Below are 122262 nucleotides of genomic sequence, written 5' to 3'. Positions count from 1 at the left end.
TTCAGCTTGCATGGTCCCTTTTCTGGTCTTTTTCTACCTATTGTGCCAAGCAAGGACTTCTGAGGTTGTGACAGGGACTGTATGACCTACAAAGCTTAAACTATTTTATCAGGCTCTTTACAGGAAAAGTTTGTTAAGGCTGGTCTATGGTATTAGTAGGCCCTTTATGTATTATGAAAGAGTCACATTTAGCAGGCATATCATCAGACAGAATCCTAAATGTTTTATGGAAAAACTTTCATAACTGTCGAGGAAGTCACATCTTGAATATATATAAGCATCTACTTGAAGTTAAAGGTATTTGAAGCTTATAAAACTTCTCACCTTAGAGAACATCATAGTGTTCCTTAAGATAGGGTGGATTCTATTGAGTGGTTGAATGAATTCCATCTCTCCCCACCCCATACACCCCAACTGGAATATGTCTGGAATTATTTTGGTTTTGCTCTTCCCTTCATGTCTTTACAAAAAAGAAAGAAAGTGATGAGAATTGCATGGTTCTGAGATCTCAGGACAGTTCTTTTTTTTTTTTTTTTTAACATCTTTATTGGAGTATAATTGCTTTACAATGGGGTGTTAGTTTCTGCTTTATAACAAAGTGAATCAGCTATACATATACATGTGTCCCCATATCTCTTCCCTCTTGTGTCTCCCTCCCTCCGACCCTCCTTATCCCACCGCTCTAGGTGGTCACAACACACCGAGCTGATCTCCCTGTGCTATGCAGCTGCTTCCCTCTAGCTATTTTTGTTTGATAGTGTATATATGTCCATGCCACTCTCTCACTTTATCCCAGCTTACCCTTCCCCCTCCCCATATCCTCAAGTCCATTCTCTAGTAGGTCTGTGTCTTTATTCCGTCTTGCCCCTAGTTTCTTCATGACCATTTGTTTTTTTTAGATTCCATATATATGTGTTAGCATACGGTATTTGTTTTTCTCTTTCTGACTTACTTCACTCTATATGACAGACTCTGGGTCCATCCATCTCACTACAAATAACTCAGTTTCGTTTCTTTTTACGGCTGAGTAATATTCCATTGTATATATGTGCCACATCTTCTTTATCCATTCATCTGTTGATGGACACTTAGGTTGCTTCCATGCAGGACAGTTCTTTTAAACTTGCTTTTTGGTAAATCTGTCTAGTTTAATAAAAGCAACTACATTTTACTTGTACAAATGTTCTGAGATGGAAAGATTTATGTTTTCCCTATTTTGCTTACACATCTTTAACAAAGTTCATTTTATACACATATTAAGACATTGTGAGTGATTTTTAAAGTAGAACAATATTCACTTCACAGAGCAGAATTTTTTGTTAGCTGTTGTTTTTGATTATTTTGGGATAATTAATTATGTATGGATTTGCATTATTATTTTGGAATTTTAAAGAACATCAGAAGTGATGATATTAAATAGCTTTACTAAACCTGTATAAAAATAAATAAAATAAATAAATAGCTTTACTAATTTAAAAAATGAAAATTAGAGTTGTGGAGGGAAAGGGAGGGTTGTATTCTGTCTGTGTTACCATCTGTGTGTTCCTCTCTGTCCATCATAACTTATTGTCACCAGGAGAATCTTGGTGCTGAGAAAAGCATAGGATAAAACTAATCACCATAAGAAAGTGTTTCTCAGGCAACCCGTCTTGAACAATATGAATATTGAGTTGCAAGAAAATGATGAAGACTGAAAAGGTGCTCAATATCATCATTCATCTTTTTTTTTAAATTTTAGTGTGGCTACTACAAAATTTAAAATTCCATATGTAGCTGGCATTATAGTTCTAAAAAACTATGTTTGATAAAAACATTTAATGGTATTATGGATATGTTTATTTTAGTCCACTACTGTCTTCCTTCTCCCATTATCTGCATTGATGTCTATTTTACTTCTACATATGTTATAAACACTACAATATAATAATATTGCTATTATTTTTTATAGAATTTCTACTTGTGTCTTTTTTTTTTAATTGCTCATCTCTCTTACCAGGTTTGTGTTTTCTCTTCTCTTCTTTTCCCATTATTATATAGGACACTTTTTTTTTCTGGATCTCTGTTTTAACAATAAAATTTTAATTAGAACTTACAATTTAAAAATTACTTCACCCATATAATTTTTGAGTTGGCTTGCAGTGATTGAATCTTATCCTAGTTATGGGTCATATTTTCCTATTTCATTTTTCTAGCTTGTCTGGAAATTTGTATGCTGGACAGTATCAATCTTATTTGGATTCTTGGTAATAAATTGCATTTATTTAAGTTGTGTTGAACATTTTTTGCAGTAAAGTTAAGTTACTTGCACTTTGTTTAATATTCTTGAGGTTTGCTTTTAAGCTTTGTTAGGCAGGTGCAAAGCAGTCTTTGATCTAGGCCTAACTGAGCTTTACTGCTGGGATGATATTTTCGGAGAACTCTATCAGATGCCTTATTTTTGGAGATTTTTCCATTTTCGCTAGTGGTAGTCTGAACTATTATTCCCAGCCATGTGTGAGCTTTGGAAATTTTTCAGCCTCCTCTTTTCTGGTAGGTTTTCCCCCAAGCTTGTGTGATTTCTTTTAACACATACATTGATTAGTGCTCAGCCGGAGAATTGAGGGGTTCCTGTTCAGATTTTGTCACATTTCCCTCTGTTCAACAACCTCTCTCCATTATTGTGCCACAAATTATAGCCACTGTGACCTCCGTAAACTTTGAACTGTCTTCTCATGTTAGTGACCACCATGTTCTTTGTAGGTTTTCTCTCCTTGCACTACAGCCCTGAAACTGCCTCTAGGCAGGAAGCTGAGGCAATCACAGGGTTCACTTCATCTGTTTCTCTTCACTCAGGTGAAGAGACCATCCTGTGCTATCTGTTGCCTGATATCTGAACAATGTTGTTTCTAATATTTTATCTGGTTTATCTGTTGTTTGAGGCATGGACATAAATCCTTTTATTTCATTCAGACCTTAAATGAAAATTAATAATTATCATTTGATTTTTCTCTGTATTCAGCAGACTAATAGTATAGTGATACAAGTAGTATTCAGATACTATTTTGAAGAGGTTCAGAAATTCTTATTGATACAGAGAATGCAGGAAAAAAATGTGCCCCAGAAAACTTTGTACACATTGAGTAGAGAACCATGAAATAAATAAAAAGTTGAAAAATAAGTTAGTAAATATTTAAATATTTGCACGGATAATTTATCAGCTTGTCACTTGGCAAAATTTTGGATTCGATATTAAGAAGTGCTTTTTGAGAGTAGAGATTATTAAGAAAGAATTTAAGTTACTAAGGTAAGTTATTCTAATGTTATTTTTACCCTAGAAATCATTAACTAAGGAAGAAACTTTCTTCCATAAATGCTTTGAATAAAGTTTTCTGGAATAACAGGGCTGAAACAGGATAGCTGAATTTTTCGAAGTTCTGTTTTTTTTTTTTTTTTGCGGTACACGGGCCTCTCACTGTTGTGGCCTCTCCCGTTGCGGAGCACAGGCTCCGGATGCGCAGGCTCAGTGGCCATGGCTCATGGGCCCAGCTGCTCCGCAGCATGTGGGATCCTCCCAGACCGGGGCACGAACCCGTGTCCCCTGCATCGGCAGGCGGACTCTCAACCACTGCGCCACCAGAGAAGCCCCGAAGTTCTGTATTTTTGTTATGTGCTTCTCTCTCACTCATCAAAGAATGTTTAATCAGCTAATTTCTGTTTTCACTGATGAGCCCTCACTGTGCCTGGCTCACTAAATAATCCAGTCACCATCTACACTTTAAGAATGACAAATAATGACACATTCTTCTTCTTCTCCAGGATTCCCTGTTCATCATGGTCTTTTGAATGAAAAAGATAACTTAGATATCTAGGTTTAACATGATATAAAATTTCAGTGAAAATGAATATTTTACATTATTGAAACTTGCTTCTCTGTTTACCCACACTCAATAACGTTAAGAAGTTCTGTTTTGCATCTTTTTCATCTTAAACACTTTCTTCTTAAACAGGTTAATATTTGAAATTTGTGATATCAGAGTTACCCATTTTTGAATACCAAAAATCGTATAATAGTCTCACAAGCAGTATTTGGGGTTCTTGATTCCATTCCACGTGGCTAAGATTGCAGAAATTTGGTTTCTGGATGAATGTCAAGTTACTGTCTAGGTGAATGCCTGTGAAACTATCAGGGGAACTAAAGATGATATTAAAAGTCATATTCATTAATTCATGTGTTAAATATTTATTGAGTTCTTACTACTGTGTTTCAGAGACTGTACATCTGAGTACATAATGATAAATGTAAATGTTAATTACAAATATTTAGGCTTAGTTAACATTAACACCCTTTTTCCTTGCATTTAATTTTCTATAATGGGTCAGCTACATTTTATAATATTTAATAGGTAGTAGTCAAATTGAATATTTAGTCAGGAACTCTTTATCACTCTGATTTAACCCTATTTACTCCCCTAATTCCATGTATAAATCATCAAAGCGCTTGTAGTGTGGTCTTGGACAGTTTTGAAAAGTAAGTTTAAATAGTGTTAGATTGTAGTTTTCTCAGTATGGTTTAAAAAAAAATTAGCACAGTTGATCTGACTGCAGCAGAAATGAAGCCCCACTTTCATTTTCATAAAGTCCTAACTTTACATTGGCTCTTTGGATAGTGTTTGAATCCTCACATCACTACAAGAGTAATATTAATAAATGAAGGTGATTTTTACACCCAGAGTAAAAGGGTAGACTCGGGAGAAGGTTCCTTCAGCAAACCCCCTTCTACAGATGTGATCTGGTTTATGGTGGCAACTTGGCACTGAACACTTTTTATCATCAAGTCCCAAAAAAAAATCTTGATAGAGCATTTCTGCAAGTAGTTTCAGAGGATTATTTATGGCTCTGCAAGGATGCCAGATTGCCTCATTTTGAGGCAATTAAGACAGGAATTCAGGCAGCCGTTATTTGCATCTTTAGGAGAAAATCCATTAGCACAAGGCCAGGGGATCACTGGGGCCCAGAGACGCTACCTTGAATAATAATCTTGGACCCCAGTAAACTCTAGCTAGCAGAGCCAGTGACGCCTTTTAGAGCAGTCTGCATGTAGATGGGCACAGAAACAGAAGCTGAGAGTCTTTTAGGTTGATAACTAATATATTTTTTATGAGGCAGACTGAAATGAGACTCCAGAGAGAACGACAGAAAAGACTGATCAGAGAATAAAATTGGTGACAAGAAGATTGGAAAGTAGGATTCATTGCAGAACATATAAATCATGGGGAAGCTTGTGCATGGAGAGGCAGATAAACTCCAGAAATCCACATTTTGCTAAAGGTCAGGTTAACGAATTATCAGTGTGAATACTTAAATTCTTTAGTATTTTACCATATGTAGGAGAAGGCTAGCTGTTGACTAGAAAGAAAATGCCATCTCTGTCAGGAGGTTCAGCATCACAGTAAGAAATATCTGCACACAGATTTGGAATAAAACAGGAAGAAATTTTTTCAAAAATGCATTTTTTAAAAATTAGCAGTCCTCGGCCTCTGCGTTGGCAATTAACATACATAGTGACTCACTTTCACAGTTGATATTGACACCGATATTCCTGCTTGTTGAAATAAAGATTTAGCTAATGTTAGATGAAATAGGACCAATGTATTTAAAGAGCCAAGGGCTAGGAGTTCTAGTAGGGATAAATGTGGTAAGGAGGAAAGGTGAAGTCAAGAGACCATTTTTCTTCTTTTTAAAAAATGTCCCCTGTTCTTGGTCTAATCTTCTTATATGAAGTTCCCCAAATAAACAATTCCAAAATCCATTATGTTCAGGTACTGTGCTAGGCACCTGAAGTACGAAGATATTAAAAAGTTGGTCTTTTCCTCAAAAAGCTCATAAATGAGGAAACAGAAAAACAAACAGTGCGGGTTGTGTTTGATAAGCTCAGTGCATGTCTTAGGTTTTTCTGCCAGCAATGAAAAGGTGAAATATGAGGTAATAACATCTCATTTCCTTCTCCGTGAGCTAGAATACTTGTCTGACTAATCAGAATGCTAGAGAATTTCATCCATTCAAGCCCTCTAACCTGAATACAAATGCAGTAAAATGAAGCCTAAAATACTAGTGTTGTTTATTTCTAAGAATATTGGGGGAAAATGTGACAACTTACTAAGCTATTTATTTTAAAGACTATAAATACTTTTAATTAGAAATACTTACCTAAATCTCACCTACTGTAACAGGTTCTTTTCATGCTGTTCAAACTTCTTTTTTTTTTTTTTCTAAGGCAAAACCATCCACCCAACAGCAACAAAACACTTGACTGGAGTTGTAACTTTGACTCGAATAGGATTCTATAAACAGTTTTTATGGTGCTTTCACTGCCCTTTAAGATTGTAATAACAATTATATCAGTAGTGACAGAACATAGATGATAGTGGTTTTTGCATTTTGAGACAATGTAATATAAGCTATGTTTGTATATGCACATATGTGTTTATGTGTGTATGCACAATATATACTCATACTTAACTATGTGTATATAGGTATGCTTTTATTTTTGCTCTTTCTCTTCATTCATCAAAATGTAGAGGAGGAAGAGGGCTCTTCAGGGAAATGGTGAAGATGGAAGGAGCAAAAATGGAAAGATCAGGGATAACTGAATTACAGTCAGAAAACCTACCATTAAATATCAGATTGTGACTTGAGTGAAAAATAAACATTTGTTGCATAATACCTAGTCTAACAAATACAATCTTTTCGTATCTTAATCAATATAAATGCTTTCCCCTTCTAATGTTTTGCATCAGTAATTACATTAAGGCTCATTAAGATTTCCATATTTAATATCCCTTTAAGTTTTTTCTAATATTTATATGTCTTTATTGATAGTAGTTCTGTAACTTTTAGTTATTCTTATAAACAGATTTTTGTTTTTTATGAATCTGTGAGGCTCTATCTTTTCTTTTTTTTTAACATCTTTATTGGAGTATAATTGCTTTACAAAGGTGTGTTACTTTCTGCTTTATAACAACGTGAATCAGTCATACACACACACATGCTCCCACAACTCTTCCCTCCTGCGTCTCCCTCCCTCCCACCCTCCCCATCCAACCCCTCTAGGTGGTCACAAAGCACCAAGCTGATCTCCCCGTGCCATGCGGCTGCTTCCCACCAGCTATCCATTCCATGCCTGATAGTGTACATATATCCATGCCACTCCCTCACCCCGTCACAGCCCACCCTTCCCCCTCCCCACATCCCCAAGTCCATTCTCTAGTAGGTCTGCGCCTTTATTCCCATCTTGCCCCTAGGTTCTTCATGACCTTTTTTTTTTTTCTTAGATTCCATATATATGTGTTAGCATACGGTATTTGTTTTTCTTTTCTGACTTATTTCACTCTGTATGACAGACTCTAGGTCCATCCACCTCACTACAAATAACTCAATTTCGTTTCTTTGTATGGCTGAGTAATATTCCAATGTATATATGTGCCACATCTTCTTTATTCATTCGTCTGTTGTTGGACACTTAGGTTGCTTCCATGTCCTGGCTATTGTAAATAGAGCTGCAATGAACATTTTGGTACATGACTCTTTTTGAATTCTAGTTTTCTCAGGGTATATGCCCAGGAGTGGGATTGCTGGGTCATATGGTAGTTCTATTTGTAGTTTTTTAAGGAACTTCCATACTGTTCTCCATAGTGGCTGTATCAATTTACATTCCCACCAACAGTGCAAGAGTGTTCCATTTTCTCCACACCCTCTCCAGCATTTATTGTTTCTAGATTTTTTGATGATGGCCATTCTGACCGGTATAAGATGATATCTCGTAGTTTTGATTTGCATTTCTCTAATGATTAATGATGTTGAGCATTCTTTCATGTGTTTGTTGGCAATCTGTATATCTTCTTTGGAGAAATGTCTATTTAGGCGTTCTGCCCATTTTTGGATTGGGTTGTTTGTTTTTTGATATTGAGCTGCATGAGCTGCTTGTACATTTTGGAGATTAATCCTTTGTCAGTTGCTTCATTTGCAAATATTTTTTCCCATTCTGAGGGTTGTCTTTTGGTCTTGTTTATGGTTTCCTTTGCTGTGCAAAAGCTTTGAAGTTTCATTAGGTCCCATTTGTTTATTTTTGTTTTTATTTCCATTCCTCTAGGAGATGGGTCAAAAAGGATCTTGCTGTGATTTATGTCATAGAGTGTTCTGCCTATGTTTTCCTCTAAGAGTTTGATAGTGTCTGGCCTTACATTTAGGTATTTAATCCATTTTGAGTTTACTTTTGTGCATGGTGTTAGGGAGTGTTCTAATTTTGTACTTTTACATCTACCTGTCCAGTTTTCCCAGCACCACTTATTGAAGAGGCTGTCTCTGTCTTTTCAATATGACTTTAGACATATTTTCATTAATAAAATATTTGCAATTACTTCTACTATATATATTGTTTTTCAGTTTTCCATGTTTTCTCATTATTCTCTCCTTTTCTGCCTTTGTTCAAATTTTTCAATTCTCTTTGTTTCATTCTTGGTATTATAATGGTTTGTAAGATAGATATAGATATATAGATATATATCTTTTAATTATTAGCTTTAGATATTTTAATCTACGTAATAAAGCTAAAATAAGCAAAATGAAAAAAAAATCAATCTCCTTTTTCCACTCTCCCTTTCCATCCCCCAAACCATCATCTTCTATTTAATAAATTCCTCTGGGATTTGAGTTATAGGATTGTATATATTTTTAAGCAGATCAAACTTACTCATATTTAATGTGCTTTATTTATTCCTTTGGGTTGAATTTTTTTTTTTGCATTGTTTCTTTTGAGCATGTTCTCTTATAATTCTTACAATTTGGGTACTTTTTAAAAAATAAAATATGAGTTCTTGCATGTTCTCTCCCTTAAATGATAAATTAAGGTTTTATGGTCAAGATCAGTTCTTCAAAATTCCGAAGAAATATGTTTACAGTCTTGCAAGAAATACTGCCCAAAACAAGTCTGTTTTCAGTGTCATTTAATTCTTGTAGTGTGTCTACATCTTAAAGTGATTTCTTTTTTTAATTTTGGGAGTTCAGAAGTTTTACCACAATGATGTGTCTAGTGATATATAATTGTGTATCTGTGTGTTTAAAATTCCTGCCACTCAATACATGGCAAGCCTTTTCAATTTAGTAATCTCATTATTCTTCAGTCCTACTTAAATTTTTTTCCCCATTTTTAAAGAACATTTAGCCCCTCCTTTTATCTCCTCAGATCTTCTGTAACATTTTTAAAAAACAAATCTTAGGACTGCTGAGTCTCTCTTTGGTATTTTCTTTCTTTTTTTTTTTTGTTTGTTTTTTTTGTTTGTTTGTTTGTTTTAATGCATGGGCATCTTTCCCTATTCAAAAATTTAGCTCACTACCATAGTCAATTATGATGTTAAGCATAGATTTTCAGAGTTTTGTTTGTTGATAGCAGTTTAAATTTGTACAATCACTGCTGCTGACAGAGCTTTGGCAATAATCATGATTTAAAGTATTACTCTGTTTGTCCTGTTAGGTCTGTTTCCTCAGATGTTAGTTTTTCTATTCTTTTGTGTCTCTTTTATATTGTTGGTTTTCCTCAAAGGGTTCAGAATTCTTGGTCGTGTGATTAGGTTGTATTTGTGATGTCTGTTTATATCACCTTGAAACGCTTGCTTTGGGCTTCCATAAAGTGGTGGTAGCAATATGAAACTTCTCTATCTCACAGAGTTATTATATGAAAGAAAAGAGAGTACACTTTTTGTTTGTTTTTTTGCGGTACGCGGGCCTCTCACTGTTGTGGCCTCTCCCGTTGCGGAGCACAGGCTCCGGACGCGCAGGCTCAGCGGCCATGGCTCACGGGCGCAGCCGCTCCGCGGCATGTGGGATCTTCCCGGACCGGGGCACGAACCTGTGTCCCCTGCATCGGCAGGCGGACTCTCAACCACTGCGCTACCAGGGAAGCCCAAGAGGGTACACATTTTTAAATGCTTGGTACAATTAAAATAAACATGAGGCTTAATGGTAAGGAAAAAAATACTATTATCTTTAGGTTTTGTGTTATTTTATGCTAACAACTGCAGATTAAATTACCTTCCTATGTTGTTTTGAGTTCCATTTCTATGTCAGATAATTCCTTGAATACTTCATTTTTAAAAATATCTATAATGCTTAAGTTGTGACTTAAAACTCAGTAATATTAAAAAAAAAACTATTCCTGAAAATGAGCTTGACCTACCCTCATATAGAATCCATGCAGTTTAAAACAAGAAATTCAGCTATTTTGCTCCCTTATTTCTGCTTATGTTTTTATCATTAAGTCTATTTCCTTTAGAAATGGATTTTCATCTTTCGTCTATGCTCAGAAAAATATCACATATTTCTTATATTTTTATAGAGGTCAATATAAAGCTTCAAATATGAGAAGAAAACCACCATTGTGATCTTACAGTCACTGTTCAATAACCATTGTAAACAAAGAACAGACATACCTTTATGCAAAAAGCTATATTTAGCATTGCCTTGACTGATAGCTGCAAGAATGCCACACTTCACTAAGTCTCGATTTGCATACAGGTAGCACAGTAACACCCATGCATACCATATATCTTCACAAGTGAAAAGTTACAAACCAAAGTTTAAAATACATTATACCACTTAAAATGGGAACTATATGCAACCAGATTGACTGTTAACATACTAAGTGTATTCTTGTTCCAGGAACATTTTTACTAAGCAAACAAACAAAATACGCCTTTTGTGATGGGGATACAAAATTTAAAAGGAAGAGTTCTTAATATGTTAACTGTATAACTCCTGTGATTTATGATGTAAAGATACCATGGAAACATTTGGGAGGAATAGCAGTAAAAAGTGGGAAAGTCACAAAAAGCTTTGGAGGGAAAGAAAACTTGAATTGATTCTTAAAATATGTGTATGGGATCTATATAAAATGAAATTTTATAGGAGAACCTGATTTTTTCAAAATTCCTCATGGGTCACTTAACCCATATTCCACAATTATCCATGTCTTCCTATTCACTCTTCAATTTCTAACTCAATTCTTTTAAAAACACTCTTCTGTCTTCTTGACATCAACCACCAAACCAAACAACCTGTTGAATTCTGCTTGGCTTCTAGATAAAGTCCATTTTAATATTTGGGAGTTTGTTTTAAATTTAAATGTTTTGCCTCCAACTCAAGGGTGAGGTTTTATCAAGAGGACTAATGAAGTACTGATCTCTGTCCAGTGCTAACCAGGATATGGGAATATCAATAGCAATGGGGAAGTGAACAGCAGAGCACTAAGAGCCAGGGACCCACAGCCCTAGGGGAATTACAGGCTCAGGCAAACATGATCCAGAACAAAGGGGAAAAAAAAGAAAAAAACAATGGAGCAAACAATCAATTAAGCAGCTGTCATCATGGAAAAAAGGAACTTTTCTTTTATACTTGTTTGTGAATCAGGCTGTGTCTGAGTGCGAGGCCTGTGTGTCTATGGTTCAAGAGAATTCTAACGGGTTCTATAGTTGCCATTGATATAACATAAAATAGAACAGATTAGAGTCAGGGTTCTAATAGCGATTTTACCACTGATTAACTGTGTAGATTTAGAAAACTATTCATTGAATCGGCTTACTTTTTCTAACTAACTATAATCTCATCAGATTGTTACAACGATCAGGTGGAATATTGAAAGTAAAGTATGTAATCTTTCCCTTCTCTTCTGACATATAACATATAGAACGAGGACTAGGTTTTTCAGGCGTCTCCTTCTACAGCCAGTAGCTGCTGATTTATAGATGTGCTGAGCAAAATGCAAAACCTTATGTTAGAGAAGCAAGGATCTAATAGGTACATAGAGTCTGGTTACAAAGAAATAGTATCTGGGCGGGATTGCTACATCATCCATTAAGGTACTGATAATTCCTTCTTAACTGATCCCAGGCTTTTGTGGGATTGAGGGATAAGAAAGTGCTTTAGAGACAAGGAGAGCCACTCAGCACAAATAAAGAATACCTGCCTCACTCCCCCCACCTCTGCCCCAACTTGCTTGTACGGCTGATGATGCCTCTGTGGTTTTTGATCCTCTTTATTTAAAAAAAATCTCAGCACCTCATCTTCCCCTGTTGCAGGCAGGAAAAAGATAAATTTTTGTTTACATATCATCTTAAGTAAATTAGGGTGTATAGGCATGATTTGTATAATTACAAGCAGTTAGTAATTAGTGTAAACAGAGATCATGTCATAACTAGCAAACATAATTAAAGCACATAACAAGTCTAGAAAAACGTATATTTTTTGCAAGAAAAAAAGTTCATTAGATGAATTCCAAAATCATATCTTGGAACAAACTTGACATCAAGCATATTGTACTTCATATTTAGGTAAAAATTGTTACAGCACAAGAATGTTTCTTAGGAACTTTTTTTGTATGTATTTTAAATAATTTTATTTAAATCAAGGAAAATAAAATGCCAATAACATAAACTTTTTCACTTCTTTTCCTCCTATTCCCACATGAGGGAACTGTGATTCACTTACATTGTCTCTTTGAGGGAAGTTTTATTTTCGGTTTCACCCTTTTTAGTGTCCTAATAGAAACTGATTTTTTATATGTTTATTCTACACTGCTTATGTTGCTATTAAAAATACGAATGCCAAATTTTTACATCTACAACAAGCTCTTTTGAGTATAGGAGACTTGTACTTTTTACATTCCTCAGTCTCACAGCCCCAAATATGATGACTTCAAATATCTAGTAGTTGTGTTACCCAGCACAGTTCCGTGTGCCTGATGCACAGTAAGGCCAAACAATGTCGGAACGTTGGAGTCTGGAGCAGAGAAAGGTTTATGGCAGGGCCACGCAGGAGAGGGTTTACTCATGCCTTAAAAACCCTGAACTCCTGGAAGGCTTTCAGCAAAGCCTGTTTATAGAAAAGGTGAGAGAGGGGCGTGGTTAGTTGTTGCAAAGCTCTTGGTGAGGGACCCTTTGTTCTTGCAGCTGTCCATGTAGGTCAGGTCACAGGCCACGATATTCCTGTAAACCTTCAAAACAAAGGCAATTTTTTATCTAAAGGTGTAGTAATACTCTTTTTTTAATAAATTAATTAATCTATTTATTTATTTTTGGCTGTGTTGGGTCTTCGTTTCTGTGCGAGGGCTTTTCTCCAGTTGCCGGGAGCGGGAGCTACTCTTCAGCGCGGTGCACGGGCCTCTCACTGTCGCGGCCTCTCCCGCTGCGGAGCACAGGCTCCAGACGCGCAGGCTCCAGACGCGCAGGCTCAGTAGTTGTGGCTCACGGGCCTAGCCGCTCCGAGGCATGTGAGATCCTTCCAGACCAGGGCTCAAACCCGTATCCCCTGCATTGGCAAGCAGATTCCCAACCACTGCGCCACCAGGGAAGCCCTAAAGGTGTCATACTCTTAAAGGTAATAGCCTTGAGAATTATACAATTCGGCTTGTATTATACAATACAATTATACGACTTCTAACACTTAACAAATCCTGTGAGCAAAGTGACATCATTACCCCTCATTTTACTTGTCCCGGGTCCCAAGGATCGACTTTCCCCCTCCGAGGTTTAGGCCCCGGCTGAGAGGGGGTCCTTGCGCAGGCCGGTCACCCTTGCCCAGGAGCACTCATCCAGCACCCAGTCTGGGTGCTCCCACCAGTGCCCAGGTGCAACTGAAGAGGCAAATCTCAGCTGGCAGTGTCCTCTGGGTCAAATTGCGGCCAGCCATCATCACTGAGGGAGCAGGACGTCCAGGATCCAGCCGGCCCTCAGGCTGCTCCGCACCCCCCAACAGGCGACAGGTCACAGCACAGCGACCCAGGGTGACCGCCGCCTGGCGCACTGCGATGCTGACCGCTAGTGGAGGCGGACCATTAAGGACCGCGCACTAACAGCTGTGCACTAACGGCCGCGGGCTGAGAACCAACGGGCTAACGCTGCGCTCGCCGCGCCGCCATTACAGTTGCGGAGTCAGTTTTTTAAAGGTGAGTAAAATGTGTAAACTAGTAATAATTATTTAAGTAAGTTTAATTTGTTTCAATAGATACAACTGATATAATCAAAGGATAATAATGTTCAGCATTTTAGAGTTTAGAAAAATATTTTCTTTCACATTACTTCTTTGGGTCTCATATCAGGCTCCCGAGGCAATTATTTTTAGTTGAGGGCAGAGACTCCAAGAAGTTAGCGACAACGTAAAGTTACAGCCTGTCACTTGGAATGCGACTGGTAGATGTATAAATTAAATCCGGGAATTTTAGCTGTTAAATATCTAAAAACCTGAATCCATTTAATTTGCAGATTAGCTGTATTTTTTGAAAATATATAAAATTGCATTTATAAAAAAGCTAGTCTAGTGTTATGAATCATAGATGCATCTTTTAAATAACTCATTCAAAACAAACATACAAATTTGATTCTCATTATTCACTATAGTTATGTTCTACAAAGTTGCTGCAAACACTGAATTAACAAATACTGAATCATTGTTCCTAGAAGAAATATAGGGTTAGATTCCTGCAAGCCTTGGCCACAGCATTTTTGCACACATAACCTTATTTTATGTGTGTTTTGTTTGACACCTTATTTAATACATACTGTTGATTCATTAACATTGAACTCACTATCAACAGCACTATAACACATGCCTCAACAAAGTTTATGTAAAACATGTGCTCTCAGTAAAGCACATCACAGCCTTTTTTAATTCAGAACACAGGCAGTACTTCAACATTGCTTGGGGGCCATTTTAAACAGAGACGTCAGCAACAAAAAGCCAAAAAAAATGGCATTAAATAGCCCACAAAACATATACTTGTTTATGGTACAATAGCCAAAACAACCTTCTCCTTGATCCACCTAAGCTGGGAAAGTGTGTGTTGAGGAACTCCTATTTCTTACCTCTCTGTACATATTCATGCCTTTAAACTATTGTGAAAGTAGCATGAGTATTGATTTTGGAGTTATAAATGCATTTTAGTCAGTAGGCAAATTTGCAAATACAGAATCCATGAATAATGAGGATTAAATGTATTAAATTCCCAAACAAAAACACTGTGTTATGCATTAAAGATATGGAGATGAGTAACAATTACTGCTGATTTTGAAAGTTTTGAAGTCTACCTGGGAAGATGGGATATCAACAGATAATGACAGCTCAGTGTAATTGTGCTCTTATAACTAGACAGTCAGGAAGGAGGAAACAACTCAGTCTTTAGTTTGCATGTGACTATGTCTTTTATTTCTGTCTTTCAGTATTATAACTTGGAGCAGTATGATCGTTTCCTACCACAATTTTTACTACTTTAGATTTATGAACCTCTTCCCCCTTGTTGATATGGAAGAAGTCTCAAAAAGCATTGCCTCAGCATTCCTCTATTGTTTTAGGGATCAGCAAGGCAAATTAAGGCTTCATAGAGATTTGAACTTAGAAAAGTGAAACATTCCTTACATCTCTGTATTACCACCACTATTACATTTTCCCACTGAATTATGTCTATAAATTCTACTAGAAAAAAATTCACCAATACCTTCTTTCTCCATGGAAGGCACCAATACCTTCCTTCTCCAACACCTTCTTTCTCTACACTACCACAATATTATTATTTCTCTTTTCTTCCTGTTCTCATCCAAATATGGCCTATCCATTTCCTAAAATTCCTCATTTAACTCAACTTCGAACTCAATTATATTTCTTTGGGTAACATAGTGCTTTTTAAAAAAAAAAAAAAAACATTTTTATGTTTTAGATCTGAGCTCTAGTCCCTTAGGTATCAATACATTTCATACTTGTATACATGGAAATCTATAATCTTAATTTTGTTTTCCAATTCTCTGGCCTGGGGCTGCACCCTGAAGAATAAAGTGCAATTATTTTGCAATGCTCCTTTTTTTTTTCTTCATATGGCACACCTCTTTTCCTCCACGATCTTTTTGTTTGTTTCTTTCTCTGAGAATTGTTTTTCCCTCCAACTCATCCTTTATATTCTCTACCTCATGTACAACAAAATAACACCAACAGCCCTCATAACAAGACTCTGTTGTTTATGTAAATAAGACTCCTCCCTGATTGTCTTCAGCAGAGCTCAGTCTTTTGCTGGGAACCTCTCATTAATTGAACCTTGCTCTTAACACCAGTGCTTTTGATGGCAAAACATCCTTTAAACCCATTTGAGTGTGATGGAGAGTTAACTTTTATTCCTACATATTGGTTTGTTGTTTTAAAGTGCCAGTGCTTCCTATTAATCCAGTTAAAATTTCACAGTGAACCATGACTTCTTTTTGTCTGTCCCAGTTTTAAATTGCCTCACATATTATTACTGTGTATATTCTTTTTCTTACAAAAATATACACATTTGTTTATATCAGCATGGAAATTAGCTGTTTCCACTGCTCTAACATAAATCCTCTCTGAGTTTGCATTCTCTGAATTTAAAATTGACCTTCAGCAATTATTCAAAAAACTATTTATTTAGATGAACTTAAATATATACTTTCCATTCTCAAATGGTGAATCTTCAAAAGAACCTGCTATGTTACCTTTCAAGACTATATGTATCTAAAGAACTTTTAATGTTACCCTCCTCAGCTACCTAACAGCACTGTCATTGATTTGATTGCTTTGATTACTTGTTAAAATGGGATTCATTCTGGTCTTTTAATTGATATTTACATAAATTTTTAATTCAGTTTGATCTCCTGTGATCACCTCTGTGGCAAAGAAAGAGATGATGCACTTTGTTGAAGTCTGTTCTGTAAAACCTCACAGGTTATTTACCAGTCCTAGCTCATTTAGAAAATTGCAAATTGTTCTAGGATGTTTAGGCAGCAAAAATATATGAACATTTTATAGTTTTGTGTCATTAGAGGAAATAGAGCCTTTTGAAATATTATTTTGTTAATCAGTTGATCTTTCCTCTCAATAATTAGATCTTTCAATTTACTTCTAAAATTACTGGAAGTGGTATTTTCAAGGTACTATAAAGTAAAAAATGACATTTAAAAATAATAGATTTTTTCTTATACTGAATTCAGTTCTCTCACTACTCTTGTTGACTGATTCATTGCTGCTATCATTTAAAACTTTGATCTTGTAATTTTTAATCATTTAGAATTGAGATAATTAGAAAGTACATGATAATGACTAATTAGAATACGAACAGCACTATGCCTGAAGCACACATAATGAGTGAGAAATGTGTTGAATTTTTTTAATGTTTGGAATTATATTTCTCTTTGAGAAATGCAATTATTTTCAATAGCAATTTTGTTCATACTAAGAAGTTTTAAAACAGGATTACAGCTTGAGACCTCCAAATTTGTTCAGATATGTTAAAATCTCACTTATGTCCTTTTAATTTTGATATATACAAACTGTGAATTTGAAACTGAGATTTTTGCCTATTTATAAAAAAGAACATGTGGGGTTACATTAAAATATGTATCTCATTTTTGAAATGTATTAGACAGCAAGCTACATTATTATGGGCCAGTTGGTTGGCATTGGTAGGGCTACTCAGTGAGTATTCTGAAAGATATTTCACTAAATTAAAGTTCTGACTCTTTACTTACCTTCTCACCAAATGACTTTGGGCTAAGGTATTTAAGCAGTCTTAATACATATTTATATATAGAGATATTTTGGTAAAATTTTAATACTAAGGAATTTGGAAAGATTTTTGGATGAATTGTTGAGTGTTAATGAGTATGTTTTGGGTGTTGCAGGTTTGTTGTGATCATTGTTTTGCCACTAATTCCAACTTAAAGTTTTTTAATTAGGCAGATTTCTACTAGATCTTGTGGGCAAGAGCAAACTCATTGGAAGAGCTAACTCTATAAATTGTTCAATACCTCAGTTATTTCTAATTTAGGATTGCTCAACCTTCTCACTTTCTCATATAATATCTTTAGCTTTCTAACTCCGGTCAAGGTCATAAAATAAAACTCAAATTATCTGTTCTAGAAAAAAGAAAGTGACACTCCAAGCTCCAGATAATATGATATAAATAGAATAAAATAGACCATTTATAAAATCTCTATAGCACATTTCAATAATCCATGAGAACATTTAGTAAAACCTATGTTAAAAAAAAGTGTATGTAAAGACAATTTTCAAATAAGCTTTAGTTATACAAAATGTGGTAGCTTTAGTTTGTCCAAATAGGAATCTCAAAATTAAGAGTATTTTCTGAATTGACCAGGTAACATTGGATTTTTATATCCCATTTCACTTGGAAAAGTGACCACATTCCCTGAGTTGTGTGAACATAAAGAATTTTCATTAAACTAAAAACAATGAAACACAGAATATATACTATAGAGAAAACTGAGTAAGAAATGATGGCATCATCACCTTCTTCAATTTCTTGCCAAATACTAACTGAAAGAATATTTTTAAAAAGATGCCAAATCAAAGAGGTTTTCTGTGCTAAGATGCTAGATCAAAAAGATTGTCTATGATATAACCATGGTCAAGAGTTATAACAAGGCTTATTGGAGGTTACTACATTTTCTTGGAAACAATTTTCTTGTATTTGCCCTCTGAGTTATCAGAAATTTAATGTATGCATACTTAATGTGAAATTTTGAAGGTATGGCATGTCAGAGAGAGCCTATATTTAATATGCTGTCTAACCAGGCTCATTGTTGTAATGTACACAGGAAATCAGGTTGATAACTTGGCAGACAGGTTATCTCACATCCCAACACCAAGCTTTGAAATTAAGAGATCTAGAAAAGTAGCAATACATCATAGCAGTGCTGGAAAACAAGGAGGGATCCACAGAGGAACTATAAATATCAACAGAGTCCCTAAATAAAATTAATGCTATTTACTGGAAAAATAAAAACTATCTAAATTGATAAGAATCAATTTAAAATATCTGGATAGCATAATAACTATAGAAAGAAAATTGAAAATGTGATTCAAATTTTGTACCAAAACATACATTAGTCCCCAAAGGTTATGTGGCTGAGTTTTCCAAAACTTTAAAGGAATAGAAAATTCCCCTCTTATATAGTCTCTTCCAAAAAAATAAGGGAAGATGCTTTATTGTAGGACATGTGCAGCTTCAGCTTTATGAGTCAAAACCCAGTCACTATCACTCTATGTATACTTTCACCATCAATAAGAATTCTCATTTCATACTTACCCACCAACACTTGGTGTTATCATACGTACTTATTTTTATAAAAGATGAAAATGTCATATCCTATGATTTTTATTTTTATTTTTTTTGTGGTAGGCGGGCCTCTCACTGTTAGGGCCTCTCCCGTTGCGGAGCACAGGCTCCAGACACGCAGGCTCAGCGGCCATGGCTCACGGGCCCAGCCGCTCCGTGGCGTGTGGGATCTTCCCAGACCGGGGCACGAACCCATGTCCCCTGCATCGGCAGGCGGACTCTCAACCACTGCACCACCAGGGAAGGCCCATATCCTATTATTTTACTTTATATTTTCCTAATTACCAGATTATCTGTTCATGTGATTATTAGTAATTACTTTTATAAACATGGCTAAATCTAAAATACAACAGTATATACACTATGGTTAGTGGAACATACATTATATTTGTTGAGTAGGTACAAATACATATATAGCAATGGTAGTCACCAAATTCTGCATCATGACTATCTTCTGGGAGGGTTCAAGCTAGAGTGAGCTTTACCTAGAATTGAGGAGATGAGATTTCTGTTCACAGTTATTTAATCTCTTCTCCCCTTACATCCATGAAAAGAGTAAATTTAGCCCTCCTATTGATTTGGGGCTGGGCAATGTGATTTGTTTTGGACAGTATAATATGGATGGAAGTTAAAGTATATTAACCCCTAAGAGAAACCCCATATTTCCACTCACCTCTCTGGAGAAAGCTTCCATTTCTTCCATGAAAAGTAAATGTTCCAAGTAACTGCTGCCACTCAACCAAAGCCCAAAATTGGTATAGGTGGAATAGACCTAAACTTAACAGCAGCCTTTAGTAGAGCTGATGAAGCCATCTCTTAAATACATGAGCAAGAAATGCATTTTTATATAATGGTCCTACAAATCAATAGGGAAAAAATGACAAAGGAAATGAACAAATATATCACAGGAGACAACAAACAAATGAGCAGCATAAGAAATATGCTGCTCAACTTTGCTAGGAAAATGCAGGAAAAAAATCAAGGAAATTGTAATTAAAATGTCGAGCAAACCAGCATTTTTCTCTTATCAGGTTGGTAAAATTGATAGCTTGATCAGATATAGTGTTAGTGTGGGTATGGAAATCGAGTACCATATGCCTTTGCTGAAAATAGTTAACATTAGGGTTTTTGGAACACAATTTGACAGTATCTCTTAAAAGAATGTGCAAACCTAAAGCCCCAGAATTTCCACTTCTAGGGATCTATCTTAGAAAAATATCATTCACATACATGGAGTCATGCAAAACTATATTTACTGTAGCGGTATTGGTGAGAACTTAAACATACCTTCCTGTTCCTTTGTTAAACAATATTGAAAATTGGCAAAATAACTTAGGTACTTGTTCTAGGAAGATAAGACTAAGAAGAAACCATAACAGCTTACTTATCAATAATAACAGATTTGTTAACAAAATTTGCTTCCTCATCTCTCTCTGCCATCAGTCCAAAGGTATACGATACATATGAATTCTGCCCAGTCCCACCCAGTTCCTTACCATATAAGACTTTCTTTAAAAAATCACCCTGCCCAGGTCTTAAAACCCTGATCGCCCTCTCTGGGACATTCCTAAACTCTGTCAGCTTGACATTCTCTCTTACTACAGTCAATCTAATCAACTTACCATTGCTTGGTTACAGATTTTCTTGGTGGTCCTTTGAGAGTTGAAAGTCAAAGTTTGAAATAGCAGTATCAAAAGGTCAGATTTCCTGGTTGAATTGATATATTGAATTCTTGTGAAAAGTAAATTAGTCAGTTTGTTTAAACCAATTAGGATAAGGGCACAGTGTGAGGCTTCAAAACGTGTCAGATATAAACAACAGTATGTAAATGTCCTAAATCTCTATCAACAGAAGAATAATTAAAGAACCTACAATTCATTCATACCGTGTACAGTTGAAAAGAAAATTAATAGAAGAAAAGCAAATTGTGACACAGAACGTATCATGTGAGTATTTAAGTAAAAATACACTATAGGTATATATTTTATATTCAGTCAATATATGAAAATGTTCTTTAAGGATCTCATCATACCCAAAACAGTGTTCATTTCTGGGGGAAAGGAATGGATGGAATTGAAGATTACTGAAAGCGATTGTATCTTTTTTTCCCCAAAAGAACGTATTTATGTATTAATTGAGTGATTTTTCTTACAAAGTACATGTTTTCATTGAATTTTTTAAACATTGGGTACCGCACATCTAATATGTAGAACCTTAAAATGTTCATAAAATGCCTACCTTTTTCATCTAAAACGTCTAAATAATTTACAAATGGACATACAGAATACTTTCAAATACTTCTTAATTTGTAATTTTCAAATAGTCACTTCAGGAAAGATACTCAGCAGCTGTTTTTACTGAAGCACTAAGCAAATTTGTGTCATGAAGTGAGGAGTAATTCCTTAACCAATGAAAATGTCAGGAGGCGTTTAGGTAGGCAAAATATCATTCTGCCTGGATGGTTAGATTGCGTGTTGCTTCATTTAATTTTTGGCAAATTGATCCGTTTTGCTTTCATAAGTACATTTCTAGAAGTCATAGGATATTTTGCACTGGCACAGAAGGAAATATTTTCCTTAATAAAACCAAGCGGCATAATTTTTCTGGTCTTTATTCAGAACATGGAAGAAAGAAATTTTAATCATTAAGCTTTAAAGATTAAAACAGAGCTTTCTCCTATACAATGTTTATAAGTATCAATCAAATATAGTCCAACAAGATATTATGGATAACAACAAGATATTATGGATAACAACTATGCTCAAAGGCAGTTAATAACTTCTGTTTTAAAAACTTTTGTTTTTAAAACTGATGACTTCTTGCTTTGGAGTTTATAGATCTTATTCAGAACTGTATTTGATTTTCTAATACAGGTAATACCATTGAAACACATTTTAAAAGTCAGATGGGTTTAAAGGAAAAATACTGATCAGGAAACATAGAGTACAATATTAAATTCTACTAATCACTAGCTCTAACATGTGATTAATAATTTTTCCTGCTTTACTGAGATCTAATGTATATATATTATATATATAATATATAACATATACATTATATAATATAAAGATTATATTAGTTTAAGGTGTACAACATAATGATCTGATATATGTACATATTTTGAAATGAAGCACAATAAGTTCAGTTAACATCCCGTAACCTCACTAGGGCTTTTTTTTTTTTTTTTTTGATAAAAACTGTTAAGATCTATACTCTCTCAGCAACTTTCAAATATACGATACAGTATTGTTAACTATAGTCACCATGCTGTGCATTACATTTCCAAGACTTACTTATTTTATAACTAGAAATTTGTACATTTTGACCTACTACATGCATTTCTTCCATCCTCCACCCCCAACTCTGACAGCAACCAATCTGTTTTCTGTGAGTTCAGATTCTACATATAAGTGTGATCATACAGTATTTGTCTCTCTGTATGGCTTACTTCAGTAGCATAATGCTCTAGAGGTTCATCTATATTGTTACAAATGGCAGGATTTCCTTCTTTTCATAGATGAATAAAAGTGTATTATGTATCTATAGCTATAGATACATGATAGAGATATATCACAATTTTTAATCCATCTGTCCATAGATGGACACTTAGGTTGTTTCCATATCTTGGCTATTGTAAATAATGCTGCAATGAACATGGGGGTTTAGATATCTCTTCAAGATGGTGATTTTATTTTCTTTATACACATACCCAGAAGTGGGGTTCCTGAATCATATGGTAGTTCTATTTTTAATTTTTTAGGAATCTCCATACTTTTTTCCACAGTGGCTGTACCAATTTACATTCCCACTAACAGTGCACAAGGGTTTGCTTTTCTTCACATCCTCACCAGCACTTGCTGTCTCTTGTCTTTTTGATAATAGCCATTGTGACAAGTGTGAGGTGATAGCTCATTGTGGTTTTAATTTGCATTTCCCTGATGATTAATAATGTTGAACACCTATTCATGTACTTGTTCCCCATTTGTATGTCTTCTTTGGAAAAATGTCTATCCAGATTTTCTGCCTATATTTAAATCAGATATTTTTTGTTATTGAGTTGTGTGAGCTTTTTATATATTTTGGATGTTAATCCCTTATAAGATATATGATTTTCAAATGTTTTCTCCTATTCTGTAGGTTTCCTTATCATTTTGTTAATGGTTTCCTATGCTGTACAAAAGTTTTCAGTTTGTTATAGTCCCACTTGTTTACTTTTGCTTTTGTTGCCTTTGCTTTTGGTGTCAAATCCAAATAACTCATTGAAAAAAACCTATGTCATGGAGCGTTTAAAAAAATTTTTTTCTAGGAGTTTTATGGTTTAGGTCTTATTTTCAAGTATTTAATCGATTTTGAGTTGATTTTTGTGCATGGTGTAAGATATTGGTCTAGTTTCACTTGTTTGCATGTGGCTGTCCAATTTTGTGGACACCATTTATTGAAGAGACTATATTTCCCCATTATATATTCTTGGCTCCTTTGTCATAAATTAACTGACCATACATACATGGGTTTATTTCTGGGCTCTCTATTCTGTTCCACTGGGCTATATGTCTGTGTTTATGTCAATATCATACTGTTTTGATTACTGTAGCATTGTAATATAGTTTGAAATCAGGAAGTTTGATGCCTTCAGCTTTGGTCTTCTTTCTCAAGATTGCTTTGACTACTTGAGGTCTTTTGTGGTTCTATACAAATTTTAGAATTTGTACTATTTCTGTGAAAAACACCATTTTGATAGGGATTGCATTGAATGTGTAGTTTGCTTTGGGTATTATGGAGATTAACAATATTAATTCTTCCAATCCATGAACACAGAATATGTTTTTGTTCATTTGTGCCTTCTTCAATTTTTGTCTTATAGTTTTAGTGTACAGGTCTTTCACCTCCTTGGTTAAATTTATTCCTAGGTATTTTGACCTTTGTGATGCAATTATAAATGGGATTTATTTCTTAAATTTTTCTTTCTGGTATTTCACTATTAGTGTGTAAAAACACAACATATTTTTTTAATATTGATTTTGTCTCCTGCAATTTTACTGTAAAATTGCTAATAATTCATTTATTAGTTCTAACAGTTTGGGGTGCAGTTTTTAGGGCTTTATATTTATCATATCATGTCATCTCCAAATAGAGATAGTTTTATTTCTTCCTTTCCAATTGGATGCCTTTATTTCTTTTTCTTACTTAATTGTTCTGAATAGGATTTCCAGTGATATACTTAATAAAATTGGCAAGAGTGGGCATCCTTGCCTTGTTTCTGGTCTTAGAGGTAAAGCTTTCAGCTTTTCACCATTGAATATGAAGTTGGCTATGGGCATGTCATATATAGTCTTTATAATATTGAAGTAACTTCTATCTATACCCAGGTTGTTGAGAGTTTTTATCACAAGCAGATGATGAATTTTGTCAAGAGCTTTTCCTGCATCATATGATTTTTATCCTTTATTTTGTTAATGTGCTGTATTTCATTGATTTGTGAATGTTGAACCTTCTTTGCACCCCTGCAATAAATCTCACTTGATGTGGTGTATTATCCTCTTAATCTATTGTTGAACTCATTTTGTCTGTATTTTTTTAGGACTTTTGCATCTAGGTTCATCAGGAATATTGGCTTGTATTTTTCTTTTCCTTTAGTGTTCTTATCAGGTTTTGGTCTCAGGATAATGCAGTCTTGTACAGTGAGCTTAATAATGTTCCTTCCACTTCTGTTTTTTGGAAGAGTTTGAGAAAGTTTTGTATTAATTCTTTTTTTAAAATAATTATTTATTTATTTAAAATTTTTTATTGGAGTATAGTTGATTTACAATGTTGTGTTATTTTCAGGTGTACAGTAAAGTGAATCAGTTATGCATATACATATATACACCCTTTTTTAGATTATTTTCCCATATTAGTCATTACAGAGTATTGAGCAGAGTTCCCTGTGCTATACAGTAGGTCCTTATTAGTTATCTATTCTATACATAGTAGTGTGTATACATCAATCCCAATCTGCCACTTTATCCCTCCCCCCTTCCCCCCCACCCGGTAACCATAAGTTTGTTTTTTACATCTGTGACTCTATTTCTGTTTTGTAAATAAGTTCATTTGTACCATTTTTTTTAGATTCCACATATAAATGATATCATATGGTATTTATCTTTCTCTGTCTGACTTATTTCACTCAGTATGACAATCTCAAGGTCCATCCATGTTTCTACAAATGACATTATTTCATTCTTTTTTATGGCTGAGTAATATTCCATTGTATATGTGTATCACATCATCTTTATCCACTCCTATGTCAATGGACATTTAGGTTGCTTCCATGTCTTAGCTATTGGAAATAGTGCTGCAGTGAACACTGGGGTGTATGTATCTTTTTGAATTATGGTTTCCTCTAGATATATGCCCAAGTGTGAGATTGTAGGATCTTATGGTAGTTCTATTTTTAGATTTTTAAGGACCCTCCATATTGTTCTCCATAATGGTTGTACCAATTTACATTCCCACCAACAGTGTAGGTGAGTTCCATTTTATACACATTCTTTCCAGCATTTATTGTTTGTAGATTTTTTGATGATGGCCATTCTGACCAGTGTGAAGTGATACCTCATTGTAGATTTGATTTACATTTCTCTAATAATTAGTGACATTGAGCATCTTTTCATGTGTTTGTTGGCCATCTGTATGTCTTCTTTGGAGAAAAGTCTATTTAGGTCTGCCCATTTTTGGATTAGGTTGTTTGTTTTTTTGATATTGAGCTGCAAGAGCTATTTGTATATTTTGGAAATTAATCCCCGATGGTTGCTTCATTTGCAAATATTTTCTCACATTCTGTGGGTTGTCTTTTCATTTTGTTTATGGTTTCCTTTGCTGTGCAAAAGCTTTTAAGTTTAATCAGGTCTCATTTGTTTATTTGTTTTTATTTTCATTACTCTAGGAGGTGGATCAAAACAGATCTTTCTGCAATTTAAGTCATCATTACAACATTAGAATATTCTAAACTTACATGTATATTAATCTTTACCAGTGAAATTTATACTTTCATATATTTTTCTGTTACTAACTAGAGTCCTTTTGTTGCAGCTTGAAGAAATCCCTTTAACATATCTTGTAAGACCAGTCTAGTGGTGATGTACTCAATCAGCTTTTGCTTGTCTGGAAAGCTCTTCATCTCTCCTTCAATTCTGAATGACAGTTTTGCTGAGTAGAGTATTCCTGGATGTCAGTTTTGTTTTTTTCTTTCAGCTTTTTGAATATATTATGTCTCCATTCAGGCCTGCAAAGCTTCTGCTGAAAAATCTGCTGATAGTTATGGATGTTGCTTTTTTGTGTAACAATTTTTTTTCTCTTAATTTAATTATAATGTCATGGTATGGATCTCTTTGAGTTCTTATTTTGAATTCTCAGGGCTTCCTAGATCTGAATATCTGTTTCTTTTCATAGATTAGGGAAGTACTCAGCCATGATTTATTCAAATAAGGTTTTTTTCCTTTTCTATCTCTCCTTCTTCTGAGCATACTATAATGCAAGTCCCATAAGCTATTTTCACTCTTTTTATTCTTTTTGCTCCTCTTACTGGATGGATTTCACTATGCTGTCTTCAACTTGCTGATCTTTTCTTCTACTTATCTTGTTGCTGTTGAATCCCTCTATTGCACTATCTTTTTTTTTGTGTGTGTGTGGTATGCGGGCCTCTCACTGTTGTGGCCTCTCCCGTCGCGGACCACAGGCTCCGGACGCGCAGGCCCAGCGGCCATGGCTCACGGGCCCAGCCGCTCCGCGGCATGTGGGATCTTCCCAGACCGGGGCACGAACCCGTGTCCCCTGCATCGGCAGGCAGACTCCCAACCACTGCGCCACCAGGGAAGCCCCTATTGCACTATCTTTAGTTAAGTAATTATATTCTTCAACTTTTTGATTTTATTTTGGTATTTTCATATATACTACATTTTTGGCAATATTTTGCTTATATTTTTAATTTTTAAATTTAATTTAACTTATTTTTTTATACAGCAGGTTCTTATTAGTCATCAATTTTATGAACATCAGTGTATACATGTCAGTCCCAATTGCCCAATTCATCACACCACCATCCCCACCCCACCGTAGCTTTCCCCACTTGGTGTCCATACATTTGTTCTCTATGTCTGTGTCTCAACTTCTGCCCTGCAAACCGGTTCATCTGTACCATTTTTCTAGGTTCCACACACATGCATTAATATACAATATTTGTTTTTCTCTTTCTGACTTATTTCACTCTGTATGACAGCCTCTAGATCCATCCACATCTCAACAAATGACCCAATTTCGTTCCTTTTTATGGCTGAGTAATATTCCATCGTATATATGTACCCCAACTTCTTTATCCATTCATCTGTCGATGGGCATTTAGGTTGCTTCCATGACCTGGCTATTGTAAATATTGCTGCAATGAACATTGGGGTGCATATGTCTTTTTGAATTATGGTTTTCTCTGGGTATATGCCCAGTAGTGGGATTACTAGATCATATGATAATTCTATTTATAGTTTTTTAAGGAACCTCCATACTTTTCTCCATAGTGACTGTATCAATTTACATTCCCACCAACAGTGCAAGAGTGTTCCCTTTTCTCCACACCCTCTCCAGCATTTGTTGTTTGTAGATTTTCTGATGATGCCCATTCTAACTGGTGTGAGGTAATACCTCATTTCAGTTTTGATTTGCATTTCTCTAATAATTAGTGATGTTGAGCAGCTTTTCATGTGCTTCTTGGCCATCTGTATGTCTTCTTTGGAGAAATGTCTATTTAGGTCTTCTGCCCATTTTTGGATTGGATTGTTTGTTTCTTTAATATTAAGCTGCATGAGCTGTTTATATATTTTGGAGATTAATGCTTTGTCCATGATGCATTTGCAAATATTTTCTTCCATTCTGAGGGTTGTCTTTTTGTCTTCTTTATGGTTTCCTTTGCTGCACAAAAGCTTTGAAGTTTTATGAGGTCCCATTTGTTTATTTTTGTTTTTATTTCCATTACTCTAGGAAGTGGAACAAAAAAAGCCCTTGCTGTGATTTATATCAAAGAGTGTTCTTCCTATGTTTTCCTCTAAGAGTTTTATAGTGTCTGATCTACATTTAGGTCTCAAATCCATTTTGAGTTTATTTTTGTGTATGGTGTTACAGAGTGTTCTAATTTCATTCTTTTACATGTGGCTGTCCAGTTTCCCCAGCACTACTTATTGAAGAGACTGTCTTTTCTCCATTGTATATCCTTGCCTCGTTTGTCATAGATTAGTTGACCATAGGTGCGTGGGTTTATCTCTGGGCTTTCTATCTTGTTCCATTGATCTATGTTTCTGTATTTGTGCCAGTACCATATTGTGTTCATTACTGTAGCTTTGTAGTATAGTCTGAAATCAGGGAGTCTGATTCCTCCTGCTCCATTTTTTTCCCTCAAGCCAGCTTTGGCTATTCAGGGTCTTTTGTGTCTCCATACAGATTTTAAGATTTTTTGTTCTAGTTCCATAAAAAATGCCATTGGTAATTTGATAGGGATTGCATTGAATCTGTAGATTGCTTTGGGTAGTACAGTCATTTTCACAATATTGATTCTTCCAATCCAAGAACATGGTATATCCCTCCATCTGTTGGTATCATCTTTAATTTCTTTCATCAGTGTCTTATAGTTTTCTGCATACAGGTCTTTTGTCTCCCTAGGTAGGTTTATTCCTAGGTATTTTATTAATTTTGTTGCAGTAGTAAATGGGAGTGTTTCCTTAATTTCTCTTTCAGATTTTTCATCATTAGTGTACAGGAATGCAAGAGATTTCTGTGCATTAATTTTGTATCCAGCAACTTTACCAGATTCGTTGATTAGCTCTAGTAGTTTTCTGGTGGCATTTTTAGGATTCTCTATGTACAGTATCATGTCATCTGCAAACAGTGACAGTTTTACTTCTTCTTTTCCAATTTTATTCTTTCTATTGCTTTTTCTTCTCTGATTGCCGTGGCTAGGACTTCCAAAACTATGTTGAATAATAGTGGTGAGAGTGGACATCCTTCTCTTGTCCCTGATCTTAGGGGAAATGCTTTCAGTTTTTCACCATTGAGAATGATGTTTGCTGTGGGTTTGTCGTATATGGCCTTTATTATGTTGAGGTAGGTTCCCTCTACGCCCACATTCTGGAGACTTTTTATCATAAATGGGTGTTGAATTTTGTCAAAAGCTTTTTCTGCACCTATTGAGATGATCATATGGTTTTTATTCTTCAATTTGTTAATATGGTGTATCACATTGATTGATTTGCGTATATTGAACAATCCTTGCATCCCTGGGGTAAACCCCACTTGATCATGGTGTATGATCCTTTTAATATGTTGTTGGATTCTGTTTGCTAGTATTTTGTTTAGGATTTTTGCATCTATATTCATCAGTGATATTGGTCTGTAATTTTATTTTTTGTCGTATCTTTGTCTGATTTTGGTATCAGAGTTGATGGTGGCCTCATAGAATGAGTTTGGGAGAGTTCCTTCCTCTGCAATTTTTTGGAAGAGTTTGAGAAGGATGGCTGTTAGCTATTCCCTAAGTGTTTGTTAGAATTCACCTGTGAAGCCATCTGGTCCTGGGCTTTTGTTTGTTGGAAGATTTTAAATCACAGTCTCAAATTCACTGCTTGTGATTGGTCTGTTTATATTTTCTGTTTCTTCCTGGTTCAGTCTTGGAAGGTTATACCTTTCTAAAAATTTTTCCATTTCTTCCAGGTTGTCCATTTTATTGGCATAGAGTTTCTTGTAGTAGTCTCTTAGGATGCTTTATATTTCTGTGGTGTCTGTTGTAACTTCTCCTTTTTCATTTCTAATTTTATTGATTTGAGTCCTCTCCCTCTTTTTCTTGATGAGTCTGGCTAATGGTTTACCAATTTTGTTTATCTTCTCAAAGAACCAGCTTTTAGTTTTATTGATCTTTGCTATTGTTTTCTTTGTTTCTATTTCATTTACTTCTGCCCTGATCTCTATGATTTCTTTCCTTCTGCTAACTTTCGGTTTTGTTTGTTCTTCTTTCTCTAGTTCCTTCAGGTGTAAGGTTAGATTGTTTATTTCAGATTTTTCTTGTTTCTTGTGGTAGGCTTGTGTAGCTATAAACTTTCCTCTTAGAACTGCTTTTGCTGTATCCCATAGGTTTTGGATCATCGTGTTTTCCTTGTCATTTGTCTCTAGGTATTTTTTGATTTCCTCTTTGATTTCTTCAGTGATCTCTTGGTTATTTACTAACGTATTGTTTAGCCTCCATGTGTTTGTGTTTTTTACGTTTTTTTCCCCTGTAATTCATTTCTAATCTCATATTGTTGTGGTCAGAAAAGATGCTTGGTATGATTTCAATTTTCTTAAATTTACTGAGGCTTGATTTGTGACCCAAGATGTGATGTATCCTGGAGAACATTCCATGCGCACATGAGAAGAAATTGTAATCTGCTGTTTTTGGATGAAATGTCCTATAAATATCAATTAAATCTATCTGGTCTATTGTGTCTTTAAAGCTTCTGTTTCCATATTTATTTTCATTTTGGATGATCTGTCCATTGGTGTAAGTGAGGTTTAAAGTCCCCCACTATTATTGTGTTACTGTTTATTTCCTCTTTCATAGCTGTTAGCAGTTGCCTTATGTATTAAGGTGCTTCTATGTTGGGTGCATATATATTTATAATTGTTATATATATATAATATATAATTGTTATATCTTATATATATATATATATATATATATATATATATATATAAAATTGTGGATTGATCCCTTGATCATTATGTAGTGTCCTTCCTTGTCTCTTGTAATATTCTTTATTTTAAACTCAGTTTTATCTCATGTGAGTATTGCTACTCCAGCTTTCTTGTGATTTCCATTTGTATGGAATATCTTTTTCCATCCCCCCACTTTTAGTCTGTATGTGTCCCTACATCTGAAGTGGGTCTCTTGTAGGCAGCATATAGATGGGTCTTGTTTTTTTATCCATTCAGCAAGCCTGTGTCTTTTAGTTGGAGCATTTAATCCATTCACGTTAAGGTAATTATCAATATGTATGTTCCTATGACCATTTTCTTAATTGTTTTGGGTTTGTTTTTGTAGGTTCTTTTCCTTCTCTTGTGTTTTCCACTTAGAGAAGTTCCTTTAGCATTTGTTGTAGAGCTGGTTTGGTGGTGAATTCTCTTAGTTTTTGCCTGCCTGTAAAAGTTTTGATTTCTCCATGAATCTGAATGAGATCCTTTCCCGGTAGCGTAATCTTGGTTGTAGGTTCTTCCGTTTCATCACTTTAAGTATATCATGCCAGTCCCTTCTGGCCTGTAGAGTTTCTGCTGAGAAATCAGCTGTTAACCTTATGTGAGTTCCCTTGTATTGTTCTTTCCTTGCTGCTTTCAGTAATTTTTCTTTGTCTTTAATTTTTGCCAGTTTGATTACTGTGTGTCTCGGCATGTTTCTCCTTGGGTTTATCCTGTATGGGACTCTCTGTGCTTCCTGGACTTGGGTGGCTATTTCCTTTCCCATGTTAGGGAAGATTTCGACTATAATCTCTTTAAATATTTTCTTGGGTCCTTTCTGTCTCTCTTCTACTTCTGGGACCCCTATAATTCAAATGTTGCTGCGTTTAATTTTGTCCCAGAGTTCTCTTAGGCTGTCTTCATTTCTTTTAATTCTTTCTTCTTTAGTCTCTTCCTCAGCAGTAAATTCCGCCATTCTGTCTTCCAGGTCACTTATCCATTCTTCTGCCTCAGTTATTCTGCTATTGATTCCTTCTAGTGTAGTTTTCATTTCAGTTATTGTATTGTTCGTCTCTGTTTCTTTGTTCTTTAATTCTTCTAGGTCTTTGTTAAACATTTCTTGCATCTTCTCGATCTTTGCCTCCATTCTTTTTCCGAGGTTCTGGATCATCTTCACTACTATTATTCTGAATTCTTTTTCTGGAAGGTTGCCTATCTCCACTTCATTTAGTTGCTTTTCTGTGGTTTTATCTTTTTCCTTCATCTGGACATAGCCCTCTGCCTTTTCATCTTGTCTATCTTTCTGTGAATGTGGTTTTTGTTCCACTGGCTACAAGATTGTAGTTTTTGCTTCTGCTGTCTGCCCTCTGGTGGATGAGGCTATCTAAGAGGCTTGTGCAAGTTTTCTGATGGGAGGGACTGGTGGTGGGTAGAGCTGACTGTTTTTCTAGTGGGCAGAGCTCAGTAAAACTTTAATCCACTTGACTGCTGATGGGTGGGGCTGGGTTCCCTACCTGTTGGTTGTTTGGTCTGAGGCAACCCAACACTGGAGCCTACCTGGGCTCTTTGTTGGGGCTAATGACAGTCTCTGGGAGGTCTCACGCCAAGGAATACTTCCCAAAACTTCTGCTGCCAGTGTCCTTGTCCCCATGGTGAGACACATCCACCTCCAACCTCTGCAGGAGACTCTCCAACACTAGCAGATAGGTCTGGTTCAGTCTCCGCTGGGGTCACTGCTCCTTCCCCTGTGTCCCAATGCACACACTACTTTCTTTGTGCCCTCCAAGAGTGGAGTCTCTGTTTCCCCCAGTCCTGTCAAAGTCCTGCAATCAAATCCCACTAGCCTTCAAAGTCTGATTCTCTAGGAATTCCTCCTCCTGTTGCCAGACCCCCAGATTGGGAAGCCTGATGTGGGGCTCAGAACTTTCACTCCAGTGGGTGGACTTCTGTGGTATAAGTGTTCTCCAGTCTGTGAGTCACCCACCCAGCAGTTACGGGATTTGATTTTTCTGTGATTGCACCCCTCCTACCGTCTCATTGTGGCTTCTCCTTTGTCTTAGGATGTGGGGTATCTTTTTTGGTGAGTTCCAGTGTCTTCCTGTCGATGATTGTCCAGCAGCTAGTTGTGATTCTGGTGTTCTCACAATAGGGAGTTAGAGCACGTCCTTCTACTCTGCCATCTTGGTTCCTGCTACTTTTGCTTATTAATCTGAGGAATTGTTAAAAAGATTCTCATAGCCAGTGTTGGTGGCTATGGTCTCATAGCCAGTGTTGGTGAGGGTGTGGGGAAGCACCTATTATCTATGTTCATAGTGGAACAGAAGTTGTTCAGCATTTTTTTTAATGGAGTATAATTGCCTTACAATGTTGTGTTAGTTTCCTCTGTACAAAGAAGTGAATCATCTATACATATACCTACACCTCCTCCCTCTTGGACCTCCCATCCACCCCCCTATCCCAGCCATCTAGGTCATCACAGGGCAGCAAGCTGAGCTCCCACTAGCTATTCAGCATGTTCCCACTAGCTATCTATTTTACACACTTTAGTGTATTTATATCCAACCTAATCTCCCAGTTTGTCCCACCCTGCCCTTTACTCCCTATATCCACATGTCTGTTCTCTACAACTATGTGTCTATTCCTCCCCTACAAATAGGTTCATCTGTACCATTTTTCTAGATTCCACATATGTGTTAATATACAATATTTGTTTTTCTCTTTCTGATTTACTTCACTCTGTATGACACACTCTTGGTCCATCCACCTCACTACAAATAACTTAATTTCATTCCTTTTTATGGCTAATGTTCCATTGTATATATGTACCACATCTTCTTTTTCATTCATCTATCATTGGACATTTAGGTTGTTTCCATGTCCTGGCTCTTGTAAAGAGTGCTGCAGTGAACATTGGGGTACATGTGTCCTTTTGAATTATGGTTTTCTCAGGGTATATGCCCAGTAGTGGGATTGCTGGGTCATATGATAGTTCTATTTTTAGTTTTCTAAGGAACCTCCATACTGGTCTCCATAGTGGCTCTATCAATTTACATTCCCACCAACAGTGCAAAAGGGTTCCCTCTTCTCCAAACCCTCTCCAGCATTTGTTGTTTGTAGATTTTTTTGATGATGTTCATTCTGACTGGTGTGAGGTGATACCTCATTGTAGTTTTGATTTGCATTTCTCTAATAATTAGTGATGTTGAGCACCTTTTCATGTGCTTCTTGGCCATCTGCATGTCTTCTTTGGTGAAATGTCTATTTAGGTCTTCTGCCCATTTTTTAATTGGGTTGTTTTTTTTTCTGATATTGAGCTTCATGAGCTGTTTGTATATTTTGGAGATTAATCCTCTGTCCATTGCTTCATTTGCAAATACTTTCTCCCATTATGAGGATTGTCTTTTTGTCTTGTTCATGGCTTCCTTTGCTGTGCAAAAGTTTTTAAGTTCCATTAGGTCCCATTTGTTTATTTTTGTTTTTATTTCCATGACTCTAGGAAGTGGATCAAAAAATATCTTGCTGTGGTTTATGTCAAAGAGTGTTTTTCCTGTTTTCCTCTAAGAGTTTTATTACATCTTACATTTAGGTCTTTAATCCATTTTGAGTTTATTTTTCTGTTTGGTGTTAGGTAGTATTCTACTTTCATTCTTTTACATGTAGCTGTCCAGTTTTCCCAGCACAACTTATTGAAGAGGCTGTCTTTTCTCCGTTGTATGTTGTGCCTCCTTTGTCATAAATTAGGTGGCCATATGTGCGTAGGTTTATCTCTGGGCTTTGTATCAAGTACCATTGATCTATTTCTGTTTTTGTGCCAGTACCATACTGTCTTGATTACTGTAGCTTTGCAGTATAGTGTGGAGTCAGGGAGGCTGATTCCTTCTGCTCCATTTTCCTTTCTCACTATGCGGGGTCTTTTGTGTTTCCATACAAATTTTAAAATGTTTTGTTCTAAATCTTTGAAGAATGCCATGGGTAGTTTGATAGGGATGGCTTTGAATATGTAGATTGCTTTGGGTATTATAGTGATTTTCACAATATTGATTCTTCCAATCCAAATCATAGTATATTTCTCCATATGTTTATGTCATCTTTGATTTCTTTCATCAGTATTTTATAGTTTTCTGCATACAGGTCTTTTGTCTTCTTAGGTAGGTTTATTCCTAGGTATCTTATTCTTTTTGTTGCGATGGTAAATGGGATTTTTTCCTTAATTTCTCTTTCTGGGTTTTCGTTGTTAGCGTATAGGAATGCAAGAGATTTCCATACATTAATTTTGTATCCTGCAACCTTACCAAATTCATTGATTATTTCTAGTAGTTTTCTGTTGGCATCTTTAGGATTTTCTATGTATAGTATCATGTCATCTGCAAACAGTGACAGTTTTACTTCTTTTATAAAAAATTTATTTATTTCATTTATTTATTTTTGTCTGTATTGTGTCTTCATTGCTGCATGCGGGCTTTCTCTAATTGCAGCAAACCAGGGCTACTCTTCATTGCAGTTCACAGGCTTCTCATTGAGGTGGCTTCTCTTGTTGTGGAGCATGGGCTCTAGGCATGTGGACTTCAGTAGTTGTGGTGCACGGGCTCAGTAGTTGTGGCTTGCCAGCTCTGGAGCACGGGCTCTGTCGTTGTGGTGCATGGGCTTAGTTGCTCTGTGGCATGTGGGATCTTCCCAGACCAGGTCTCGAACCCGTGTCCCCCCCATTGGTATGCATGTTCTTAACCACTGCGCCACCAGGGAAGCCCCTACTTCTTTTCTAATTTGTATTCCTTTTATTTCTTTTTCTTCTCTGATTGCCGTGGCTAAAACTTGCAAAACTATGTTGAATAAGAGTGGCGAGAGTGAGCATCCTTTTCTTCTTCCTGATCTTAGTGGAAATGCTTTCAGTTTTCCACCACTGAGAATGATGCTTGCTATGGGTTTGTCATATATGTCCTTTATGAGGTTGAGGTAGGTTCCCTCTATGCCCATTTTCTGAAGAGTTTTTATCATAAATGGGCATTTAATTTTGTCAAAAGCTTTTTCTGCATCTTTTGAGATGATCATATGGTTTTTATTCCTTAAATTGTTAATATGGTGTATCACATCGATTGATTTGTGTATATTGAAGAATCCTTGCATTTCTGGGATAAATCCCACTTGATCATGGTATATGATCCTTTTAATGTGTTATTGGACTCTGTTTGCTAGTATTTTGTTGAGGATTTTTGCATCTATGTTCATCAGTGATACTGTTCTGTAATTTTATTTTTTCGTAATATATTTGTCTGTTTATGGTATCAAGGTGAAGGTGGCCTCATAGAACAATTTGGAAATGTTTTACCCTCTGCAGTTTTTGGAAGAGTTTGAGAAGGATCAGTGTTAGCTCTTCTCTAAATGTTTGATAGAATTTGTCTGTGAAGCCATCTGGTCCTGGGCTTTTGTTTGTTGGAAATTTTTAATTACAGTTTCAATTCCATTACGTGTGATACGTCTGTTTATATTTTGTAATTCTTCCTGGTTCGGTCTTGGAAAATTGTACCTTTCCAAGAATTTGTCCATTTCTTCATGGTTGTCCATTTTATTGGCATGAAGTTGTTTGTCGTAGTCTCTTATAATCCTTTGTATTTCTGCAGTGTCAATTGTGATTTCTCCTTTTTCATTTCTAATTTTATTGATTTACTTCCTCTCCCTTTTTTTCTTGATGAGCCTGGTTAAAGGTTTATCAATTTTGTTTATCTTCTCAAAGAACCAACTTTTAGTTTTATTGATCTTTGCTATTGTTTTCTTCATTTCTATTTCATTTATTTCTGCTCTGATCTTTATGATTTCTTTCCTTCTACTGACTTCGGGTTTTCTTTGTTCTTCTTTCTCTAGATGCTTTAGGTGTAAAGTTAGATTGTTTATTTGAGATTTTTCTTGTTTCTTGAGGTGAGATTGAATTGCCATAAAGTTCCCTCTTACAGCTGCTTTTGCTGTGTCCCATAGGTTTTTGGTCATTGTGTTTTCATTGTCATTTGTTTCTATATATTTTATGTTTCTTCTTTGATTTCTTCAGTGATCTCTTGGTTATTTAATTGTGCACTGTTTAGCCTCCATGTATGTGTTTTTTACAGTTTTTTTCCTGTAATTGATTTCTCATCTAATAGCACTATGGTCAGAAAAAATGCTTCATATTTTTTCAGTTTTCTTAAATTTTCTGAGGCTTGATTTGTGACCCAAGGTATGATCTATCCTGGAGAATGTTTGTGTGCACTTGAGAAAGTGTATTCTGCCACTTTCGGGTGGAATGTTCTATAAATATCAATTAAATCTGTTTGGTCTATTGTGTCATTTAAAGGTTGTGTTTCTTTCTTTATTTTCTGTTTGGATGATCTGTCCATTGGTGTAAGTGGGGTGTTAAAGTCCCCTACTATTATTGTGTTCCTGTCAATTTCCCCTTTTATGGTTGTTAGCATTTGCCTTATGTAGTGAGGTGCTTCTATGTTGGGTGCATAAATATTTATAATTGTTATATCTTCTTCTTGGATTGATCCCTTGATCATTATATAGTGTCCTTCCTTATCTCTTGTAACAGTCTTTATTTTAAAGTCTATTTTATCTGATACAAGTATTGCTACTCCAGCTTTCTTTTGATTTCCATTTGCATGGAATATCTTTTTCCATCTGCATGGAATATCTTTTTCCATCCCTTCACTTTGAGTCTTTATGTGTCCTTAGGTCTGACGTGGGTCTCTTGTAGACAACATATATACGGGTCTTGTTTTTGTATCCATTCAACCAGTCTGTGTCTTTTGGTTGGAGCATTTAATCTATCTACATTGAAGGTGATTATCGATATGTATGTTCCTATCACCATTTTCTTAATTGTTTCAGGTTTGTTTTTGTGGGTCTTTTTCTTCTCTCGTGTTTCCTCCCTAGAGTAGTTCCTTTAGCATTTTTTGTAAAGCTCGTTTGGTGGTGCTGAATTCTGTTAGCTTTTGCTTGTTTGTAAAGCTTTTGATTTCAATGTTGAATCTGAATGAGATCCTTGCTGGGTAGAGTAATCTTGGTTGTAAGTTTTTCTCTTTCATCACTTTATGTATATCTTGCCACTCCCTTTTGGCCTGCAGAGTTTCTGCTGAAAATTCAGCTGATAACCCTATAGGGATTACTTTATATGTTATTTTTTGCTTTTCCCTTTTTTTTTTTTTTTTTTTTTTTTGGCTGCATTGGGTCTTAGTTGCGGCATGTGGTATCTTCTTTGAGGCATGTGTGATCTTTCATTGTGGTGTGCAGTGTTCTCTCTAGTTGCAGCATGTGGGTTTTTTCTCTCTCTGTGGCATGTAGGCTGCAGGATGCATGGGCTCTATAGTTGTGCCACACAGGTTCCAGAGTGCATGGGCTCTGTAGTGTGCAGCACACGGGCTCTCTAGTTGAAGTGCGTGAGCTCAGTAGTTGTGGCGCGTGGGCCCAGTTACCCCACGGCCTGTGGGATCCCAGTTCCCTGACCAGGGATCAAACCCACGTTCCCCATATTGTAAGGCAGATTCTTTGCCACTAGGGAAGTCCCCTCCCTTGCTGCTTTTAATATTTTTTCTTTGAATTTACTTTTTGTTAGTTTGATTAATATGTGTCTTGGTGTGTTTCTCCTAGGGTTTATCCTGTAGGGGACTCTCTGTGCTTCCTGGACTTTGGTGACTATTTCCTTTCCCATATTATGGAAGTTTTCCACTATAATCCCTTCAAATATTTTCTCAGACCCTTTCTTTTTCTCTTCTTCTTCTGGGACCCCTATAATTCGAATGTTGGTGTGTTTAGTGTTGTTCCAGTGGTCTCTGTGATTGTCAATTCTTTTCAGCCTTTTTTCTTTATTTTACTCCTCAGCAGTTTCCACCATTCTGTCTTCCAGCTCACTTATTCGTTCTTCTGCCTCAGTTATTCTGTTATTTATTCTTTCTAGTGTATTATTCATTTCAGTTATTGTGTTTTTCATCTCTCTTTGTTTGTTCTTTAGTTCTTCTAGATCTTTATTAAACATTTCTTGTATTTTCTCGATCTGTGCCTCCTTTCTATTTCCAAGATTCTGGATCATCTTTACTGTTATTACTCCAGATTCTTTTTCAGGTAAGTTGCGTATTTCCTCTTCATTTATTTCATTGTGTAGGTTTTTACCTTGCTCCTTCATCTGTGACATATCTTTTTGTCATCTAATTTTTTTTTTTTTGATGGGTGGGACTGTGTTACTGTCTTACTGGTTGTTTGGCCTGAGGCTTCCAGCACTGGAGTTTATTGGCTGTTGGTAGTGCTAGATCTTGGTGCCAAGTTGAGGACCTCCAGGAGACCTCACTCTGATGAATATTCCCTGGGTCTCAGGTTCTCTCTTTGTCCAGTGGTTTGGACTCAGAGCTCCCACTGCAGGAGCGCAGGCCAGTCACCCTGCTTGTGAACCTAGATCCCACAAGCTGCGCAGGTGGCAAAAAAAAAAGAAAGAAAAAAAGGAGCAGAACAAGAGCAAAGAGTAAAAAGTATAATATTGGAAAGCTAACAGATATGTTAGAAAGAATTAAAAAGAAAATTAAATATATATATAATTTTTTAAAATACATATATATATATGAAACAACAACCGGAATGTAAAACAGAACCACAATAGTAAAAAAGAGGACGGAAAAAAAAAAAGCCAGAAAAGGCCTTGGCTTTGGGGGGCGGGGCTTAGTCAGAGCAGGGTTTAGGTGGTGGGCAGGGCCTATGCTGAGGACCCACAGGACTGGTAAAGGCCCTGGGGGGTGAGAGGTGGGGCTTAGGCTCAACACAGCAAGAGGTACCCAGGAGTGCCTCTGGCCTTGAAGGGCTGAGGACCAGGTCTGGGACCCCAGTAGTCTCACTGGGCCTTAGTGGGTGGGGGAAATGCTAGGCCCATTCCCCTCAATCCTCCAATCCCATAGGGTCCCTCCCCGTTGGCCTCTCTTCGTATCCCCCATGCCCTTAGAACCCAGGCAGCCAGAGGGGGCCCCAGAAGGCGGGAGACCAGACCCAGAAGCCCAACAGGGTTCCCGGGGCCGTGTGGGTGGAGGAAATGCCTGGTGCACCACCCCTGATCCTCTGGTCCTGGAGGGTACCCCCCCGACCCTCCGCCTCTCCTGCTCTTCCCCCTCCTCCTTTTCCCCCCATGCCCGTAGGATCCACAAGGCTGGAGGGGGGCCCCAGAGAATGGAGGACCAGGCCCTGGATCCCGGCAGGCTACCCGGGGCCCAAGTGGGTGGGGGAAATACCCTCTGTGCCTCCCCTGATCCTCCAATCCTGAAGGGCCCTCCCCATCCAACTCTCATCTTCTCTCCCTGTCTCCCTCCTACACTCCTAGGACCAATGAGGCCTGGAGGGGGCCTCGGAGGGTGGGGGACCTGGCCTGGGAGCCGAGCAGGCTTCCTGAGGCCCAAGTGGGTGGGGGAAACGCCTGCTGCACCTCCCCTCAGCCTCCGGTCCTGGAGGGCTCCTCCTTCCCACCTCTCCCCTTCCCCCCCTCTCTCCTACACCCCTAGGACCAACGCGGCTGGGCTGGGGCCTCAGAGGGTGGAGGACTCACCTGGGAGACCAGCAGGCTTCCCGGGACCCAATTGGGCAGGGGAAACTCTAGGCATGCTCCCCCAATCCTCTGAGACCCCAAGGCTCTCTCCAGGCGTGGGAACCCCTCCCCCCTCCCAGCCACCCCTCAGGTGCGCCAGTCCTGTCCGGCCTTCACTTCTCCTCTCCCCTCACTCCCTACCACATCCTACCCAGTTTCCCGGGGGCTCCTCCCATCTCCTTGGGTGTCAAGGTCCCCCACCAGCGTCTGGCAGGTGCCCTAGTTGAGGGGAGATGCAAACTCCGCATCTCCCACGCTTCCATCTTGACTCCTGTTCCTACTTTCATATATTTTCTCTTTGCTGAAAGTCTCATTTCCTTCATGCATTATTATCCTGACCTTGGTGAATAACTTCATAAACATTTTACATTCTTGATGAGGAAAATAACTTATCTCTATTTCATTAATGTTTGTTTCTGGTGTTCTATCGTTATTTTCTTTGGAACGTATTTCTCTGTTTCTTTGTATTCTTTGACTCTCTATGTTGGTTTCTATACATTAGATAAAACAGTCACCTCTCTGAGTCTTGATAACATGATCTTGTGTAAGAGATGAGACTTAACATTCAGCCCTGTTTTACCTCTTCATTGTCTCTCAAATCTTTGTGGGTTTCCAAGTCACCTTCTTTGTTTTTAGTGACTCCTAGCAGTTGAGGATTAGCCAAGATCTATTTTGATGTGGATATTTTCTCATTGGCCTGATTCGCATTTGCTCATATCGTTTCTGGATGTTTCAGAGGGAACTGCTCCATTTGTAGCTGTAGAATTGGTATGTCTGTGGGAGGAGGTAAGTTCAGGAGCCTCCTATGTCACCATCTTGGATTAGAACTCTTTGTGATTAATAATTTTGTTTCTGTGCATTTCAGTTTCCTCATCATTATATGAACTTTGGCCTTCCTTCTCCTTTTCTCTTCGACAGACATGTAATGAAGTTTCTAGATTCTAAGTGCTAGGTTCTGGGAATTCGAAAATAGAGGTATATTTCTCTACTCTCTGATTCTTATCTCTGTGACAGCTCTTTTAATTGATCATGTTAAAATACCTCAAATAATGATTTTCAAAGAAGTATGATCAAAATACTGTGGGTGACCAGAGAAAGGAAAGGTCTGGCACAGTCAGGGAAGTTTTCAACAGGAATGTGCAATTCACCTAGATATGAAGGGTGGGTAGTATGCCACGCATAACAATTTGAAAGAAAATGTTCCAGCATATGCACAAAAGCATAAGGTTGAGACAGGTGATGGCGGGCATTTGCTGAGACCAAAATATGGACTGAATGAGGATTGAGGCAGTAGCTGAAGATGAAATTCAATAGGTAGATTAGAGTTAGAACTATTAGAATATGAAGGATCTTATGCACTATACTAGTAGTTTGAACGTATCTTGGAGATAATTGAGTCGCTAGATATCCAATGGGAAAGTCATGTGAAGATTTTTTTCCTCTTAAGGAATATTGTATGGATGAATGCAAATGAGACCAAATACAGACAGATTTCAGAAAACTAGAAGGTATGACATGGGCCCATGGAACACAGAGTTAATCATATGCCTGAAATCTGAATACAAAAGTAATGTTATATATGGCTTTCAGACATTTTGGAAGTACAAAAAAACGAACCACAAGAAAGGAAGAAAAAAAACTATCCTAATCTCACAACATAGATATTGGTGATTCAGATTTCAATATATTTGTTTTGATAGTTTTCAATATATACATATACATTTCATTTATTTATTATTTATTTATTTATTTATTTAAATTGTGGGTGTGTTGGGTTTTGTTGCTGTGCATGGACTTTATCTAGCTGTGGAGAGCCGGGGCTGCTCTTCATTGAGGAGCACAGTCTTCTCATTGCAGTGGCTTCTCTTTATTTTGGAGCACACGCTTTAGGTGTGCGGGCTTCAATAGTTGTGGCACTCAGTCTCTGTAGTTGTGGCTCGCAGGCTGTAGAGCGCAGATTCAGTAGTTGTGGTGCACGGGTTAGTTGCTCCACGGCACGTGGGGTCTTCCCCGACCAGGGCTCAAACTTGTGTCCCCTGAATTGTCAGATGGATTCTTAACCACTGCACCACAAGGGAAGTCCCTGTACATGTACATTTTAAAACAAAAATCATGACACCAATGTGGAATATTCTATAGATGAACATTTTTTTCTTAGCCATCAAACATTAGGTGGACATTGTTTATATAATGTACCATCGGTTACTCTCATTATTGGAAACGTAGGGATTTCAACCATTTCAAAAGCATTGTGATGAATGTGTTTGTGCCTCCATATTTGTGCTGTTGTCTGAAAAAGCTACTAGATGTAGAATTTCTAGCAGAAGATAATATACATTTAAGGTTTTTAAAAATATCTATTCAAAATTCTCTTTCAGAAAACAATTTATATTCCTACCAGCAGCCTCTTTTCCCTGTAGCCTTTAAAACAATGAATATTTTTATTTTTTTCTGACAAAAGGCAAATATGATATCTCGCTGTTTAATTTGCATTCCTTTGATTACTTATGAGGTTATGTCCTTTCATGTTTATTGTAACTTGCCTCTTCTGCCAGTTTTTCTATTGGGGTGTTTGTAGTTTTATGTTTGATTTTAAAAGGCTCCAGAACCTTTCTGTTTAGGCAAAATACAAGATAACAATTAGATTTATTCAGCCATAGAGAAGCTGTAGAGGCAGATGAAAAACTCAAAATTGTGAAAAACAAAAAAACAGCAAGGTTTCAGGTAACGAGAAATATGTGCCGATATTTGACGGAAAAGTCAGAGCTATGCAAACTTTACAGAGGGGAAGCAATGATGAAGGTAAGGCATGAGCGCCTGGCTCTTTTCCAGATTCCAGATGAATGAAGCAATGGAAATGAGAGCGTTTGTCCCTGTGAATGCAAAGAAATCCCCTTGGGTTTGAGAGAAGGCTACACTCAGGTGCAGAAGACAGCTAGTTAGCAATGTTAGTTTTCTCTTAAAGTATATTATGAGAGTAAAAGAATATGCCAAATTGCAATAATCTTGAAAACTAGCAATAGGTAAGAGCTATTAAACTATTAAACTTCAAAAGAGGTAAGGAAAGTTAATCAAGGAAAAATTGTACAAGATTAACATATATTCAGCCTATCAGTCCCTTAAAATGCAGGTATGTACCTTTGTTCCACAGAAAGTGAGCAGCCTGTCCTGAAATTTGTATGAACAAATTTCCTGACATTGTCAGAAAAATATGGTAAAATGTGTTCACTTCAGTAACCACCATCACCATCTAGAGTTAGAAAATTTTCATCACACCAAAAGCTCCCTCATTCCTCTTTGTTTTCTCTCGCTATGAGTGAGTTATATTTTTCTAAACATTTATACAAATGGGATCATAAAGGATGTACTCTTTTGTATCTAGCTACCTTTGTTCCATGTAATGCTTTTGAGATTCTTCCATATATATTAGTATATACAATAGTAGTATGCCACAGTAGTATTCAGTGTGGAATGTTATTCCATGTGGATATACTATAAATCATTTATACATTAATCTGTTGATGGGCATTTGGGTTGTTTGCAATTTGGAGCTATTATGAATGAAGTTGCTATGCACAAATTGCTATCTACAAATCTATGTGTGGGTAAATGCTTTTATTTCTCTTGGGTATTTGCCTAGGAATGGAATGGCTAGGTCCTATGTTAGATGTAGGTTTCACTTTGCAAAAAAGATTAAGAGGTGCAAACTACTATGTATAAAATAAATAAGCTACAAGGATATATTGTGCAACATAGGGAATATAGCCAATATTTTATAGCTATAAATGGAATATAGCCTTTAAAAATTTACTGTATTGTAAATTTGAAACATATAATATTGTACATCAACTACACATCAATTTTTTTAAAAGTGCTATTTTTAAAAATGCTAGTTTACAAAGTGGCTGTACTATTTTCCATTCAGATCAGAAATGCATGGCTGTTTCATTTCCTCCAGATCCTTGCCAACACTCTGTATGGTTAGTCTTTTTAATTCTAGCCATTTTAATATATGTATAATAATATCTCATTGTGGCTTTAATTCACATTTCCCTAATGATTAGTGGTGTCAAAAATGCCTGCATGTGTGAAATGGCCTTTCCTACATCTTCTTTGTCAAGTATTTTCTAAACCATTTGTCCACTTCTTTCTTTTTTTATAATTCAACTGTGAGAGTTCTTTATAAGCTCTAGAAGCAAGTTGTTTTCTTTTTTCTTTGCCAGATATACACATTGCAAATATTTTCTTGCAGTTTGTGGCTTTTTTTCCCATTTTTGTAGTAGTATGTCTCAAATAGAAGAATTTATTTTTGACAACATCAGTTTTATTGATCTTCTTCTTTTATATTTTTTGCTTTTCTGTCCAATCTAAGAAACCTTTGCCTAACATAAGATCAAAAAATAACCTATACTTTAGCATAAAAGCTAAAAGGAAGGGGATAAAGGGAACAAAGAGAATGTAACAAAGTATCTGGCTTTGCTGGAATTTTCCATATTTAGTGATTAAAAAATAAAACCAAATATCTTAGGGGCTAATAAATATATGTGGCAATATAGGGATCATTAGTATTGCAGAGCAGATATAGAGGGGAAAATTGAGTATTTTTGACTCAATTGAGTATATTTGTTGAGTATATTTTTATTTGAGAAAGCACAAAGTAGTTTTAGAAAGCACTTCAACTTTTAAAATAAAATTCAAGAACTCTTGTGTTGTAAAACCAAGTGAGAAATGATAAAAATAGAGGAGATTTTTGATAAATGAATGAGATAGAGAAAATAAATTAAAACATAAGTTTAAAGAAATAAGGATCTCTGCAAGAAATACAATCAGTAGTGTAGGAGAAAAGTTTGAGTAGCTTGCCCAACATTCAGAAGAAAGAGGCTACGATATTAAGGCTAAGATATTAAGCCTCTAAGATATTAAGAGGCTAAAATATTAATTTGTAATATGTAATATATAAGTAATATACTTAAAATTATATTATATAGTAATATACTTAAAATTATATATATATAAAACATATATATGACAACAGGATAGAAGTGTGTATGTGTGTGTGTATATATATATATATATATATATTTGACAATAGAGTTGAAGTAATAATTGAGAATCTGGAATAGGAAAGCTTACCTCAGCTGAAAAATAATTTGAATCTATAGGTTTCTTAGTTAAGATACAACAATACCTAGAGAGCCTGGTGAAATTTTTGAAATGCATGGATTAAGAGAAATACTAAGGACATTCAGGCAGGAAAAAATAAAGTTTACATACAAAGGAATAATGTCAGCTTGACCTCACATTCTTTATGTATCACTAACTTCAAAAGACATTGAAATATCAAAAGAATTTTGAGGGGAAATATTACCACCCAGAACTCTATAACTCTGTTATGCTTGAAGGAAAAAGAAGAAAATTCTCAAATACACGTGGCTCAACAGTGTAATTTTCACACTCTTACAAGGGGGGAAAAACTTTCACAGATGTAGTCCTGTTTGAAATATGCAGCTGTTTGAAAGCAGCATCAAAGTAAGGAAGTTAATATGGTAGTCATGATAAGAAAATTCTTATGGTCAACATGAAGTCAGTTAAACGTCGAGTTAAGATAATTAATGGTTAAACAGACTGAACACAAATGTCACAATAATTTTTGAACAAAGAGATACATGATTTAAAAATAAAGTAAATCTGAAGTAAAAATATGACATTATAGTAAAAATGGAAAATAATTATGGGTAAAAGGTAAATAAATGTGTGCTAAATCCTTCTTCTTTGAAAACGATCAATATATAGCATATCAGTTTAACTGTAATAATAAGAGAAGTGTAGGCTCATTTTTTATTTCAAAATGCTAAAGTAATCTCCAGTAGAATTACAGAGTTGTTTTTATAGCTATCAAATAAGAAAGAAAACAGAAAAATATATCCTACATATGTAAAGACAAAAAATAATAACACTTAAACTCTTAAAACAATATTACAAGATTAAGTGTATCAATTTGATAATGAAAATATACTGTAATGAAATTTCTGTAATGAAAGAAAAGACTCTCTTTTTTGTCAGCAAATAAAATTCAAACTCATTCTGATGCAGATTCCTGGGATTTGAGGTTATTTGTATTTACTAAAATTTAAGGACTTTTTGCTACATACACAAAGTAGAGGATTTAACAAGAAGCTCACAACTCAGTGTTCAAATGTCTTTTGTCACTGGATGCTTACAATAGGCAAGTTAAAATACTTCTCTTGTGTTGTGGTTTATTTGTGATGTAAAAATAATAATAGGATCTACCTCACAAGACATTCTAAAGGGCTTGGAACATTGTTTTTAGAAAGTGCTACATTAATATTGCTATGTAAAGAAATTTAGGAGGAGAAAAACTTGAAAGTGGGAAGTGTACTCTCGGGTGTGAAAACATCAGAACTGTGCTTGAGCTGAGTCTGGCTGTATGTGCAACTTTTGATGGCAGGTGAAGACACTTGGTACTAGGTGTTACAGCTCCAGAGGCCCATTTGGGAGACATCAAAGTCTCTGATAAGATTTTTCTGAAGCCTATTGGATGGATATACGCTTGAAATATTGTCAAAATTCAAGGGGCCAGAAAGGGAAGATTTGGAATCAGAAGACTTCATTTAGCATCATTAAATCTTGATTATATCCCCATACTGTTAGTCTGTTCCACTGAAGGACTTTTAGAGTAGAAGCAGTCAATTTTCAAGAATAAAAATGTAGATGTTCAATTGATGAGAAATCTCAATTTTTTCTAAAGGAGAACATAGAATGACTATTTATTACATCTGGACAAACAAATAATTATGTTCTCTTTAAGGAAATACAAAGATGTGCTGCATGATGTCTTGGATGCTAAAATGCTCTACTTGCCTGTGTAACAGGCATCCTGCATCTGAATGGGTAGGTGGGGAGAGAAATGAAAGTGACAAGTGGAGCGAGTGAGGTCAAGCAGCCCATTTAGCTTCCACTCTGATTATGGATTGAACACACCCTCTCAGGGAAATGGATTCCACATTTGAAAGTAGTATAGTGCAAAGATGAAGAAGGGAAAGTAATAAGCAAGTTATATTCATGATATAACTTTGTGCTGACATTTCTCTAATTGAGAAAAAGAAAGGGGAGAATATTTAAAATATATAAACAATCATGCCAGAGAAGTTTGAGTGAGAGTCAACAGAAGAAAATGGAAGGTCAGAAATTTGATACCCAAAATTCACATGATTTATTGAAGTTCAAGATAGAGCAGTAAACATACTCCTTATGCATGTTGATAGGAAAGGGAAACCAGGTAAATTTGGAAAAGAAAAGAAAAGCATGCTGAGCTTTTTAAAGTAGAGTATTACTAGTTCAGACACAGAGAAGTATTAATTGTCTTGAATATTAGTGGTGGGTGTTGAGTATCACCCCATGCAGAGTCCTGCAGACTCTTCCTTCTAGAATGGCAAGGCAAACTCAAGCAAGCTTTACCTAACATGCTTGACACTGCAGGTCCAGGGCTATGTGCCTGACACTGCAGGTACAGCGTTAGGCAGATTTAATACAAGCTTCTGTCGCAGTTGATTAACTTTCATGTGTCAACATTTAAAAAGAAGATGACAATGGCTAAAGGGTAAGTTCATAATTCTTTCTTCTCGTGTTAATTCTATGGTGAAGAAAGTATTCCACCAAAGGGAAAGTTTAGAATGCAAAGAAGCACAACATTTGAGAGAGGTCTTGAGAAAGCAGAAGATAAAAGGAGGGAGGAAGTGGACACAATTTGTATATTGATGGCAGTTAGAAAAGAATGATGTTAAGAAGTTGAACTTTAAAACCTATCTAAGAGGAGGAAGGAAATCCAACTAAGACCAGCAGATGGTATATGGCTTCTTAAACCCTTCCTAAAGTTTGGATTTAAAGAAAATGTATGAGCTTGAGAGAAAGATTGCAGGGACTGTGTGGGAGAGGGTATAAAACAATTCAACCTCTGAACATGGTAGAGTATATGACTTTGGGCCTATTTAACAGAATAGAAGAGTAAACTACATTACAAAGAAAATGTTTAAGGGGCAAAAGAAGGATATGCTAAATAGAATTTGAGAATAAACACTCTGAGTAGCATATACATGCAATAAAATGCCTAGAGACAAACTTTCCAGAAATAAATTAATTAAATAACTAGTAAAACAGAATGGAGGATAAAAAAAGTAAAGAGAAACAAACTTTTGCCATCCACTTTTCAGGTTTAAGTAATTGATATTCAATTTCTGTAGAAACTTTGTTGGATTGGCTCATGGGAGTTGGATTGTAAATATGTATAATATGTAAATAACTTTAATACACTTGAAGGATTTAAAAAGAGGGATGATACATATGAAAGTGCTCTACAATGAATATCATTATAGACACTGGGAATGTTGAAAGGAATACCCAAAGAACATTTCCAATTCTTGTCTCATTTCTGCTTATATGTATTTAATTTCTGGCATAGGGTCACATATAAAATTAAAAGCCCTTCCGTATTGAATTTATTTTCTTTCAACATCTTCTTTCAAGGCATTGCCTCTCAGGATTTCTGTATAGTGGAGATTCATTTGGCTGCTTTTCTGGTTATGTTTATTGTTTTCGTCATCCGTTTTAGGCCCAATGATTCCAAAAGGCAGGAAGCATAGCTATTTACATTCCCTGGCCCGGAAAACATAGATATTATTATGATAATGATAGTCAGAGATTAATTCACTAGGCAATATTTTAAACAATTCCATTTTGGAAAATAAATTCAATTTCAATTTCTTATATACAGCTTATATCTTCTAATAAAATTTATGGTAAAACTGGGTAAGTCTTTAATATACAGTCGACTCTTACTTGGCAAACCTTATTTGCAAGTACTGAAAATGTTCTTCCAAAAACATCACTTTCAACATATTTCAAGGACCTTCAGTGGTTCCTAGTCACATACTAAATATGAATTCACCATTTACAGCTTTAAAAAATCCCACTCATTATCACCATAGTATAACCATAGAACTCTCTTTTGGTTTTGCTTTGATTAAATTTTGCCAGAACTACTCATCACAATTTTTTCAGTCAGTCATGTTCTTCTTCATTTTTGCATGCTAATGTTTAATATCATGTTTTTACTTTTTTTTTTTTTTTTCAATTTATTTATTCATTTATGGCTGCGTTGGGTCTTCGTTGCTGTGCTCGGGCTTTTCTCTAGTTGCGGCGAGCAGGGGCTGCTCTTCCCTGGGGGCACCAGGGAAGTCCATCATGTCTTTACTTTGTGAAGAACACATTTCCTGTAATAGCACCTTAGTGCAAAATTTCTTTGTGTCAGTGATAATTCAGTTTTTTGACAGAATAAGCATCAATTTAAAATATTTATATTTTGGAATAATTTACATGATAATAATTATCAAGGTGATTTTAAGTGTATATCAATAACTAAAGTTCAAAGGAAGAATGAGAGAACAGGGAATATTCTGAAATCGAACCTAAGAATGATAAATCATCAGGTTTTGTTCATTGTGTTTCCTATGACTCTCTCTTTTTTCCTTATTTTTCTACATATCCCAGTATCTCAGCGTCTCAGTTCAGAACATCATCACATCTTGCCTGGATTTACAAGGCAAGGGTTAATAAGAACTTCTTGCTATCTAATTTTCCAATTTTATTGTTGTCTTTTCTGCAACATATTTTCTAGTTTTTTCAAGTGAAACAGTGGTTCTGAAATGTAAACTAGTTCTGTTATCTCACTTTAAAAACTAGTTAATGATTCCAGACTACCTTCAAGATAAATTCTGATTTCTCACTAGTGCACCCAAAGCCCTTCACTATCTGGTCCCCTGACAGTCACTGCTCTATTTGTGCTGTGAACACCATGTCCTAATTGAATCTATTGGCAAGTGGCTGAGTACACCATGTTTTCTATCGTCTGTTGTATTTGGGAGGAGTGTTAATTAGGACAGGAAGACGTTGTGTAATTCTGATAAGCTCTAGTCTGTTTTTCACTTCTTTTGTGACTTCAAAATAACTTAGAGAAGGCGTGGTGGTAAATTGTTAGCATATGAGATAGCACTTTAAAATTTTTAATGAAATTAATTAACATGACCTTAATCTAGTTGTTTATATAGGCAGAATTTTAATTTTGAACCTGAGCACTTTCTAGTGTCATTAGGTTTACTCTCCATTTTCTTATTTTAAGCAGTTGTAAGGGTACAACTTGAGATTTACCTCTTTTTTAAAAATTTATTATCATTATTATTATTTTGGCTGCGTTGGGTCTTTGTTGCTAAGCACAGGCTTCCTCTAGTTGCAGAGAGTGGGGACTACTCTTCGTTGCGGTGCATGGGCTTCTCATTGTGGTGGCTTCTCTTGTTTTGGAGCATGGGCTCTAGGCGCAGGGACTTCAGTAGTTGCGGCACGTGGGCTCAGGAGTTGTGGCTTGCAGACTGTAGAGCACAGGCTCAGTAGTTGTGGCACATGGGCTTAGTTGTTTTGCGGCATGTGGGATCTTTCTGGACCAGAGATCAAACCTGTGTTCCCCGCATTGGCAGGCAGATTCTTAACCACTGTGCCACCAGAGAAGTCCCAAGATTTACTTCTTAAGAATGTTTTTATATTTTTTCTTTTATTCATTTTCATTGAGATGTAATTGACATATATCACTGTATGAGTTTCAGGCGTACAGCAAAAGATTTGACTTACATTTCTTGTGAAATGATTACCACTGTAAGTTTAGTTAATAACCATTATCTTATATAGATATATAGATAAAAGTGGGGGGAAAAAGGAAAAAAAATTCTCCTTGTAATGAGAACACTTAAGATTGATTCTTTTTTTTTTTTTTTTTTTTGCGGTTCACGGGCCTCCCACTGTTGTGGCCTCTCCCGTTGCGGAGCACAGGCTCCGGACGCGCAGGCTCAGTGGCCATGGCTCACGGGCATAGCCGCTCCGCGGCATGTGGGATCTTCCCAGACCGGGGCACAAACCCGTGTCCTCTGCATCGGCAGGCGGACTCTCAACCACTGTGCCACCAGGGAAGCCCAAGATTGATTCTTTTAACAACTTTCATATACATCATAGAACAGTGGCAATTATAGTCATCCTATTGTACATTACATCCCTAGTATTTATTTATTTAACAACTTTTCAAGTGTACAGTACAGTATTGTTAACTATAGGCATAGTGTTATACAGCAAATTTCTAGAACTTATTCATCTTGCATATTGCAAATTTTATACCCATTGAATAGCATCTTCCCATTCCCCTCCCCTCCAGACCCTGGCAACCACCATTCTACTCTCTGTTTCTATGAGTTTGATTATTTAAAATACCTCATACAAGTAGAACCATACAGTATTTGTTCTTCTGTGACTGGCTTGTATGACTTAGCATGATGTCCTCAAGGTTCATTCATGGTGTCAGGTATGTCAGTATTTCCTTCTTTTTTTAAGACTAAATAATATTCAATCACCAATTATACCCCAATAAAGATGTTAAAAAAATATATTCAATCATATATATATGTACCACATTTTCTTTATCTATTCATCTGTTGATGGACATTTAGATTTTTTCCACATCTTGGCTATTGTGAAGAATGCTGCAATGAACTTGAGGATGCAGATAGCTCTTCGATACTCTGTTTTCATTTTCTTTGGATATATCCCCAGAAGAGGGATTGCTGGATCATCTGGTAGTTCTATTTTTAATTTTTTGAGGAACCTTCACATTATTTTCTACAGCAGCTACTGCAAAATTTTACATTTCCACCAGCAGTGTACAAGGGTTCCAATTTTTCTCTATCCTAACCAACACTTTTTTTGTTTTGTTTTAATTTTTTTTGAGAATAGTTATCCTAACAGATGTGAGGTGATATCTCACAGTGATTTTAATTTGCATTTCCTTGATGATTAATGATGTTGAGCATCTTTTCATATACCTGTTGGCCATTTGTATGTCTTCTTTGAAGAAATATCTATTCAAGCCCTTTGCTCATTTTTAATGGTTATTTGTTGTTTTTATTTGTTCATCTAGTTGGTTTTGGGGTTTTTTTGTTTTGTTTTGTTTTTTGTTTTGTTTACTTTTTTTTTTGCTACTGAGTTTAGGATTACTTTATATATTTTGGATATTAAAACTTTATTAGATATATGGGTTGCAGATATTTTCTCCCTCTCTTTACGTTGCATTTTCATACTGTGGACCGTTTCTTTTGCTGTGCAGAGTTTTTTAGTTTGATGTAGTTTCACTTGTTTATTTTTGCTTTTGTTCCTTGTACTTTTGATGTCATATCCAAGAAATCACTACCAAGAACCATGTTATGAAGATTTTCCCTAGTTTTCTTCTAGGAGTTTTACAATTTCAGTTCTTATGTTTACTTTTTTATTCATTTTGAGTTGATTTATTTATTTTTTTGTATCATGTATAATATGGGTCCAATTTCATTATTTTGCATTTTCATATCCAGTTTTCTCAAGACCATTTGTTGAAGACACAGTCTTTACCCCATTGTATATTCTTGGCTCCCTTGTCAATGATCAGTTGACTGTATATGTGTGGATTTATTTCTAGGCTCTCTATTCTGTTCCATTGGCTTATATGTCTGTCTTTATGCCTGTACCAAATTTAGGCAGATTGTTTTTTAAAAAACATGTTTTGTAACATAAGACCTGTATGAGAGTAATTTCTTAAAATCTGGTATTAATATTTTGCTTTATCCATAATCTGTACCAAGTTAGCCCTTTTAAGTAATGTAATCACAGAGTAGGGGAATTACATGTTACTTGACCAGTGCTACTCAGCTAACTGGTAATAAAACAGGAATAAGAACCATGGTCATATGAAATCTTGCCCAGTGCTCTTATACTGTATGACCAACCACTCATATAATGATGAAAAACTTACTGTAGCTGTAGCATATTAAATTTTTTTCATTTTCCTAGACCTAATTTCATAATTAGCGAGTAAAAATAAAAACAGCAGGTGGGAGAGAGAACAGAGACAGCCTACTTCAGCAGCATTCCTTGGACAGCTGGCCATGCAGATTGTGGGAACTGGAAAACAGTGATCAAATTGCGTACAATAAAGTCACCAATAAGTCATAATCAAAAGACTGTCAAACCTCAACCTTATTCAGATTCCTCATGGACCTCGGTCCCTTTCTTATTTTTGTAAATGAAGTACACAAAAGGCAACATTTTGAGTAAAACAGACTGCAAGACAAAAATTTAGAAATTCATCTTTATCCCAGTATTTCCTTGTGTCTTCAATCTCTTGTCCATACAATTCATATCATTCTTGCCTAATATGAAAGTAAGTCAAATATTTATAATTTGAAAAAAGCTGAGCTCTTTACTGTTTACCATGTAGTTTATATAGTACAAGTAAAATTCTAAGTATTGTATTTTAGTGTAATATGTGATTCACTCATTTCTGTGATAAAGGAGGAAATTGTTTTAGCTAAAGAAGTCTACTACAAATTCACAGAATGTATAGAAGAATAAAAAGTAACAAGGCACAGCCAATTGCCTGATCCTAAGACTTATTTCTTATTCTTTGAAGCTATACTTAATAATATGTTCAATCATCTATTTAACAAATATTTAACAAATATAAAATGCTTATTGGGCACACTAGGTATGGTACTCTTCTAGATTCATAAACCCAAACCAAAAAAGAAAAAAGCTGAAAGATTCGAAGTAATTTGCAATGGTTTAAGATGAGTTGCTAAACATAATTCAGATTACTATTGTTAAACTAAGTGTGACCATGTGGCCATGGACACATAAGAACATGGCACCTCCTGGAGAAAAGTTGTGATGAAAATGCCAGGAATGGCAGATCTGAGAAGAGCCATGCTAGCCTGAGAAATATGGGAGCAAGGGAGACAACACATCAATAGATGTGCACATAGTGAAGCTTATTGACGAGATAGGCATCATAAAAAGCCAAGGAGACAACGAAATAAATGCCCTCCCTACACTGGATATTAAGAATGATAATAATAGTAATAATTAAAATGGCTACTATATATTAAGCACTTATTTAAACTTCACAATAACTTGATGAGTTGGTGTTATCCCTCAATTTTATAGATTAAGAAATGTGTATATATATATATGTGTGTGTGTGTGTGTGTGTGTGTGTGTGTGTGGTAAAGCCACATGTCTAAAATTGTAGCGCTAATAAATAATTCAGACCTATCTCAAAATCTTTTTATTTAATCTACAATACTTCCTGCTCATAGATATATGGTCATACTTTTGCCATTGCTGCAGAACCAGGTTAAGTGTGGTGAATAGACTAGGTCAGGTTAATAAATATTAGAATGAGAGAAAGGTGGAAGGTGGGAATCAGAAAGGAAGACTTAAACAGTCTTATTTGTGGATTTTAATGTTTTTACAGTTGAACAGAAGGTTTGTTATCTTCTAAAGAAGGAAGGAGGGAAGGAAGAAAGGAAGGAAAGCAATCCTTGCCTTCTTGTCTGGTAAGATTATCTTTAATGTGTATCTCTAATGCTACTGGATTCCTTTTTCAATAGCTTATCATCCCTGAACTGCTCTTTTGCCTCTCCTCTTAACCATAACTTCTTTATTAGCTTTCTCTATAATGTAAAGACTCTATAATGTAAAGACTGTGAGAAATAATTTACATGGAGTGTACCATGTTAAACACAAGCAACTCTATTCTTATTCAAAATACTAAATATTACCTAGAATTCTATTTGCTTATAGAGAATGATCTAGATAATACGCAACAAAATAAAAGCTTTCCCTTGAATAAGTAAATGTTTTTATTCAGTTATCTGACTTACCTGTCTAACCACTTTGTAAAGAAATTCTTCTGCAAGACACATGGAATAGATGCCTCCAAAGTGGCTAATGAATAAATCAGTGACTGAAGAAATGCATTTTGAAAAGGAAACACTTACTTTGTTATACTTTCAGAGCATACTGAAGAGAATGCATGCTTTCCTTGATTAACCAAAGTCTCTATATTTCAAAACAATTATTATTCATTTTAAAAACTGTGTCTTATTTTACTGCAAATTAAGTATGAACCAATAAGAATTATGGTTGCCAGTAAAAGGCTATTTCAGTCTTAGGATGAATTAATAGAAGCATAATGTAACCTAGGAGAGGAGGAGATAATTCCTTTTCTTCCTGTATCAATCAGATAATATGTAAAGGGGTATACAATATAAGCACTAAAACTTGATTATCGTTAAGAGTTTTCTAGCTAGTGTTAAAAATAGAAAAAAATACAGGCAATTAAAAAAAAGGAAAAATTCCTATTGAAATATTACAAAAAATAGCAGGTAATATTTGCAACAGACATCTTAGGCAAAGTCTACCCTTTCTGAGTCTCACTCCAGGAGAGGGATAAGGATTAAGAATGAAGTAAATCTTAGGGCTGTCTGAAGCACATTTTATAAATAGTAAAAATAAATAAATAAATAAATTATATTTTCAAGTGGAGAAGTCAGAGTATCAGTGCTTTGCATTGGTTTATAGCTGCTTCGTTTTAAGAAGGGGCTTTTAAAATTTGAGGACTTGAAAACTGGAAAGGTCATGACAATGTGGGTCTTCAGTATCTTTTTTATACAAGGGTACGTTTGAAGGATTATAGGGCCTGTTGTGAGGAGAGGAAATGAAAGGTAGAGCCACTATTGTTTCTGTTTAATTATGAAATGGAAAAGATACCTAATAGTCTAAGCCATCATTTCCTAGACAGCAAAGTTAGTATTAATTTTAACATTGCTATCCCTCACTAAATTTAAATATCAGCAGCTTAATAATCACTGGACAGATGGATAGAAGTATGTGTTTAGAGCAAATGGATTCTAAGTGAAAACTAAGTACTGAAGAACTGTTGGTTCTTCTACCCTTCTACCTGTGAAGGGTAGAAACTTTAATTTGTGAACAAATTTTAGCTAACTGGAAAAGTTTTTAAGGCTGCTTCTCAACTATTTCTTGATGGGTAAACAACTGTGGTCATTTAATTCTAGACAGAATTATAACTATAGCTAAAATAATTTGCAGGGCAGTAGAGTTGTTTAGTTTTGTTTCAGAAGAAAAAAATTCTGTTGCTGAAATTTACATAAAGAATTAAAGTTATAAAATTTTCTGAAGTCTGAATCAGCTTCATAATATGTGAAAAAGATGTCACCAGAATTTTCATAAATGTTGTCTTATTCATTTATTTACCTAGTCAACAAAGTTCTTATAAACCTACCATATGCTAGGCTCTATTCATATAAAATACAGTAAAAAGAACTATTCTGTCCTCCAGGTACTAACATTTAATTTAAATCAGTCATGTAACTAATTATAGGAACTGATACTTGCTAGTATAAAATTTGAGATGGGGGTAACCTAAGGAGGATGCACCAAAGTTTGCTAGGACAGGTGAGCAAAGACTCTGCAGAGGAGAGTCTTTAACATTTAAACTAAGTCCTTGACCACAAGAAGCTGGTGTTTCCCAGATGGACAACTGGAGAATGGAAAGTCGTGCCAGGAGCTGGGATGAGCAGTAATTCTCCTTTCAGTGTGGTGGAAATGGCATGACACCTGGCAACGGATAAGAACTTTGGCTTTTCTAGAACACAAAGCAAATGGAGGAGATGAAAACAAGATTGTGCAAATGTACTAGGAGCTAAATGAACAGATTGTGAAAGGCTTTGGATGTTGTGCTCAGGAGTTTTACTTTGTGCAGTGAATGATTTTATTCATCAGAGTGACATGGTCAGATTTCTGTTTCAGAAGGACTACGCAGTAGAAGAGTACTGTCTAGATCACAAGAAGGCAGAGAATCTTGTTAGCAAGCTCTTACAACAGTCCAGATGAGGGATGGTGAGGGCTGAATCAAGGCAGGCTAGACATGTTAATTACAGTTGCTACTGCTGTTCTCAATAGAAAGAGAAGTTAAGGAAGATATGAAAACTTTTGTACTGTTTCCCTTCTAAATAGGGAAATTGGCATTCACACTGAAGAATAATTGGTATATAGTCTTTCATTTTAATTGTGATCATGTGGAAGCCAGATTCTTCTAGCATGTCTGGTAGGTAAACATGGGATATTGAGTTCTAGATATATCTCTATTTTACAGAAGAATGAGCAGCATCAGTTTAACTTTTCTAAAGGTGATGTGCCCAATGATTTTATTATGGGGAATGGGGAACCTAATTACATTAATCAAAACATATACAGTTTCTTCAGTCAGCACCTTGACAAGGTAATAACATCTCTTTGTTCCTTATCATCTTTTTTCTCACTAGTTTGGTTTTTTTTGTTTCTGCCAATTCAAGGTGCTCATTCCATGTTGCTCATGATTGCTCTTTTTCTTAAAGTGTACCCAAAGTTTCTGAACTTCCTTCTTTAAAGTTTTTGTAACTTGTAATCTTCCCTATCCACCTACCAAATATTCTAGTTTTCATAATTTTCAATAATTCAGGCTGTTTCTTCCTTTGCACAGATCTGACTTTACAAAGCACAATAAAAGTTTTTATCTAAGAACGTGTTTCCTTGGCTCAGTCAACTAGTATTTGTGCTGCCCCTATTCCTGGTAAAATATCATTTTTGATATTTGGCATTTATAAACTCATAAAACTTATCAGGAAGAGGAGAGTCTCTGAATTTATCACCTGTTCTTACTTTAAAATTGCTATCAATGAAATTTAGTTCCAACTACTAGATTCAGTGTTACCAAATTACGCATTTCTTTATTTTATAAGTTTTTTACACAGAATTCTATTTATGGAGGTTCAAGATATCCTAATTATAAGAGGATGTGTAGAAATGCCTAATTTTTACATCAAATGAGCTGAGGATTATAAAAGTATATCAAAATATATTAGTTAACGCATTGCCTACTGTGAAAAAGTCAGTACATTCTAACAAATGCCCATGGTAGATGACGGGCATTTATAAATTCTTTTAAAGACTCCACAGAGATGGTCTACAAATTCCCCCAAATTTTACATTTTCTAAGAATTCTTTCTTACCTAAATATTCACTTCTCTAATCACACTGACTCTATACCCCTCAGTATGAAAATGTGGTTTCAAATATATGATGTCATCTTTTTATTACTTTCCCATTATTTAATATAAATATGCTGATGGATCAGCTGCATGGAAAGCACTTCAATCGAAGAGAGCATCTATTTTTTCTTAAAGACCCTGAAATTATAAAGAAGTAAAATGATATAACACAATGAATTGCACAATCAAAATGGGATATAGTAGGACAAAAGGAAAGAGAACAAGTGTGCAAATAGAGAGAGAGGACAGAGATAGGAAAATTATCAGGTAATGTATATTCTCTGAGGCTCTAGCACCAGGATTTTACTAATATTTTATAAGCTAGTTTAATCATCATAGAAAAGGTTTTCTGGAAAACTTTATTTCTTCTTTAGAAAAGCATTTGAAAATGTTTCAATGATAGGTATTTTCATTGGTTAGGGTCAGGTATTACCATATAAATCTAAAATAAATATTTTGAAAATTAATTGCTTCACTTATAAATATTTTTAATATAGTAATCCAAATATGTACTATCTGTGTATTAAGAGATCAAATTAGGAATTATCATTTTATTTATTTTCCTGGTTATTTAAATATGGCCTAAGTAGCTTAAGCTAAGAGGCATGTAATTTCTTTTTTTGCAGATATTTATAAAAATTTTAATTTTTATATAAACTAGATCTTTTCTGAAATATATATTTTGTTCCACTGTTTTATTTTTCAATCTTTGTAACATTTCCATATTGCTTAAATTATTGTATGAGTTGAATACCTAGACAGACAAGCCACTTCTTATTAAGTATTTGTTGGAAAGATTCTTGTTATTGTCAATATTTATTCTCCATATTGAGCATTGGTATCATTTTTCAAAGTTCTTTTCACCAACCCGTGACCCTCAAATGCTGTTGGGATTTGAATTGGCCTACAATTTTTATGGGATATATAATTTTGCAATTTCAAAAAATATTAACATATGTGAAAAAATTTGTGGTACAAGTGAGTTTTAAATATATTTTCCTATACAAAGTGATTTTTAAATTGTTCTTCATCTTCTTTTTATTTCCTATAGTAATAGTGTTGCAGTGAGTTTACTTCAAGAGTATATGCAAGAGTAACTATTAGTGCATTTTTAAACCTAATTTTCTACATTATGTAAGTGAATTCAAAATACACAAGCATATTTTTTAAAATTTTCAATCAGTTATCAATTATAATTCTAGTGTCTGTATATTTTATGAGATAAACATTTTCTATTCTGAATCAATTAATATGCTAGAATGTCTCTCAAGTGGTGACTCCCCAAACTTGGAATCTTTGGTAGTTTACACAACTTCTAAACTAAGCTGGGAACTACATTTTTTACATTTCTTTGGTACTTTTCAGTATGTGTCATAGCATGTATTTTTACAGCATTCTTCAGGTTTTCTGAATCAATCTTAGACATGTTTACTAGCAACAGACTCAATCCTTCTCTGAAAGAACACTTTTGAAGGTAGGTGGGAGGGGAGTTGTTTTTGGATGGCAGTCAAATCCAGGGTGGGTTTTTTGCTGCAATGTTTTCAATGCGTAGATATTTAGTTATAGAAAAAAAGCCTGAGACTGAGGTCTGTGGCGTACTTGCTCATTTGTTTGTTTCTGAAGAGAGATTTGGGGTTTTTTTCAAAGTGAAGTTTTTCAAAGTGGAGGCATGATTCACCACAAAACAATATCAAGATATTATCTATATTTCCATTTAAAATAAGTAATCATTACAAATCATACAAATTTGTCTTTGTATTTGGAAGTTTGTTAGAAACATTTGTCATATCACACACCAGAGATTTTAAACATGAGCCCTTTTACTTTACACAAATGTTGGTATAGTTAATAATAAGCCAATAAATTCAAACAACTGAGATAAGCTTAGTGCAGTTAAGACCACAAATTTCAGAGTCAAACACACCTGGCTCAGTTGCAATTCTGCCGTTTACATGTGTGTAACTTTGACCAGTTACCCCAAAGCAGTAATTCTTAATTCTCTTATCTTCAAAATGTGGATAACAACTGCATCTACTGAGTTCAGTTATTGGAGTAATAAATGAAAAAGTTTATGTAAAGCACTTTGAACAGTGCCTGATACAGGAAAAAAAGCTCAAAATATAGTAGTTATAAACGAGCTGAGATAAAGTTGTATTTTTTAATAAAATCAAAATTTAACACAGAAGACATAAATTTGAGTGTTAAGTATTCTATATTAAAATTCAATTAAAGTCAAGATAGTTTACGTAGAAAAAGTCCACAGAGTGGTGCTTCATTCACCAAAACTAATGTTTTTTACAATAGCAAAAACAACAGAAAACATATCATAACTTATAGTAAAATACCTATTTGCAACTTAAATTTCCACAAACATTTTAAAGGCATACAGTACTTGTTCACCCAATTAAAGGAAAAGCTGTGTTTTCTTTATGCTTTAACTTAATTTCTTAGAGTGATTGTTCTTGTGCTTTGGTGAGTTGAAGGAGCTTTGAAAGTTAAGGAAAGAAGCGCAAATATTTAAGACAAAGAAAAAACTTTTCAGGTAATTGCAGACTCTATTAAAGCCTTAATTAAAGGGCACTAGGAAAGTGAATTAGCACATCTGAGATTATAATCAAACTGCTATTTCAACCAATTTATTAATTGGCTCCAGAATTAGGCTGTAATGTGCACTGTTAAGATGTATGTTTGTGACCTGAAAACCCTATGACAATATCTTACTAATCTTATCTCAGGGACAACCAAATTGAAATGTGCATTTAAAAGTGGTCTTCTATGTTTACAGGGATAATTGTAGATCTTGTAATGAGCATTGATCATTTTATGCCTGTAATAGCTAAGCCTACAAAATAATATAATTTGAAATTCAGCAGACACTTGTTGAGTGGCCAGATGCTTATAGATATTTTGATTCATCTAAAGACGAAAGCCATGTTCTTGATGTGCAATGTAGTTCAGACAAGAGTTACAGGAGATGGCCTATTGTAGAACAGAGTGCTTATAATTAACAACACAGTATTGTGCATTTCAAAATGTGTTAAGAGGGAAAATTTCATGTTAATTTTTCTTACCAGAAAAAAAAATAATGAAGGGACACAAGGAAACTTCTGAAAGTGATGGATTGTGGTTTTGGTATCATAGGTATATTCATATATACAAACTCATCACATTGTATACAGTTTTGTGTATTTTGGGTATTAAAAATACCATAATAGAGCTTAAAAAATAAAAGAAATGAAGTACTGCATTCTTGGCAGGAATACAAAAAAAGAGAAAATTATTAGTTAGATACAAATAAAATTAATCTTGAAGATTTTTAAAGATAATTGTATTACAAAACCCAAAGGCATTTTCAAAATACATAGAACGATCCTATAAATTCCAATCTGAACATTGAATATAGGGCCTTGTCTTATTCTTTTCGGGCTTCTAAAAGAAATACCATAGATTGGGTGATTTAGAAACAATAAACATTTATTTCTCACAGTTCTGTAGGCTGAGAAGTCCAAGATCGAGTCACTGGCAGATTCAGTGTCTCATGAAAGCTCCTTCCTAACCATACTTCCTTCCTTTTGCTGTAACCTCACCTGGTAGAAGGGATGAAGGATCTTGCTGAGAACTCTGCCCTTATGACCTAATCACTTTCCAAAAGCAACACCTCCAAGCAACATCACAATGGAGGTTAGATTTCAACATAAGAATTTGTGAGGGGTTGCAAACATTCAGCCTATAGATGGCCTGTTTTACCCTGAATCTGTCGACCAATAGATGGTCCTTCTGTATTTTTGGACACACACCATCAAAGATAGAAAAAAACAACCTCACATAGTCTTCCCAATAAAAATATAATAATGCTTCAGAGTGAAATGGATTTTCCTCTGTTTATAGATTATATGTTACTTTGTTTGAAGGCAAAATGGGCAAACTGAATTTCCTTCTAAATTCCCTTTCTCCCACATGATTTTAATACTAGCTTATATTATTAGCCCACTAGATAATCAGGAAAAGAAATACTCCTTTACCTTAAATATAGTTTTTTGAATTCATGACATGTTTTAAAGTCTTTGGAAAACACAAGCAAAAGACAATTATGAATTTCCTAGTGTCTAGTTTCTCTCAGCTTTAGCAACAAGAATAGCACCAGACCAGGAGTCTCAGGCTGTCCGTGATTTGAGGCTTGTTTTAAGTAAGAACAGATTTAATTTTCTTGTTTTTTTCTTTTTGGGGTGAATAAAGATGGAGGCTCTGTCATTGATGAGTATATTAATCATGGCTTTTTATTTTTGGTATTTCTGAAACTTTGACATCTGGGGCCTTGCTGACTCTAGAGAGACTGCTTCTCCCAGGGTTAGCCAGTTCCTAGAGACAGGAAAGGACTTGCCTGTAAGTACGCCTTTCATATACAAACCAACCAACCCAGAACCCATATTCCATCCACCTCTTGTATCAGCCTCTCACAGGGCTCTTACAGTCTGGGCCATTATTCCCTGCCTCTAATCACCCATGCAGGTACCAGACAGCTAGAGAGCTGCTGCAACCTGGAACCCACTGAAATTATCCAAACTAGCCAATCCTAAACCTGCTTACCCTGCTTTGTCCATTCCTTCTCAGGGAAACCACACAGAAAGCTTTGCCCATGCTTTCTTCCTACCCCCTGCTCCCTCTGCCTCCTTACTGAACTTTTTGCTTCCCCAGATGTCCCCTGCATCATGTGGCATGCCTCCCCCTCTTGGAAACTGTGAGCAAAAAACTATCTTTTCAGTCTCCATATCTGTCGGCCTCACCATAACTGAATAGTAGTAAAATCTAGAAGTTAAAACAATGAATATAAAACACATGTACTATTAAGAAAACAGATATTGCTTCCCACTTCTAGGCATAATCTGACTTTGTAGACATACCTAATAGTAGAGTAAAAAATGTTACTTTAAGTAAATGTTTTTAATAGTTTCATGCTTTGTATAAAACCATCAAACAGCTAGAGGTCCTGCTGCCAATACAGTTCATTCACGTATGCAGCAGCAGCTCATGCTGCACTTGGCTAGAAGCAACGTGATGAAAATACTACCTGAACATTCCATGATAAGCCCCCTTTTCAAGGTATTACCTTAAGAATTAAAGGTTCTTTTACTTTCACCCATAAGGAAAAATTACTGATAGGCACAGGAGCTGTAAGCACTCGTTTATATATAAGGATGCTTTAATTCAGCATTGTTACTGTAAAAATTAATTAAAATATGTGAAAACAACACATAGACTTCCGATTTGTCACAATTCTTTGACATTAAAGTAAACCTTATGTTTCAGTTTCACTTTATCATTCTAAATGTTACCCTCCTTTCCTATCCAAGTCCTCAACCTTTCCATTTTTAAAGTTGCACTTATTCCAGCCATATTCAAGAACAGGTTTCTAAAAAAATGCAGAAACAAAAAATGATTTTCTCACCTCTCAATATGCCTGCACACAGACCAGCCTGACAAAATAGCTAATAAAACTTAATAGATACCATAGGTTAGACTATTTTATTTATTACATTTTCAGTAGGTTTAAGTTCAAGACCTCAATGATACTGGACATTTGCTGGCATTGATGGATATAAAAACTACCTATGGATCATTTTAAGTACTTTTATAGCCACCACTTCTCTTCGTCATTATTAACTAATCTCTGCATGGCCATCAGTTTCTACATAATCAGTTAAATAAAGAAAGCCTCATGTGGTTGAGTAGATCAATATTACTGACTTATCAGAAAGAGGTTGATATGTCTATAATGAGTTCAGAAATGTTTTAAAGCTAATATATTATGAAAATAATTGTCCATCATCAGTACTTTGGCTAAATAGCATAATAATCATCAACCAACCACCCATGGATAGTGATCTGAAAAGTGTTCCTTCACTTTGACCAACCTTATCTGAACGATTAATCAATTTTTAAACTGCCTTAATTCAACTTCCTCAATTTCTCTTGTTCTGATTCTCCCCTTTCTAAAAGAAGGTCAGGCTGTCTTCATGTTCCTCTGAACTGCTGCAGTAGCTTTCTAGCTAGTCACTTTATCTGTATTCTCATCCCATAATAAATTCCTTCTTTAGAGTCCTGCAAGAGAAATAGGGCTAATATGTAGTGAGGAGGTTTTTCCCATGCTTAATGTTCTTCAGAGATTGCTATTACTTCATGTATATTGTAGCAACTTCTTAACATGGCAAAAATGGCCCTTTAAAATCTACTGCTTGCACATGTTTTGTACAATATGATCCAACAGTAATTGACTTGCAGATTCACAAACATGGAATGCTCACGTACATCTCTTGCACACCTAGTTTTCTCCTCTTCAAATGCTGTTTTACTAACATTATTGACTCACAAACCCTCCCATAACATTTTTCATGACTTCTCTAGAAAATTTGGTAATTTAAAATGGTAAGTTAGAAAAAAAGATCACAAAAAGTTTGATACATGCACCCATTAGGAGATGCAATCTGTGTCTCCGCCTTTGAATCTAGGTTGTGACTTCTACAACCAATGGAAGACAGTGGAAGTTGTAGCCTGTGACTCCTGAGGCTAGGTCCTAAAAAGTCATGCAGCCTTTTCCTGCATCTCTTGAACTGTCATTTTCTAGACAGTCACTCTCAGGTCCCATCCACTATGTTATGAGAAACCCTAGTCCATGTGGAGGTGATAAGAGTAGGCATTCCAGTCAAAAGTTTCAGCTGAGCCCTGCCTTTGAGTTATGACGGGTATCAGTAAGGTGAGCAAAAATGCCTCCCAAACGATTACAGCCTCCAGAGTTTCCAGTTACCCTCAGGTATCAGGACTTCCTTGCTGAGGTCCCAGACAGACTTGAGCAGAGACAAGTCTGCCTGCTATGCCCTGTCTGAATTCCTGACTCATGAAGTCCAGAGCAAAATGATACGATTGTTGTTTAGACCACTAATTTGGGAGTGATATTGTTTAATAAGTAGCAGCAGATAACTAGAAGAAAAAGCTTATTAAATCATGAAGGAAAATTGAGCTTTTTTATAAGCCAAAGAGAAAAAAACATAGTTATAAAAAATGAATTAATAATAGACCAGAAAAGGAAAACAGCGTGGTTCTAGAGTCTACCAGAAAGGTGGGGAAAACAGGGAAGAAAAAAAAAGTTGCTGGTAAGGTGTCTTGGGATCTATAGATGACTCTCAGAAGAAATTCAAGATCTGAATTTCTGTGACCAGCAAGAGTAGAAAAGTTATGCAACAGCAAGTAATTATTGAGTGCCTAGTGTGTTCCAAATACAAATTACCCCCTCCCCCCCCACTCACATATATATATATCAATTTTTGTCACCCACCTTAATATTCTTCATTGTCATATTCTAATACTTCCTTGACAATCCTTTGCACATTTGGAAAATTTTCAAAAGAAGCTTTTCTAATATCTTATTATTGCTATTCAAGACATTGTTGCATTTGATTTTTCTTAAATTACAGTTAATGATGCCTGATTCATCATCCACTCACTGCTCCTTCCTCGTAGACAAAATTAAATGTGGCTGCTGGTGGTTTACAAAGAATATTTGAGAAATGTGGCAAAATCTTGCAGTCAACCATCTGTTCAAGGAACTGTTTCTTTTCAAGGAAAACATAAAGCTTCTCAACAGTTGAGACTCATGATTTCTTACCAGCAGAGACTGAGAAGTATCCAGCAAGATACAGCTACTTGCTCTTCTGATGAATTCTCAGAGTCAATGAAGAAAGCATGGTTGTAGGAACACTTTAAAATATCTTCTAAACATTAAATCAAACTCATTTTCCACTTTCTCTTATACATGTTTTAATACAACCACGATTGTGGACTTGTCTACCTGATAATACGAATGAGCAGTTAAATCTTCCAAGTCTTTTTTCCCATATTGTCGTCTTGTAATGGATGGTAACTTCACAGTTGCCAGTTACCACAAAAAACATCTCCAGGTGTTTGTATGAAAAAGTGGATATATTGAGCATACTATTCAATCCAATAAGTATGTTGAGCTATGAAGCAGATTTCTGAAAACATAAAATGAAAAAATATAGAGATTATGTAAAGAAAAATGCAGGTAATTTATGCCTTTCCACTTTCATCCTATCTTTTTAGGCTACTAGTGTCTCTTCTATTGTGTATTCTTTTTTTTTTTTTTTTTTTTTTTTGTGGCACGCGGCCCTCTCACCGTTGTGGCCTCTCCCATTGCGGGGCACAGGCTCCGGACGCGCAGGCCCAGCGGCCATGGCTCACAGGCCCAGCCACTCCGTGGCATGTGGTATCCTCCCGGACCGGGGCACGAACCCGTGTCCCCTGAATTGGAAGGCGGACTCTCAACCACTGCGCCACCAGGGAAGCCCTATTGTGTATTCTTTAAATTCCTCCTGTTGGTGGAAACTGTGTCTATCCTTGTTTCTTTACCTTCCATTCTCTTTGAGTATATCCTCATATTTTTCTCATATCTGGCAACCTCATTGTATATAGGGACCACTATTTTCTTTTACTTGACTTTTTAAGTATAAAAATTATTTGAGGATTTCTTCTTAGACTTCTCTCCTTAGAGTTGTTCTTTTGAAAATGTGTACCCTTTCCCACAATTTTCATCACTGTTATCTTTCCGCTAATTCTGAGAAGGTTAATATAGTAGTCCCAAACTTATATCCAGCAGTCTGTATACCAATGTGGCTTAGAGTCATGTTTTGTTTATTCCCCACATTTACTTAATTTTACTGAGTAGTTTCCTTATCAATAATTTAAAAAGGAAAGCCATGTAAATTTCTGGCTTATGTTAGAAAAGCAGGGTCTACAATTGCAAGGGCACCAATCTGTTGAAGCTGAACAGCAGCTACCTCCTTCAGAAAGACACATTCTTTCATGGTGCTGCACTCCCCATGGCTTTATTGTTTTGAACATAGCCTGTTACTTCAGTAGTCCCTGTAAGCATTTGAGTCTGCAAGCCCTCTTTCAGTCCATATCTTGAGAGCAAAAGATCTAAACCTTCATTTCCAGTTGTCAGTTGAACAGCTTCATTCCAAAGTCTTGCATTGATCCTTACACATAAAATTTTCCTAGCTTGGTCTGGTAAAAATGCTCTTAGATACCAAGGCTGGAAGCTATGTTTTTTGTTTGCTTGTTTTGGTTTTGATTTCTTTTTTCTCTCCTATTGGCATTGATTAATAGTGAGGACAGGTCTTATGGATTCAGCTTCTATAATATATTTCCTCTGCTAGCTCCTCATTACCTCTTACCTAGGAACATTAGAGATTCTAAGTGATCCTCCCAAAGGATTAATCCTATGTGTCTTCATTAGATTAACAGTCCAAATGAATATTCTTTTTTTTTAAATTAATTTTTTATTGAGGTATAGGTGATTTACAATGTGTTAGTTTCAGATGTATAGCACAGTGATTTTTTTTGGTTGTTTTTTTTTTACATCTTTATTGGAGTATAATTGCTTTACAATGGTGTGTTCATTTCTGCTTTATAACAAAGTGAATCAATTATACATATACATATGTTCCCATATCTCTAGCCTCTTGTGTCTACCTCCCTCCTTCCCACCCTCCCTATCCCACCCCTCTAGGTGGTCACAAAGCACCGAGCTGATCTCCCTGTGCTATGCGGCTGCTCCCCACTAGCTATCTATTTTACATTTAGTAGTGTATATATGTCCATGCCACTCTCTCGCTTTGTCACAGCTTACCCTTCCCCCTCCCCATATCCTCAAGTCCATTCTCTAGTAGGTCTGTGTCTTTATTCCTGTCTTACCCCTAGGTTCTTCATGACATATTTTTTCCCTTAAATTCCATATATATGTGTTAGCATACGGTATTTGTCTTTCTCTTTCTGACTTACTTCACTCTGTATGACAGACTCTAGGTCCATCCACCTCATTACAAATAGCTCAAAATGGATTAAAGACCTAAATGTAAGGCCAGAAACTATCAAACTCTTAGAGGAAAACATAAGCAGAACACTCTCTGACATAAATCACAGCAAGATCCTTTTGACCCACCTTCTAGAGAAATGGAAATAAAAACAAAAATAAACAAATGGGACCTAATGAAACTTCAAAGCTTTTGCACGGCAAAGGAAACCATAAACAAGACCAAAAGACAGCCCTCAGAATGGGAGAAAATATTTGCAAATGAGTCAGCTGACAAAGGATTAATCTCCAAAATTTATAAGCAGCTCATGCAGCTCAATAACAAAAAAACAAACAACCCAATCCAAAAATGGGCAGAAGACCTAAATAGACATTTCTCCAAAGAAGATATACAGATTGCCAACAAACACATGAAAGAATGCTCAACATCATTAATCATTAGAGAAATGCAAATCAAAACTACAATGAGGTATCATCTCACACCAGTCAGAATGGCCATCATCAAAAAATCTAGAAACAATAAATGCTGGAGAGGGTGTGGAGAAAAGGGAACACTCTTGCACTGCTGGTGGGAATGTGAATTGGTACAGCCGCTATGGAGAACAGTATGGAGGTTCCTTAAAAAACTACAAATAGAACTACCATATGACCCAGCAATCCCACTACTGGGCATATACCCTGAGAAAACCATAATTCAAAAATAGTCATGTACCAAAATGTTCATTGTAGCTCTATTTACAATAGCCCGGAGATAGAAATAACCTAAGTGTCCATCATCGGATGAATGGATAAAGAAGATGTGACACATATATACAATGGAATATTACTCAGCCATAAAAAGAAGCCAAATGTATATTCTTAATCATACTACTACCTTGCTCAGAAAACTTTTGGCAAATTTCAGTTGCCTACAAATTAAAAAGAAATTTATTAACTTAGCATTCTAAGCCATTCAAAACAGGAACCAACCAATGTGTTCTTAGATCAGAGCATTTTAGAACAGGCATGATCTTGATGATTATCCAGGTCAATTTCTTGTATGCATCACTGAGAAAACTAGGTCTGGAAGGGCTAAGTGACTCACCCATAATTCAATAGATAGTTGGTGGAGTGACGATCAAAACTTAGCTGTCCAGAATAAGTTCTCAAGGCTACTTCCACACTCATCAACCAAAGTACTTTTTCTAGCCGAAAGACTCGTTCCTGGCCTTTATCCCGTTCATCACTACTGATGTCTGAACCAGTGCTGCCAGGACTATCTCAAAGGTACCTCCCTCCTTAGAGGTTTTGCTCATCTCTTCCCTTTGCTCATAGAGTGAGATATGTCTTAAAGTAAATTATAGATTGTAATTTTGTTAGAGCATTCACCATGTTCTCTGTTACACTTAGCAGCCCACTTCTAGCTATCTGCTCTCTCAAAAGCACACTGAAGAAGGGACCGCACTCTTGTAGCAACTGGCACAGTGTCTTGAACCTAACAGTGTGAATTACCATTCAATCCCCAGCCCAGCCTCTTTTCTCCCAAGCTTACCTTCTGCTAAGGATGTCTGGTATGATCTGCTGATTAGGGATTCCTCCCTCTGGCCCAGAATGAGTCTCTTCCAGTTGTTTCCCATGTATTTGTTTCTTTCACATTTGCAAATGATAAAGGTTATGCTTTTGTTTTTGTTTTTCTGTAGCACATAACTGATTTCAGTATAACTTTCATCCCTTTAGCCTTTAAAAATGTAGATCAGGAACATTAACTACTTGTGTTTTCAGTACCATTAGTGACTTGCAGAGGTATATAAAACATCATCACATGTCTGAAGGGGTACAGCTAATATAAATTGTGATCAAGAATTGTTCAGCCGCACAGTCCCAAGTCTCTGAAAGTCTACCAGGGTTGTGTTTGTGGAAAATTTATACTATTCCTCTGGCACCTGCTATTACACCCTAAGAAATAAACAGTTTAATAGTTACTTAGCTTAATATCTATTACTAAGTAATTTTAATTTCATCAAACTGTTCATTCCAGTTATAGCTCCATGCTGTCTTATGAAATTTAATCAAATATTAATTTGAATTCAGTTTGTAACACTTCTAGTTATCTCTTCATAATTAAACTCTCGCTTCAAAAAGAATGAAAAGAAAAGGAATGTACTTATGTCTAGAATTGCCTGTCTGCTGCTTCTTTGTTTTGCTGAAAAACATAATAATTAATGCTGAATACAATAATGATCTATCATATTTTTAGATATACAGTTGAAGGTATTTCATATTTTTATTTGAGATGCCTGAGGTTGATACAAATTAACCTTTTTTAACTTTAACCTATGCTATCTTCCTGATATATGCATATACAAAGCCTTATTTGATCATTATATTTAAAATTAAAATTGTCGCAACTACCCATTCACTTAATATTTTAAAATATTTCATAAATGAGGGTAAATATTATAAAATATTTAAATGATTGCTTGTTTTCTTCATGGTTTCTGCATCATTTTTGTTTTGCATTGCCTGCCAATATCAGGCCTTTTAAAATACACTTTTTCTTTTTTTAAAATTTATTTATTTTTGGCTGTGTTGGGTCTTCGTTGCTGTATGTGGGCTTTCTCTAGTTGCGGCTAGTGGAGGCTACTCTTCGTTGCGGTGCGGGGGCTTCTTACTGCGGTGGCTTCTCTTGTTACAGAGCACAGGGTCTAGGCGCGCAGGCTTCAGTAGTTGTAGCACACCGGCTCAGAAGTTGTGGCTCGTGGGTTCTAGAGCGCAGGCTCAGTACTTGTGGCACACGGGCTTAGTTGCTCCATGGCGTGTAGGATCTTCCCGAACCAGGGCTCAAACCCATGTCCCCTGCATTGGCAGGTGGATTCTTAACCACTGCGCCACCAGGGAAGCCCTAAAATATACTTTTTTATATTTGAGATGCCTAATTTCACTCTCTATCAGATCTCTTATAAGCACATTAAAGGCAGGGACTAAGTTCTACTAGAAATTAGCACAATGCCTTGAACCTAACAGGTGCTCAACGAATATTTTTTGAATTGTTATTGAACCCCAAGCTCTACCCTTCCTTTATTTCAATTTTACCTTCCTCTGTAGTTTTCTATTACTGCCTGCTACTTAGAAATAAGCTCTTTCCCAGAGAAACACATATGCAATCGAAGTTTTTAATCAAGAATAACAAGAACAAATGTACAATTTTAGTTCTCAGGAATATTGTAATTGCTATATATGAGCTTAATTAATCAAAATGTGTTAAATCACAAACTTTCAGTATTTTACGTGACCTTGATTCAGTAGACATATATAATGTGCACATGGTGGCAACAACTATAGGCCTAAGGATCCAAAGATGGGTAAATCATGGTCCAGATCTTGAGGAACTTATGATATACTGGGCAAAACAAACATATATGTGTTATAAGAGTGATGTGTACAGCATGCCATGGCAACAGAGTGGTGGGACTTGACTGAATAAGCCTAAGGATGTAAGGGAATATCACAGTGAGAAGTTAACATTTGAGATAGATAGGTTTAGAAAGCATAAGTAACCATTCACTTGGAGGGGAAAAAGGTAGAGGAAACATTTTTGGCAGAGAAATTATTAGAAACAACAACAGCAAAAGAGCTATAAGAGAGCAAAAGAATGACATGGTTTGACATTGCAATGACCACACTTGAAGGTTAAGTGGAATTAAGGGTTGGGAGCATGAGGAGATACGAGAGCATAAAGTACTTGGAAATGAAACATTTTAACATCACATCGGCAATGAAGATCTACTGAACATTTTGAACATGGATAATCATAAGATACAACGTGTGCTCCAGAGTCCACGTAAGACTTACATTAAAGTGGAAGACAGATGTTAGTTAAAAGAATGTTACAATAGTCCATGTATAAGATGAGAACTTGAACCAGGGAAGATTTTTAATGTTTGATTTATTTCTTTTCGATTAGAAACAACAACAAAAATAGACATGTGAAAACATTTTTAAAAACACTCTAGTGTTTTTATATCCAGAGATGTCTCTGTTCACCTATGTATAAAAATTTTTTCCACAATATTTTCAATAAGTAGCACACATCCAATAACCATATGCTGGTAAGTGAATAAAGAGTCTGAGTGATAAGTAAATGAGTTAAGTGTTAGTATAGGGAATACATTTACACCTACCTCCGTATGGAGACATTTGTTTTGATACTTCTCATTATACTAATAGGCACACTGAAGTACAGTCCATCTAATCCTTCTTGTCTCCTAAGTAGTCAGGTTGTAATGTTCAACATCCCGCTTTCTCTTTGATAGTGGGGCTTCTTAATTCTATAACTCTTATTCCCAAGATGATCCATTATTCATGTTCTTCTGTCTATTGTGACTAAGCTAGAGAAGTTTGAGTCCACTTTTGGTATGAAGCCATCATATTGACCACTTAACGTAGGCACCCAAAATAGTTTATTCTCTCAGTGTCTACAGGACACTTCCTGTTTAACACCATGATCCATCCCCAGCCGATAGTAACTCTAGATAGCAAATAAAACCATCACTGATTTGGCAGACCATATGACGCGTGTGAGAATGTTTCACATTTTCACCATGTGCATGAGACCTTTAATAGCTGTAAAAAAAAATGCAGTGTTACTGTTTTAATGTCCATTGTGTCACTGAAAAGGAATATATCAAGCTTTTAATTTTCAATATTTAAGTAGTCAATCAACAAAAATACTTCTTGTAAACACAGTTGTAAGTAATAGAAGGCATTTTCCTTCCTTTAAGTTAAAGTATAGTTATATATCTCAACTTAAAATATAATTATATATCTGAACATTAATTACTAATTACATATGTTAACATTTTATTATTAAATAATTATTTTGATATTAAATAAGAATAATATATATTGCTGAAAAAATATATATATACACACATGCAGAAGTGTTTATTCTGAGCTCTCTGGAAATTGCCCTTAATTAGAGACATCAGCCTTGCCCAAGGCACTCTCCCTTCTCAGGGGCAGCTTAAATCTAATGACTGCTTAATACAGTACTCAGCCCCCTCTATGCAATACGGTAAACCTCTGAAGGACTTTGCAAACTTCAGGGCTCCCTGTGGTTTTGGCTAAGACCTATGTTGACATTGCATTGCCACAAACTCCTTCCTTTTTCCAGTACTGCTTCCATCCTTTCCCTCATGGAAGTGTTGATCCTAATAGCTTATAGTTCATAGATTATCCTGATGAGGATGCAGATAATTCACCTTCAGTTCATGAAAAAGAATAAAGTTGGGGACTAGCTGAGTGTAGTATGATGAACAAACCATAGCGCAGTGGGAACCTTGCTTTCTCATCTATTGTTTTGAATAACTGAAATAAATTTTAATGTTAACCATATATATTTAAAATATGATATGAGGATATAGAATAGATACTTTATTTATTCATTAAAAACTTATTCAATATCTGTCATGTTTCCAGTGTGTCTGTTAGGTGCTGAGATTAAAAGAATAAATTACAAATGGCCCTTTCTTGAAAAGACATGCCATGTACAGGAGCCAGCTGATTTACAGGAATCTTTAAATAATGAGCTGATATCATATAATTATAATAGCATATAATTTAGAACAGTTGTTCTCCAAGTGTGGTCCCCAGACCAGCAGTATCAGCATTACCTGGTAACTTGCTGCCATTGCAAATTCTCAGATGCCACCCCAGGCCAACTGAATCAGAAACTCTAGGGTAGATCCCAGCAATCTGTATTTGACCAGGATGTCAAATGCTTCTGAAGCTCTTTAATGTTTGGGAACCAATCCTTTAAAGGGTAATAATGAAGGAAATTTTGAGAGTAGTAATTTAGTTTTAATTTTTCTTTATGAAGGCAAAAACTAATTTGGACTAAATGTGTGTATATCATTGCAGTATATAACTGTTTCTTAAAGGAAGTTAGACAAAAAACAAAATTGAATCACCTAATTAAAATATCCCATCCTTTAAAATATTTTTACAAAAGTTCTAATAAATTGTAAATACAAAAAGCAAACAAAAAGAAAATCAATCCAAAACAACAGCAAAAAAACTCTCCTTTATTTGCTGACATCCTAACGGGAATTTTTTTTATCGCAAGGCTCTCTCCACATGATATGCCTGTTACCCTGTGAGGGATCCTTTTAAGTCTTATTACTATTGAGTTAATGAGGGTATTTAGACTGACTTTATAAGGATGGGTTCCTAGACCTCAATTACAATGTCTGGAATTCACCTTGGTTCAACTCTATCACTATTAGGAAATAATAACTTTGTGTTATGAATGAATAAAGATTAAGTGGAAACAACAGTCTTCCAAATGTATTTTGTGACTTTTATTTTGGGGGAAACGTCTTGATTAAAATGATTGAGGAAAAGCCACAGTCTTATTACATTAATGATTTACTGGAGATGACTCCTTTTATTAAATATAGTGTGGTATTTGCAGTTATAAGGAACCCAGTTCAGCATAGATTATAGAGTGCCCAAAATGTTCTGTATGCTTCCATATTTATTCTAGCTTCCATTACAGTTAAAGTGGGGCTATGAATTAGTTGCCTGTAGACAATGGCCTGTGAGAAGATAGAAAAGTGTATCACTTCCGGTCTCAACTGCTTGAGAATAACGAGTCTTCCCCATTCTCTGTTCCCTTGCCCCAGGAACTCTTTAATGCCCTATAATGGCAGCATCAAAATATAGAAGTCATCTGAATTCTTGAGTTACCAGGTGGACATTTAATCTATATTGTTACCTAACCCATATAAGATCTTGAGAGAGAAACACAACTTTGCTATGTTAAGAAGTCACTGAGATTTAGAATCTGTTTCTATAGCATAGCCTGACATCCTAATTTTCCTGATCATTGTTAGTAGCCCTTTTCTTAATAATAACTAATAGGACATAGAGCTTGCTCTTGCTTGAACCCTTCTATGGAGGGTTTTTTGTTTGTTTTTACTTTTTGAATAGATAACACATTCATATGATTCATAAACTAAAAACAGATTTTCCTTTAAAGTCTGACAGTTTGGGGTGTGTTAAGCATGAGTGTGTTCCCTACTGTGCATGTGGTGGGGTTGTTGTACGGTAACCCTACTGGGCCTTGTGCTGGAAAAACCACTTACAGCAGAAATGTTAGGTTACCCAAATGTCAAAGACAAGACTAGTCCAGTCTCCTATATGCATATCAGGAGCTTTTTAGAGCAGAAGTAGATAAACACTTAACTCTTTTCTTTCACCACGGAGTACGCTGTGGACTAAATTGTGTTCTCTCAAAATTCCTGTGTTGAAGCCCTAATCCTCACTGTGACTGGATTTGGAGACAGGGCCTATACAGAGGTAAGAAAGGTTAAGTCATAAGGGCAAGGCCTTAATCCCATAAGACTGATGTCTTTATAAGAAGAGAAGGAGATACCAGAGAGTTCTTTCTCTCTGAGTGTGAAGAGAGGAATTTTGATAGCCGTTTTCTTACAAAGATCTGCTTTAGGTCATTTGTTGTATCCATATCTGTTTTTCAATATGTTGACTTGAGGGTGATGAAATATGATAACAACTCACCTATAGTTCTTTTTTCACAGATTATTTTAATCCCTTTGGGGCAATTTTAGGACCATTGTTTGAAACAGATACTAATTTAGAATCTTTGTATTCCCAGTACCTGATGCAAGGGTCTGATTTTGCAACAGATTTCTGATGTACTTTGAGAATACATGGAACACTCTGAGACATTTTGAGGTCTCAATACAATTTTTCTCCTGAAATGATCCATCCTGAAAGAATAACTTGGAGCCCTATCCAAGGCATCTACACATCTTTTTATACACAAGAAAGTGTTGTGTATGGTTTGCTTTTACTAAAATAAATCTTGGATGTGATACATGTAGTGTGATCAAGATATTATGATTGCTATTCATTAATTTAAAAAAGTACTTATTGAATGCCTATAATGTGTCCTAGGAACATAGCAGTAAAAGAAATAAACAAAAAAAACCTCTGAATACTGGACCTCACATTTTAGTTCAGAGGAATCAACAGCAAACAAAAATTTTATATATATATATATATATATATATGTTTATATATATATGTTTATATACATAAACATATATACATCAAGTGGTAGTAAGTGCTATAAATAACATGACATATCATCCCTTCCATAAAAACAGAGTGCTACCTACCATTATTTAAAGACAAAATATGATTAATCATTAATATTTAGCAGAATAAATACAATGATCAATTTTAATTATATATCATTAATACTCCTTTTAAAATATACTTTTTGAAGTGGGGTTAACTTGTAAGTATATTACTCAATGTACCCTCCCCTGCTGAGTTTATGAGGTCTCATCTCCTCTGTCGGAGACTCATGAAGTTTCCCTTCCTTAGCTAAGGACCATGAGGACTCTCCATCCTGGCATGTCACAAACCAATTCTGGGAAGCTTCCTTTAATTGCCTTCATCTTGGAGAAAATAAAAAAGTTCCTCACCTCCCTCTGAGTGTTCCTCTCTTTCTTAACTTCAATGCAGTTTTTATAAAAGGTAACAGTTTGCTTATAAATTTGAAATTTGTGTGTGTGTCCTGGGGCGAGGGTTCTAACACAAGTGAAATTTACATAGCAAAGTAATTCCCCCATATAATTATTGTTTTTTCTAGTGAGATAATTCAACTGACTACTTGTGGGAACATTTTGAAATACTTAACTTAAGAGGTGTCTTTTTTGGCCACTTCCCCCTTATCCGTTTAAAGGTCTGCATCAATAAACTATCCCAGACATTTAAATGTACGATTTGATCAAAATGGGGAGGTATGCCACGGAGTCTTTGCCCATCCACACTTGCAGCAGAGGGCCAAAATATAAGATGTAAAAGAATTAAACAAAAGAGATAGAGTGTCACCATTTTCCTTCCTGCCTTCTAGCTTTTGTCCCTCTCCCACCCGGCCCCCATATACTCACTTTGTTTTCCTTTCTGTTAGATAACATCTTGCCTTAGGAACTGTGACTTGCTTATAAACCACAAGGCTTGGAAAAATAATTCTGGGAGAAACTGTTCTGATGGTTATTGTAAACCCAAGCAAAAGACATGATCTGCAACCATGAGTTTTGCTTAAAGTCAAAAATCACAGCCTAAATCAAAACCATAAAGGCAGCTACTCAGCTCTCCCTATGCTGTCAAAACTGACTGCTTCAATTAGGAAGCTACTACATCTTCAGATGCTCTGTTTCACAAGAGCTGAATAAATTCTTTAACCTCTATTTGAGTCACTTAAATTTCTTTTGAAAATTCAAGATCAGAGAGTTCAGGGCATAGGCACTAAAATTTTCACTGGGGCTTGAGCGCAAATGATAGGTGAAGCATAAGACTTTAGCACTGAATTACATTATGCAGTAGTATAATGTGTATTCTTATTCTTTAGAAATTACCTTAATTGGCTTGAGGTCAAAACAAACTGTAAAGGCATAGTTCTAACATTCATACAGAAGTATTTGTGGAATTGTCATCCCTGATTGGAGCAGGAATCCTCTATTGTTTTATACATGCCTTTATAGTAGGTATTATGGTAACTGATTCCTCAAAGACATGACCTGTTGATAAACACAGCTACAACAGTCCAAGAAAATGTATCAATGTTACGAAATACAAGTATATCTTCATTGTAGAAAAATGACGTAACCACTGAAATGATAAACCAGGAAGAATTTTTTAGTGCTTCTAAGTCCAATGCTATGGAACATCCTTTTCTGGTAGGCAATGTAGTAGATCAACTGTAGTTTCCATTTGTGGAACCAAAATTTGACAGACAATGGATATTTCTGAAAGATTTACTAAGTTAACTTTATCATTAAAGTAGGTATATCCAAGATTGTAGATATCTTCATTTTGTTTACAATTCTCTTAGGAACAATGTTGGAATGTCCAATTTAACGTTTCTCTATGTGTATGTATATGTGGGTGTTCATACATTTGTCCTAGGTATTGAATTTACTCTTTAAGTTGATCTCTGGCTCAATTTATACAGTTTTGAATTTGTGAACAGGCCATCAGAACAGAAGAAACAGTGACATCCAATGTAATTCTAAGGGAAGAGCTGGTAACACATCATTTAGAACTACAAATGTGCTTTTTGTATTTTCTTTTTTGTAGAGAAAGATACGTGGGAAGAAGAAAGGAGGGAGGGAGAAGGAAAGAAGGAATGAAAGAAGGAAAGCAGAAAGAAATATAAAGGGAAAAAAAAACTCCAGAAGAGAGAGAACATCTAAACAAACAAAGATCTCCTGATCCAATTGTGTACTTCAGGTGGGCTGTATCTTTTACGACTTTTAAAATCCTAATGATAACAGACACTCTGCAAAAGCTACAAACTGTAGACTACTAGAGTTTTATAGTAACACGATTTATTTTATTTCGGCATTTTGTGATGTCTGCACAGAGTTTTAAAATCAGTAGGATTAGACGTGTACTCTGCTTAGCAGGATGCAAGCAGCTTAGCAAATACATACACATACAGCACACTTAAGATTCAGCACTTAAGTAGGGCCCATAGCCAGTGGCTATCAGATATACATTGATTTCAAAATTAGGACAATTTGAAAATTCCTAGAATCATAAAAACTAGTGTCTTTTAAAATAATTACATAATAAGTAAGTAAAAAGACTGTCCAGGGATTAAATTGGCCCAAATTGAAGATATTAACTCAGCAGAAATGGAATCTGTGCTCAAACTCAAGCTATGCTGATTTAAGAGAATAGGGCTAAAAGAAAAAACAGGGGTGGGGGGGAAGGACGTTTGTAATTGTTTCTTTGAAAACTGTTACAAAACTGTTTATCATAAAAGTGAAATGATTGCAAAAGTATTTCCAAATTACCTTAAGATTAATAAGAAAGAAAATGAGACTCAGGCAAAATGAATGAGATGAGGCTGTTCTAGCTTGACTCAGAATTAGACTCTCAGTGTGAAGTACTGCAAAAGAAAGCTAAATATATTCAGAAAGGAAAAAAAAAATCAGCAGCTAGTATTATTTCTTTTGGGGAAGTGGGTGATGGAGATAGAATGACCATCTGGTAGCCAAATCTCTGTAAAGGGACATTTATCAATGGAACAGAAGGACTTTAGCTCTGAAAACTGGTTGCTATGTTTGTGGAAAAAGCACCATTTAAAATTTTAGCTTTTATATTTCATGAATCTTTTTTTACATAAGAAAACTCTGGTTGGAAATGTTACTCTAAGAATTTGTTGCGTCCTATGTGTCTTATGTTCATCCACACTATGAACTTGCTTGGTTAGACGTCAATAGGTTAACCTTGGAAGAGCGAAGATGCCAGGAGAATAAAATATTTTACTGCAGTGCTATTCCTCTTCTTGTCCATATTGCACATGCTAAATTACACCTACCTCCTTTTCTCACAATGCCCCACAATGGCTCTTTTTCTCCTCTTCCCTTCCCCCCACCATATGGTCCTATGATTGCTTGCAAATGTTTTCAATATGTTCCTACTTACCTTCCGAAGAGAAGGATGGTTCCTCTTGGTTCAGTTTCATTCAGTACATTCTGGGAACGCAAGCTAAACTTAATAACTAGTTTCCACCTAAGGAAACCAGTCAGGGAAAAATTAAATATGCAAACATTGTGTGGGAAAACTTCAGTAAATTAAACTTACAGGGTTTTAATCTGTGGGAAAGTTAGGATTAAAAATATGTTTTCTGCTATGTCTCTACAGTAATCAAGACGGCATTGTATTGGTGAGGTATAGACACATGGATCAAGGCAACAGAAACAGACTCCCATAAATATAATCAATTGGTTTTTTTTTAAACAAAGATCAAAGAAAATGGCTAGTCTTTTCAATAAACAGTGCTAGAACAATGAGATGTTCATGTACAAAATAAAGAAGCAAATCTGGGTTTCTTAGGTCACCTTCATTATTTCCTTCCTGTATACGTTTTCACATACGAGGTTCCTAATAACATATGAACCAATTGATACAGATCAGGGAACCCTTGATTCTATGTTTCCAGATCTATTCTACACTGATCTGTAAATTTCCTTCTATCTTATCTAAGCTTTAAGTCTTTAACAATGGTTTTCAGCTCAGACTGAAATCAAGGCTTAAAATCAATCGTAATGGGCTTGCTCTGTTCTGAACTAGCATTAACTTTAAGAGACAATTTATCTTTGTGAGTTTCTGGTCCCCCAGAACTAAAAGGAAGTGGGTTAGAAAGAGGAGTATAGGAAGAGTACATGGGGACTTCCCTGGTGGCACAGTGGTTAAGAATCCACCTGCCAATGCAGGGGACACAGGTTCGAGCCCTGATCCAGGAAGATCCCACATGCTGTGGAGCAATTAAGCCCGTTTGCTACAACTACTGAAGCCCGCGCTCTAGAGCCTGTCAGCCACAACTACTGAAGCCCTCACGCCTAGAGCCCGTGCTCCGCAACAAGAGAAGCCACCGCAATGAGAAGCCCGTGCACGGCATTGAAGAGTAGCCCCCCTTGCCGCAACTAGAGAAAGCCTGCAAGCAGCAATGAAGACCCAACACAGCCAAAAATAAATAAATAAATTCATTAAAAAAAGGAAGAGTATGTGGAGGGACATATATAATAAGGGAAGAGCAAGAGTAGGATAAAAGTCATGTTCAGGTTACAATGTGGAAGGTCTCAAAGAATGTTTTACATTTTCACAGATTTTACTTGTTTTGTTTAAGGGAGATGTTCAGGATGCAGTGTTGTTATAAAAAATTATTTAGGAGCTTCCTCAAACCAGTGAAGAAATGGAGATCACTAGGCATTTGGAATTTTGTTCCCTTTTTGTTTTAAGATATTTCTCAAATGAACAATTTTATTTATATTGAAAGTTCCCTAAATCCTACTATAATTTAAAATTATCTTTGATAAAATTTTGCCACTTAGAAATATGAAAATTAGAGTTAAGATGTGAAATACATGTTTTTTAAAAAGCTAGCATCTGACTTGGAGGAGACATACACTTAAAACGAGAAGCAATCCTGAAAGAATGGCAATGGTTGATTATATATATATATGTTGCTGGGACACCTCATGGCTTAGGCTCCCATGCTATTTGGTTAGCTGTCTGAAATTTAAGATCCAGAAAATCCAGCGGATGGAAATTTTGGTGATAGGATCTATCACTAAGTCACACTCTCAGAGACCAAACAAACAAGCAAACAAACAAACAAAAATGAGGAAAATTCTCATATAATTTAAATAGAAGACCTAAGCCAAAGTTTGTCTTCTAAGGACTGCCTACTACAGCAAGAGAAAACATGACATTGAAAGAGCATTGGATGTGTTTCAGAATGGGGCAGTCGGTAATATTTATAGGATTTTGGGTTCTGGGCTAGAATGAGTAAATAAGATGGGGAACATCTGTGATATAACTGTTGAGTATTTGAATACACAGCATCAAAAGATTCAAAGTGAGACCTAATAAGTAAATTGGTATTTGAAAAGTGAGTTGTTTGACCAGATGAGCAATATATTGTCCTGATAGGAGAGAGTTTTGCCCAGAAGTAAACTATTTGTCCAGATAAATTGGTTTACAGTAATTTCCTGAAGCAAACAGTTAAGCCATGTCAATACAGATGGTCTTAATTTTGGGTCCTAATAGTTACGTTTTGTGAACAAGGGTATCTTTAGTCTCATATGTAAGGGGAAAAAAGCCAAAATGAAGGAAAACCACATACTTTGAAGCCCTGATTCAAATTCCAGTTTATCTGCTTTCTGTCTGACCATCAACAGGTTCATTGATATTCTGAAACCAGACATATAATGTTTATTATAACATGCACATTTTTTAAAAGTCAATGTTAATTTAATAATGCATGTAAAGAATCTAAACCAGTACCTGTCATATAAAAGTTTCACACGAAAAGCAGTTCCTTCCTCCTTGAGAGGGTTAAAATAAAACCAAGAGGAAAAACAATATTTATGTGCCTTGGATGTAGGGGATAACATCATACATTTTCTTTTATGTTCAGAAGGAAGACTTCTTTACATATATATTTGTGGTACTCATTAAATTATGTTGACTGATTATTGCCATGTGAGAAAGAAAGTTTACTAGTTACAAAACCTTAGACTATTTGAAGAGTATATTTATGACAGTTCATCAAGTTAAATTTATTTTTGGGCTACCTGTTATAAAATTTATGTCATAAATTTATAGTTTGATGAGTTTAAAGAACAATTATACAGTTGTTCAGTTGTTACCACGAGTATGGATATACAGCATTGTATTTATCCATCACATGTTGCTTGACATTTTGGTTGTTTTTAGGTTTTGGCTGTTAGGAATAATGCTGCTATAAATTTCCACATAAAAATCTTTCTTTGGATGCATGTTTCTTATTTCCTAGTAATTACGTTTCTATATTATGTGATAAGGGTAAGTTCATTATTTTTAAAAGTTGCCAAACTGTTTTCCAAAGTGACTGTATAATTTATATACATATATTCCTACCAGCAATGTATGAGGGCTCCAGTTCCTCCACATTCTTGACAATATTTGGGTATTGTCTATTTCTAATTCTAGATAGTGAGTTTGTAGTGGTATCTTACTGTGGTTTTAATTAGCATTTTCCTCATGACCAATATTGCTGAACATCTTTTCATAAACTTATTTGCTACATTCATAACCTTTTTTTGTGAATTGTCTTTAACTCTTTTGCCCATCTTTTAATTGGATAGTTTATTTTCTCCTTTTTCAGTTGTGTAAGTGCTTAGTATATTCTGGATACAAATCTTTGTTTAACTGTGGTATGCAATTAATTTCACGCAATCTGTGATTTGTCTATTCATTTTCTTAAATGTTTCTTTCAAAGAACAAAAGTTGTAAATTAACAGTGTCAGATTTGAATATTTTTTTCCTACGGTTCAAGTTGTTTGTGTTCTATCTAAAAAGTCTTTGTATAAAACACAGTTCATATATTTTCTCCAGTTTCCTCTAGAAGTTTTATAGTTTAACTTTGACATTTAGGTCTGTGATCCATTTTGAGATAAATTTTGTTTATAGCGAAATGTCTTTCAGTTTCAATTTTTAAGGATAGCTTTATTAAATATAGAATTATTGATTGATAGAATTTTATGTAATTCCAATGCCTTTTGGCTTTCATTGTTTTTGTTAAAAGTCAAAAAATCATTATTCCCTGTATACATTATATCATATTTTTCTCTCTGCTTTTAAGATTTTTCATTTTGATTTTACTCTTAATAGTTTAAATGTGTCTAGGAGTTTTTCTGTTTATATTTACCCTCTTGGAGTTTATTAAGGTTTTTGAATCTGTATTTTTTTTTAAACAAATTTTTTTTTTTTTTTTTTGGCTGCATTGGGTCTTCATTGCTGTGCATGGGCTTTTCTCTAGTTGCAGCAAGCAGGGGCTACTCCTCGTTGCAGTGCACGGACTTCTCACTGTGGTGGTTTCTTTTGTTGCAGAGCATGACCTCTAGACGCACGGGCTTCAGTAATTGTGGCACACAGGCTCAGTAGTTGTGGCTGGTGGGCTCTAGAGCACAGGCTCAGTAGTTGTGGCACGGATTTAGTTGCTCCGCAGAATGTAGGATCTTCCTGGACCAGGGCTCGAACCCCTGTCCCCTGCACTGGCAGGTGGATTCTTTAACCACTGCTCCACCAGGGAAGCCCAAATCTGTAATTTTTTTAAACCAAATTTGGAGAGTTTTCAGACATTATTTCTTCAAAAAGTCTTGTCCTTTATCTATTTTTCTCTTTCTGGGATCCAAAATTACACATATGTTAGAATGCTTGATAATTTCCAAATAACCTGTAAATATTTTTCTTCAATTATCTTTCTCTGTGTTCTCCAGGTTGGATAGTTTCTGTTGGTTTATCATCATGTTCATTGATACATTTTGTATCATTTTGTTTCAGCTATCCTGGTTAGGTTACCCATTTATATGAGTTTCCTAGGGATGCTATAATAAGTTACTAAACACTGGATGGCTTAAAACAACAGAACTTTGTTCTTTCACAGTTCCAGAGGTCAGAAGTTTGAATCAAGGTGTTGATAGATTTGTGCTCACCTCAGAGGATCTAGAAGAGATTACATTTTTTTGCCTCTTCCAGCTGTTGTTGACATTCCTTGGCTTGTGGTTGCTTTGCTCTATTCTCTACCTCCATCTTCACATACCATTTTTTCTGTATGTGTGTCTCAAAATCCTCTCTACTTGTCTGGTATAAGGATGCATGTGATTGTAGTTGGGGGCCACCCAAATAGTCCACGATAATGTCCTTCTCTCAAGAACCTTAACTTTATTACATCTTTTGCTACATAAGGTAATATACACAATGATTAGGAGGTCATGTGAGAACAAAACATGTCTGGAACAATTCTCACTTATTTAAAGTAGGATAATATGACAGTACTGTGCAGTGTGTGTGTGTGTTCCATAAGTCCATAATTAAAAAAAAAATACTCAACATTTTAAAAATTGTCACACTAGGCAATTTTGAATAATAGGAAATGGAAACCCATTTATATTATATCCAGGAAACACTGAAATACTTTACAGAAAAATGTTACAATTATAAAACACAAATTGATGTTCACTGAGCACTTTATAGATATTTCTACAAGTAGTTAAACAATAAATTTCATACTTTGGAGTTACGATGAAATAAATTTTGACTTGCTCAATTATTGACAAGCAAGTAATCTTCATAGAGAGTACCATAATATAACAAAAACAAAAGGTTTTGATTTTGGAAAATATTGAAAATCCTTCAATTATGTAGAGTATATTCTGCATAAAATGCAGTTTGCTTTGAAAAGTATATAAAACTTGCCTTTATAATTTCAATATTGACTCCCTAGGTGTTTTGACTAATAGGCTCTTATTTCCTAAGGAAACCACACATTTACAAAACTTTGCATAGAAAAACTCAGAAAATTCCAGATGAAAAATGCTTTCTAAATTAATAAATTATTAATTATATTAATTAATTCAATATATAATTAAAATATAACATTTTATAAGTACATTAATAATTTACAGTTTAAAAAATTACAATCTGAATACTAATGTCATTTTCATAAAATGTATGTTTACTTTGAAAAAACTATTGCAGACTATTGAATCTGAATCAGGAGAATCTTACAATTCTTTATTATATAATATCTCCAATTTTAGATTTTTCTTGATGACAGTTATCATTTGAAATAACTTTGACTTAAATCCAGTGAATATCAAAATCAAAACAACCCAAAAGTTTGAAAGGTTTCAGTATCTATTTATATTTGAATTTTCCCAACTTTTAATTTAGGAAATTTTCAAACTTATAGAAAAACTTTCAAAGAATATTGCATTAGACACCCATATGTTGTTTACTTAAATCTAGCAAATGTTAATACTAATTTCCTAATATTTCTCATTTTCTGTCTGTTTGAACCATTGAAATTAAGTTGAAGTTATTGAAGATACTATGTCCATTGAATATTACAGAAAATATCTCCTAAGAAAAAGGGCAGTCTTCTGCAGAATCTCAATATTATCACATCCAAAAACTTGGACACTCTTGGGGCTTCCCTAGAGGCGCAGTGGTTGAGAGTCCGCCTGCCGATGCAGGGGACACGGGTTCGTGCCCCAGTCCGGGAAGATCCCACATGCCACAGAGCGGCTGGGCCCGTGAGCCATGGCCTCTGAGCCTGCGCATCCGGAGCCTGGACTCCGCAACGGGAGAGGCCACAACAGTGAGAGGCCCGCATACCGCAAAAAAAAAAAAAAAACTTGAACACATAATAAAATTACGTTACTAATATAAAGCTTATATTCACATTTTAGTAATTGCTTCAATGATTCCATTGTAAGCCACGACTCCCTTCCCACCTTCAGCACCTCTCTGCAAAACCCAAACAAGAATTATATTTTATGATTATTTTGTTTCCTTTGATCTACACCAGTCCCCCAATTAGTTTTGCCTTCATTTTTTCAACATTTTTGAGAGTTTAGGTCAACTGTGTTTAGTATGTCATACAGTCTGGGTGTTGTGGTTGCTTCCCAATGATTAGTGCAAGTTACACATTTTTGGCAAGGTACTACATAGGTGATGATGCATACTTCTTATTTTATCACATCAAAAGGCAAATAATATTGGTGTATTTCATTATTAGTGAAGCTAAATATGACTATTTGATTAAAGTGGTATATATCATGTCTCCATTTCAAAAGTAGCTGTTTCCTCTCATAATAAATAATACATATGCTGATATTTTGAAATCTTGCAGATAATCTGTTCCACAGACTACCTTGATCCAATGATTTGCATCCATTGATGGTCTGCCTGAATCATTTATTATATTAAGGTCTTCAAATGAGTTCTCTTCTAGTTATGTCAGTCTTTTTCTCCTTCCTTCATTCCTTCCTCCCTCCTTCCCTCATCACTTTCCTTCTTTCTTTGAAATATTATTATGCATCCATACATTTTTATTTTTCTTTATGAATTTACCTAGAGGGCCCTTCAGTCTAGATCTAAATGTGCTTATTCTTCTTGGTGTGTTCTGCTTCTAGTCCCTCTCAATGGACTGAGATAGAAAGTATATATACACTTGTGTGTGTGTGTGTGTGTGTGTGTGTGTGTGTACATACACATTACATTTGTTGTAACGTATATTGTTTTTTGTCAAATATATTTTACATTTACAGTGTATTTGTATATGAATGCATGGCTTTGTTGAGTATGTCCTACTTCCTTCTACAAAAGGAATTCCATCAGCAAAGAATAAAATATAAGATTTTCTCAAAGAATTTGCAATAGAGCATTCTGATTTTTTTTACATCTGATAGGCAAGAAATAATATTTAGCATAGTTTTGATTTTTATTTATCTCACTATGAATAAAATTGAGTATTTTATATATGTTTAAGAGCCATTTGAACACATTTTTTCCAAAATATTTGTACATGTCTTTTTTTCATTTTTTTTTCAGATGTTTGGTCTTCTGCAATGTTCAAGTTCTTTATAACTTAAGGAGATTAGTCTTTTATCTTTTATATATAATACAAATATTTTCTTCTTACTTGTCATTTGATTTTGTCATTTGCCTTTTGGTTTTGGTCTTTTGGTTGTCATTGTATATGTAACCAAATAAATGTGTTTTTTCTTTTAGTACAACTGGATTTTAAGTCACAGTTAGAAAGGTTTTTCCCTGCTTTCTGGTATACTTTTCTAAAAATTTACATCTAGATATCTGATCCCTTTGGAACTTTGTGGTTGAGTGATTTGGATTATGGGTGCCTGTTTATATTTCCCCAAATTTCTGTCCAGCTGTCTCAACACCTTTTCTTAGTGTTTTCTCCCTCTCATTAATGTGAGCTATGACCTTCTTCATATTACTAAAATTTTATTATATATTGGAATCTATTTTTAAACTTTCTTCAAGTATTTTCCACTAATCCACCTATTCATGTGTCAGTTACATCCTACTTTGATTCCTGAGGCTTTGAAGTATGTTTTATTATCTTATAGGCCTAGTTTCCTCTCACTGATATCCTATTTAGAGCCTTCCTAGGTTTGGTTGAATGTTTGTTCCATATTTATTTTAATATAATTCATATCTCCAAAAGTAATTATTTTATTGGATTTTTATATTAACTTGGGGATAATGGAATTTTTATAATGTTCTGTCATCATATCTAAGAACATGAGATGTTATTTAAATGTACTTTTGTGGGATTTCTTTTTCAAAGGTTTCCTGTTGTAGGATTCTCAAATACCTTATTAAGTTTATTCACAAGTATTTAATCTTTATTTTTTTTATAATGGAGTTCTCTTTTCCATTACATCTTCTAACTGACCATTATTTGTACATATGAAAGCTACTGACTTCTACATGTTAATTTTAGATCCTTTTAAGTACTTGGATCCTTTAACACTATTTTACCATTGTGTTAGTTTTGTCATTGATTTTCCGAGATTATCTAGGTAAACTGTCAAATCACCTACATGTGAAAATAATTTTCATTCAATTATTATGCCTCTAATTGTTTTCTCTTTTCTGGTTGCATTGGGTAATGTATTCAATAAAATATTAACTTACCATGGAATTAGTGGGGCATTTTTATAGTGACTATGAATGATAGCCTTTGTTTAGTGAAGTATTCCTTAATTTAGTAAAATTTGGGGCTGAGGGCTGTGTGTGTGTACAATCTTACTATATTATTATTTTTTAATCAAAAAATGGATGTTTATTTTTTTATCAAAAGCCTTTGCAGCACAAGTACCAATAGAGACATTTCCCACCTTTTACTTCCTTTTTTAACATAATCTTTCACTTTCAAATGTTTTAAGACTCACATAAAGTTGTAAAAAGAATACAGAAAGTTTCTGTATGTACTTCACTCCTTTCCACAATGATAGTATCTTACATAACCATGGTACACTGTCAAAACCAAGGAATTGACATCAATAAATTATTAGTAACTCACATACAGGTGGTATTTGTACTTCACCAGCTTACACATGCACTCTTTTTTTGGAGGGAGTTGTATGTTTTATAAAAAATTATTGCATATATAAATTTGATCAAATTATTGCATGTGTAAATGTCAAATCATCACATTTGGCATACAGAATTGTTCCATCATCACATAGAAACTTCCTCTGATTACCCCTTGATAGTTACATCTTCCCTTTAATTTTATCCCCTGCAACAGTTGTTCTCATTAATATAATGTTATTCTATTGGGTTGCCCAAAAATGTTCATTAGGATTTTTCCATAACATCTTATGGAAAAACCTGAACGATCGTTTTTGGCCAACCCAATGTAAGTGGAATCATATGAAATGTAATCCTTTGAGATTGGCTTTTATTTTTTTCACTCAGTATGTTCCCTTGTGATATATGCAAGTGTTTGCATGTCCCAATAGTCATTGTTTTTTATTGTTGAATAGCGTTCATGATATTAATATATTAATGTTTAATCATTAATCTGTTGACGGACATTTGGGTTGTTTGGGGCTAATACAAATAAAGCTACGATGCACATTCATGTATAGATTTTTTGTGAAAATAAGTTTTTATTTTTCAAGAATAAACATCCAGCACTATGTTTGCTGGATCATCAGCAAGTATGAAACTTTACGAAACTTCCACACTGTTATCCAGAATGGCTGTAACATTTTATACCCCCCAGCAATATATGACATCTGTATAGTTGCTCCATATCCTCAGTAGTACGTTGTGTAGTCAGGGATTTGTTTTAATTTTAGCCATTCAAATAGATGTATAGTTATATTTCGTCTAAAATTTTACTTGCATTTCCTTAATGGTTAATGATGTTAAACATTTTTTTCATGTCTGTATTTGCCATCCACATGTCCTCTAGGTGTAGTGTCTTTCTTACTATTAAATTTAGGGAGTTCTTTGTATGTTCTGGATACAAGTCTTTTGTCTTGAAAATATGAAATTTGCAGTTATTTTCTCACAGCCTGTGGCTTGTCTTTTCATTCTCTTAATAGGGTCCTTTGCAGAGCAAAAGCTTTAAATGCTGGTAATGTACAATCTATTGTTACTTTTTTCCTTTATGGATCATGCCTTTTTAGTCATGTCCAAGAACTCTCTGCTTACTATATAAGTCATAAAGATTTTCACCTATTTTCTAAAAGTCTTATATTTTTATATTTTAAATTTCAATCTATGATTTATTTTGAGTTAATTTTTGTGTAGTGAAAGAAGTCAAGGTCAAGATTTATTCTTTTTCACTTGAATACACAATTTCCCCAAAACAATTTGTTGAAAAGACTATCCTTCCAGTGTATATTGACTAAGGATAACGATATTCTAGTACTATTATCAAAATCAGGAACTATAACACTGACATAATGCCAATAGACAATATATACATCTTATTCCAGTTATGCCATTTACCTTAAAAATGTCTTCATAATAAAAGAAGATGAAGAAAAAAATGTAAAGATAAAGAAGAAAAAGGAAAAGAAAGAGAAAGAGGAGGAGGATACTAATAGGAGGAAAAATGAGAAACAGGAAAAGTAATGAAGAGGAAAAAGAAATTAAAAACAAAAATCTGGTCTAAAAATCATACATTGTATGTTTCCTTAGTTTCTTTATGCTTCCTTAGTTTCTTTAACCTGGAATATTTCCTGTACCTTTCTTTGTTTTTCTTAATGTGGACGTATTTGAAGAGTATCAGCCAATGTTTTGTATGCTGTTCCTCAGGTTTGTTCAGTGCTTCCTCATGGTTATATACCTACACTTTTAGCCAAAATACCACAAAAGTGATATTTTTCTTTCTCTTTCTCTTATTCTTGTAAGAAGGCACATGATGTTTTGGCTGATTGTTGGTAATGTTAACTTTATTCATTTGTTTAAATTTGTTTCTTCCAGGTTGTTCTGCAAAGCAAAGTATTTTCACCTATTATTAATTGACAAAGTTCACGAGAAGATGTATTGTGACTACATATATCTTATACCTCATCAAATTTTCACTCCCTAATTTAGCATTCATAAGTTTTTAATATGTGAATTAAGCACATTTATATTTTCTATTTAGTTGGTATTTTTATCCATAGTTCTGTCTTATTATCTTTTGTATTTTTACTGTTTATTATGTTTTATTTCCTGTATGGTTTTCCTTACATTTTGGTTTAAAAAATTATTTTGGTATTTTCAGAGGTTTGTGTTTCTGTTAGGTAGTTAGCATTGTAATACATTTTATAGTGACATTAGTACCATTTGGTATCTATCATTTGACTGAATAGCTTTACATGATATCCTTTCATGTCAACCTGTTGTGAATATTTTTAAAATGCTTATTTTTTTTTCCTGTTCTTTGAACCCATTTATTTGGTTATATTATTTTTTCTTGTCCAAGGCATATAAGATTTACAACCTATCCTGCCACCTTTTATATCATCTTATTATGCTTCTATACACATTGGGCTGAATTTTCCCCTGTCATCTTGGATGTTGTATGATGTGCTTTTTCTAGTAGAAGACTTAAGCACAGTGTGTGAGTACAATGCTCCCTGAGTTCTTGCATATTTAAATTGTTTTACTACAAGCTGTACTCTTAAATGATGTTGAGATGGATATATATTGGCTTTCCTCAAGACAAATTTTTTGTTGGGTTTAAAAATAGGATACATGTTAAAATTTTGAGTTTTTATTAGATTGGACAATTGATGTCAAAGACTTGGATCTCTGCATGTTTGCCTCTGATACTTGGAGCTTTCTAGATAACAAAGTTAAAGAGAAATTTTATTTAGAAAGAGAAAAAGGTATACCCATTTTAAAAAGATACTTTTATATAGAATGTAGAAGTTCCCAGGAACCAGAAATTATCATATAACATTAGTGGAAAAGTGTGTTTTTTAAGTCAGTTTCCAGTGTTTTTATTTCTGTATAGTGTTAGAAAAGTTGCAGGTTAACATTTCACCTCTTGGAAGGGATTTAAGCTCAGCTGAAGCAGAGAAAATAGAAGATGAGAAATGTGAGGATGGTCTGGCTCATCCCCAGGCCCTAGCATAGCCTCTAATCATTCAGTAATCTAACTTGGATTTTCCTCCAGCAGCAGGGCTGGACTCCAAGGATTGGCTGAACCACCAATCCTCTTAAGGCTTGGGCTCCATAGTTCCAGAATATCAGTTCTGTTGCTTTTTCTTTATCCAAACCAGGCAAGGTTCAAGAGGAAGAGAAATAAAGTCCACCTGCTAATGTAAGGAATGACACTGGCTTACAGCAATGAAGTAGCAGCCACTTTTGAAGACTGTTATTCAGATATTTTTTCATTACCTGGAAGATTGACTGTAAGTTTCTTGAAGGATGAGACCTGGCTTTATAGTTCTTTATATTCCCCACAGTGCCTCACATAATATTAATAAATAATATTTGATTTCTGCTTGGTTTCTAAAAGTGTTTAATTAAATTTTTTGTCTGAATATCATAATGAATTCTGACAATAACTAGAGTATTCCAATAGATGACACATAATTTACTGACATATCTAACCACTATATTTTACTATAGATACTGTAGCTTCCACATGGAGAGATATATGTCATTAGAAAGACCATGCCAACAACACTGGATTTATTTTACTGCTGTTATAATAAGAGTTTTTAGTTAAGGTGAAGGTACTGGGATTTCTTTTTTGCACAATATCCAAATTGCATTTTACATGAAAATTTTAAAAGAAAAGAGGAATCAAGAAGGTCAGACAATATATTACTTGCTCTAATATCCATTTAAATTCAAACATCAGAGAAAGGTACAGTCAGTGAAAGTTATACCTGTGGTTAAAGATAAGGTCACTTCCATTTTTAAAATAATGTCTAATAAGTAATGTTCTATGATAATAATTTTTGCATACCAAAATGTCCTCCTAAGAAATTTTACTTCTACTGATGCCATAATAATACAACCAATCAAAGTTAAGATTTGTTGAATCATGCAAACAATACTCAGTTGAATGCTGTTATAAGTTAAAGTATTAGTTCTTATTATTTCTGATAATCCCCTCACATTCTGCCCCAACAAATACCCCAGTTCTTAGACATAATTAATATTCAATAAAATTTAATAATATTTATTAACTATTAACAATATTTATGACATTTGATTTCTTAATTACAATTTGATAAACCAAAGCCAAATAAAATATTTTATTTAGTTGAATTAATTTTCTAAATCTTTTATGTAATGAATACTTAATCATGGTTCCTTTGTTTAGGGAACAAGAGCCAATTATGGCAAAATATATATATATATATATATATATATATATATGTAAAACCATATAACCAACATATTCTATAAATATCTGTAACATCAACAGCCTAGCAAGCTGAATTACATAGTAGAAAGTGCATTTAATTACAAGAAAGATAGAGGTTCAAGTTGTGATTTTTGATTCTGCATTTAACAGGTAAAAGAGAATAGATAATTTATCTTCTCTGAGTCTTTGTTTTCCCATTTTTCTGATAAGCACAATGTGTTGTTGGAAAGGTAAAATCAAATAACATATGTAGAAATAATATAAATTCAGATTTTTATTTTAGCTTCTTGGCAGATTATTATATTTTTTTCATCTTTATTACTACAGGATTTATAATATGACCTTGTAAATAGCAGGTGGTCAGTAAGGGTTTGGCAATTGAATAAAAGAATGTAGCTTGAAGAAAACATGGTTTTTTAGTTATGGAGTGATGGTGCTTAACTCCATACAAATTAGAGCATGACAACATCTGTAGAAGTTTTAGGAGACATTTTTAATGAGGATTTGTAATAAACTCAGATTCCTCCTCTTCCCACATGGAAGCACCTCAGTGCTGTCTCTAACAAGTTGTGTTTTGGCATGTCTCCTATACTCTCTTGAATTTCTTCATTTATTTTATTGGTTTATTAATACTGCACCTATCTAACTGTTGTGAGGGTCGAAATAAATACAAGCAAAAGCCTTTTGTAAAACGTGTATTAAAATTAACCAAGGAATTGATTTCAAGGGAGTGAAAGCTTTAGTCTAACTTCCTTTAGTAGATGAAAAGATTTACATACAACGATTAAAACAAAAGTAGTTGCCTAAGATTCAATTTTCCCTCTTTTTTGTAGTAATTAACCTATCATCTATTCAGAGAAAAAGATTTCAAATTGCATGCCCTTCTCATGAGATATAAAGATTCATAACTACAGTAATATGACAGAATATGCTTGGAATCTGGTTAGAAAGGCTCACTTCTTGCTTTGCTGTGGTAGCATATATCTCTTAGAGGACTACTGACATTTTGTTTGTTTTTGTTATATTCAGTGTATCAACTTCATTTCGTCTTCAGTTAGCCAAATGTAGTATTACAAACTTCCTGTAAAAGCCAGGAAACAAACCAAATAGGTCATCCTTTCTTATAGCAAGTTTTTAAAAATATCTTACCCACTTAAAAGTTCTTCTGATAATATAATAGTGGCCATGCAGTGAAATGTTATTTTGCCAAGTTGCCTCAGTGCATAGAACGGATGTACAGCCTTGTGTCTTCCTAAGTATAAGTGAGAGATGACCTCATTTAGTTGTTTTTTAATTTATTTTTATTTTTGTTTATGTATTTTTGTCTGTGTTGGGTCTTCGTTGCTGTGTGTGGGCTTATTTTAGTTGCGGTGAGCAGGGACTACTCTTTGTTACGGTGCATGGGTTTCTCATTGCGGTGGCTTCTCTTGTTGCAGAGCACAGGCTCTAGGCGCGTGGGGTTCAGTAGTTGTGTGTGGGCTCAGTATTCGTGGCTCGTGGGCTCTAGAGCTCAGGCTCAATAGTTGTGGCGCATGGGCTTGGTTGCTCCGCAGCATGTGGGATCTTCCCAGACCAGGGCTCGAACCAGTGTCCCCTGCATTGGCAGGAGATTTTTAACCATTGCACCACCAGAGAAGCCCCTCATTTAGTTTTAATAGCATACTTAGGTGATTCTTTGATGGATGCATTTTATATTTTTTTTATTACCTTCAGAGAGAGTCATTGACAATAGCAGGCACTTATGGCTGGAATGTATAAACAGGTGTGAATAACATGTGTATCAACCTGGTAGAAAATACAGTGCAACCCCACACAGTGTGTAGGGCAAAAACAAAACAAAAAAACACTTAAAGGTATTAGTTTTCAAGCATAGTAGTGCTTTGCTATCGTATGCAAGCTATACTTCTTGCAAAATTGCATTTCCTAAATCTACATCATAAAGCAGATGGCCGTAAAATCAGTTGCATTTCCTCAGAAACAAGGCTGTGTGTAGATGTTATGCTCTTATCAAAAAATTTTTCTTGTAGTAACTATGAACTAACATATGTCATAAAATTAAAACATTACAACCTTGGAAATACAAAATTATTTGAAAAGAAGGCACAGGCCCTCATAATCATAGTGTCTCAAAGCTACAGTTGTCCTAAAGATCAGAGTTCAGTTTCCTAATTTTAGCATGAGGGAATTTGAACCCAGTTTAATTATTTGCCAAATATTAACTATATAGTTAGTGATAAATGTAAGACTAGATTCTAAATCTCTGCACTCCCAGACTAATTATGGTCCAATTACTTTAGACCAAACTCCATTACAAAAATCTAACAATTGAAGTTATTTACAAGTGAGTTAGTTTGTCTGAACAGATATCATGTCTGGCAGCTGTTCTGTTAGCTCTTGCACCTGCAGAGCTCAGATATTTTTGAGGAATTTTATGTACAGCTAGATTATGAGAACCGTTTTGTAGAAAATAGATACTAGTTGCCAGATATAAACAAGATGCCTCAAAGAATGGAAATTTACCACTTTTATTCCAGATTCTGCTAGAAAGGAAAGTGAGGAATGTCCATTTCTCACTAGAGTGGATCTAACTAGGAATTTGCAAAACTGTCTGTTGTTTTTCAATTCACTCATTTATTCAACAAATATTTATGGAACACTCACAATTGGCAGAACTTGTTTTAATATTAGGGATGAAGAGTTTTTAAAAATTCATCACTATTTATTGACTGTTGCTGTGCTTTCAGAGTAAATAATGTGAGGAACGTATAGTAAGCCTACAAGATTGCCGCTTTTCAGTCTTCAGTGTGGAAGGTTTCTGGTTACTGTGCCTTTGTAACTGCATCTTACTATATAATCCTGTAACATTCGAAGAGAGAGATACAAAGACAGGTTTTACTCTTCACAGTAGTAGGAAATAGTTCTTCAAATACGCTAGTCTTCATAAATTGAATCACTTTACCAAAGACCCTGAAGAGATATGGAGTTATATATATTCTCTGGTCTTTAGTCTCTCTGGAGATACTTCAGTTACTTCTTTCCATCAGGCTCCTGGAGTGGAAACTTCCTCAGGATTTGTTGGTCAGTTAAAGTCAGATTTAGATATCACCTTTTAAGGTTAAAAGGTTAATGTTAATACTAAAACTGGGCTGATTGGCTTCTCATGGTTAGGGATATCATGGGCCCAAAATTTGAACCTTTTAAGAGTACTAGAAGAGACAGAGTAGTGTACTAGAATTCAGAAGTCTCAAGTCTAGACTTACCATCTAGAAAATGGAAGAAAAAAAAAGATCTTGATCCAAGTTATCAAGTCATCGGATAGACTGTTATAACACTATGCAAATGTACATAGCATTATTATTTTTATTTTTGGCAAGATATATTATGTTACCTACTTGTTATTTCCAGATTTATATTAAATTCAGAGGGTTTCCTAATTTACTAAAATTTGAAAATATAGCGGTAGTGTGTTTGAGCTGTGAGTTCAGATTATCCAGTAAAATATATACTGGGTAAGAATCTCCCTCACAGTAAAAGAGAGTATGTGAGTTGACTTCCAGTTACAGATGTGTTAAGAGGGATTTATTTTAAGAATGAAGGTATGGCAAGTGTAATTTATGGTAACATGTTTTCAGATATCTCTGCAAAGTCAATTTCCTCATGTGAAAAATGGAGATAATGAGTTTTGAGTACACAAATATAAGGCATATATTTCTAGAAGCACTTGTCACAATTCCCACAACAGATTAGCACTTAATACATCGTGGTTATTTTCCATCCTTTCTGTCTTAGAAGCCTGTATGTGATTATCTGGTTGTACGCATAGACAGAGATCCGTTGTTTGCTATCTTCTTTCAGAAGACATCGGTAGAGTACATGATTTTTTTTTTTTAAGCAAGTAAGCTCACATAAAGGACCTTATTCCCAAGTCTTACAGTGGTTATGCATTCACGTAAGGAAGTATCAATCATCAAAATGGTCAGATAAAGAAAATTTTACATGGATCAATCTATGGGGGATTTCCCAAGTGACCAGAAAATACCTGATTGCTCTGAGACTTATGCAGAGCTGGAGGTGAAAAGAAGTTTATATTTCTAATCTGGATTCTAGGAAAGTCCTTCCAATGTGGAAGTCACATAACTAATCCAGGTAATGCAGCCTGGCTCTTAAAAAAGAAAGCTTTTTTGAGCTTTGGTCAAACAGAGATGAAAGGGTCAATTTAATTAAGTTCAGAAACTTGAAAAGATAATGTGAGAAAGCTCTAGCCTCAAATTTTTAATTAGTTTAGAGTTTATGCAGCAAATTATGGTATCTAAGGATATGGTAGGTGGAGCCAGAATTCTGGGAACCATTTCCCACCTCTAACATTTTTGTGCAGTATTGCTTTCCTATTTCTGTTTCCTACCTATAAAATGGAGATAGTAAGAGTACCTATTTCATGGAGCAAGGATTCAACGTGCTAATGCATATAAAATTCTTAGAACAACACCTCAATACAGATTAGCCATTTCAATTTTTTTCCTATTCTATTATTTTTATGCAACTCTTTTGTGAATAATTGAAATCTAGAAATGGAGGTGCTTGTATTGCTCTTGAAAGTAGTACAGTTTGGGGTGATTGAGGATATAGTTACATAAACTTACCTATATTTTAGCCAATTAAGATTAAGGAATAATAAAAATTTTTTTAATGAGTAATAAAGTTTTTCTAATCAGAATCTATAGTGATGGAGAATTACCAAAAAATGTCATTTACTAAAAGTGGGAATGTCTGCCTATCACCATTGTAATACTTTACTACAGAAAATAGCCAAATATATATAGGTAAAAATAAGCATTAAGACAAGAAAAATGAGATTAGTAAATATTTTTTAAAATGTAAGATAATAGAATCATCATTATTTGAAGATTATAGAATTTTCTTCAAGAAAATCCAAAAGGATCAGATAAAATACAATTAAAAACATTGTAGAGTCAATAAAAAGTTAGTTATAAAGCTAACCAAGTGCAAAGTAAATGTAGAAGTATCAAATCTATTTTAAATAATTAATTAAACACAATCTTTTTTTAAAATTCATGGTATTGTTAGAAAATCTGAAAATTTTATCCTCATGTCCAACCTAAAAGTGCAATTTCATAACAATATCCAAGAAAATTATGAAAAATTGATGACAAAAAATTGCATAGTTATTTTATATAACATGAGTACATTCTATAAATTGTGGCAACCAAACTTTTAATCAAACAAATAAACAAATAGATTAGTAATAAAAAATGAGTGGCCAAGAAATAGAATCATGAAAAAGTGGCTCTTCAAACGTGTGGAAATTAAAAATTACATTGCTGTACATTGATTATCTTTCAGAATAAACCATTAGTTGTCCAATTTATATTATACACATAAAAACAAAAATTAACCTACATTTGCTGTAACTTCCATTTGGATTAGAGAGCAAAAGGTTAAAGAAATTATTTTTAAATAACCAAATATGGAAGAATAGCTTTATAGAATTTTGTAGAAGAAATTTTGTAAGCAACACAACAAATCAACTAGAAAGTGAAAGACTGACAAATCTGACCATATATAAACTAAAATTTCTGAAAAAAATTTCATGAAGAGAAATAAGAATAAACAAAAAAATAAACAGCAGACTGGGGATAAACAGAAGCAGCCAAATAAAAAAATGGTCAACCTTTACATAAAAAATATGAAATAAGTCAACACCAATATTAATGCAAATTAAAAGCATTTTTAAATTGCGATTTGGCAATATCTAGCAATATTTGAAAGTTTCAGCAAGAAACTGAAGAAAATGGACTCACGTATATAATTGCCGTATTTTTATAAAAGTTAAAAATTAAATGTAACTTTGAATAAATGATGTATAAATACTATAGCAGACACTATATAAGATACAAAGTAGGTTATGCGTGAGATTTACTAAAATTATAATAATAATTACCATTATTGATATCTGTGTTGAGTAGTCTTCATTTCTCCTCCAGATCCACTCATCACCCATTTCCAGTCTGCTCTGGACCTGGGAGGCTAAGGTGGTAGGACTGCAACCACAGACCTCATCTTGGAACTTTGCTTCTCTTTGAGTCTTGCTAGGAAATGATCAAAGGCAAATTAAAATAGTGTTGGGATGTTTATTACGTTGACTCCTTCCTTTCCAAGTCACTGGAGGTAAGATGCTTCTCTCTAATAAGAGGCACAGTTTCAATCAGACACGGCCTCTGGTTTCCAGTAACCATTTCTATTCCTCTTTTTTTGGGCTTAGGGATCTTAATAGTTCCCTGCTACTGTGAGCCACTAGGTTCTGCACTATGCCTTGTTTGTTTTCTTAAGCCCCATTCATACCTTTGTAAATAGTCCCCATATTTAACTCTGTTTTCAAAGTACCCAGTTGGAGTGAACAATCATTTATTACCAATGCCCTTTCTGACAGTATCTGTAACAGCATTTTTTTTATTTCAGGCCTCCATCTTCTTAAGCACAGCTCTTTGCTCAGAGAAGGCAACCCTTTTCCTCAATCCTAATTACTCTCTGCTAAACATGTTAATCCTATTCAATGTGACAGCAGTTGGTTTAGGAGTGGTTAACAGGGTATGAAGGGAGGTCTAATGAGGACTTCTAGTAAAAACTCTCATGAACTTAAAACAAAGAAGATACACATGAGGGGTCAGTTTTCTGGGGAACATTGTCAGGTCTGTCTGGATGTGTGTGTGATAGGTGTGATGCTGGAGCTGACTTGGGTGCTAATACCATCATGCGTCATGCTAACGTGGCATAGCTGGCAGATGAAAAGAACCTGGGCCTTTAAGGATGTGAGTGAGCTGACAAATCTGTCAGCGTTAGGGTTGCTCTCACTTGTGTACCCTATTCTAGGGCATAATAAATTTTCTTCTCATTATGTAATCCATTTTGAGTTGGTTCTCTCTTACATGTAGCTGAAGGTAAAAGTAGGAAGGAACATTTAGAAGTTGCACTTCTCTTTTGTTTCAATTTTAAAAATTAATATTCATATATCATTTATATACCTGTAAGCAACAACAAACTTGAAAAAAAAAGAGGTGAGAGCAACTAGACCCTAGAAACCAAAACTATTGGAAAGTTTAGTAGATCATGAAATGCTTAGCAATGGGAAATATGTATCCTTGTGCCACTAAATCCTTGGACTTATGATATTGATCTTGCTGCATGGGATGTTTAATAAGTATGTGCTAAATGTAGGAACAGACGTTAAAATGACATATTTGAAGCTTCTAATCAGGGAGTTAGGGTATATTATTTTGTAGACACTTTGAGAGCAACTATAACACCAGCTAGTTCGAGAATGAAGGCATACCCCACCCCATGCCCCTCAGTGCTAGTACAGGGGAAGGGAACACGTGTCTTTTTCCCAACCTCATGAGATTCACGTAGAATTAAGGTTAACTCTGTTGAGAGATGAAGATGGACACCTGACCTTATGCCATTTGGTCACACTTAATATAGATTTGCAGAAGCCTGCATGTATCATGAAACAGTTTCTCCAAGTAAGAACTCCTGTAGTAAAAGGAAAAACCTCCTAAATCCCTAGAGATGTGCAGGTAGATTGGGCTTCAGCAGTATTAACAGACTTTTCTAGCTCTGTTTCAAGTAAACACAAAATATACTAAAAACATGAGTTATATAAGGAGCCCCTATTTATGAAAATATTGGTGTACTTAAAAATATAACCCCACAATAAATTTAAACCATAGAAAACTAACCTACTAATCACCAAAAACATTAAACACATTATTTACTGTGTTTTTGTTTGCCCTCTTAGAATTTAGAAAGAATTTCAGGGATATTTTCAAAATCTATTATTAAAAAAGAAAAACCCAGAGGATTCCATTATTATACACAATCGGAGATATTCAAAATCATTCTTCTGAAAACTTATTTGAATAACAATCATTGTAGCAATCTAAATGTTTAAAGGCAATGCTAGAGATTATAATTGCAGTGGATTCGAGAAAGCAGTTATCTCTTACCATGTGTACCTCCTCTTGATCATGGCCTTTTCCATCCCTCTCTCTACTGTCTCCTCCCTAGTTTAAGGGCATAATGGAAAGGGAATAGTGGTTTGTGTATCCTGAAAGACCACAAGCATGACCAGGACTGTGGAAGAAAGGCAGGAGGGAGCAGTCTTCAGCCCTTGCTCTGGTCAAAGGTGGGGGAAGGATGGATCACGAGCTAACTGGTCTCAGGACTTTCACACTACCTGTTGGAGCCCTTTTCTTGATCTTTGCTACAGGGTCGCTGACTATGTGGGGCTGTGCTATAGAAAGCAAGATGCAGTAAGAAAAAGCCAGAAAAGTGAAGAATGGCTGTTAATTAGATAGTGGTGAATGAACTGAGCAGCGAAATCATGGGACTGCCATACCTTGAGGAGAAATTTGGCAGATGTGATAGCTTGCACATGAGCAAGAGCAAAGGATGTCTGCAAAGGATGGTTTTTTAAAGGTCGAGACTTTATTCTTGCTTCAGAGTTCCTTACATAGCAAAGAGGTTTATCATTCACCTATCACTGTTACAAAAATAACAAGGGCTTTGAGATTTTCTACTGAATTTTACAGGTGTTTGCAAAGCATTTGCGTGGCTCTTAAAGGTAAATGTGTTCAACCAGACTTACATAAACACTATTAGGAGGAATACAGCTTCTCAGCCATTTTTCTCTTTTCAACGTCTGTGTGTTTGCAAATATTACTTCTGAAATATAAATGGAACTTCCTTGTTCTCTCACTATGGCATAGACTCAACTCTAATATTAAAACAAAAATAGACTTATCGTGCAATACGGTTGAGGTCCCTTTTTTTGAGATCATATAATAAAGAATCTTTTGTGTGCTAAAAATTTGACATGGAAGCCTGAGAAGTATAAGGAACAACGCAAACCCATTTAATGTATGCAATCCCCAGGCATTTTTAATAGGATTTTTAGGCATAACATTTTACATAATCACACAGAAACAGTAGTGTTTCAATTCTAGTCTTTTATCAGCAGGAAACTAGAAAACAGTGCTTCCTATGCTAAAGAAAAAATTGCTGGTGATTATACTTTTTATAGTTGAGCTCCTTATAGATGGTTTTCTCCACTTGTAAAGAAAGTGGTAGAAACCATCTCATATTTTAACAGAAAACCTATAAGGAAATAGATACATTTGCATTGTATTGGTTCCAGAAAGATACTCCTCAATCTTTAGAGATTTTGTTTACAAAGACAGTTTCTATATACTTGGCAGTAATTTCAGTGGCTCTGTAGTTTACAAGCCTTCAAAAAATCTGAGATTGATAATGTTCCATGCCTACAACGATGTAACTGCTCTAGGGAAAACTTTTCCCTTCTCCCTGCTCCTAATTTAAATGAATGGCCAACTTTTAAATGGATGAAACTCTAATTGTATTGCAAAGTTTAATGCTAAGAGGAATAAGATTTTGCTAATGAAGTCCGGGTGTCCACAAAGAGCAGTGAATTGCTTTCGTGGAAAATTCAGACATCCAAAAATTTCTAAACATCCTGCAGAAAATAGAGACTGAGAATCTATAAAACCTAATTTAGTACTGTGCCTTGCAAATGTAGAAAAATTATATTATTTGAAAATCCTGTCTTCAACTGGAATGGAATCCAGACTAAATTTGGGAATTATGATTGATATTAGAAATTTTAAATTCCTTTAATTAAGGAAGGGCAGTTGTAACAGAAATGCACATGTAAATTATTTTAGCAAGGATTCACTCAGAGTTTTATGGTAATTATAATAAGAGCAATATTAACCATTATTATAAAATACTGAAGGCTTATTATGCTCCATATACTGTAAGGGATATTTTATATACATCTCATTTATATACAAACCAGTTTTATGAAGCAAGTACTTTTATTCTCAAATTACACATAAAGTGACAATTCTAAAGTCACACGAAGCTAGTAAGTGGTAGAGTTGAAATTCAAATACTAGTCCTTCTGATTCCATAGACTCTGCTCTTGGCAGTTTTGATTGTATAATGCTGCATAATACACTGCCACAAACATAGTGGTGTCAGACAACAATAATCACCTATTAACATTACTGTTCATGGTTCTGGGAGTTGACCAGGCAAAATTAAGTGGTTCTCTGTGGGTCTCTCGTATGACTTCACTCAGACAGTGGCTAAGGCAGGTATTATCACAAAAGGTTTCTCAGAGGCCCAGCTGTTGTCTAGAACATGGACAACGTGTTTAATCATGATTTCTTCCTGTAACCTGGGCTTTCTCAGAGCATGGCAGCAGAGTTCCAAAGGTGAGTATCTCAGAAATAGAGCCTGATGGAAGATTTATTGTCTGTCTCAACTCACACAGCATCACTTCTGCAGCATTCTATATATTAGAAGTCACTCGTTAAGGCCAGCATATTTTCAAATGGAGAATAAAGATGCTCCATTTCTTAATAGGATCGGTATCAAAGAATTTGTTAACATCGTTTTATTAATATTTTTTTAATTGTGGTAAACATATCTAACATAAAATTTGCCATCTTAGGCATATTAAGTGTACAATTCAAGGGCATTAACTACATTCACATTTTGTGCAACCATCACCACCATCCATCTCCAGAACTCTTTTCATCATACAAAATGGAAATTCTTTGACATTAAAAATAACCCTTTATTCCCCTTTTCCCCCAGCTCCTAGAAACCACATTGTACTTCCTGTCTCTATGAATTTGACTACTCTAGGTACATTATGTACCTTTGGCTATTGCAAATAATGCCACTACAAATGTGAATGTATAAATATCTCTTCAAGGAGTGGAATTGCTAGATCATATGTTAATTATCTATTTTTTGAGAAACTGCCATACTGTTTTCCTAAGCAGCTGTCCAATTTTACATTTGTACCAAGAGTGCAGAAGTGTTCCGATTTCTCCACATCCTCACCAACATTTGCTATCTCTGTTTTATTTATCATCCTAATGGATGTGAGGTAGTATCTCATTGCAGTTTTTTTTGCATTTTCTTAACAATTAGTGATTTTGAGAATCTTTTGATTACTATAGCTTTGTAATAAGTTTTGAAATCAGGAAGGAAGTGTGAATCCTCCAGCTTTGTTCTTCTTTTGCAAGATTGTTTTGGATATTTGGTATCCTTTGAAATTCTATACAAATTTTAGGATTTTTTTTTTAAATTTCTGCAAGAAATGTCATTGGAGTTTTGATAGGTGTTGCATTAAGTTTGTAGATTCAATTGGGATGTTCTATTTTTGCAATGTAAACGGAATTGTTTTCTTCCTTTTCAGATTGTTCATTTGTTAATGTATGGAAAAAACTGATTTTAGTGTGTTGATTTTGTGTCCTGCAACTGCTGAATTCATTTGTTAGTTCTAACAGGTTTTTGGTGGAATCATTAGGATTTTCCACATATAAAATCATGTTGTCTGTAAACAGGGTTAATTTTACTTTTTCCTTTCCAATTTGGATGCCTGTTATTTCATTTTCTTGTCTAATTGTTCTGGCTAGGACTTGCAGTACTATGTTGAATAGAAGTAGTGAAAGTTAGCATCGTGTCTTGCTCTTAATCTTAGAGGAAAACTTTCAGTCTTTCACCATTAAGTATGATGTTAGCTGTTGTGAACATCTTTTAAATCACCATAGTAATTTTTAATAATTTTGTTTAATGTCATTTTCATAATCAGAATTTTATTGTATTAATATTTGAGTCATAAGGCATCACTAAGTATAACTTTTGTCCAGTTATGCAAGAATGAAAAGATAAAGAAAGAAAACAGTCAAAGCAATCCAGAGCTAATGACATAAATGCTAGCCAGTTTATCAAGAATGGAAATATGAAACTAAAATTAACATTATTATCAATATATCGAAGACATGTTGGCTTATTTGGGATTATTTTTAAATCTCCAAAGATTAATGCTACTACCTTTATAAAATGAAGGAAATTAGCAGGTTAAGTTTATTAACCTTTAACATTTAAAATATAATTTAAGTATGTCAATGGTATCATTTCAAATAAGTGAAGAAAGGATAAATTAATAAATACTGTTGGGAAAATTAGATACTTACTTGAAGAAAACATTGATTTTAAACTTTAACTGACACTGTCCCCAAATCCATTTCAGAAGGACTAAGGAATTAAGCAGGAACAATGAAGCCATTAAAGTACAAAAAGAATATAAGAAGACAGTTTTTATACTATTGGGGTGCAGAAGACCTTTCAAAGAATGACATAATAGCAAAGACTGACATACATGACAAGATAAAAGTTAAAACTTCTGAATGGAAATGACAGAGTTTAAAGGTAAAATGGGGGAAATTGTTACATAAATATGACAAAGAGTTATTAAGAAGTGGATAAAGTAGATAAGGAAACTCTACCAAAAAAGTTCAAAAGATTCCACAAACATTTCCCCACAAAATTCAGAAATAATATAAGCAGACACTCCAGAAAAAAAGAAAAACAACAAATGACCAATGAACATTTTAAATTGTTTGAACGAGCTACAAATCAAAGGAAAACAATATTTACTTCTGTGCTGGAGTGGCTGGGTAATATCTTGTATCTGAAGTGTGCTAGTTATTTGCCTATGTGCTCTTAAATCCATTCCTTTTCCTTCTTCTCTTCATTCTTCATTGTATGGGTACTGACTCTAAGATACCCATGTCAGTTGCCTTCCAGATGAATTTGTCAAAGGAATGAATGGGTAGGAGACTCAGGTTATTTCTTCCCCCTGTCTCTCCTTACGGCAGTAACTTCACTGAGTGACACTGCCTCCTTGTCTCTACATAATTCCAGGTGATAATTCCAGCTTCCTAATTCTGGTAACGTCTCTTGCACCCATCATGTCTCCACCATGTCATACCCAATGGACAACATGGCAGCAACAGTACAACTGGTTGCAGAAAATCAGGGGGTACATTGAAGAAAATTTAAAAGCCAGATTGAAACCAATTAAAGGTCAGTCTTTTTTTTATATAACCATGTGCTAGCAATTCTAAACAATGTCGATGACATTAAAGAAACATTCCTCCCACCAAGGCCATCATTCTGAATGTATTCCTCCCGCCACTCCACACTTGGTATGCTATCAGTCCCATCTGGGGAGTGATAGCAGTGACTTTTGCTGTTACTAATCTCAAGGTTACCTAATTCTTCCGTTATCTGTCACAAATTTCCTGTTTCAAATTTAGAGTTTTCGGTTTTCCTGTTTGAACCCTGACAAATACAATCAAGTATGTGTAGAATCTGGCACTCTCATTCATGGTGTGTGTTAGTGAAATAAATATAAACTCTGAGATAGAAATTTAGTCATATTTCTCCAATTTTAAATGGGCACTTATTGTGGAGGTGAGAGTAAGAAGTGGAGGGGATTAAGTTTTCTAGTTTAAATTTTTTTCTATTAGTTGCTTGAATTGCTTTTATAAGTAAAATAATGTACTTCTAATTTGAAAAGAAAAAAAAAGTCGCATGTTTCAAACATGTACTGCATTCTGTCAGCTAGAGGGAGTAAATGTGCATCTCTGATTGTCAGGGTGTGTCTAGAGAGGAGACATTTTTTTAAATAATTTTTAAAAATCTTAGTTAAAGACAAGCATGACTGGAATAAATCACAGAGAAGTAGAGGGAGGGAAATAATCAATGGTGAGGTATGCACCTGCTGCTAGGATGCAGTTAGTTTCCAAGCAATAGACTTAATGAACTGGGGCATTACAATATATGTTATGAAAACTGTTGTGAGGAAACAGAAAATGGTAAGCATAGCTCAGAAGGGGGAAATATTCTGGTTTTCTCAAATGAATAAGAGGTAAACAGGCTTTCAGGGATCACTTTTACCAATGTGCAGGAAGCCAGTAAAGTGAGAGCCATGTGTGTTATTATAGAGCTGTGATGGATAATGTATGGTCGGATAAAGCATGCAGTGCTCAGTGGTGTAAAACACCAGTTCTCAGACTATGTGACTCAGGCACCTGGGGAATGCAGTTATTGCAGGGGTCCTGCACAGGCAACGCGTTTTGGTCACGGTGTTTCTAAGTAATATGTCTGACACATTACTATGAGACACAACATATTAATGTACTTGGAACCAAGCAGATCTGAGTTTGAATCCATTTCCTCTCAAACTCATTAGGCCCCAGACGCATTATTCAAGTTTCCCTACCTTATATCTTTTCATCTACAAAATGCAGAAAACAATCCTTACATCATATACTTATTGTATGAGGTGAGTAAGCACTTCTTATAACTGATCAATACTCTACTGTTATCTAAAAATTCATGTTTTGATGAATAAAATGAAAATTTATTAATATGTTTTTGTATTCAACATTGGTCTGTTGCCATTATGAAATCTTCTCTGTCAGTCATTGTTGAAAGTATGACTACTATGATATTGGGCTCCACAAAATGTTTGTTACAGCTCAAATTATAACCAACTAAATGTAAATATTGTGAATATGGGAAGTGGTGACACTGAAGTTTTATTCAGGAGATCCCCATATTACAATAAATAAAAGTCATCATTTTAAATGAAACCAATATGAGTGAAGAAAAATCCCCACAAAATAACAACGGTTTGGAGACAGTAAAATGTCAACAATCTTACTAAAACATAATATGTGGGATTCTTATCCATATTCTGTGATACAAAAATAATTAGCAGTTTCATAAGATATTATATTTTTAATAATAAATAACACACAAAACACTGTGTGTCAGGTACTATTCTAAGCCTCTCACATAAATTAACTCATTTCATCCTATAAAAACTCCATGAGATAAGTATTGTTTTTTAAATTTTTAAAATTCATTTTTATTATTATTATCTTTTTACAGGTGAGGAAAAGGAAGTAGAGTGTGGGTACACAGAGGTATAAGTATTTGTTAGTTGAATTGTTAGCTTCTGAGTAGACTAACATAACATAGTACACAAAGAAAAGCTATGAGACAAGGTGAGTGTATTTCAAGTGTTCTATCTCTATCGTTAGTATTTGAGTTCAAAATGGTGTTACTATAGTAACTCTATTACTGTGTTTCTGTGCCTGCGTATTTTTTAAAAATTCTTTTTTATCAAAGTAGTAAGTTATATTAATTACTACTTTTCTGAGAGATATTTTAATGCATTTTTAAAAAAGGTTTTTACTGCATCTGTTAAATTGATTAGAAGACTTTTATCTTTTATTCTATTATTATGATAAATTAGATTGATTTTCAAATTGGCCTAATATTTGCATTCCTGGGATAGATCCCACTTGGTCATTATCTTTTATCAAATATACATATATACTTATGTATTTGATTTGCTAATACTTTATTATGGATACTTGTGTCTATTTTTATAAAGGATATTGGTGATCTACAGATTTATTTAATTGTAAGTTCTTTGCTTTTGGTAATGTTGTTCTTATAAAGCTCATTGGAAAATATTCCTCTGCCTTTTTATTCTCTGGAAGAGTTTGTGTAAAACACTTTTTTGTTTGTATAGTGTTATTTCTTCCTTAAGTATTTTACACAATTTGCCAGTGAAATCATCTGAGTTTAGAGGGTTTTTTTGTTTGTTTGTTTCTGTTTGTTTTGTGGGAAGGTTTTTAGCTTTGAACTAAATTTCACTAGTAGACACAGAGGTAGCTATACAGGGTATTTATTACTACTTTAGTGATTCCTGTTAGCTCAAGCCTGTGTCTTTGAAGGAATTGTCCATGTCATATGAATTGCTACTTTGTTGGTATAAAGTTGTTCATAATATTCTTTTATGACCCTTTAGGATCTTTAGTGTTCTATAGGAACTTTAGTGACAATCTTTCTTTCATTCCTGATATTGGTTGGTGATTTGTGTTCTCTGATTTTCATTGATTGGTCCAGCTAGTTGTTTATCTAATATATTGACTGTTTTCAAAGAACCAGCTTTTAACCAGTTAATTTTGTTTATTGTTTGTCTTCTGACTTATTTCTACTCTTATTTTTATTATTTCTTTCCTTCTACTTGCCTTGGACTGACTTACAACTTACTTTGCTCTTCTTTTTCTAGATTCTTGAGGTAAAATATTAGGTGGCTGTTTTTAGACGTTTTTTCTTAAAAAAAAAAACAAATTTAAAGCTAAAATATTCCTTTTAAGCACTATTTTATCCATATCCTACAAACTCTGATGTACAGTTAACCGTTGAACAACACAGGTTTGAACTGTGCAGTTCTACTTACAAACTTTTTTCAGTTGTAAATACTGCTGTACTACATGAGCAGAGGTTGGTTGAATCTGCAGATTGGGAACCATGGATAGGGAGGAACTGAGTATAGGAAGGACTGGCTCTAAATTCTATGTAGAATTTTGACTACATGGAGGGTTGGCACCCCTAACCCCCTGAGTTGTTTGAGGGTCACCTGTATTGTGTAATAAAGTTATCATAGATTTTGAAATATTTTCTACTTTCATGTCTGATATATGACCAATAGATTATTTAGAATTATATGGTTTAATTTCCAAATATTTCATGGTTTCCTAAATATCTTATTGTTATTTATTCCTAATATAATTCCATGTGATCTGACAACATACTTTGTAAGATTTCAGTCATTTAAAATTAATTGAAACTTGTATAGAAGAGCATGTGATCTATCTTGGTGAGCATATTTGTGTACTTGAAAAGAAATGTGTATCTATAGTTTTGCATATGATATTTTATAAATATCAGTTAGGTCAAGTGTTTATTAAAATGGTGTTCCAATGCTTTACATCTTTTTTAATATATTTTTTGACTAATTGTTCTATCAATTGCTGAGAGACGGGCATCAAAATATCCTGTGATTTAGTAGTTCTTTATTTCTCCCTTTAATTTTGTCAAATTTGATTAATGGATTTTGAGGCTATTTTGTAGGAAATATAAACACTTGTGATTCTGAAATGTGCCTCTTTATCTTTGGTAATACTTTTTATCTTCAAGTATATTTTATCTTATATTATTATAGTTCATTCCTGCCTTCTTATGCTTACTATTTGAACCTATCTGTTTAACTATATTTTAAATGTGTTTCTTTTAGACAACAGATAGGTAGGCTGTGTATTTATTCCTTTCTCATAATCTCTGACTTTCAGTTGGAGTGTTTAGCTCATTATCATTTAACATAATTATTGTTTGTTCAATTTAAGCCTAGAAATTTATTATTTTTTTTCTGTTTGGTTTCTCTGATTTTTCTTCTGTTTCCTCCTTCATCTTCTTCTGAATTATTCCTTTTTAATTTTTTTGGCAGCTTAGCTATTCCTCTTGACATTTTTTATTGATTATTATAAAAATAACAATACCCATCTTTATTTTTTTCACAGCCTACTTAGGATAATGGTTTATCACTTAAATGTAGAATCATTTCAACCTAGGCCCATTTAACACTCCCTTACCTCTCTTTATCTTGCTGTTTGCATATGTAGTATACCTTCATACATGATCAACTCCAAACGGTAGGTTAAAACTTTTTTATTCAAATATATGTGTTTAAATAAACTAGGAGCAAATATAGCTTTACTTACCCACATGTTTACCATTTCTAATGTTCTTCATTCACTCTTGAATGTGTCCTCTGCTATAATTTTCCTTCAACCGAAAGAATTTATTTGAGCCTGTATTTCTGTATGGGTCTGGTGGTGGCAAATTCCCTTAGTTTTTCCTTTATATGAAAAATGCCTCCAAGCCTTTATTCTTGGGGGATATTTTCACTGAACATAGAATTATTTGATGACCTTTGTTTCTCTTTTTTTGTTTTGTTTTCCTTTCAGTCCTTTAAAAGGCTTTCTATTGTCTTCTATTCTTCATGTTTTTTGTTTAGAAGTCTGGAACAGTTTCGATTGTATTTTCCCTATATTTAATATGTAATTTTTTCTCTGGGCATTTTTATGTTTCACAAAATTTTTCTCTTCATCTTAGTTTTCAGCATTTGACTTTATGTGCCTAGGTGTGAATTTTTTCAAATTTATCTTATTTGGGTTTTAATAAGTTTCTTAAGTCTGAATTTAGGTGTTTCATCACCTGTGGATAGTTTCCTGCCTCTGTTTCTTCAAATGTCTTGTCATCTCTAGTCTCTCTCTCTCTTCTCCTTTCAAGAGAGGAGAACTTTTTATATTAACCTTCAGGTCTTTGAAGCTTTGTACATCTTGCAGTCTTTTATCTCTTCTTCCAAGTGGCTGATTTATATATATCTGCCTTCAATTTTACTTTTTCTTCTATTATATACCTTTCACTAATAAGTAAAACTAGTGGATTTCTTATTTTAAATGCTGTATTTTTCAGTTCCAAAATTTACTTTAGATATTGCATTGGGTTGTTTTTGATGTTTTCTGCTTCTCTTCTAATATTCCTATCTATTTTTTAATGAGCATATTTTACTTTACCTGACCTCTAAACATATTTATACCATCCTCTGATAATTCCATATCTAGGTCATCTCAAGACTGGTGCCACTTTATTGCCTATTCTTAAAACTGAGTAATATGATCTTGCTTCCCATATGTTAAGGATGCCAATTTTATCATGAACATTTTATATATTATGTTATATAGACCATGAATTCTCAATGTTGCCCCTCAAAGTATGTGTCTTTTTGTTTTATTGGGCAATTAAATTGCTTAGACTCAAACTTTAAAATGACATACAGTGACCTATAGCAGTTCAGATCTCAGTTCAGTGCTTTCAGCCTTAGCTGAAAGCTGCTTTCAGTTTTCCCCATGCAGAGTTGGCATCAGCTATAAATCTGGACTGAGTCTATACGTGGACATTTTCCTCTTTTTGGGGTCTCTCCTTTTAGGGTTTTCCTCTCAATCACCAGCGAACTGTTATTGCCCTGACTTCCTTTCCTTGATTTCTCAAGCAAGATAGATTTAGACTCTTTTTCTAGAACTGTGCCCCTCCTACACTGCCATCACAGCCATATCTATGGCCACCCTCAGGGAAACAAAAATAAAACTGGGGAATTCACTTCAATATTTTTGTTACTCCAAATTTTGACTTACTTTCAATATTTGACTACCTTTATTTTAAAAAATTCCAGAGCCCTTAGGTACTTGTTTAATATATTTTTTTCAGAGTATATAACTCTTATTTTCATAAGGATCGATCCAGAATTTATAGCTGATATTTGTGGGAAGACCCAGTATTCACTTTTATATATTGGTAACAGTCTCTCTCTTCTACCTGTTTTTTTTTTTTTTTAAACATCTTTATTGGAGTACAATTGCTTCACAATGGTGTGTTAGTTTCTGCTTTATAACAAAGTGAATCAGCTATACATATACATATATACCCATATCTCTTCCCTCTTGCGTCTCCCTCGCACCCTCCCTAGCCCACCCCTCTAGGTGGTCACAAAGCACTGAGCTCATCTCCCTGTGCTATGCGGCTGCTTCCCACTAGCTATCTATTTTAAATTTGGTAGTGTATTTACCTGTTTTAACTAAGATTTGTAATGAGAGAAAGTAGAGATAGTGAAAAACCATGTGACATTTACCTACTCAGGCTAGGTCCTATGATTCCACGTTGCTGAGATATGATCATAAATCAATGCAAGTATAGGTGATCAGTCTACCAAGAAAAGGATCAGTTGATTCATGTGTTAAAGTGTAATTTCATTCTTTGTACTGTTTCTTAATTTTCACTATTTTATTTTCTCTAAGCATTGCTGATCTCTATGGCATAACCAGACCATTTAACTAGTCCTCTGATTTTAAAATCATTGCTAAATTCATGTTTATTTTGGCAGCTCCAGAATTGTATTACAACGTAAAAAATAGGTTTGGATATTTTTCTGTTATTTCTTAAGACCAACTGCATAGGGTAAGATCCATTTTTAAATTTTCAAACATGGCCCCAGACATTGTAAAGCTGGCAGTATTTTTTGTATTAACGCAGTTTAGGAAAAAAATAAATCTCTCTATTGTACTTCAATGCATCTAAGACATCATCAACTGTAAGACACACCATTATTTTAAGTAACATCGAGAAAGAAGAAATATAGCTAATTCACATGTAATACAATGCTTTTTAAAAAAATCACTCGAAACTTGTTTTCTACAACTATTGCTAATGAACTTTTCTTCTGTCTTGCCATGGAGTTCTTTTTTAGTCATATATTAACCTGCTGTGTTGCCATACTATTCTGCTCACACACATTTTTGTTTCCATGCTGAATCACAGTGTCATATTTTTAAGGATATTTTAAGGAGCAATTAAGCACAACACATTCAGTACAAATAATGCACATAATCCAATTGATGTGAGGACAATATGAACAGCTATGATTCATTTCAGGCTTGCTGAGGCAATAACAACTACACTGTGACTGTTTCCTGGTCAGCCATCATCAATTTTAAGAATACTTCTGAATCCAGAGATCTTTAAATGTGAAAATATGTGTTTATTAGTATAAATAAAATGTTACTAAATATTTAATTTTTTTCTAACCAGGAAGGTAAGCACACAAATTTCCTGAAGGAGGAACCACACCTCTAGATAAACATCCTTGTATGTGGCACTTTTGTTTATTCATTACCTAACACAACATTTTGGATTGTTTTCATTTGTTAAAATAATTCAGTCATTGGAAATTATCGTCCTGGACTGTTTTTTAAAAATAAAAACCAAGATCAGAGTTTTGGCTAACTTTCCAGCCTAAGACTAAATTAAGTTTTATTTTCTACTGCTGTATACCTCCTCCCTATATATCCCTTCTCTATATACCATGTTTTAATCTGCAGAGAGTTTTTGATGTCTCCTGAAATAACTACACAGGAAAAATCTGAACCTTACCTTCTTGTGTGCCAAGGCTTTTCTGTTTTATAAAATGAACAGAAAAATTGTGACAAAGGTCAACCTAGGATAACCCTTTAATAACAGAAACTATATGATAGTATTTCCTAATGAGCCCTCTTGGTTCCAAATAAACAACTGTGATCAGAGCACACGCAAAGAGCAAACACTCCCACAGGTCCAGATATTTCAAAAGAGGATTTTCCTTAGTTATGCATATGACAATTTTTCAGAGAATCTTTAGCCACTTGATCTGCCCCCAAATGACCTCATCTCCCATCCATCTTTGTTTCAAACCTTTTCATTCATCAGCTTCTTGTTTTCTATGAGCCATTACATGGTTTTCACCTCTATGTCTTCTTCATGTGACCCTTGTTCATGAAATGATTTTCCTTTTTATCTTGGCTTAACTAAACTCTTTTTCATTCTTTGAAATTCAGGGTATCACCTGCTCCAGGAAACTTCCCCTAATCAGAGCACATTTGACTTTTATCCAAATTCTAGTTAAGGGTTTATGTTTTGGTTCTTTTTTTTTCCTTATCTTTTCCTTTTTAGTAAGATAATCGAGAATGTAAGACAATATATTAAAGGAGTTTTTTGGTTCTATATTAGGTCAGGCTGCCATAACAAAATACCACAGACTAGGTGACTTAAACTCCATAAATTTATTTTCTCACCGTTCTGGAGGCTGGAAAGTCCAAGATCAAAGTACCGGCTGATTTGATTCCTGGTTAGAGCTCTCTTTTCAGTTTGCAGGTGCTGTTGTCTCATTGTGTGCTCACAGGGTGAAGAGAGAAAGAGAAGGGGGTGGAGGGAGAGGGAGAGAAAGGTAAAGCTCCCTAGTGCCTCTTCTTAAAAATACACTAATGCTACCAAATGAGGGCCCTACCCTTATGACCTCCTTGAACTTTCATACTTCCTTAACGGCTCCATCTCCAAATACAGTCACATTTGGAGTTAGGACTTCAACCTATAAATTTGAGGAGGACATGAACATTCAGTCCATAACAGGTTATTTAAGTAATGCCTTTAGAATCAGAGAACGAAAGAGGTGAACTACTATTTAACTAAAACTAAAATCACTCCCCATGCTATCACTTAACATTGTCCAAAGAAGTATTCCCCTCAGGGTGGCAAAAGAAGAGGGTTGCTCTGGTAGATGGAAGCTGTGTGAGAAGCTATTCCATCTACTCTTTTGGGTATGTTTATTACAAAGGAAAAAATCTAACCTATAAATAACTACCCTGTATATTCTAAAAAGTACAAATACTATTTGTTCTATTGTTCTAACATAAAACAACTCACAGTCTTGAGCAGTATTACCACCTCATTCCTGAACAAAAGCGAAGTTATTACAAAGTATTATGGATGATAGTAGGGACCATCATACAATGATATTGTTCCCATCTGTTTCTATCCCCTCCTCAGCCCCCCCCCCCCACCAATCCTGTGTGACTCCAAGATTCCCTAGGACTTCTCTTATTTTACTTACCATATAATTTTCTGATGTCGTGGGTATTTTCGTTTTGCCCCTCCAAGTTGACTCTCTATTCAGTCCATCCAGTACACGGTGTTAGCTGCTTCCTTTTTATTGGCTGCCTCGCCTATTCTCTCTTCTGCTCGTTCCCATTTAAGTAGTCCCTTCATTAAACTTTCATCATTTGCTTTTTTGATTGTGGCATTTATTTCCAGCAGGACCCTAACCAATACGTGCTTTTTGTATGTGTCTTTTCCCTAAAAATCTGAGTTCCTTGAGGGTGACTTAATTAAATTTATATTTCATAGCCTAGCGCAGTGCCTGGCACAGTAAATGGTTAGATCAATAAGTATACTTCTCTATATATTAAATTTTCAGTCCTCATTATTTCTTCTTGTTATTGTTACAATTTCAGTCCGTAATGACTAGAAATATTTCAGTGTCTGCCATTCAGAGTGCCCAGAAATTTTCTTTTGAAAAGAGTGGAGAACAGTTTTTTTCTTTGCACAGTAGGGATATATTATATAGTCAGAACAATAAATCAGACCACCAGACAATGTGTACCCTTTGTTTGTGGTAGCTATCTTACATAGAGTTTCCTAAAGACAACTTGGGGTTAAATAAAAAGTTCATAGAGTTTGCTGAGGAGTGAGGAGCTCTGTTTTATCTTGTACAACTAGAACATTAAATGTGCCATCATATGAAGATGTAACAAAGGAAATCAAGAGATAGCAGCTGAATGTTACAGAGAAGGGGAGAGGAAAAAACAAATGATCACAGCAGGAACAGAAAGAGCACCAGGAGCATTGAAAATCTGACTTGGGACATATTGCCCAAGTGATCTTTTAAACTTGAAACATATTATTTTGTTTTTCTGTTTCTCATTCACATGTAGCCTGGGTTACTGAAGTTAGATCATGCAGTGTGCTCATGTAAATGCTTTAGCTTGATGACTTGCTGAATACGCCTTCTTTTGGGGAGGTGCCAACTAGAGGAAAAATATATGTAACAATGCAAATCTCTCTAAAAGATTATAGTGGCCCTTTGAAATGAAGACAGGGGTGGGAAAATATACTTCTCAGTATGTTGGTCCCTCAGTATCTGTGGGGGATTAGTTACAACACCCCACTGATGCCAAAATCCTAAGATGCTCAAGTCCCTTGCATAAAATGGTGTAGTATTTGCATATAACCTATTGCATATTTTCCCATATATTTTACATCATCTCTAGATTACTTATAATATGTAATACAATGTAAATGCTATGTAAATACTTGGTATGGCAAATTCAAGTTTTGCTTTTGGGAACTTCTGGAATTTATTTTTTTGAATATTTTTCTCCATCTGTTGTTGGTTGAATCCAAGTATGCAGAAGCCAAGGCTACAGAAAGCCGACTGTATTCCTTCAGTATTCTTGAAAAGATATCCTTTTCCTTTTTCGGCCAGTGATAACCATAGGTAACTTATTAGATAGATAGCACAATTATATTGAAATGGCAGGTCGAGCTACAGCTCACCCCAAAATGTTTCCTAGAAAATGGTAAAGGCGATTGATATAAATGGAGTTTAATTTGAAGGCAGAAACACATTTAGCATTCTAGAAAAATCATTCTTTGTGTTTGGTCTGAGGAAAACCAAAGGGGAGGATAAAATAATGCAATAAGCATCATCTTTTTACCCAGTCCTATTATAGTCAGGGTGGGATTGGAAGATGGGTAGTAGATCAGGGCTCAGGCCCTCAAGTACCACTACCTAGAAAACACAGAGCTGTGGCATAGGAAATCCTTCTTCTCTAAATAGCAGTGACGCTCATGCGTAATAGATTCTGGAAATTTTGCATACAAATTGAAGAAAGGGTTAGTTAATCCATAGTCCCAGAAAATTGTTCTCATGGTATACGGAAGTTTATGAATAACAGAAAACAACCTGGAGTTGAACCATGCAGTTTTTTTCTTTCTTTCTTCCCCCCCTTAGTTTTTTTTGATTGTTTAAGAAATACTGTAATATTCCATATGGTGCTCAGCTTTCAGGAACTGAAGAACCTTTCCTCTAAATAACTTAACACCTGTATATTGCTCCAGATTATAGCCAGGTCTGGTAGGCTTATGGATTATGCTTGCCTTTCCTGGGAGAGGTAGAACACACACCTCTCACTGAGGAATCTGTTCGTCAAAATTTCTCTCCACAACACTGTAGCTTGTTTCTAAATTTTAAAAAAAAAAGAGTTTATCTCAAATATTAAGAATTCCTTTTGTTTCCTATGAAATAAAAGAGTTTCTGATTCCAATACTCTGAAAAGCTACATTAGCAGTATAGCAGCTAAGCTGCATAGAGTGTAATATGTACTGAAATTGCTGTGTTAAAATAGAGATCAAATGATACCTTCATTAACTTGATCACTGAAATGGCAAACCCTCTTCCAACATAACAGTTTCTATAGATACCACATGCTTATGATCAAAATTGCTTTTCTGAATGTGTTTTTCTCTCCTTCTTGATTGTATTTTACATCTTCTTTCTGGCTGTAAGTTACAATTAAACATAGAGAAAAATAGTGCAAGGCAAAATATACTCTACATCTGTTATACTGCTCAAATAAATACACAATCTGCACAAAACAGATTTTTCTAGTAGGCAAATTGCAAATGACTGCCTTGATAAGTTCTAGATTTTTTTTCCTTAAAGCCACCAGGGACCTACCAAATGTTGCTGAAGGAATTTTCCATGTACTCTAGTTACCTACCAAACAGCCTAAATGTTCTGTCAAAACCGCTTAAGCGGTTGTAATAATTTGTGCCACAAAAGATGGATTCTAGATAATAATTAGATTTTTATCCCCCCAATATAAATATATTTCCCTAATGCATATTGGTTTGAAAACATACAAATATCTTTGGGAAAGAAGTATTTGAAAGTGAAGGAAACTTTCTAAAAGTCAGTGGACATGGTTAATTTGTCAATTTTTCCCCAAAACTTTCAGAGAGTTTTATTGTTGTTTTGCATTCTTCCCATATATTATAATAAAAATAAGATCACCAATGAGGAATCCAACACAATTTTATGCTATTTTTCATGAAACTGGTTTTATGTTTAGAACTATAACTAAAACAATTTATTTTAGGTCATTCTTACCTAAACTATGGAGGAAACTATGGCAAAGAATCAGTACCATTATCAATCATACTAGAGCCTAAGGCAAAAGGAAAATTCAGTAATGCTAGTTCTATTTTTATTTATAATTTTTATATTTTCTTCATTATAGACTTTCAAATTAACTTTTTAAAATATTTCATTAAAATATGATTCCTCTGATTATTAAGTTTTTGACACCTCCTTAAACTTTTCACCTCAGGCACCTCATTTTCACTGTAGTCATAGCCTGCGAAGAATGATATATTGTGGTTATTAGAATGATTAAATTTATTCTATATGTTACATTAAATTCTATTCTAAGTATTAATGTGAATAGTATTATGAAATTTCATAACTCTGGTTTGTTTTGTCTTGGGCATTATGATACTGTTAGCCATCTTAGCCCAAGGATCTTCAAATAATTATGCTTGTGTCCTCAGCGGAAGTTATGTCATTATAGTGACATTTTACGTAGTTTGATAAACTACTTTATAATTTACGTGGAATGCAAGACTACCACTTTGATCAATATACTTAAGTTTAGAATGTTTTTTGCACTGACCCTTTACTTCAGTTAATTTTTTTTTTTCAAAACTGTGATCCAAGGTACATTTAAACTCCTTATGATATCAAAAGTTCTTACAAAAATATTATCCATACTCACATGATGTTTTGAAAAGCTGCATAGGACACATTCCCAGGGAAGTTCACAGTCCACACTTGTATGTTAAATACTCTAAAATTTATGTGAGAAATGCACTTGTTTAACTTTGTTTAATTCAATTTTTCCTGAATTATTGACTCTGAAATCTTTTTTTTTTTTTTTTGCGGTACGTGGGCCTCTCAATGTTGTGGCCTCTCCCATTGCAGAGCACAGGCTCCGGATGCGCAGGCTCAGCGGCCATGGCTCACGGGCCCAGCCGCCCCGCGGCATGTGGGATCTTCCTGGACTGGGGCACGAACCCGTGTCCCCTGCATCGGCAGGCGGACTCCCAACCACTACTCCACCAGGGAAGCCCGACTCTGAAATCTTTCAGTGAATTTTTAGTACGTAAAACCTGCTAACCTCTATCAGTATATGTACTGATTTCTCAAAACACAATTTAGGAAATACAGTTTTGAAGGATATAAATACACATTTGTTGTATTGCTATATAACAGCATATATAGTGATTTCTCAGCTTCAATATTATTAGAATGTAAATATTTATATGTGTGGTAATATTTGACATGTACATGGCCTTATTTTATAGTTTTGAAAACTAAAGAAGATACAGCAAAAAGAGGTCAAAGACAAAACTAAATATTTTTCTATCCCTAAATGATGTATTAATTCAACAGAAAGTGACCTTTTGAAAAGCACAAAACCTATATTCAACTTTCAAATACAAATGCTTGATTGAGATATTTACAATGTCCAATATATCTTTTAATTCTCCTTTTTAAAAATATTTTCCAATATATTCAAATATCTAGACATTCTAATATCAATTCTATATTTTATCAGGTGCTTTGATAAATCTTCCATGCCTTCCTAACCAGTTTAGACCTTTTCTTGTCTTAGTGCCTGTGAATATTCCTCAAAGAAGTGTTTTACAGGTTATCTGAGCTGTTCTTTAAATGTTTCACATTGTAAATTTCTTTCATCTTAAATTGTGAGTCCTTTGATGATAAAGGTTGTATTTTCTTCTTTAAACAAACTATACTAGGTGGCACACTGGTTTCTGAATTAATTAAAATAGTCAACTTATTAATAATTGTTAATGTTTTGTTTGATTAATATTCTTAACTAGGGAGTAATTTTAAATGACCTTTCTTTTTAAAACTGCTTATTGAGAAATTATTAAGTGGTAGAGGGATTAGTCAGGCATAGTTGAATGCATCTGGACTTCAGTAGCAGACACACTGTGGTTCAAATTTCAAGCTCTTTTATTTACAAGTTGTAAGAAATTGAGGGGTTATCTTAATTGTATACAATTACAAAATAGAGATTTTGCAGAGCTTCTAAGAGAATTAAATGGCATATATATTTTAAAGGGACTAATATCTTCTGTCAGTTCAATTCTTAAGAATTTCTCAAGAACTTATTAAGAGCAGTGCATCATGTTTGGAATAAACTTTCATAAAGGTAGATACTCAACATAACCTTAACGTTGCGTACATGGGACTTCACCCAGGGTAAGTAAAAAAACATTTTATTTTTCCCCTAAGTTATTTGCCGCTGGATAAGATCTCACTCTGGTTCTATCACTTTTCAAGTCACTTCTATACAATAATAGATTTTTGTTCATCTTTCATTTCACAAGTGGTTCAGTAGGTAAAATATCCAATCTAAACAATCTAATTTTCCAACTACAAAGGTAAGGCTCTCTCCTGTCTTCCCTCTGAGTCAGACAGTAGATTGGGGAAGAAGTGATCCCTTTCTCCCCTCCTGTCCACTGACTTGCTGACCATGGCTCTAACTTCTTCAGTGTTTGAGGACATGTTAGAAAAGAAGGCAAAGTAAGGGGCAAGAAATGTCCTAATTGATATACTACTGTCATTTTTCATTAGCTTTCTCTAAGTTTGGTGGATTTTCTAAGCTGACTCTTTTTCTCACGGGAATAGTTTCTGCTTCTACAGGATTCCTCTGCTGAGAGCACCCCCACTGAATTGAACTGTTACAAGTAGAATTAATTTCATCCTTCAGCTCCTTCGGGTATGGTTCATCGAAAGGATTTAAAGTGGAACGAAGTCTGTTCTCTTTAATGAGGCTTATATTCCTTCATGAAATATAGCCACATATTATTTTCTCATATGTAAAGTAGAAATTTAGCCAATTTCCAGTTGTTTTAGTTTGCTAGGGTTGCCATAACAAGATACCAAAATCTGGGTAACTTAAAAGACAGAAATTTATTTCCTCACAGTTACAAAGGCTGAAAGCCCAAGATCAAGGTTGTCAATGTTTCTTTTGAGACCTCTCTCCTTCACTTGTAAAGAGTGAGGCCACCTCTCTGTGCCCTTACATAGTCTTCCCTCTCTGTGTCTGTCCTAATATCCTCTTCCCCCCTCTAATCTCCTCTTCTTATAAGGACATCAGTCATATTTAATTAGGGCCCATCCTAATAACCTCATTTATGCTTAATTATCTCTTTAAAGACCTTATCTCTAAATATATAGTCACATTCCAAAGAGTTGGGGGTTAGAATTTCAACATATGAATTTTGAAAGGGAAACAATTCAGCACATAACACAAGCATAGGTCAATCTCGCTTCTCTCTTCCTCCTTCTCTCTCTCTGTCTCCCCCCCTCTCTCTCTCATGCACAGGCACACACTCCACTGTTATCTCTACAGTTAGCCACAGTCTACGCATTGCATTGTACATTTAAGCTTTTAAGCTTCTCTGAACAGAGTAGAAACCAAGACTCCGTGTCCTGCAAACACCAGGAGGTATCAATATATACCAAGCTTTCTGAGTCATCCCATTGTAGTTTCTTCTACTTCATTTGGGGGGCTGGGAGGGGAGAGGGAAAAATTCCACAGCACTCAAACAGTTTTATCCTAAGAAATATTCTTTTTAGACTTTCTTTTATAATCACCACCCTTTATATATACCCTTGAGGTGACTCTTAGGCCAAGATTTGATAAACTTTTTTTTCAGATCCTCTATAAGTTGTCAAACACCTTATAACATATTGAAGTATCC

General features: G+C 34.9%; 1 long non-coding RNA gene across 3 annotated transcripts; it reads left to right on the top strand.

The window, feature by feature from the left end:
- Positions 1-13529: 13529 nt before the first annotated feature.
- Positions 13530-108249, top strand: LOC307187966. Of its 3 annotated transcripts, none has more exons than XR_013828765.1 (8): positions 13530-13972; positions 54871-54952; positions 78543-78695; positions 92063-92194; positions 99165-99348; positions 105305-105483; positions 105979-106140; positions 108016-108249. It is a non-coding gene; the product is annotated as an uncharacterized lncRNA (long non-coding RNA). The 3 variants fall into 3 exon arrangements; XR_013828766.1 differs by lacking the exon at positions 108016-108249 and adding an exon at positions 107312-107493; XR_013828767.1 differs by lacking the exons at positions 13530-13972; positions 108016-108249 and adding exons at positions 21018-21114; positions 107312-107493.
- Positions 108250-122262: the final 14013 nt, after the last annotated feature.

Source organism: Stenella coeruleoalba, assembly GCF_951394435.1.
Source record: "Stenella coeruleoalba genome assembly, chromosome: 6".
NCBI lineage: Eukaryota > Metazoa > Chordata > Mammalia > Artiodactyla > Delphinidae > Stenella > Stenella coeruleoalba.
The sequence above is the reverse complement of the archived record's forward strand: the minus strand, read 5'-3'. Positions and strand labels throughout refer to the sequence as shown.